Source organism: Equus asinus, chromosome 16 (genome assembly GCF_041296235.1).
Source record: "Equus asinus isolate D_3611 breed Donkey chromosome 16, EquAss-T2T_v2, whole genome shotgun sequence".
NCBI classification, from domain to species: domain Eukaryota; kingdom Metazoa; phylum Chordata; class Mammalia; order Perissodactyla; family Equidae; genus Equus; species Equus asinus.
The window spans coordinates 9,102,453-9,246,631 of record NC_091805.1 but is presented as its reverse complement, the minus strand read 5'-3'; the positions used below and the strand labels follow the sequence as shown (position 1 = coordinate 9,246,631).

Genomic DNA, 144,179 nt, shown 5'->3' with positions numbered 1-144,179 from the left:
TAATTTTTATCCATCACTATACATATGTGCCCTTTTACCCCTTTCACCCATCCCCCAACCCACTTCCCCTCTGGTAACCACTAATCTGTTCTCTTTATCTATGTGTTTGTTTATCTTCCACATATGAGTGAAATCATTCAGTGGTTGTCTTTTTCTGGCTTATTTCTCTTAACATCATATCCTCAAGGCCCACCCATGTTGTTGCAAATAGGATGCTTTTGTCTTTATTTTTGGCTGAGTAGTATTACATTGTATATATACACCACATCTTTTTTATCCATTCATCAGTTGATGGGCACTTGGTTGCTTCCACATCTTGGCTATTGTGAATAATGTTGCAGTGAACATAGGGCTGCAAAAATCTCTTTGGATTGTTGATTTCCAGTTCTTTGGATAAATACCCAGCAGTAGGATAGCTGGATTGTATGATATTTCTCTTTAAAATTTTTTGAGGAATCTCTATACTGTTTTCCATAGTGGTTGCACCAGTTTGCATTCCCACCAGCAGTGTATGAGGGTTCCTTTTGCTCCATACCTTCTCTAATATTTGCTAGTTTTTGTCTTGGTAATTATAGCCATTCTGACAGGTATAAGGTGATATCTCATTGTAGTTTTGATTTGCATTTCCCTAATAACTAGTGATGTTGAGCATCTCTTCATGTGCCTGTTGGCCATCTGTATATCTTCTTTGGAAAACTATCTGTTCATATCCTCTGCCCATTTTTTGATCAGGTTGCTTGTTTTTTTGTTCTCGAGTTGTATGTGTTCTTTATTTATTTTGGAAATTAACCCCTTGTTGGATATACAATGTGCAAATATTTTCTCCCTGTTGGTGGATTGTCTCTTCCTTTTGTTCCTGGTTTCCTTTGCCTTGCAGAAGCTCTTTAGTCTAATGTATTCCCATTTGCTTCTTTTGTTTCCCTTGCCTGAGTAGACACTGTATTTGAAAAAATGCTGCTAAAGCCTATGTCGAAGAGTATACTGCCTATATTTTCTCCTAGGAGTTTTAGGGTTTTATGTCTTAAATTCAAGTCTCTAATCCATTTTCAGTTAGTTTTTGTGTATGGTGTAGGACAATGTTCTACTTTCATTCTTTTGCATGTGGCTGTCCAGTTTTCCCAACACTTATTGAAGAGACTTTCCTTTCTCCATTGTACATTTTTGGCTTTTTTGTCGAAGATTAGCTGTCCACAGATGTGTGGTTTTATTTCTGGGCTTTCAGGTCTGTTCCATTATTTGTGTCTCTTTCTATACCAGTACCATGCTGTTTTGATTGCTATAGCTTGTAATATATTTTGAAGTCAGGGATTGTTATGCCATCAGCTTTGTTATTTTTTTCTTTGGATTGCTTTGGCTAGTCAGGGTCTTTTGTTTTTCCATATAAATTTTATGATTCATTGTACTATTTCCATGAAGAATGTCTTTGGGATTCTGATTGGGATTGCATTGAAGCTGTAGGTTGCTTTCAGTAATATACACATTTCAACTATGTTTATTATTCCAATCCATGAGCATGGAATACCTTTCCATTTCTTTATGCTATCACCGATTTCTTTCAGTGATGTCTTATAGTTTTCATTGTATAGATCTTTCACCTCCTTGCTTAAATTTATTCCTAGATATTTTATTCTTTTTGTTGTAATTGTAAGTGGGATTGTATTCTTGACTTCTCTTTCTGCTAGTTTGTTATTAGTGCATAGAAATGCAATCAATTTTTGTACATTGATTTTGTACCCTGCAACTTTGCTGTAGTTGCTGATTATTTCTAATAGCTTTCTGGTGGATTCTTTAGGGCTTTCTATATAGAGAGAATCATGTTGTCTGCAAACAGCAAGACTTTCACTTCTTCCTTTCCAATTGGGATCCCTCTTATTTTTTTTCTTGCTTAATGTCTCTGGCCAAAACTTCCAGTAATTTGTTGAATAGGAGAGGTGAGAGTGGGTACCATTGTCTTGTTCCTGTTCTCAGAGGTATGGATTTCAGGTTTTCATCACTAAGCATGATGTTGGCTGTGACTTAGTCATATATGGCCTTTATTATGTTGAGGTACTTTCCCTCTATACACATTTTATTGAGTTTTTGTCATAAATGGATGTTGGATCTTTTCAAATGCTTTCTCTGCATCTGTTGAGATAGTTAAGTGATTTTTATTCCTCATTTGTTAATGTGGTGTATTGTGTTGATTGATTTGCAGATGTTGAACCAGCCTTGCAGCCCTGGTATAAATCTCAGTTGATCATGGTGTAAGATCCTTTTAACGTATTGCCATATTGGGTTTGCCAATATTTTGTTGAGGATTTTTCATCTATGGTCATCAGCCATATTGGCCTGTAATTTTCCTTCTTTTTGTTGTCCTTGTCTGGTTTTGGGATCAGGGTAATGTTGTCCTCATAGAATGAGTTAGGAAGCATTCCATCTTCAATTTTTTGAATTAGTTTGAGAAGGATAGGTATTAACTCTTCTTTGAATGTTTGGTAGACTTCTCCAGAGAAGCTATCTGGTCCTGGACCTTTGCTTTGGGAGGTTTTTGATTACTCTTTCAATCTCTTTACTTGTTATTGAACTATTCAGATTCTCTATTTCTTTTTGATTCAGTTTTGGGAGGTCGTCTGATTTTAAGAATTTATCCATTTATTCTAGGTTATCTAAATTGCTGCCATATAGTTTTTCACAGTATTCTCTTATAATCCTTTATATTTCTGTGGCATCCATTTTAATTTCTACTCTTTCATTTCTAATTTTATTTATTTGAGCCTTCTCTCTTTTTTTCTTAGTGAGTCTGGCTAAAGGTTTGTCTACTTTGTTTATCTTCTCAAAGAAACATCTCTTAGTTTCATTGATCCTTTCTACTGTTTTCTTAGTTTCTATAAATAAATAAATTTCTATAAATAAATTTCATTTATTTATGCTCTGATTTTTATTATTTCTCTCCTTCTGACTTTGGGCTTTGTTCTTCTTTTTCTAGTTCTGCTGGGTGTAGTTTAAGATTAGTTATTTGAGATTTTTTTGTTGTTGTTGAGGTGGGCTATGAATTTCCCTCTTAACTGCTTTTGCTGTATCCCATAAGAGTTGGTGTGTTGTATTTTCATTTTCATTTGTCTCCAGGTATTTTTTTATTTCTCCTTTGATTTTTTTCATTGATCCAATGGTTCTTCAGTAGCATGTTATTTAGTCTCCACATATCTGTGACTTTTCCAGCTTTTTTCCTGTAGTTCGTTTCTAGTTTCATACCATTGTGGTTGGAAAAGATGCTTGATATGATTTCAATCTTCTTAGATTTATGGAGGCTTGCCTTTTTTCCCAATATATGGTCTATCTTTGAGAATATTCTATGTGCTCTTGAGAAGAATGTGTATCTTGCTGTTTTGGGATAGAAAGCTCTGTACATATACTATCTGGTCTAGTGTTTAATTTAAGGCCAATGTTTCCTTGTTGACTTTCTGTCTGGATGATCTATCTATTGATGTAAGTGGGGTGTTAAAGTCCCCTACTACTATTGTGTGCTGTTGATCTCTCCCTTCAGGTCTGTTAACAGTTGCTTTATTGGTGCTCCTGTGTTGGGTACATATACATATATTTATAAGTGTTATGTCCTCTTGGTGGAGTGTCCCTTTTATCATTATATACTGCCCCTCTTTGTCTCTCATTGCCTTTTTTATCTTGAAGTCTGCTTTATCTGCTATAAGTATGGCCACATCTGCTTTCTTTTGTTTTCCATTTGCTCGGAGCATCATCTTCCATCCCTTCACTCTGAGCCTGTGTTTGTCTTTAGACCTGAGATGTGTTTCCTGGAGGCAGCATATTGTTGAGTCTTGTTTATTAATCCAACCAGCTGCTCTGTGTCTTTTGATTGGTGAATTAGATTCATTTACATTTAGAATTATTATTGATATATAAAGGTTTAATATTGCCTTTTCATCTTTTGTTTTCTGGTTGTTCTACATTTCCATTGTTTCTTTCTCCCTATATTTCTGTTTGCCATTTTGGTTTGGTAGTTTTCTGTGATGTTTTTCTCAGTTTCATCTTTATTTATGTTTTGTGACTCTGATGTTTTGTTTTGTCAGTACCATGAGATTTATTCAAAACATCTCGTGGATGAAATAGTCCTTTTTCTGCTGATAGCATCTTATCCCCATTAGTCAATGCAAGTTCTGTCCTTTTCCTCTTCCTCTTCTGTTTTGTTCTCACAAATTATCCTTTTTTATTTTGTGAGTTTGTTGCCAAACTGAAGTGGTTATAGGTATTTTTGATACTTCCTTTCCCTATAGCATTCAAGTTATATTTAAGTGTTTACTTGCCAATTCTGATATAGAGTTGCAATTTTCTGATTCTATGTGTCTATTTATCACCTTGCTCATAGATTTCAAAAGATTTCATAATCTTTTGCCTTTTTGTTTCAGGTAGGAGGGTCCCTTTCAACATTTCTTGTAAGGAAAGTCTAGTGACAATGAACTTCCTCAACTTTCATTTTTCTGGGAAAGCCTTTATTTCTCCTTTATATGTGAAGGATAACTTTGCTAGCTAGAGTATTCCTGGCTGATGGTTTTTGTCTTCACTATTTTGAATGTATCATTCCACTCTGTCCAAGCCTGTAGATTTTCTGCTGAGAAATCCACTGATAGCCTGATGGGGGTTAATTTGTAAGTTATGGTCTTCTTTCTCCCAATCCTTAATACTCTTTCTTCATCATTTACTTTTGACGGTTTTAATACAATATGTCTTGGCAAAGGTCTTTTTGCATTGAGATAAGTAGGAGTTCTATTAGCTCATTTACTTATATATCCAGTTCCTTCCCCAGGTTTGGCACATCCTCAGCTATTATTTCTTTCAAAAAGCTCTCTGCTCCTTTCTTCCTCTCTTTTCCTTCTGAGATACCTGTTATCCTTGTTGCTTTTCCTAATTGAGTCAGATATTTCTCATATTTAAAAAATCTTAGTTCTCTTCTCTCTTCCATCTGAATAATTTCCAGATTTCTGTCTGGGAGCTCTCCCTTCCATACGTTCTGCTCTATTTCCAATGCTTTCCACTTTATTTTTCATCTCAATTAATTGTGTTCTTCATCTCCAGGATTTCTCAGGTTTTGTTTTTTTTTTAATTTTTAGAGTTTCAATCTTTTTGGTGAAGTACTCCTTCTGTTCATTAATTTTATTCCTGAGTTCATTGAACTTTTTTTCTGAGTTTTCTTGTAATTCACTGAGTTTCTTTATGACAGTTATTTTGAATTCTCTACCAGTTAAATCACAATCTTCTGTAGCTTCAACTTTGGTTTCTGGGGACTTGTCATTTTCTTTCTGTTCTACTGTGTTACTATAGTTCTTCATGGTGCTTGATGAATTGACCCTCTGCCAGTGCATTTGTGGTAGTAAGCACCTCTTATTTGGGTAAAGTTTGGGTTAGTTGGATTTTGAGCTGTTTCTGGTTGTATTTGAGAACCTGCACATTTCACCCTCCACTGCCTCTGCCAGAGGCATCATCAGGGCCCTCCTTATGCTGCTTGTGCCTCTGAGGTTGCTAGTGTCTTGCTGCTTACACTGTTGCTGCAGTTTCAGGTGTCATCACTGGGGTCACCAGGCTGCAAGCACCTCTGCTGCTTCTGGGGTTACCTGGGTCTCAGGTTCCCCCACTACCTCTCCACAGGTTCTCCATGGGCTCAGATGCTGTTGCCCCATGCACTATCTGTTCTGGTGATCCCAGGTTACCTAGAGGCACTGGCAACACTGTTGCCAGGGGTGCTGGGTTCATGGGTGTCACTGCCACTACCAGTGACCTAGAGTCTTGTATGCAGCCCCCACTGCTGGTAGGGCCAGTGTCAAGGGTACCGTCACTCAGGGCTGGGTCATGGGTACTGCTGTAGCTTCTGAAACCTCAGGTTGCAGGTGCCACCTGCCACTGATAGAGGAGGGGAGTGGCTAAGCCATGAGTGCTGTTGCTAATCCTGGAGCCTCTGGTCGCCAGTGACCACTGGAGTGTTTTTTAAAACCTCAGCTTGGGGCACCACCACCACTGCTGCAGAAATCCACAATTTAGATCACTGCTGCTCAGGGAGAGGGAGGGGTTGCTCCCCTAGTTCCACTGCCTTCTGGAGGTCCAGTCTACCCACCTTTGGATGTATAGATGGATGGATCTCTCAGGTGCTCTGGTGTGCTGTGCAGGGAGTTCTTTGTTGATCAACAGACGCTCTATTACTTGTAACTTAGAGCAGAGAGACAAAGGGAACAACTCACTCTGCCAGGGAGCTGACATCACTCACATTTTATTTTTTGGGGTGCTAATGTAAATCGTCTTGTGTTTTGAATTTCAAATTCCACTTCTTTATTACCAGTATATAGGAAAGGGGTTGACTTTTGTATATTAACTTTGTATCCTTCAATCTTCCTATAACCACTTATTAGTTCCAGGAATACTGTGAAACCCAAAGTTAATAAACACAGAGATACACACCTAGACACATCATAGTCAAACTGCTCAAAGATAAAGACAAAGAAAAAGTCTTGAAAGCAGAAAGAGAAAAACAACTGATATACAGGGGACCAAAAACATAATTACAGGCTTATTCTGCCACAGAAACAATGGAGACTGGAAGGCAATGGAATGCTATATTTAAAGTACTGGGGGGAAAAAAACAATCAATCAAGAATTCTAGATCTAGCAAAACTATTGTTGCAAAATGAAACTAAAATAATGGCCATTCCCACATAAACAAAACTGAAAGAATTTGTTACTGGCAAACCTGACCTCAAAGAAAATCTAAAGGAAGTCCTTTGGGCTGAAAGGAAATTCAGGAGACAATAACTCAAATAGAAAAGAAGAAATAAAAATCAGGGGAAATCATAAGTATGTGAGTAAATACAAAAGACAGAAAGGAAGGAGGGAGGCAGAAAGAGAGAGATTGAATTTCTCTTTGATTCTCTAAATTTCTTAAAGAAAGTAATTTTTTTCTATCCTCTGTCTAGAATTTTAATCTTGTTCAAAGTGACTTGAAAACTAAAAATGTTTGATTCATTTTGACGACAGTGCCTTTTGGAGACTGTCCATTGTTTTCCACATCCTAGACCTAAACCTGCTCTGATTGTTGCTTCAGTATTTCTTTGAATGCCATGAGCTGCCCAATATCCATCCAAGAAATTCGTCTGTACCTATGTTAGTCCAAAAATTTGTGTTGTTGCAATTAAAGGCAGTTATGTAATGTTTATTTCTCAAGAAATAAGTGGTTATTTTTTCATCATTTATTCACTAATTTGTTATATTTATTAAGTAACCACTGTGCTAGTGTGTGGGATTACATTAGTGAAAAAGATAGACATGTTTCTGCTCTCAGAGAGCTAACAATTTTACAGATGATCAGAAATTGAACAAAAAAATCATAACTCTTTTCTATTACAAACAGTAAAGTCTACAAAAGAAATTATGAGAATTAAAAAATAGAGCACTTAATACAGATAGTCTGAGAAGGCTTCTCTGACTTTTAAGTTGTGACCAGAGGATGTTTAAAATCAGAATCTTTTCCAGGGTTACAAATTATGGGGTCCTTAACTAAAGTAACTTGTCTTTTAATTGATTATATCTGTAAATCCTTTCCAAATGCCAGAGACACTCTGAAAAGAACCATAGGACATTTTTTTTCATCTATTGTTTACTCATCCAATAAAAAATCTGTTTATACGAAGTTGATCTCTCCCAAATCCCTAGAGATGGGCTTAGAGCATATTTGTGTGATGGAAACACTCGATGTTATTGATCTGTGGGTAGAAGCCTAGTTGGAATCTCTCTTCATAAAAGTTTTCTCCTTCTGTATCTTACTAATTGTCAGGGAAAAAAATGACATGACTGCAGATCTTTACCATGCCATCCATTTAAAAACAAACTGCATGCCTGCAAGCCACAAAAGAAGGTCAAATGAATAGCCTCAGTGTCGTATTGCCAGCATTCTCTACTACTTGAATATTTAGGCCATTATTTTTAATTGCATCTCTAGATACAAAGAGGGTAAGCATGCCATATTTTCAGTGATGCTTAAAACTTGAAGTGCCATGTGAACTGAGAACAGTTTAACAAGCCCAAACTTAAAGCAACATATGGTTTGTTATAAAACATGTAGTATTTTATTAGCATGTTACTGATTTCCACACCTATGAATACTTTCAGTAGGTGTAGGAGAGATGGACTCTACTGTGCTTTGTTTGTAAAATGTTTCTTATCTCAGAGACATATTATGATATAAAATACATCAAAGAAAAATTATATTTATTGTGAGAGAAAATATAATGTAAATGTAAAGATTTATAGCTGCAGAAAATGGCAACTATTCAATGTATAAATATCTATGATTTAAAAAAAAATCTTTCACACAAAAAGTAATGTAGCTGTATTGGTTTAAAAATCACCCTTTAAAAGACATTAAGCAATTGTGCAAATAGATTACAGGTCCTGCTTCAATCATGACCCCAGGTGAGTTTGGTATAAATGCAAAGCCACTTCTTGTCAAACTTTGATGTAAATATCAAAACTTCTGTTTAACATTACATTGGAGGTCTGGGGTATGTAAAAAGATAAGAATAATATTTATTTTTATGTACTTTTATATATTGTATATAATAAATATTATATAACATATATATGTTATTTATTAAAATTTATTTTTATGGTGAGAATCATAATTTAAAGAAGAACCATGAGAGCCTTTATTTGAAGATGTGTTAGTTGTACATATAGAAAACCCCAGAAATCTATAGGCAGATTATTAGAATTAATAAAAATCTCAGAAAAGTTTCTAGATATGAGATCAATATGCAAAAAACTTTGCATTTCTATACATCGTGAGCAAAAATTTAGAAAATGTTACTTTAAAAGATATCATTTCTATAAAAACAGCATTAAAAAGTATTTAGGAATAAACATATACATGACCTTAAAGAAGAAAATTACAAACTTTATTGAAAGCATTAAAGAAAAACTAAATTTTTGTAGAGCTACATCATGTTTATATATATAGAATGGCTCAAAATCATGAAGATGTTAAATTAACATATAAACTTAAAGCAATTGCAATGAAAATCCCAAAGTGATTCTAAAATGTATATGTAAGAGCAAAGTGTTGAACTAAGCAAAATACTCCCAATGAAAATGAATAAGATGGTGGGACTGATTTTACTATAGATATTAAAACATCATAAAACCACAGGAGTTAAAACAGTGAGGTAGGAAAACAGAAACCAACAAATAGTAATAGAACAAAATAAATATTCCAGAAAAAATATATAATGAAATTTAATGTGTTACAAAAGTGGCATTGCAAATCAGTGGAGGATAGAATGAATAAATGGGATTGAGGTTACCCCTACAGAAAAAAATAGATTTTATTTACCATTCCATAGAATAGACACAAAAATTTTTGTGTATGGCTTTGTAAAGAGTCAACTTGGCTAAAGTGAACCGTTTCCTAGAATTCTTTCCTTTGTCGGTTTTTGGTGGTTAGGTTTGGCCACCAGAGAGACTTATCTGAGATTTGAAAGGAGGAAGAGAACAGTAGCCATGTTTACTCTCTGAAGGTCAATGGAGGTCAGGCTCTCTTGCAAGTCACACACATTTTTGCAATCTGCTGGTTGACCTTATTGGCATAGGCGGTAGTTGAGTTCCATAGCTCCAATGAGATATCTTCCTTTACCTTTTCCACAACCTGGGCCAGGTGCCATTGTAGCTCTGTGACAAGAGTGGCAGCTGGCATCTCCTGCAGGTCATCCTCAGCTACAAGCTTGGAGGCTTGGAAATGGAGAGAGGCCAACGCTGCCCAATGAGAGAGAAAGGCAGGTTCCAGCTTCTTCCTCACAGTTCTGGTTTTGCCAGCTCTCTGCATTTTGCATCTGTCATTTCTTCTCTGCTGCCCGACCTCTAACTTCAGGCTCAGGACCAGACGCAGAAGAAACAGCAGAAACAAGATTGTTTCACCAGACCCCACAGTGAGAGAAGGTCGAGTTTCTAAATAAATTCCTTATTCTATGTCATTCCTAGTGGTTCCGCTTCCCTGACTGTACTAATTGATACACCACTGCAATTTGATAGGCAAAATTACAAAACTTTCTACAGGGTAATATGGGGGATATTTTTGTGGCTTCCATAGAGAAACTTTTTTTAAATGAGATACAAAACTGTTAAAAAAGATATTGACAAATTCAATGATGCTATCATTTAAACTTTTGTTAGTCAAAAAAGATCATTTAAAAAGGAAAGGGCAAGTGCCAGACTTGGGAAAAGATATAATCCAGAACACGAAATAATTTTCCTACACAACCACCTAACAAAAAAATGGGACAAGGATATAAATGCACAATTTACCAGGAGCTTATCTCAAATGGCCAATAAACCTATTAAAAGATTATTTATCTCAGTGATAGGAAAATGCCAATTAAAAGTACAATAAAATACCTTTCACACTTACCATTTTGGCAAAAGTTAAGAACTCTGACAATATCAACTGTTGACAAAGCTGTGGATAAAAACCAGCACTTATACATTGTTGGTAGGAATGCAAATCCATACAACCATCTTGAAGAAATACTTGGCAGTTACTAATAAAGTTGAAGATGTAAATACCCTAACCCAGCAAATCTATCCCTAGGTATACACTCCAAATAAACTATTGCTTGTGTACACAAGTGGATGTATATTAAAAGAAAAAAAAAGGTGAGTTCTCAGCAGGATTATTTATAATAGCAAAAACTAATTTTCCATTAACAGGAGATGGATAAATGTATTAAATTTAGATAATGCTATGCAATAGTGAAAGTGAATGAACCAAAGGTACATGAATCAATATGGATGAATCTCATGGCATAATGTGAGGTGGATAAAGCTCCAGGAGAATACTTGAAGAATGATGTCATTCATATGTAAGTAAATCCATGTAAAACAATATTATACATGTACCAAATATTTAAGGAGATATACACAGGTTAAAAAACGTAAATGCATGGAAATAATAAACACCAAATACAGGATAGTGATTATCTTGAGGGAGGAAGTGAGTCAGAAAGAAGGTAGAGGAGATTCTGATCAGGGAGCTTTCAACTCTACAGGAATGTGTAATTTCTTAAACTGAAAGAATCTCTGCAGAGCTGACGATGGATTCCCAGGCTGAGGATCCGTAAAAGACTCCCAGACACACACCACAGGGCTGGCCAACCAATGGAGCGGCTGCCTCTGCCACAGTCAAGGAGCTGCTGAACCCAAAAGCTGCCCCCATGGCTGCCAGCTCCAGAACCACACAGAAAAGACATGTATGTGTACTTGCAGTGCCATAGTCAGGGAGCACTGACCCAGGAAGCTGCCCCCATGCCATAGACTCCAGAACAGTGGAGTCTCTGCCAGAACCAGCATATGGGGCCCAGAAGCCTCCCTCTCTTTCCGCATGACTTGATGGTAAATCAAAGCTGAACACAGATGCTTTCAATTGGTGGAGCCTAAACCGTAGATCTGGACCCTAGACGAAGGAAAAACTACATTTGGGCTTGTTCTTTTCTTCTTTAGGGAAATGAAGACAATAGTGAGGAAGACTTATGAAGAGAGGGTATCCAAAAAAGTGTAAGCAGACTGCAATGACAGATGCCATTAAAGTGAGCAACGGAAATGTCAACTTTGTACCTGGATCCTTCTACACTGTGTGTTTGTGATTTTGCTGCTTGGTTTTTGTTTGTTTTTCTTTTTTATCATGGGCACACATTTTTTTTTTTAATCATGTCACGGAACTGCTGGCTGCCTTTCAATATGTAGCTGAGCCTCCTCCTCATTACCAGAAGGAGAACCCAGCCTTTGAGATCCATGTAGAACTTCTCACGTGCAAATTCCAAGAGGTCTCCTTACAGGAAAAGAATGGGCCCTTCTTGGTTTTTTCTTCCTACTTGCTGGAATGTAAATACAATGACTAATTTGATCACCCACTTTAAATTATAATCAATATGCTAAAGATGGTAAAATAGCCAGAGAGAAAGAACCAAGATCTCTTTTGAAAGTAGAGCTAAGCTTTGGACTAACTAACTGCAACCATGTTTACGAGAGAGAAAAATAAATGTCTATCTTATTCACACCACTTTTGGGGCTGGGGTGGGTGGTGAGAGGTTGCGTCTTTGTTACTGGCAGCCTAACCTAATCCTGATACAGGAAGTAGTATTGTTATTTAAAAATCTACTTAAAAATTAGCCTTAAGGACAACTAAGTAGGTAAATATTTGAAACCCTGGGATTAAGAGTCTTGCCCTTTTATAAATCCCTATGGCAAAATTCCGTGGGAATTTGCTCAATCTTTTGGAGGAGTTGATCAGATACAAGCTTCACATCTCTCCCAACAGTTACGCTGTCCGCTTTCCAACCTATCAAGTTTCTCAAGATTATTCTTATAAATTGTACTCTAAGACTGAATCTATAATTTAAAAGATCCTGTTAAATGTTCACTACGGTGAACAGATTATTTTTTAGCTCTTAAATTTACTTCCTTCTTAATATAGCTACAAATTAATTTTTCTTATATTATAGTTAATTAAATTATTAATATGTAATTGTTTATTTAAAAAAATGTGTGCTGGGCACAGGGTCAGGCGCTGCAGATATACCAGTGGATGTTATAGCCAATCCACAGGATAAGTGCACAGTTTAACGGGGGGAAGATGGGCACACAAGCCTTTTCCATCCATTGTGATAGTGCCACAACACACTATCAGTAAGGCACTGAAATGCTTATTGGAGGATCACATCCTCCTAATAGCGGATTAACTTTCAGTGCTCTCACTCCCCGGCTTTCAGCTTTTTACTTTTTTTTTAAAGATTTTAGTTTTCCTTTTTCTTCCCAATGCCCCCGGGTACATAGTTGTATATCCTAGTTGCAGGTCCTTCTAGTTGTGAGCTCTTTTTAAAAATTTCTTAAAGTTATGCCTATCTATTTCTCCCTATTATAACTGTAAAGCTTGGTACCGATCCCTAAATGTGCCACCATTTAGATAAACAATTTAGAGTCAATATTTTTAAAGTATCAAAGTTATGAATTCTATTCCTACTATTCCTAGATTTTTGATCATCTGAAAACTTGTCTCTGATTCCCAGGTAAAATGACATTTGAAAATATACATTGATAAGTATGAAACAGTAAACATTTTTATTCATTGACTACACTTAAAACAAATCCTCTAGATTAGCTAAAAATAATTGCCTTCTTCTCTGTATCTGTAATTGCCTTGTAAATAGTGAACTCACATTTTAGAAGAATGCTTTCTAAGCCATTAATCTTTAGTTTGGAGATGAAAATAGGATATAAGGCAGGATCAAATCTTCCTGAAAACTAGATATTTTACATGTATTGTTTCTTCTTTGTTTATAAGAATGATCACTTCCTTATTATACAAAATAACTTTGCATCTGAAAATTGATGGTCTGAGTAGTCTATTATAGTATTTCGGGGGTATACAAAGTCTTCAGTCTTAGATCCAGTATCAAGCATAACATTTCTTTAATGCAGTATAAAATTAATAATCACATAACAACTAGGAAATCTGGTAGGCTATTGTGAAAATTAACGCAGTCTTGAGGAGGCTGAAGTACTCCAATAAGACTTAGTTGTCAACACAGTCATGCCTGACTGCAAGCACAGCCGTACATCTCTTATTCAATAAGCCAGCAAGACGTATTATATTTTTAAAGGCCAGATGCTTCGGGGCAAAATAAATGGCTAGCACGAAAGGGCTAAGCCAGCAGATACAATCACATAATGAAAAAAGTTTAGGGAAAGAAGCGGAACGTGAATTGTGTGGCTATCGATAAAAGCATAATATTGACATACTGCTTCTTCGGGAGGCAGTGGGCAGATTTCAGGACAAGGGGCAGGCTGAGAGAGCCCGAGTCTCGGGAGACACAAAGCAGATGCATGCTAACTGCATCAGAGCTGATGAAGCACACCCTCAGGTAACCTAGCAAATAATGAATTACAATCACCTAACAGAGGCTAAAAGTAAAGAATCAACCCAATTTCCCCTTCTTTCCCATTGAGACTAACGCTGGCAGCACTCTGCAAAAAAGAAAGAACTGTACTGCATAGAATACCTTTCAGTTCTCAAAAAGTTCTGGTATAATAGGTCTTATATATTTATATGAATTTAAATATCATTAAAACTGTCACCACGTGCTAAGAGTTTAAAAACCAAGTGGAAGGCCGGCCTGGTGGTGTAGTGGTTAAGTTCATGCACTCTACTTCAGCAGCCTGGGTTTGGAGGGTTTGGATGCCGGGCGTGGACCTACACACTGCCCATTATGCCATGCTGAGGCGGCATCCCACACACAAAATAGAGAGGAAGTCTGGCGCAGATGTTAGCTCAGGGACAATCTTCCTCACCAAAAGAAAACAAAAGACAAACACAAGTAGTGTTATCCCATAATGTTGAAAGAAAAATATAGGGGCCGGCTCCATGGCCGAGTGGTTAAGTTCGCGCACTCTGCTGCGGCGGCCCAGGGTTCAGATCCTGGGCGCGGACATGGCACCGCTCGTCAGGCCATGTTGAGGCAGCGCCCCACATCCCACAACTAGAAGGATGTGCAACTAAGATATACAACTGTGTACAGGGGGCATTTGGGGAGATAAAGCAGAAAAAAAAACAAAAAGGAAGATTGGCAACAGTTGTTAGCTCAGGTGCCAATCTTTAAAAAAAAAGAAAAAAGAAAAGCATAAGATATTATCAATAATTCTCCTTCCATTAAATTCCTTTGGAAGATTTGGAATGGAGTATTTTTATCACTAGTCAACACTGTCTATGAAAATAACATGACGGGCATTCATTATATATACTTTTTATGTAGTTAGGTTTACTTACAACATGCATTCATTCAACCTAGATTCATTGAGCTCCTATGTCAGGTACTGTGCTATGTTCTGGGGAGGAACAAAGGAGAGACATGAGTCCCGTGCTAAAGGAGCTTACTGTATAATGCAGGACATTATATGACTAACAAGATGACAATATAGAATATGACAAATGATATCAGAAAGGTGCAATAAAAGTGCTGAGGTGGTTCAGATGATGATGAAAGGAAGAACAAGGTTTATTCATTCACTCGACAAATATTTCCAGGACTCTTCTAGGCAGTGGGGGTAGACTGGTAAACAAGATAGACAAGGACCAAGACCTTCTGTGCTTTTACACATGTTAACACACTTTATCTTTGTGAGAACTTGGTAAGGCAAGTATTATTCTAAGAGGGTGACTGTTTTACTGTTTGGAGTGTAAATAACGGCCTCCCAGTAGTGCTGAAAGCACACGGCTTAGAGTAGCAGGAAATTCAGTCTCCCTGCTCTGGCCTCCCTCGAACACAGTCCCAAGTGCTAACATATATCAAAGGACCGGTCCTATTTGTTCTCACTTTTTGGCTGGGGAGAGAATTTTAAATCTCCCAATTGAGAAGGGAGTTCTCAAGAGCTGATACCAGATGTTATTGCACGGGAGGATTCCACAACATCCATCCTCAGATGACTGTGGAAACCAGGAATGGATTTAATGATGGTTTATATTAAAAACAAAGCATCCAACAAAAAGCAGTGAAACAACCTCACAGATGGATCCTGAGGGTCTGAATACTCCCTCCTAATCTTCTTCAATAAGCAATGCTTATATTGCTATCTAGTGAACATTTTTCGGTTCTGAATCATAACACTGTGGTATTGAAATTATCAAAATTGACTCAATTATGTGCATTATACTAGACTTTTTTAAGGCAGAAAAGACTATTATATTTTAGGAATATTTTCAGCAATGAGAATTAAACCAAAATTTATTTTCTGGTTAGCTCAGGGAAGTAAGTTAATTAGAATATCTAACCCCATGATAATTCTGGGTAAACGAGTAGCATTTTATAAGTTTAAAAGATTGTAAATATTGAAAATAATATATTTTTCCAAATCCCTTAAGTCCCTTCAGATTTAGAACAAGATCTTCCTTACAACATCTCTTTAGGGGCACAAATATTAAAGATTAATATTTGGTCTTATCTCTGATTATCATAGTAACTTTAAAATGTTATTCTCATTTTAAAGATGAGGAGACTACGGATCCATAAATAAGAATATCTGAAACCATAATCCAAATGAAGTTAATAAAAAGCATTTCATGGGGGCCCAGCCCCGTGGCCAAATGGTTAAAGTTCCACTCGCTTTGCTTCTGTGGCTGGAGTTCATGGTTCAGATCCTGGTCCCGGACCTGCTCCACTCATCAGCCATACTGTGCATCGTGGAGGCATCCTAAGTACAAAGTAGAGGAAGATTGGCACAGATATTAGCTCAGGGCTAATCTTCCTTCAAGCAAAAAAAAAAAGAAAAAAGAGGAAGCTTGACAATGGATGTTAGCTCAGGGTGAATCTTTCTCACCAAGAAAAAAAAGACAAAAACAAAAACAAAAAAGTATTTCATATACTAATAGTTCCTAACTAAAGCTATGCCTCAGAATCATCTGTGGACTTTCCAAAATTACAAATACCTGGTGCCATGCCGAGAACTGTCAATCAGAGTCTCTATGATGGAGTCACCATCATTATTTTTTTAAAATCTCTGCTGGTAAATCTGATCTAGCTTAATGGAGTAAACCGCTCAAATAGCAAATTGAATGCGAGATGCTCTAGTATGTGAATGAAATGGGAGCTAACAAACAATGGGAAAAGTTAACATGGAAGGAACATCTGTTTCTCTGAGCCTAAAAGAAGTAATAAGAGAGAAGTTGTGCTCATGGCTTGCATAATTGGGCTTTAGATTGTGACCAAGACAACTTTCTCTGATGCCAATCCTACTGAGATGAATGTGATAAGATGACTTGTCTCTTCCAATTAAGAGCAAGAAAACATAGAAGGAAACACCATCTCCTTAATTCCAGCTTCTGGGTTCCTCTCTTTGCTATAGATTAAGGGCTAAGGCCTGGGTCAATGCATCAGAATCACTTGTGCTCCTGCTGCTGTGCCTGTGGCCTAGCTTGACAGACATGCAGGATTGATTCTTGAAGCCAATAATTCTTATGTATAAAATATACATAATAACTATTATAACCCTAATAATTAGTCCTGAACCCTACTAATTAATCAGATGGCACAGAGGATGAAATTTACTTGGCCTTCTAGATCATGATTCATTCATTTACTCGTTAGTTGAGCAAATAGTGAATGCCCACTATTGTTTTGGAAATAGTGTTCGATACTGGGAATACCACGGCGAATAAGTCGTGCCCCTCACGAATGGTAAATGGCAGAAGAACCCCTTCTACGTGTGCCTGGCCTCTGTTTTCTAAGCACCCATGTGCCATGTGTCATAGCTTTTCATTCAAAGATGTTTGAAACACATTTATCTAAGTCTGATAACATGTTCACTGCTACTTTTTGTCATTCAATTCTTAGAACAAACCTATAAGGTAACTACTATTGCTATCTGCATTCAACACAGGAAGCAACTGAGACTTAGGACAAGAAATTGCTAAAGGTCACACAGACAGCAAGTAAGAGAACAGAGACCTGAACGTAGGTCCATCTGATTTCAAAACGCATGCTTTTAATCACTAAACTCACCTCTTTGGCATCTTTGATGATAAGTTTATTAAAATCTGTCTAAGACCAGGAGAGAGCCCAACAAAGAGTTTTTCACCATCATAAAGTAGAAATAATATTGTCTTATCAGTAAATGAGAAGACGGAAGGAAGGAAGAGAGGGAGGGAGGGAGAAAAATGGATATAAGGAAGTTGAGGTCAGGAGTTCACTACAAAGACCACTGGAAATGAACACCTCCATTTGTATGAAATTTCAGCCTCACTCAGCTGCAAATATATTAAGGAATTATCAACACTTTCTCACTACTGCTCTGAAAAATCTGATTACAAGAAAGGATTTGTTATCCTCTCCAACCCACTCCTGCTTCAAGCCTCCCACTCATCAGCTCTGACGCCATCTCCACTTGGGTCTCCAGACTCCCTGAAATTGGTTGGCTGTTGGTTTGGTTGGTTGATTTGCCTTCTAAATGTGATTAGTCACATTTAGTTTTTCTTTCAGTTAAACAACAATTAAGCTTAAACAAGCATTTGGTGGCCTCCAGTGGCCTAAGGAGGCCATGGTTAAGGTAATCTCTGCTATGGCTATGGTCAATTTCTAATAAGTAAACTTGAGAAATTAACATATTTAACTAGACCCTGGGTCTATGTTTGCCAGTAAGTTTGTTTGCTTGTGTTTAGCTAGATAGGAGTTCTCAGCAAAGGTGCTAGGAAGGAGAGCAGTAGGAATAGCATAAATGACAGCGAGAAGAAAGGAAGACAAGTATATCCCCCTTTAGTGCTGAGCACCCTCCAAGGCAAAGCAAATGATAATCAAACAAAAACTTAAAAAGCTGCCTTTAGATTTGTTGTCAGTGGTGAGAATTAAACTTATTTTCTTTTGTCAAAGTGAAAATGTGTTTATGCCAAAAAAATTTCAGCATGAAAAGAGATAAAAGGAAGTTGTATCCTTGCATGATTATGAGAGGAAAAATGTTTTCACTCTCAACTCTTTGCATAAAGCAACATTAAAATGTGAGGGGTTTTCCTTAGAGTTCTGAACACAGCACCTAGAACGTTGTGCGGGCTCAGTAAATATTTGTAGAATAAGTGAATGAATTGAAAGAAACATCAGGAAAGTAAATACAGTGTTCTGCCTTACAATATCATAAGAAATTATGTCAGAGAATTTCTAAGACTTCATTTGGTTGTGCCTCCAATTGATGGGTTGAAAACACATGTGATGTTCGGAAAATAAAACACTTATCTGAAACATGAAATCTTTGCAAATAATGAATTTAGTTCAGTTTTTTAATGAAACTAATCTGTAACGTGAGTGGCTGAGAGGATGAGATTTTTCCCTGCCTGGATATAAATGAGAAAATGTCTTTACCTAATTCCATTTATCCCAGAAGGTCTTCTCCTTTACCTACTAAATAGCCACTTTTTTCAAAACACTATAGAGAAGCTCATTGAACCTTAATCAACTATTTAAAGAGTAGCTATTCTCTTCTATTCTGGCTTTGTAATTACCAATTACATTAGTTTTTCTAAAGAAGAAGAAATGCTTCTGGACTTATTTTGATTGATTTTCATCAGGCAGTTCTCTTGCATCTTTAAGTAGCATCTTTTATAAAAGAGTTTCAGTTTTGCTTAGTTTATGCTAATAACAATATTTACATTTTTAGTTATTAATAGATTCAAACGTCTCATTGGTGTTTGAAAACAAAGCCAGAATAAAAAAAAGAGGAAAATATTAATTAATTCTGCTTTTGTGCAGTTTGAAAACCAGATTTCAGTTAAACATTTGCAAGAAAAATGAATGTTATCCAGAGGCTACAAGAGCCTAAATAGCCTCGCTGGTTTAACTTAGTTTTCCACATTATAAACAACAAATATTTGCACATTCTTCTTTAGTAAATCCTGATTTCCTCCTTATGATGTGCATGATAAAACAATAAAAATATGGCACTGGTTTATTTCCTTAATTCTGAGAAAAATGAAAAAATCTATCCTTCTTTGGAGAAAGGCAGAATATGATTCTTCAGAGCTATACCCAGCTGCAGCATTTTTTGTAGAGTGACTGGAGTTCTTGGAACATCCCCAGCAAAGGAGGACTGGGGTGGGGTAGGGAGTGTGGAGAGAGCACAAGAAGGAGGTGAAACTTCCAAGTAGTCCCCTACAGCATGGCACATACAGGGCAAGGTTTGGAAAGGGTGACAAAGGAGAAGGACCTGAGTCTTCTCTTCAACTAGAAATACACTGAATCAAGGAATAATCTTGGAAGAGCAGCATGGCCAACAGTTGTACAGCTCTTCCCAGCCAGTGCTGGGTAGTTGGAAAACTGCTGATCATGTCAAGGTAGTTCTGCCAAGGCAAGAATCTTCACTAGGGGACTACTTGGGTTCCCAACTGTTATACAATTTCTTAACCCTGGTACTTTAGAATTGGTTAAATTGCAGATCTATAGCAGGAGTTCATCAACCATGGGGATCCATGATAAAATCTCCTGTGAAGTGTTTTGTCAAATTACCCATACCTGCCCAGGGCTGTGTTTACTGCCTTGAGATTCTGAGGCAGCTTGCTTGGGCATGGTCACGAGCCACATACAGAGAATGGACAGCAGCAGAGAACGGGGTAGGGAAATTAGTTGCACTAATTTCACTTTTTCCCTTTGTTAATAATTGCATTTGCTTCTTGGGGTTGGGCTTTCTCTTTGGTACATGTCCCTGAGAACAGGCCCTTAGCATCTTTTCTCTGTACTACATTAGGTCTCATGGCTATAGGGTCAGTATCCTCACATGTGATACTACTGGTGCTCTGAGGGACCATCCTCAGCTGTCCGGCCACAGGTCAACAGTTTACCAGGCTGCTGCTTCTTTTGTTCTCACTGAACACCCTCCTGATCTCACGGCGGTGACTTTCCCTTACTGTGTCCTATTTCCAGTGTGCTATCACTCCAGTATAGCAGTAATCTCCAAAACTGCCATAAAATACTCCTCCCTGCTCTCCCCTTTTCTCCTCTATATTTTTTGCCATGTGTTCCTGCATCTTCTTCATCCCACTGCCTCTGATTGTCCCTTAAATATGGTATTTTCCAGGCTTCTATCCTTAACCATCTCCAACATTAATTCTTCATCTGCCACCTCTCTTAAGAGTTCTTAATCCAAGTTATCCAACTGTCTGGTGTTTTTCCCACCCAAAAACTATACCAGACAATCAAGCAACATGCTCCAATATGTGAAAATGTTCCACAAATCAAACTCCTCTTTCTCTCATTTTGCTTCATTCTGGTCCTTTTAGCTGCATCCCTCACTAAATTGTCATATCATTGTCTACCACCATAGTCACAGAGGCTCTGTTGGCTCCCCTGCCTCACTCACTCCTCACATTTAATGCCACAGTATCCTATTAATGTCATCACCTACATTTCCCTCACTTCTCACTGCCAAGTCCCTATGGTAGCTAGAATCTTATCTTCTCTTTGATGACACTAGTGACTTCCTTCACGCACTGCCTCCCAGTCTCCGAATGACACTTGTCTCTCTGGCTGGGATTGATAGCTACCCCTTCTCTAGTCCAGATCTTTCTGATGAGGTTTTATGGCAGAATTACTTGTGCAATAATCCTATCAATCTTATCCCCTGGCCCTCTCCCTCGCAGGGAGCACACGTTGCTCTAGGAGGCAGTGTTGCGAGGAGAGTTTCGAGTACACTCCTTGCTGTATCAGAATGACTGCTCCTTTGCCACATTTAGCTCTGCTGCTGAGTCTACCCCTCAGCTTACAATTACGAGTCGTCTCTGCCAAGGATCCTGGTGATTCTCCTGCACTCAGTCTTCCGAGAGTCTCCTCCTCGCCCAGTCCGTGAGCTATCCCCTCCCCCTCCACCGTCCTGAGCTCCCGCCCCCTCACTGGGTCTATCAGCTGTACTGTAATGAACTCTAATTGTGGACGAGTTTATGGACTTTCCTATCGGGCTCCTGAGACCCAGACAAATCAGGGAATATGGCTGGACATCTGTTTGTATCCCTGAGCATCCTATCACAGTTAAGGAGACAGCCGGCCCAGGGCAGCTGGCAGACTTCCGGTGGGGTGTTTCCTAATCCCACTTGCCGGCTCACCAGGGAGACACCTCCAGTCCAGCCCAGACACACACTGTTGCCCGTAATTTCCTCAAAGCTCTGGGATAACAAAAAGGCAGTGAATGAAGAAATCTCTTCACAGGTCATTTTTTACCACCTTTAGTTTGTAGTTCCCTCTCCTGTTTCCTGGCCTGCTTCTGCATGTCAGAGGCCCTCTCCCTGCCCTGCCACACCCCCGGACTCTGCAGCAGCTTCAGGTCCGTTATTGAGTACCATTAAAATTCAGGTCCAAGACTAAGAGAGCTCAGAGGGAAACAGGACTTCCTTCTCCGATTGTTTTGAGGAGTGCCTCTCCTAAACAAGGAATCCCTGAAATATTCACCCTCTTTAGGGGATAAAGAGCCACAGAGGTGTAAACAAATCCAAAGGACAACAGCATCAGCTTCCAGAACGGCACAGGAGAAGCCTAACATCTGTCCAAGACATTAACACACACATAACAGAATCACAGTTTCCCTTCCGCAAGTGCCCATTGGCTGCTGGATAAAGTCCAAACTCCTGAGCGAGGCGAAAAAGACCTTCCCCAACTGGCAATAACCAGCTGTTCTAGTCTCATATTCTGCCTCCCCACCTGAGCCCCTCTCCAAGCTTCGCTCACCTTACACTTCTTCATGCTAAACCACCTGCCATTCCCCAAGCACACCACACTTCCTGACTCGCTCCTGTCTATGTTCCACCTTGGGTACCCGAGGAGCCCTGCCACGTTCTTTCTGTGTCGTTTCTTTTCCCAACTTCTCTCAGCAAAGTTTTCTCTTTTTTTTCTTGGCTTCCACAGCCCCTTTAAGGAGTTCCAGGTAGTATCTATTAGATTAATTTTTAATTGTTTCTATGCAGTACTAGATTCTACCGGATATGGAGCTAATATCAATCAATGCTTTATGAATCAATGATTGAGTCTTTCTGTTGTTTTCCCCACAAGATTCCAATATTGGAATCACTTTGATGTTAACTCTCAGGACCAGAAAATTATGGATTTTTCTTCCCTGATGGTCTGAGGCTTGGAGGAACAGCTTCCTTCCTTAATAAAGGAAGCGTGTTTATCCTTGCCCATGGCAGACATCACAAATCAATGCAACATTCACGTCCCTGAACCTAATGTTTCAGGCTGGGTTCTCTGAAAGCAGACACCAAGATAGATGGAGTGTGGGTACAGGATATTGATTAGGGATCAACACTCACTGTGGAAGGTCCAGGGAGGAAACAGGACCAGGCAGAAGGAGAAATGGAACTCCGATCCAGGCCTGATGAAGCCTGAGACAATGCCCCGACAAGCTCTGCAGCAGAAGCCCATCAGAGTTGTTCTGCTCTAGGCCAGAAATGGCTGGACCTTCGCATCCTCACCACGATTAATCACTGGATGTAGGCTGCCTTGGGGAGGGCATGACGTAGGTTGAAATGATTCTCTGCAGCTGAGGCAGACCTGAAGCAGGTGAATGCTGGAGGCTGGCTGCTGATGGCTCTCCCAGCAGCTGGGGCAACAAATTCTCCCTTGAAGGGTGACCTGGACGGTACCTCTCATGTCCACCACAGCCACAAGTAGGAATGGACTTTGCCTTAGTTAACTGAGAGTTGGCAGGTAAGATGAAATCATGATGTTACCCCTGCCCTCAAAATTTTAGACCCCAATTTCTAAGGTATTTTCCTGTTTGAATTTTCAAAAATGTATCCCTTTTCCAGAGTTTCTGAACTGGGGACAAACAGCTGTGTTTAAAATTCAAAAGTGCTGTTAACACTGAAACAGCTACTATGCCACAAAACAGCCCTTTCAGCAGTTTTCCATTTTCTAATGAAGTCTTTTCTACCAGGCAGGAATGGAGACATCTCTTTCCTCTGCATCTACGAGCTTTCTGGAGAAATCACCCCTTGCTCTCTAATGTAAGTTCTCTGCTCCCTCCTCTCGCTGCTCAATTCTCCCTCCTCGGGCTTCCTTCTCCTCTTCCTTTCCCTCTGGCCCTATCTTGCCCGCTTTCTGGCCCTATCTCCTCTCTCCCCTCTCCTTCCCTTTTCCTTTCTTCTCTCTTCTCCTGAAGTTTTGGTCAAAATTAATCAAATTTGACCATGTGGCGTTGATGTCCTGATTCATATCTTTGTCCTGGAAAATATTCTGCAAAAAATTTTCAGATTAAAATATTATGAGGGAAGTCAGGAGGAAAAGAAAATAGTGAAAGGAAAGCTTGACTCTATCCTTCTTCATTTTATTTGGATTTTAGACTAGAAAATATATTCCCCTATCTGAAATACCACAAGCGCATCAAATGGCTCTTGGTACCAAGGGATATGTCATAAACTGTCCTTGACAAACGATAACCAGTTCCATCTTGGTCAGTGATGAGATCCGGTTAATGGGCTTCCTTATCCCCCTAAAGGGAATGAGGGAGTTTGTGGGTGCGTTTATCTGAACAAGTGCAGACGTGTGTAACCTAAAGAGCTTTGCTATAGTTGTCACAGCAAACTCCCGGTTTAGATGTCAGTATCTGCTGAAATGGAGTTGAAAATACCTGCAGTGCTGAATCACGCTTTAAAAATTGCTGGGAGTATGGTTGCATTTACCCCGATACCTCAGGTAGTGGGCCGTTTCTTCTTGCCGCCATGACAGGAGGGACTCAGTCCAGTCTTTTGTTTATTCTCACCTGTGTGAAATACTACTTTTTTAAAAAGTTTAATTTGATTATACAATATTGCTTTTAAGAATTTTCTTACACCATCAAATGATAATATTACTGGCATCAGGAAATTATGTGTTCCTGGGTAAATGATAAATATGTGTATTTCCCCACGTGCCTGACCTTTTAAGAGGGCAGGTGCCAAGGAAAGCATTTGGTTTCTGCTTCTCAGAGATGAAGGATAAAAGGAAAATGAAGAACAAATGGCAGCGGAAGATGTACTTTTACATAAATAACTTGGAGGTACATCAATGGGAATAAAAGGGTCAGGATCTGGCAGAAAGAGAGAAAGAGTAGAAACGGAAGATGAAGTTTGAACAGCTACCATAGAAGTGGAACTTCGGCAAGAGGGCGTTGTCTATAAAGGACTTTCAGAATTTTTCCTGTAATGGGCTGTAGAGTATCTGCTGGCGTAGTGAAGAAAATTTCAAACAAGACCACAAAACTCAGAACCTGAAAGCAGGGGTCGGCAAACTGTTTTTGGCCAGGAGCCAAATCCAACCAGCTACTTTTTTTTTTCACAGCCAGTGAGTGAAGAATGGTTTTTATATTTTTAAATAGTTGAAAAGCAGCAAAATAAGAATCATATCTGTGCATGTGAAAATTATATGAGTTTCAAATTTTGGGGTCCCGAAATAGTTTTATTGGAACACGATCACGCTCATTTGTTTGTGAATTATCTACGGTTGCTTTGCACTATAGACAACCAGATCACATGGCCCACAAAGCCTAAAATATTTCCTGCTTATTCTTATGGATCTGTAGACTGAGGCAGCTCTGTTGATGTAGCACGGGCTCCACTGGGCAGCTCTGCATCCTTCATGAAGGCCTGTTGGGTGGCTGGAGTGGCTCTGCTGCACATGTGTTCATTCCAGGGCTCAGGCGGAAGAGGGAGAAGCCACCTGGAGGAAGTTCTCCTGGTGAAAGAGCAATGCAAGAGGTCAAATGGAAATGTCACATGGCCAAGCACAAACTCAGAGTAAGGAAATGCGCGCCACCCCTGATGAGGCATGGCAAGGTTGTGGATGCTGCAAGAAATGAAGAATTGAAGCCAATTATTCAAACTACCACAAACACTCTTATCCTAGGGTTCCAAAAAGTCTAATCCAATGAGAGCATCAGGCTCACAGTTGAGGATCTTATGATCTATATTGGGGCTAAATGCAGGTTCTCTTAATCCAGAGACTTATGAATTTAAAAAACTGGTTATCCCTCCTCCTTCCCCCTACTCCCCACCCAATGCACCCAGTAGACAAATGGTGGAACAGGGACAGGCTAATCTCATGGCAGCCATTGCTCCAACAGCAATTCTGAAAATCTGACTGATCAAATGCTGCCAGTCACCCTACTTTGGGGTAGAGAATATTTGTTGGTTAGGTCCTGGTCCTGATCCTTGGGAGTGCATCCCCAGCCTGCTGTTGTCCACAGACTCTGCTTCCATCCTCGGTGAGGATGTCCACTTCTGAAGAAAGCATTGGAAAACATGCTCTTTTTTGATTGCTGAGCAGTTTTCTCAGCCTGCTTCCTGCTTATAGAAATTTGAGGGTCAAAGTCCTTTTCAAATCTCCAACAGTCTCAGTTTCTTTTAGCTCAGGCTGGTTCTTTCTTCAAAACTTTATAGATTATCTATATGTTTGATACAAGTCAACTCATTTGTCAAAAGCCACCTTTGTAATTCCTTGTGAGACACGCTTCTCTCTCTATTTAATCAGGTACTTTGGGCCTGGCAGGCCTCCATGGGACTACAGGTTTATGCTTCGTAGAAACCATTTCTGAGGCCTCAACAAGGGTTTTGGCTCCATCTCCTTAGTTTGCCCTCTGTCCCCAGGTTATACATAATGCTCACGCATTTGATTTAATCTTTGTCTCAACTCGATCTTCATTTGAGGATCTTTCCTTGACTCTAGAAACTGGAGATAAGGAACAGTTTTACTTCTCCAACTCTGCCAGCTACATTCCCTCTAAATTCTCTTGCAAACTATCAAGTTCTTATCTGAGCTTTTCTCTTCCATGTAGGGAAACTATCCAATGCAGTTAAAAACAACCAGCCTTCACTCAGAACCTTCTGCTTGGATACCATCTTGCCAGGTTTATAAGGTCGTCAGGTACTGTCTCTATCTTCTAAGTCACAGGAGGTGTCAGATTTACCCAACACTGCACCATGTTAAAACGACATTTAAAAAAAGTAAGCTCAGTCCCTTAAAATAACAATCATTGATTCTCATTGACCGGCCTACACCAACTCTTCTGAATCACTTTTTGACTCAGAGTCATTTGAAGGCCGTTTTTTCCCACACTATAACATCTTGTGTGCTGTCATAATTATTGTCGGTGCAGCAGTTCAAGGAAAGAAATGTTAAGAAAACTAAAGCCTGTACTGCTGGGCTTTTAAGCAGGTTTTGTATTTATGCAGGACTTTCTTACTTTTGAAACTCACTTCAGGAATGTTGTGAAATATTTCTGATACTCCCCTGGTCAACCTTTTCCTCACAACCATTTAGAGTTAAAAGAGTGCTCTGCTATTATCTCTGGAATTTTCTTCGAAGCTGCTGACACTCACGCTGTAAATTCTGATGCTGATTCTTTTGATGTTTACAAATGCGCAAGCAACAACTGTCATAACTGCTGTCTGGCTGACAGTAGCATTTCCATGTGGAAATTCTTTAGGAAATTTATATGTACATCTCTGAATCAAAATCTTGTGAAAAATCAATAGAGAAAAAAGGGAAAGTATTATAATTCTGTGAAAATTAAAGCTTTACAATCAATGGGGAGACATTACTAATCAATCATTCTTGTTTGTAGTTGCTGCCATGTTATATGTGAGTTGTGGCCCTTTCTGCAGCTAACAGTGAGATATTCTTGCAAATAAAGTAATTATTAAGAAGTTTATAAGTATAGTATAGTCATACAAATCCTGTGAGTGGTGTTTCAAGAATTAACAAATTTTGAATCCTTAAATCAGCAATTTTGATGAGTGAATCTGCGTAGTACTATTGACCTTGCTGGGAGATCCCACGTTATACTCTCCCAATACTACCCAGAAATACTCACTGGCATTTTGTAGTGTTTGGATATTTGCTTTAGGTCCACTTCCTTGTAAATACTTTAACAAAAGAAATGCAACAAAAAGAATCAGCAAATATTGTTGTGGAACACTATGGCATGAAATTGGAAACTGACCTAAAATATGAGATGGCAAAGCAATATTGATTTCAACATCAAAATCAAAGCAAGCTGAAAAAATACTTTCACCTTCTTTTTTTTAAAAGAGTTTATCTGAAGCAACATATACCTTAACAAACTTGACAAAGTTGAAATTGCTTTGGGCATACTCAATCAAATCAATATCAATGCAAAATGAAGGAATTTTTAACATCTGGAATATTTGTTACAAAACAAAGATCAAGACTATCAGATGGGGCAATTAATGCTTTGTGCTTTAAAATTTCATTTGAAGAATAATAACTTAGATATTAAATATTTAGTATAATCTCTCTATGTTTTAAATGATTGTTATCCATCTTCATAAGGTGTCCCATTTGAAATCTCTATATCAGGTAGAGATTTATGGGTTACTACAATATATAGACTCATGATGTCAATAAACCATGCACTTTCCTGTTGTTTTTAATAGTAAATCTCTGAACTTCTCAGTATAATCCTACCACAAAAAAAATGATTCACTGTTTATTATTATGGTCACTCATTATTATTTAAAACACAAAAATAGTGTATTATGAAGAATGCAGAATAACATAATTAAAAGAATTCCTGAAAATTTCCAGAAATTTGACTTTTCACTCATGAATCCCAAAGATGAATATCTATTGGAAATTTGGAAACAATAGCCAACAGCAAAAATAAGATACTTTTGATTATAAGGTGAATCTCAATTTAAGTGATAGCAGAATGTGAAAAGTTGTGGGCCTTAGAATCAAGAAAATGCGGTACTAAATGAAGACATATTAAAACATAATCTTTCTCACTCTCCTTCTAGGTCTAAAATATTCAATGAGCTTATGGTTTCGAATTTTCTAGGAAGTAGAGCATATTAATAACTGCCCAGAATGTTAGTCATGTCTCTCTTTTTTCTTCTTTCTTCCTGCATTCTTATCCAAATATATAGATTTTTGGTGTTTTTTTTTAATATTTCTGTCTTCTCCTCCACTTTAAGTAAACTGTAACCAAACCTTAATTCTCAGGTTTTTATGGTATTCAATGATATTAGTTTTAACTATTTCATAAGTATATACTGCATTCATAATAAAAATATATTGATCTAATTTTAATAAACATTTTAATATAGAATATAAATATATTCTGTAGAATGTAAATTGAAAAAATATACTTTTCTCATTTTAATTTTTACTCAAAGAGCGGATGGTATAAAACCAACCAGCCGAAAGTACTTTTTTGTCTGTTTACCTTTTGAAATACAATGTTACAATGGTAACATTAGAGCTAAAACAGAGTGAGGGATGACAGAGATAATACTTAATTTATTTGATAACCACAGAATTTCTATTGCCCTTTCCTGGGATGTCCTCAAGAGTGATATTCTCAGAGAAGAGATTCTTTTCAAATATTTTCTGAGGGTTGAGTAGTAGTGAGATTTGGGGTCACTCCAGGTTGTAATAATTAAAAAAAAAATCTTCTCATTACTTTAGAGTTTTTGTTAGTCCCATTACTTTTTATTGTAATCTCACTCTTATGAATTAGGGACACAGAAACCTACGTGGCGGAAGCAAAGTACAAATACACTTAACTAAATAGTCTTAAATATCTTCATGTCTCTATATTCCACTCCTCACTAGGGAGTTAAAATCCAAAAATGGCTTTGCTCATACCAGATTGTTGACCTTAGTAGTTGCAGGTCCCAGAATTTTACCAGTCCTGTCTCTCCCTCTCCTTTGCAGTTAGAGGACAAGTCACTCGGGCTCAGTGTCCCTTCTCTAAGAGAGATTACTACATCTCAGAGGAGTTATGCGAGATTTCCTGGTTTAATATTTGCAAAGTCTTTGATGGTTAAAGCGATTGCAAATTGACAGTTATGTTGTAGAGATCAGCACAGGGAAGGAGTCTAACTGGGAGATTGGCAGCCTGAAATATTTTGGGTTGGTTGCAAAAATTCTTCTTATTATAAAATGGCCACTTTCAGCCATTTTAATGTATTTAAATATTAACAACATTTGAAAAGCAAATACTCCCAGAGATAAACATATGCTTTGAATCCACAATTACTTATACATCTTCCCTATGCCTCTTCTATGTCTGTATTTTTAAAATTCTGTAGGTGAAGGACTGAGGTTCACTCTCAAGGTCATTGAAGCGGCTATGATTTTATTAGTATGCTCATTGAATGTGCTATAGAAATATAATTTAAAGCATTAATATGTACACACTAAATAAAACCACACCAGCTGCAGGAAAAGTTATTTATGATGCTGGAATTTTACCAGTTATGGAAATAAATAATATAATGTGTGTATCTCTGGAAACAATGTAAACTCAGCTACTCAACAGAAGCCGTAAAAGAAATCTAAACAATTCTGTAATTCTATGAGGAGGGTAATTTCACTGATGACAGCTTTCCATAATTCTACTCTTCTAGATAGCAAATAATTTTTCTTATTCTTTATTTTATTACTATTTTGAATTGCACTCCTTGTTGGAGTTTCACCTTTTACTAATAATTCTTCGGGAAATGTATTTTCACTGTTTTTCATATGGCAGTTACTGCTGGCAGTACCTAGTTGAAACCAACAGAATTACAACTCTCTTCAATATCCCTACATGACACGGGTAATATTTCAGTATAATCCAGGAGCATGAATTGAGCCAGGAACAACCATTTCAATTTCTACTGCAGTTTGTTTAGGCTTAACATGGACTAGCTACCATACCCTCTCTCAGTGAACCATATTAAATTGCTGACAGAGACCTGCTCAGGAAGCAAAAGACGTGGCTTTACTATTCTCATGACATGTCTTTGCCTAATAATCATGAAAGCTATAAAAAGAAATCCACCACAAATGCCCCCAAAAAGCTCCTTACTATCACCCAACGACCAAGTTCCAGCAAGAGAGTTAAATAGCTATTAAGATTACTTCCCTTTTCTGTAACATTATATTTAGTGCAATATTCCTCAAAAACCAGAGGATCTCATCTGTAATAATAGACCAGTCCTGTTTCCCCGTAGCCCTGTTCATAATAACATGACTCTGCTACTTACGTACCATAGAAAAGACTGAATGTGCAATGATTCACCCACGTTCTTAACAGTACTGAAATTAAGGGCAGTGGTTTACCAACGGCTGACCGAAGTTAAAGAAATTATTTATTGCCATAGAAGAAAACTGGTTGGGTGCCAAATGAAAGGATCTTAAGTAAAACAAGACCATGTGCTTTATAAAGCCTGTTTCCCCTTCAACTATATGAACATAATTGTTTTTATCAAAAACCCATCATTGTTAAGGATACCGTCAACGAACTGAAACAGTAGATTTTGTGAAGACTAACACATAGTAGGAATGTAGTAAATGTTGGCCAAGTGAATGAATGAAGGCATACGGTCATTGCTCATTCCTTCTAGCTGGAGATAAATACACACTATTATGCATAAAGATAATTGAAGAATTATACAGATTGTCCTGATTTAAAAAAATTAAGGCTTCAAAGTGCTTTTTTGGTAAATTACCAGAATAGTTGCATCTATTGCTCAATAACCATGGTTTGTTTTTGGCAGTATGGTAAGTGATAATAGTACGATGTGAACCAACAAAGAGGAGGCTGGAATGCTAGTCCTCGCTTTTCCACTAATTAGCTTTGGGCACTGGAGAAAATGCTTCAACCATCCATGTCCTGGGCTCCCCTGTGCACAATGAGGAACTATCAGTTATTGGATGTTATAACCTGTTCTAACACGCTGTGGGTCAATGCAGGGAGTATGATTTGCCAACTTCCACAATATTGAAAAAGATATTTTGATTAGTTCTTGTTACTTCTTTCATATCAGCTTATAACTATCAATTAATACATTATCATCATTGGCCAGATTTGAGGCATTACCCTATTACTCATTTATTGAGCAGATATTTATTACTACCTATAATATGACAAAGTCCTGGCCTGTTAGCTACTCCTTTTGCTTAATTTTTTAAAATGCCTATTCCTGTGTCCTTCTCTATTTTCGTTCCCCTTGTGACATGCCACTGCTTGGTCATGTGTACAGTACTCAGAAAAAAAATTGCTTTCTTTTTGTCCCTGATGAGATAAGCATGGAACAAACAAGATGCAGAAATCGTTGGTTATCACTTGGTAACGCTGTGTGATATTGAAAAATTATTCTATCTGTTATATTGAAATGTGTGTTGGTTTCAAGGAAGTCAAGCTCTTCTGAAATTACCGAGGCCAACCTATCTTCAGTCCTCGAAATATCCTATGCTGGGGCGCAGATCAATGCACTGAAGCGTCATGATTCCCTGAAGGGCTTTTAGTACACTGGCAGTGCCACTTCTTTGTACTCAAACCCTCTTGGGGAATAACTGCCAGATGTATCATCTGCTGAGTTCTGCTCTCTTCCCTTCTTAAACCACTGATCTCTGCTCCCACTTCTGCTTCTGCAGGAATATCTCTTAAACAGATGTCTTCTTCATTTTCTGTGATGCAAATAATAACCAGAAAACATGCCCTGGTTCTTTTGCACTTAATAGACTAACAAGTCTTTAAGCCTATGGGAAATTTATTCTAAAACCTTTCCTTATGAGTCTATGTAATCAGTTTTCAAGACGCTGCCCTAATTTTAAAAAAAGCAAAAAACACAAACAAAACAAATCCCCAAATTACCTACGTAATATAAAAATTAAGTGTGATTTTGGACTTACAATGCTTTGGTTTGGGTTTTAATTTGGCAGAGGGATGCATAATAGTATTAACAACACATCTCGCTTTCTAATTATTTTGTAGAGATGTTTATCAACTAAAATACTTTTATACTTTAAAAGTTACTGTGACTTGGGAATTCAATTCAAATTCACAGATTTTATTGAGCTCTTACTAAATGCAAAGTAGTACCATAGGCAATCATAAAGAATTGACTAGAACTTTCTCTGTTTTCTAGATGCTTATAATAAGAAAGATAAGCCAGGTTTACTCACAACTTGACTAGAGTCAGGGTAGGGCCAGAAGAGAAGCACAGACATGAAGTTCAAAAGGAGAGACAGAACATCGAGTGAGGGGCCTCAGGAATGGTGGCTTTGGGGTGGGCTCTGAAAAATGGAAAGGATTTTAACAAGTAAGAATGAATCACTCCAAAAGGAGGAGATACCCTAAACAAAAGCACAAAGGCTCAAATGTGCAGCCTGTGTTTGGAGAACAATAGCTGATAATTTGGTTGGACTGCAAAAGAGATGGTCTAAGCAAGTAATGAGAACCGGAACTGAAAGCTACATTGAGCCAAATATCTTTTTTAATGATCTAAATATTACGTGATGTGATATTATTTTGTTATATATTGACTCAGGTTTATACATAACAATTTCACCAGATCCACAGTAACTAGAGCCAATGTTAGATAGAATATATGTAATTTCCTAGATAATCTCCCTTCTTATGTAGTTAATTCTATAAAAATAGATGTATTGATCATTAAGAATAGAACTGTTGCACAATTAGTAGTAAAGAACTCTTCAGGATTTAGAAACCAGGGTGTGGGACCTTAAAGTCATATTGAACAATGCGAAAAGTAACATAACAGACTTTAAATTAAAGTAAACATGAAACATTGAATCTGCAGATAGATCCCCACACCATCATGAAACCCTGCTAATATGATTGTAAAGGAAGAAAAAAATGTATAAAATCAGAACGTTGAAGTGAATTAACAGAAAAGACAACACCCAGTAAGATATGACAACAATATTTCAGAAGACAAGAAGCGGCTAGACGGCTAGTCACTGAATATGGTTTGAGTTTTCTATGGTTTAAGTGACTGCTAAAGGAAAGAAGTAAAGATGGGGTACAGGAAATCAAAAGAAGCAAGCTGATTCATGCCGCCATCCCCAGAAGGCTTAGGAATTAGAGATGCTAGGTATCACTGAAGGTGGGAGTATGGCTTGGGGCAAGGAGAACCCCAGACGTCTTCCCTTAGGCCCACAACCAGACCAGTGTCTCTCCTCAGCAAAATAAACTAGTGAGATTCTATCCATCCACATATCTATCTATCTACCTACCTACCTACCTACCTACCTACCTATCTCCCTACCTACCTATCGGCTACCTACCTATCTAACTATCTACCTATCTATCTATTTATCTGTCCATCTATTTGTTATGGGCTGAATTGTATACCCTCAAACTGCATATGTTGAAGTCCTAACCTCCAGTACCTCAGAATGGGACTGGATTTGTAGGCCTTTAAAGAAGTAATTAAGGCAAAATGAGTTTGTATGGCTGGGCCAATCTGACTAATCCAATATGACTCATGTCCTTATAAGAAGAGGAAATTAGGATACAGACATCCACGCCAATCTTAGTGCATTTGAAACTTTAGTGAAGCTGGAAGATGTTGTGCCTTGGGTCTATACCCTGGCAGTGACCACAGTTCTGTCCCCTCTGAGGTTTTGCCCTGCTGATGTCACTTTCATGAGCACTGAGCAAGTCCCTACCATCAAGTCCCACAAAGGCTGTCCTCTCACCATATTCAGAGAGGAAAAAAACTCTTGTTCTTGCTCTCACTCTTGCCCTTGCCATCTGCTTTCTAAATTCTCTTAAAGGCATTCTTTTCTCTCTCCTCCCTTATGTAATCTCTTCAGGAGTTAAACTTTCACAAAAGATAGAAAGAGATGTTGCTTTCAAGCAGCTTCTAATTTAGGTCTTGCAAACAACCCTGAAGTTGTGAAATACAAAGAGGCTGGCTATCCAGCAATATTCACAATAGACATGGAAACAACCTAAGTGTCCATCAACGAGTGAATAAATAAAGAAGTTGTAGTATATATACACACAATGGAACATTATTCATCCATAAACAATAGGAAATTCTGTTATTTGTGATAACGTGGATGGACTTTGAGGGCATCATGCTAAGTGAAATAAGTCAGATGGAGAAAGACACACACTGTATGATCTCACTTATATGTAAAATTAAAAAAAAAAAAAAAACTCAGAAAAAGAGAGCAGACTTGTGGTTACCAAAGGTGAGGAGTGTTGGGAGGGGGAACTGGAGGAAGCTGGTCAAGAGGTACAAATTTCCAGTTACAAGATAAATAAGTACTAGGGAAGTAATGTACACCATGATGACTGTAGCTAACATTGCTGTATGATATACAGGAAAGTTGTTCAGAGAGTAAATCCTGAGAGTTTTCATCACAAGGAGAAATTTTCTTCTTTTTTTCTTCCATTTCTTTTTATTGTATCTATGAGATGATAGTGATGGATGTTAACTAAACTTATTATGTCAATCATTTCAAAATGTATGTAAGTCAAACCTTTATGCTGTACACCTGAAACTTACACAATGATGTATGTGAAATACATATCAAATAAAACCGGAAAAAAATAAGTAAAAAAGAGAGGACAACTAGATTTTTGGTGATGAAAATGATGTAGTCTATACAGAAGTTGAAATATAATGATGTACACCTGAAATTTATATAATGTTATAAACCAATGTCACCTCAGTAAAAAAATCAATTAAAAAAAGAGAATAGAAAAGAACTACCAAAAAAAAAAAAGAGCCTGGCTACCTATTTGAAACGAGGACAGAAAGAAGTTAGAGAACAATCAAAAATAAAAAATAATGTGTTAATAACTTATTTTGTCTCACTAGCTTGAGTGAATTTTTGTTACTTGCTAACAACAATAATAACATTTATCTAATGGAAATATCAGGTGTCCTCCTGAATGCTTATAGTGTTTATAAAATTTACTGCTTTGGCTTAGAACCTATAATCCCCTTTTTCTCACCATTCCCTCTATTCCTTCAAGTGCTGGTTTTCTGGGTAATACATCATTCGCCCATCTAGATGTTTTAGTACAGGACTCAGCTGATTTATTTACCTATCTTTTTCTCTCGGGAATCAGTGGCTGTTGGAGCTGACTAAATCAAACCATTACTGACTCTCCTTCCCAAATATTTTAGACTTGGGCTAAGCATCTTTTCAAAAAGTAGAAGGCATGAGTCATACGAAATCAAGAAATTCACACCACTGAAGAGTTAAAGAGATGCCACACTGTAAAGAAAAGCTATTCTAATGTGGAAGCGTACCCCCTATGAAATACACTGCCTTCTTCTTTCAGTAATCTTAAATCAGTCTTCATGCAGAGTTTACATAACACATATTCTCCAGATAGTCCTTGATGTGGGAAGAGCTTTTCTAAGGCTAAAAAGGATGGATTTTCTAAATTGTCATAGGCTGTGATTTTGCTGTCACATTCTGCATGGTCCCTATGCAGCTTACTCTTCTAATTATGCTGCTGCCAGTTTCCCCCATGGATTATAATCCACACTCAGTGTTCTCTCATCTTTAACCTTTCATCCCCATGACTCCCTACTCCACAGACACCTTCCTAATGCCTAGTTCTAAGTCGGGGGACTTCTTAGACGGGAAGTTGCACAACAAAAGAAAAAGGCGATTGTAGTCTGTCTCTGATCTTCAATGTCTAATTTCTACACATATATTAAACACAGAAAAATGAAAAAGTAATCTATTTTATAATACAAATGCTATCTAGCCCTTCATTCAGCTTTTAGAAAGTGATAAACCTTTGATGATTCTATGTGGGGGAACTTATTTGAAAGAAAAAGAAAAAGCAGGCTTTGCTGTGCGGTAACAGCTCGTTTGAATGGTATAATAGAGGCCAAAGTAGCCCAGAGTAGATAATTATTCACATAACTGAGGCTTACTTCTTAATAAGTCAAATCTTTAACCATTCTTTTGGTTCAAAATCTTTTAGGAGGTATATGACCAGAAGATGCTGAAAGTAATTAAATATTCCTTTATTCAAAATATTCATTCACGGCATCCAGACCAGTAAAGGAATATGCTTTGGTTCACTTTGGCTTTCCATCTTCCTCCCTTGACGTTCAGCATCAAATCCAGGCTTATCTGTAAGGATATGTGTAATTTTATATTCTTCCTTCTCCTCACCCCTCACAATGCTCTCAGTTTTGATGACCTGCTGAGGGAAATCAGATACACAAGACTGTTAAGAACTGTGTTATAAATGTAGCCAGGGGTCAACAGTAAAGTTTCTTGATCTTTCAGCAGCTATTCAAGAATTGGTATTCCTTTAATCAGCCATGGGCATTGTTCTGAAGAGTTACATTCATCGAAGTCAGGCATGGTAGGGTTTTCTAGCACCTAACATAACTAAATAATATGAATGTGTGCTTTTAAAGTAAATCAGGTTCTCTGGATTTAGGAAGATGAATTGGGAATCTGGAAGGTCCCCCTGAGGGAAGGGCAGTGAGAGGTCTTAAGAAAATCCTCACTCTCTGGATTCATCTAAAAGATAAATTATTTTCTCTCAGAAAAATGGAGGGAAAGAGATGGATTCCTAGGAGGTCAATAGTGTAGGAAGGCAGAAGCATTAGAAAGAATACGGTTCCTAGGCAGAGGCTGAAGTTTCCTCTCTGACGTCTCCCAGGCTCCAGAGACCTTTGTAAGGTCAAGCTAGGGAAGTGAGGGAGGAGAAAGAGAGCTGCAAGACTTGTGGACCCAATGGAAAGAAAATATGTGGATCCCTTGAGATCTCAATTAAGTACTAATCATGTATCACATGCCATGGGTACCAGGCCTTGGGCCATTACTGTCTGAGACATTCTTTGCCTTTCTCCTCTTCCCTCTGTATCTCAGGGGAGTTGTGTCCAGCAGGCCACGGCATTTCTCAGGCTGGCTCCCATGTCTGGTGGCTTCTGACTGGGTTCAGTGGATGGGAAGCAAGGGATGGAGACTGGAAGGTGGGACAAGGGAGAAGGAGGATGTTTCGCTTGCTCTCTCTCTATTTCTGAGAGCATCACTGTCACTGTATCCTCCAGGGAGACATATGCGCAGCGGTTCTAGCTTGCCAAGACCCACGTAATCCCTGAGGCCTAGTAACACTGTCCCCTCTCCCATCGTCTCAGCACAGGAGTGGGACTTGCTTCCTGCTGCTTCTAAGCACCAACTTGCCTAGCTGTTCCCCGTTTGGCTTTTTGGCTATTCCATAATGTTTGTAACACATTCTCTGTACTCAATTCCCTGAACAACACACTTGTGGTGTTTATAAACTGGGCGGTAGTTTCGTTTTTCCGGTTAGAACTTAATGATACAAGAGGCATTTTACGTCTTATTTAATCCTCACGAGTTTCCCATGAGGTACTAATCATTACCTCTAGTTTACAGATGAGAAAAAGCAAAAGTCAGTGAATTTAAGGTCTTTGCTCAAAGTCACAGCACTAGCAACTGGTAGAGCTACGATTCAAATCCAGTTCAAAGTCACCCTTAAATTACTCTGCCTACCAAGGGAAATGGCAACAGCTGACAAAAATCTAGGCCTGAAAGCAGCCATTTAAGCTGTAGCATAGGTGTCCTAGGCCAGCACAGTGTGACCATGGGGGCTCCACCCACACTGAGCACTGAGAGTCTGGTGCGAGAGGTGTCCTGGCTCCAGAGCAGAGTGCCCTGCTCCAGAGAAGCAAGCCTGTCTCCACCCTAGACCGAAGGAGCCTGTTCATTGCAAGGACAGCAGAATCAGAGCTGGTGGACACAAGGTAAGAGTTATCTATGCCTGACCTGAAGTCTTCTGACCTACTTTTCATCTTTGTCATTTTTAACATTTTCTACCTTTGTCATGCTGTCTCTGGCTTGTAGACATATTTATGAAAGGGATGTTATGTTATTCTAATGGTAATCATTAACTCCAGGTATTCACTCCTTCAATTGCTTTATGTTACCTATAACATTACATCAAAGATAGACCTGTTTAGTTACTGAAACCTGAATGCTGATTTTAACAGAGTGACAAGTTAGAACAGTAAAAGAGAGTTAAAAGGTCCTTTGTAAGATATCTTGGTAATATCCCTCACACCACTAGAGATGTTCTAAGAACTCATTATATTCCTATGCAGCCTGAATAAGAGAAAGTTTGCTCATTCGAAACTGTTGCTCATAACAATTCAGACTGGTTGGCCTTCATTCTATTATTAATCCTGGCCTTTCTAAATGCTGATAAACTTTCTATCTAATAAATATACCATGCAGATTGTTAAACTAAGAGAGTGTCATTGATAAACTCAATTACAAGGACATATGTGTATGTACACCCAACATTGAAATTCTTTGTGAATATAGAGACTAGAAAGGACACAAGTTCTTTAAAAACAAATAAAACAAAACACCAGCACATATCCTTGGTCCAGTTTTCTACCCAATGCATTAGGAAAAAACTAGTGAAAAATATAAGAAACACCATTTTATGGATTTTAAAGCCCCGGGGGGTTTTTGTGTGTGTGTTTTCCATCAGCTCTCCTTATTTCTCTGAACAAAACCAGCCTCTGTTGCTCTGCCATTCCACTCTTTCATGTGCTTCAGAACACCTGGTGGCCAATTGCTGGTGGAGACTAATTAGCCCCTCAATTATCACTTGTTCACCAGCATTTCCCTAGAAGGTGAAGCTTGCCTAATTAGTCTTTTCTGACCCATTCCCCACCATCAGACTCAAGAAATAGCCCTTCCACTAAGTAATTAACCCGTGGTAGGCCATTGCTCCAGCTTTTGTTTCAATTCCTGTTGGCATCATTAGAATCAAATGAACAAAGAAACATCATGGACAGGGTAACAAGAAACTGAAAAGTTTTGTCTTCCTTCTCCCTTTGCCAGCTTCCAAATCCAAATTACAGAAACCTGAGGCAGAGTGACATTTAGTCCAACACATACATGCTTACTGTTGAATGTCTTGAAGGAGCAAAATAGCACTGCCAGAACGATCAAGTTCAGTTCTCTGAAATGCCATAAGAAATATTGTGTTTATTTTATAATCAAAAGGTGACAGAGATCAAAAAGAATCCAAATTTTCAAATGCAGGCCAAAATCTCAAGTTGTAAAACCTTTTCAGGAGGTTGTAATTGAATCGAACAATTTCTGTTCTGTGTTTGCTTTGGTAGTCTATGAATAGACTTTCCAATCTATTTATACACAGGCATAGAAATTCTAATTCGGTTTATCAACACAAGTCAATAGAGAAGTCCAGCAAAGATTTCTGTAAGGTTAAGGGATGTCTCTTGTTTACTTATTCATTTAATAGGTATTATTGAGTACCTACTTTATATCAGGCATATCTTTCAGCCCCACAGACATGGAAATAGTGAATGGTCCTTGCGTTCTTGATGCTAAAAGTCTAACGTATCTCAAAATATAATCTATTTTTTTTAATGTATTGAAGCCACACACATGTGCTTAAAAATGGACAGAAAATATTCCTTTATATACTGGACATTTGTTATATTTCTGCCTGCTCTTTTCTATTCCTTCTTTCCAATAGTACCCCAAGTTCTTTTGAGGAACCACTTCTCTTCTGCCACACAAATTGGTTTAGGGCTGGGCCCATGATCCAAATTGAGCCAATGAGTGCCAAGCTCAAGACATTTGTTCCACTGTTGGAGCTCTCCCTGAGCTTCTCACTGAAAATCAGAGGATGTGAGGTTGAGTTGATGCTGCCATCACAAGATGAGATTCTATTTGAGGTGAAAGCTAAAGAAACAGTAAAGGACAAAGCTGTGAAACAAGGAAAAGGAAGCCCTGGTAATATCTTTTAAACTCTAGTTAAGCCATTTCCCAAGCTAGGCTTTATCCTGGGTTTTCCTATCGCATGAACCAGTAAGTGTTCTCTCTACCTAAACCACTTGGGTTTGGGCTTAGGTCAATTGGATCCAAAAGTGTTATAATTGATAGAGATGTCTCTCTAATATCACTAATAATAGCTCTAGATTTAAGGTAGTTATATTTTCTTTTCTTCAATTAAGGAAGGACCTGCATCTTATCTATTTTTGAACTTTATGCATTCAGATAGGAAGATATCCATGATCCGTACAAAAGTGTGTTTTATATTCGTTCTTCACCTGCAAACATTCCAGTCTCTTTCTGGAATAGAAGTTTGCTTTTGTAAATCTGATGAATCACATCATTCTATAAAATGTGTTGCCAAGAAGTTGCATCCTTTGTTCTTACACCACAGCACATGCCCTGTATGTGGATTTTAAAACAGCAGTTATTCTGTCAAGTCAAATAATGTTAGGTTTACCCTCATGTCCTCCATTCATTCCACAAATGCTGAACAAAAATTAAGTGATAGTATTGATGATCTAAAGGGAAATAAGGGTTACTATTTTCAAGGAGCTACCAGGCTCTTCAGGAAAGCATAAAGTGACATAAAGGGATGACTACGTGCTGCAGGACAATTGTTGTGTAGGTTTCAATCTCTCAAGTGCTAAATTCAACAAGGTGCCACTTTTTCCATCACTTCTCACATCCAATCTATCGGCAAGTGCTATGGGTACTGCTCCCCAAATCTTTCTCAGATCTGACCACGTCTCATAGCTCCATTCTTTAAAACTCTAGTTCAAGCCACTATTATTTCTCACTTCCATTACTGTAGTAGTCTCCTAACTAGTCTCCTGCCTCAACTCTTACAACCATACCATCCCCAGTCTATTCCCCATACGACAGCATAAATCAGATCAACCCACGCTGCCACTTATAACCCTCCAATATCTTTTCGTTGCCTTTAGGAAAAAAAATCTAAACACCTTACCACACCCGACCAGGCCCTACATGACCTGACTTTCACCCACCTCTTCAACATCAATTCCTACCATGTTCCCCCTTATCCACCTCACCCAGCCACACTGACCTTCATTTCATGCCTCAGAGATGCCAAACCCATTCCCATCTCAGGGCCTTTCGACTTGCTGCTCTCCTGCCTATCATATTCTTCCTTTCTCATCATCAGGTCCCGCATCTTCTGGTCAGCCTCCCCTGACCATCTTTGCTGAAATAACTGCCCTTGGACCACCACTCCACCAAGTCCCTATCCTATTGCCGTATTTTATTTTCTCCACAGCACTCATCGCTATCTCAAATCAGATTGTTTATTTATTTGCTTACGCAATGATCATTGGCCTTTATCCACTCTCCACTAAAATGTAACTTCTAAGGAGGACTGGCAGTAGTTAGCTGAGGGCTAATCTTCCTCCAAAAAAAAAAAAAAATGTAACTTCTAAGAAGTCAGGGACTATATTTTATTCATAGCTTTCTCCTCGGTGCTAGGAATGCCTGGCACACAGTAGGCATTCAGTGCAAATTTATTGACTGAGTGAATAAAGACTACAGATGAGATACATCTAGTTCAAACTTGAGAAACAAGGAAGACAGGCAGGGAAGATAAAATTTTGGATAAACAGGAGTACTACTAAACAAATAGAATATAAAATATATAAGCTAACAGGAAATTTGAAGAAAGTACAACAACTTGAGAAATTAGTTCAAATGTGCTTTCTGCAGTATCATTCTATAAAGCAAACCTATCACGAGACCACAGAGAAGAACAACGATGAACAGGAGAAAATTAAATTGTAGGGATGTTCTAAGTACTATCTCTAGGGATGTCACTGTGAGGTTTGTGCTTATTTAACATTGTTATTAATAAGCTGGAAAAGAAAACATGTGTTGTATTAATGGAACTGTAGATAATCCTAAAGTGAGTTTTGTTGCAAATCTCAGTAAGGACCCAATTCTCAAGTAATACCAATTATCTCAAAAACCTAAGTTGACTAAAACTTGAGAACTGTGAACTCTTTTGAAATACAAATAACGCACAAGATTCAGCTGAATCTAATCACTCATCAAATAGGAGAAAGCTGAGGCGCTGAAGGGACCAGTGGTAAATGGTGGGCAGAACATTAGATACCACTTGACAATTCAAAAGAATAGCTTTTTTTTGACATTTTATGAATAAATGAGACATTTATTGAATGTCTACTGTATGCAAGGAACTCTGTGTATGTTTCCTTTTATCTTCAGTTTAATTCCTGACGGGTTTATCATTTCCATTTGACATAAAAGGAAATTGGTGGAAGTGAGATTCAAACCTTGATCTCCCTGTTCCCAAAGTTCTTTTTCATCATTAACATTTTCCTGTTGCAAGCTCTGAGATACACAGCCTCGCACAGGGCTAATCAGAAAACACTGTGCCACTTAAGGCTTGGCAACACATTCAGTGCAAGCTATTAGGAAATAAACAAAAGTAAGGAAACCGAAAAGCAGTCCTGAATGAAAAATAAAACAAAACCAAAAAAAAAAGTAAACGCGTTTTTCTAGGCCATAGCTAAGAAAGCAATAGTATGGAAAAAAATCCACAAATATTGACCTACAAGAAGAAGAGAATGTTTATAAACTGAAATTAAGTAAAGATTAATTTATACCAAATAGCAAAGAAAAAGACTACCAGCCAACAAACTTGTAAGGTGGCTTCCATCCACTGTGGCAGTTAGAGGCAGGCTGATGAATGATTGAATGAATGAATGAACAAATGAACAAGGATACTTTATATTGTTGAGAACAATCTTGAGCTGGCAGACTAAAGTGAGAAGGAGAAACTCAGAGATGAACTTAGGATTATCATTTTTTCTTCCTGTGCCAAGAATTTTGTGTTTCTCAAGCGATTGTGTGTTACCTTTTCAACAAAGTAAATGAGGTTTTAATTGGTCCCTTGCTCGAACTGAAAGACAGGCCCAGATATCACTACCAGGGGAAACCTCTTCACCAGTATTTTATGTGAACCTGGGCATCACATCTATAGTATTTTCAGCCTTCACATTTTTAGTTTCTATCAGGCAGTACTGCAACAAGATCCCCTAAGTCAGTGTGCTACCAGAGGAAAAAAACAAAAACAAAATAAAAGAAGCATCCATATAGAGTAAACAAGTGAGAAAGGCTCATTTTTCATTTGTTAAGTAGCCTCCACAAGGCTGTTGGCTGTGACAACAAATGATTTAATGAGTCCAATTTAAGATGGTCTTGTCTGTGTAAGATAGATGTCTTGGAAAATACTTTTTAAAACCTCACAGTTATAGCAAAGGCTGCTTCAGTATACCCCAAGAAAAATCTGCACTGCACTTCCACTTTTTTTCTGAATTTCTAATAGGCCACATATCAAGCTGGTAACAGCAAGAAGCATAATATTCCCATTGTACCTGTGTACATTTCCTAATAGAAACTGTTAATAAGATGTTTGAGGAATACCGGCTCCAAAAACCATAAAGATTTATCAACTGTGTGGAAAAGTTATTAGTCAACAAGAGCCTTTTTGAACTCTGTGTTCATTTTCTCTGTCATCACCTAAATGGCCCATTAGAGTGATGCTTTGTCAGAAAAGGGTGGTGGTAAGGAGGGTGACATGTATACTGGGCAATGACAAGGAAGGGGCCTCATCTCCAGGGGTGGGCATGACCTAGGTGTGGCATTTGATTTTAAGCGCGTAAATTTATTAGATTGAAGAGATGAAATCTTCCAAATTCCATTTCCTGAGTTCACAAATACATGTCTCCTTCCTCGTGTACATTTGTGAGGTAGGTTTTAAGAGTGATGAGCAGGTAAGAAGAGTTCTCTCTGAATTTGCATGATGCTTCCCTTCAAATAAGGAAAAATTGCATCTTTTTTGATCATCCTTTGGCAACAGGTAAAACACATTATATAGCTTCTGAGAGAGTCAGCTAGATTCAATTTTGTTGAATGACCTGCCTCAGCTCAAAACTAAGAACGTATCTTGTTTTGTTCTTGGAACATGAATAAGTCTAAATTTGATTCATCTAAATGTGTATCTTTACTTTTTGGAATATCCAGATGGGGTATTATCCAGAACAAACAATCAGGAATGAGACTGACTAAAGTCTCATCTATAATAATTTTCCAATTTGCTAAAAATGTTTTAAAATTCCAGAAACGAGAGACTCAAGCACCAATACTGAAGGATGTATACACTAAATAAAAGGCTAGAAGCCCAGAGAGCAGATGTGATTCAGAGCTCAGCTCAGGAGAAAATTATTCAAGAAGTCAAAGAAATGAGAAAAAGCAATGTCAAAATATTTTCACATTAAGAAAAGTAATTAACATATACTGCATAAATTACAGAAAGTAGACAAACAGACCTAGCCATAATACAAACACCTTGTCAAGCCAAGTTTTAGTTTAGATAAATATAGTTCATGCAAGTAGAAAAATTTAAGCCAACCATTTCCCAAAGCTACACATGTGTGTCTTCTCTGACTTTTGTAGCAATCTCAAGGAAACGAACAAGGAGGAGAGTGGGTGGAACAAATGCCACCAAGAAGACTGAGTAAATTGCCAGCTGTCTAGTCTACACAGGGCATTAACCTCTCCACGCTGAGATTTTGTCTGTGGTCCAAATCTCAGCCCAGCATTGTAGCAGTCATTCTTTGTACAGAACTGGTAGAAAACAAATTTCAAAATGTCAAATGCTGCATAGCATTTTCACACTCCATACTTGTTTCTTCAGTCTTGGATGATTTTTTAAAAAAAATGAATTTAATCTACTGAAAAAAATAAACGTTTTTGTTTGGATAACTACAACAATCTACTCAATCAAATGACATATATGATGCACAAGCCCCAAAACTTTTTGTCATGTTTTCAATGCAAATACCATCAGAGGTCGAAACCTGAATTATTTGCATCCATTCATTGTAATACCAATACATCATTAATAACTGAGACTTTCTAAGTTTTAGTCCAGCATCTTTGGTAGCTTCAAATGATATTATTTTGATCCTTACGTTGTTTCCTTCAGCATGCAACCTCCATTCCAATCTCATTCTGCTGTTCCGTCATCTTCTCTTTGATTTCTTGTTTTGTTTAATTATATTCTTATTAAGTTGTTTCATGGCATGAATCTCTTGTGGAAAATTTCCTGCTATTCCTTGGGTTTTTGTTTCTTCAAAGTTGGATTTTGTCTTTTGCATTGTAAATTTAAAAAACAATTTTTTTAAGTTCCTTAGAGAGCTGGGCTGAGCCATTTCTTTCATTTGTTTATCCTTGAGCGGTTTTAGCCTAATTTTCTAATTTTATCTATTTCTTCTTCTATAGTGTAAATGACTTTCTGATTCCTTCCTTTAATATCAGAGGCCAGGCTGCCTTCTCTTCCAAACTGTCTACAGTTCGAGGTGTGACAGTCTTGGACGTTCTGTGCACATTTGCTGTGACCTGAGGGCAGGGCAGAAAGGGTGAGGTGAAGAGATCAAAGTTGGCTTAATGAACTAATGCGCAGTCTCTTCTCTGATCCCGGGGTTTTGCTCTTCCAGAATTTGTTAAATGCTCTGGACTGGAGCTAAATTCCTCTAATTATGGAAATTTGCCATTTCTCGAGGGGAAGTCTCAGACTTCCTGTTAGTCCGTAAAATCAGTATTGGGATTGCCTCTCTCCAATATCTGTTCTCCTTTTCCAGAGCAATAGAACTCTTGGTATAAACCGTGCTCACTGCTGATCCAAATAAAAGCTGCATTTGTACGCCTCCCTTGCAGTGGAGTGTAGGCACGAATTTCCGGCTAATGCGATGGAAGGAAAGTGTGTGAAGCTTCCAGGAACCTTCCTTAAGAGACAGCATCCTTGTTCGTTCCTCCTTCCCACTGCCTGGAGTGGGAATATCATCTTCTTTTACCAAGAAATAGTGGGGCACCGAGGGAGAAGAAGCCTCAACTCACTCAGAGCACACAGCATCCTAATCTAACCCAGGGCCATACCAGGACATTTATATCACAAAGAAATACATGAAGATCTTATTTAGCTACTATTTTCAGTTCTCTGTCCTTTGTAGCCTAATTTTGACCTAAAAACTACAACTTCTTTCCGAGAAAATCAGCACGTGTTCATTTCTATGGTTTCCTGCTGTCAACCAACCAGTCTGAGAAAGGAAAACATAAGTATATGCTCCTAACTGTATTCTCTATAGATTTAAAGAATTAATGAGGATTCTCAGGATTTTGTTAACATTCCCAAATGGCTTCCCAGTGATGAGGAAAGTGCTGCTGCACTCCAGAATCTGCTCTTTCCTCCCATAGCTGCCATCTTTCTGAAGTGTTTGATATTGTGCTGCTCTCCTTTTCTTGTTGGTTGTTTGTGGTGACTGTATTTTTCAGCTGAGTTTTATTTATGTTTTTTTTTCTATTTTTGGTTTCTTATATCACAGAGTCTATGATATAGCTTCATTATACATTTTTAATCTAAAGCCCAAGATTCTATGTTTTTGTAGCTTTTGGGGGCCTTGTTTACCATCTATCCAGGCCCAGAGCTATTTAGTAGGTAAATCCATCTTCTGAAGGTGGGAATCAGGGCATGTGATTCCTGTGAGGGCTCACTTTATCTGTTAACTTGACTGGGCCTTCGGATGCCCAGATACTTGGTCAAACGTTACTCTGGGTGTGTCTGTGTGGGTGTTTCTGGATGAGATAAACGTTTGAATTGGTAGACCGGGTAAAGCAGACTACTCTCCTTAATGTGAGTCGGCCTCGTCCGGTCAGTGGAAGGCCTGAATAGAACAAAAAGGCTGACCCTCCTTAGAGTAGAAGGAACTCCTCCTGCCTGACTGCCTTCAAGCTGGGACATCAGCTTTTTCCCGCCTTCAGACTTGAACTGAAACTTTGGCTCTTCCTGGGTCTTGAGTCTGCTGGCATTTGGACTGAAACTACACCATCAGCTCTCCTGGAGTTCCAGCTTGCCAACTGCAGATCTTGGGAATTCTCAACCTCCATAATTCCATGAGCCAATTCCTTATAGGAAATTTATATATATATATAAACTGAGGACTCAAATATTTCTACCCACTTCCAAAGAGTAGGAAGATTCCAATGAATAAGTGAGTATAACCTCCAGGGAACCCTGGTTATTGATAGACATATCTTGGGACTTAGGAATCAATCAGTTATAGTATGTCACTTGATCTGGTCACAACTGGGCCAAGGCCTAGAGTGAGACATGACTGTCATATGGAGTTAGATGTCACCTTTCACATTATTTCTATTTACTGGTATACGGGGGGTTAATTCACAACATGGTAAAAGGAATTCAGATTTATATATTGATATATTTTTTTGAACTGGATTGGGAGAGAGAGAAAGTAAGATTGCCAGATGGCACAAAAAGATGGCAAAGGCTCTGGGAAAGAATTCATACCAAAGGAAGAAGGAATCTGGAATGGCAATTTTACAACAGGGTTTGAAGATTAGATGACAGCAAAGATCTGGTGAGGTGACAGATATTGTAATCCGATCCCAATCTGGCTACCCCCCTGCCAGGATACACTCCAAGGAGACAAAGGATCATGGGTGTGAACAGAAAGTGATCCCTCCCCAAGTGGCATAATAGTTCAGGGCCCAAACAACCCCCACACCATCCAACTGAGCATTATATGTGAGTTTTTTGCCCTCAAAGGAGACTGCCAAATTTTACAGAACCATGAGGAGTAACAGCACCAGAACTGGGGCAAATCAGCAGGGGCCTGAGTGACAGTAGCAGAAATGCAAATGAAATGATGTGATAGAAGTTTATTTTAATTTATGAACTTATGTAAAAACTCATCAGGATTTCCAAAACTATCTGTGGGATGGTGGGACTTTGAAAGATACTGAAACTCCTCCATGAGCTTAGAAATGAAAAGCTTGGGTATTAATATAATCGGCCTCATTTGTACCCATGGATTAGTGAGATTTGGGAATGTTTGGGTGACATGTGCTCCTTCTGGAGCTCCCAGAGTGGTGTCCTAGACACAGAGCCTGTATGTAAGGTAGGCTTGTTGTTCTAACATGGTTCATACAAATTTTCCTTTAGAAGAGGACAAAGGGGACTAAGATCCGAGAGGAATTTGTACTTTATCTAGTTGATTATATTCATAAATAAAATTATGATTAAAATGGAACACATTTTTAGGATTCAGGGAGCCTTTCCTCAAATTTAACTTGCGCCACGCATAGCTATATCCCGAGTTTTTGTGAAACTGACAGGCATATAGTAAAAGCCTTTGAGAAAACTTTTCTCTCTTTTTTCTCATCAGGGTCCCCCACCTTCTGCCTGCCGTTGGCAATGTCCTTATTGATCTGGCTTTCTGAAGTTATGGTGCACAGCAGGAGAAAAATGAAGGGATTTGAGTTTTTCAAAGGGAAGATACCTACTTGTATTTTACTCCTTTCCTCCTTCAGTATTTAAGTCCATAAATGCCTAATTTAGTTGACACTGGTCACTCAATAAATATTTTTTGGACACCTATATGCCTAGCACTGGGCTAGGTTTGGGGAACTCAGTGGTAAACTAGACAAATTCAGTCCCTATTTTTATGGAGCCTGGCAAACTGGTGAAAGACACGCACATAAGAACAGGTCCACAGACAACTACTACACTGTGCAGGAGAGGCAATATTATATTACTTAGATAGTATAGAAGAGTATAGTATAGCACAGCATAACATAGAGTAGTACAATATAGCGTATCATAGCATAGCACAGTAGAGTATAGCATAGCATAGTGTAGCATAGTATAGTGTAGTATGACATAATGTAGTAGTTAAGAGCATGGGCCCCGGAGCCAGACTGCTTTTGTTTCAAACTTTAACTCTGCTATTTGCTTATTATCTTTTTAGTTTGTTGTATGAATAAATAAAATAATGAACATAAAAACATTCATTAGGTGCTAAATAATTCTTAGCTACCATCATTAGCTCTTCACTTTCTCTGATATTGTATGTGTTTATGTTGCCACTATGTGTATGTTGTCTGACCCATATACTGATGTAATTGTTATTATTATAATAGTTTATTATAACAATTACCACTACCACCGTGAAATCTCTTCTTCTAGCAGCACACATTCACTTTTGTGGGACTTTCCTTCTTCTTTTTTTTTTTTTTTTTTTGGTGAGGAAGATTAGCCCTGAGCTACCATCTATGCCCATCTTCACATATTCTTTATGTGGGATGCCACCATAGCATGGCTTGATAGGTGGTGTGTAGGTCTGCACCTGGGATCTGAACCCTCAAAACCCAGGCCACTCAAGTGTAGCATGCGAATTTAACCACTGCACCACGGGGTGGCCCCTGTGCGATTTTCTTTTAAGCTTCTGTTTAAAGTTCTAAGGCAAAGAAATTCTCTGAAAATGCTGCCCACAGGAAATCTATTGCCTGATAATCTGAAGAGGCAAAATGTTGTTGTTGATCCTGTTCCTTCTAAAAGTTTGTCGATTGTAATCATTATCCATTGACCCAGACGCACTCCTACCAGAGGCTGGTTTGCCCTCCAAGAGATTCAGTGGCGGATTCTTTGTTACTCTTAACAAGTTCAGAGAGAGTGTTGCCAAAAGGGTAACTGTCACTAGAGTCTCATCAAACTCAACAGGCATTATTTGATCTTTGAACTCGTTGGTCTATAAAATCAACAAACTGAAAGTACTTAGAGATGACTCACCAGAACCATCCCTAACAGTAATATATTTTCTACATAACAGTAACATCTTGCTTTATGTATTTTCTTATTTTAAAATAAAATTATTGCCCTTATTTCAACCCCTGCCACTGTGTGTCCTTGATGCAGGAAATCAACCAACAAGGAAAAAATGATCATGTTGCCTCTTTCTTACTTTTTGGCAGTTTTAGCGTGGTAGGAAAAGAAACTGCCTTGCTCTATCTGTAACTTATCAACATGGAAACATTATGATTCTAATCATAAAATTTGAGAAGTCAGTCTTATCTCCACAACTGTGCTCTGAAGATTTTCTAATAGGAGGGAACATATTTCCTAAGAATAAAACTATGGTTAGTAAAAGTTGGTGAGGGGAGACAGGATGCAGACATAGAAGATCCTGTGAAGATACATGTATAATCTGTGGAAATGGGGAGTGATCACAAGGCCTGGGCAAAGAAAAGAGTGAAGAGGGAGGTGGCTGCCCCAAAATGCCTCCACAGGAGAGAATTAGGAGCAGCAAATAGGTTAGAAGGGGGCGGCTGGAGGACTGGTCTTGGAGCTACAATTGTATAGTAGGGGCATGGCTTCAGTTAAAATGGATTTAACTTGGGGCGGTATTGGAGAGGCCTGGGGAGATTGTGGGAGGGATAAACCTCATAAATCCCTGTTTGAAGCCAGCACTAGGAGGGAGGGAAAAAGATTGTGAAAATATAAACATGATCTACACCAGGATATTTAAGTGTCCAGTATCTATGACGGAGCAGATGATAAAGTCAACAAATATATAACACAGCCCTTGCCTATGCTAGATTACTCTGCCTTGGCTAGGAGACCATTACCTCTAACGGCAACGAACTGTTGAATCTATTTAGAAGGATTGGCATGGGCTCCACCCTCCACTCTCATGCTTTTCTTGTTCCTAGGCAGTACTCTTCAAGAGCATTCAAGTAAAAATGACACTTCAGCAAATACTTCCTGAGCATGTCTACGTGCTCCCATATCACAAAAGCCCCATTCATGCACCACCTACTATTATTATAATTGGCTTGTTACACAAATTGCAAACTTTATGAAAACATGGACAGTTTCTATCTTATGATCATTAGTAATAACAATAATAATAACAAACATTAATTCATCACATATTTTCTGCCAGGCACTATGCATTTAATCTTCTCAACAACATATGAACTATTTATTCTCTCACTTATGCGTACAATTCTATTTTTGGAGCATCTAATTGGGTTGAGCATTGTGCCAGACAGTGGAACTAGATTAGCAAACACACACACTGGGCCAGCCTGGATGAAGCTTACGTTTGAGTAAAGGAAATAGGCTATAAACAAGCAAAAATCAGACCAAAAAAATAAATCTCTAGATGGATAATTATAACAAATAATGTATCTGTTATGATGAATAAGTCAGAGGGAATAACTGGATGATGAAGGAGCTGGGGAGCAGAGGGCTACTTTAGTTAAGGTGGTCAGTCACGCCTTCCATGAAGAGATGACATTTGAGTAAACATAGAAATGAATCTGTCTTGTGACAGTGCAAAGGACCACACTGGAAAGGTACTTGGCTTGTTTGAAGAATGGAAAACAGACCATTCTGAAGCAAGCAAGCAAATGAGAGGATGGAATGAGTTTGGATGGACAAGGAGAAGTAAGGTGATGTAAGGTCTTGGCTTTAGGCCATTGTAAGTATAGAATTTTATCCTATAAGCAATAGAAAGCACTGGTAGGTTTATCTCCATTCAATCAATTAACAGTTGAAGAAACTGAGGCTTCATGACGCCAACTAACTTATTTAGGGTCACCCGACTAGTAGACAATGGAGCTGGGTTGTGAACTCTGGTCAATCTGATTCCAAAGACATTAGTTCTTGATGCTAATTCTTGATAGAGTGCCCAGTACATAGCATATTAGCCATCATCATCATCATCACCATCATCATAATCACCATTGTCATCATTATTTTACAGGAGAGGAAGTCAAGACCTTTAGATTCTAAGAATTTGCCCAATGTCACAGCCAGTAGGTGGAAGGGGTAGCATTTGAACCCAGGTTCTCTAATCCCATAGCCAAGGTGCCCTAGCACCTATGCACTTCTAGGAGATAGTAGACATTCAACAAGTATTTCCTGAAGGAAAAATAAACCAATAATTATACAATGCTGTACTCAGCTCTGAGGGAAATTGAAAAGTGAGTAAGATAGAGACTGTACCATTAAAGTGCTTAAAACTTTGGATAAGTAGGGACTACAAGTTAGTCGAATGCACAGATAACCATACTATAAGGCAGAATTTTTTCTTTTTCTCTTTTTTTTTTTAGCAGACATTTATTGGCTTCCTAATACAACTCTGTCCCTATGCCAAGGCGAGAGAACAGAATATCTTAAAAGTGGTAACTTAAAATATAGCAACTTAAAAGTAGGCTGTATCACACATCACCTCATTTCGGTGAATCAGAAAGGCTTCATGGAAGGGCCTTCAAAAAGGAATAGAATTTTGACAGATGAAATTGTGGGGATAGTGAAAAGGAGCATCCTAGACAATGATAATAGTGTAAAGGGAAGCACAGAGTGGAAGAGTTTAAGAGCGGTTCACAGAACAGTCGAGTCTAATTTGATTGGAAAAAAAAATTCATGTGGGAAAAGACAGGAAAAAGTCTTGGAAAGGAAGTTGTGGCTATATTTTGGAGAAATATATTGTGCAGTAGGCATACTGTTCTGCATAGAACATTGCCTGATGAACTTTGATTGAACTTTGAACAAAGAGCTAAAGAATCAGAGGGTTCAGGTAACTGATAAGTTCCACATTTTTAAGATGTTTTTCTTTGAAACGAAGAAGAGTTAAGTGATCAATAACTATTCTTAAGATCCCATCTGTGGTTTTGTATTAACCCCAGGAGAGAAGGGGAGATAATGTCCCATTCACTGCATGAATGAGACAGCACCTAGAACGGTGCCCTCCACAAGGAGGTACTCAGTAAGAATTTATTGAATGAGTGAATGGGTGAATGAATGGTACAATGGTTTTATTAATTTGTGACACAAAATTCTTATTTGTTTGTTAGAAATGATCATTTAAACCCTTCATTCAGTGACTTGCAAGAGGGCAGGATCACTCACAAAGGGTGGGGGTGTTTCTGGTTATCATAACAAAAACAAGGCACTAATGGTATACAATGTGTGGAGACCAAAAATGCACACGATAAGCTTTGTATACACAGAATTGACCCACATCCCGCAGGACTTCTGAAAGTCACATCGAATGTTTATGTAGACAAAGCACCTGCTTATAATTATCTGAATTTTACACCTAACCTCACTTTACAAATAAATACAAATAAGTCATACACAGTTTTATTATAACCTGAGGGATAACAGAAATGGGTTCTTCCCCAGTTGATCACCTGGTAAGAGCTCAGTCCTAGGTGAAAACTAGATTCCAGCCTTATGAGATACCTAACCAGAGGATCTAACTAAGCCACACCCAGACTCCTGACTCATAGGAGCTAAGTGATAACAAATGTGTGTTGTTCAAAGCCACTAAGTTTGTGGTAATTTGTTATGCAGCAAGAGAGAACTAGTACAAGTAGGTTAAGTAATTTGCCCTGAGTCATAGAACTAGTAAGTGATGGATGCGAAAAATCAAACACAATTCTGTGTCCAATGGCAATGCTTTTTCAATTATCAGAAACCTTAAGACTGAGAGAAGGGAGGTTCGATAGTTCGTGTTGAATAGCTTTATGTACCAATTAAATTAAAAGAGGAGGCAATATGCCAAGAGGGATGGGGCACATCGTTCTGGTGCCCAAGAAAGTGGTCTAGACTGAAGATACGGATTTGGGAGTCATCATATAAATGGTAGTAAAGCCAAGAGCATGAGTGAAACCAGAGAGTACTCAAATTGTGAAGAGACGGAGGATGAATATTTAAGGGGTAAACAAGAGTGAAATCAGAGAAGGGGGAGGAATATTCACAGAATTAAGAGGGAGGCTAGAAGGGTAGCTTGAAAGTCAGAGGAAGATCAATTTTCGGAAAACAAGTAGAAGTCGGTGTTACATGCCACAGAGGCAGCAGATGGGATAAGGTTGAAAAAGTCCTGTTCGATTTAACTATTAGGAAGCACTTGGTAAAACAATTTGACTGAAGGCATGTGGGTCGACAAGTTGGTCCTGGAAATCTTCACACAACTTTGAACAGCATACTGAACAGAATAGGGTTTGGAATGATGCAATATACACTACTGTGGCACTCCATGCAGATTAACATAGATCAATTCATTTCAATTTAGTTCCACAAACATTTACTGAACATCTATAAGCCAAATAGACTGAGTATAGTTGTGCAGATTCACTTAACTACACCTTATTCCACTCACATTTTTCCAGCTTAGTGACAACAATATGGAGGCATTTTATCAAATCCTTTGCTGAATTCAAGACAAGATGTGTGTACATATTTCCCCAATCTATAGCTCTACAGCCGGTCTCCCATGTGGATTCCAAGTCTGCGGAAGTTTTCACATATGAAATACTAATTAAATCTCATACTTGAGTACAGCCACAGTACAAGGAACTTAGCTGGATTATCTCAGTTGCAAAATTATGTTCATTTTGTTAATTTCATAGTCCCTGTTTTTCCCTTCTCTCAGCTATATGTCCTAGTTCCCAAAAATCAAAAGAAAACTATTTTTTAACAGCAATATGAGTTTTATAGTTAACCATAGCCATATTATTTCTGATTATATATTTTTTCAACCTGATTAAGAAAATTGCAGTTTTCCAGATTTCTCTTGTATGAGCCTGGAGCAATGTAAAACCCAACAGTTTTTTTAAAAATTTGGCTGGAGGCTGATAGTCCATTAACCTGAAAGTAATGGTCACTGATAAGGAACAGAGCATTAGACGAAGTATAACATGCAGAATTATTGCACACTTCCAAGTAGCATTAGCTGATGCTTAAGTAGAACAAGTTTCCAGTGGTTCTGGAATGTGACATGTCTATGTAACATGGTTCTGAAATCTAAGAAAAATTTAAAGCATATCCATACCTGAAAACTGATCTCTTATATCCAGAAGTTACTGTTGGTTGTAAAAGATTAGAAATGTTTCCGTTAAAAGGCAAAATGAGAATTAACACGAATGCATGTTTTAATACGAAGGAAGTAAGAATGTGAATGTGGGGAGTAACAAATTTGGCAAAGATTAAAAAAAAAAAATTTAGAAAGCATCTACCAAATGTACACCAATTCAAAATTTACAATATTTTGTCATTCCATTTACAATACTTTGTTGTTTACTGATGTGCCTTGATCACCTAGAACAGTACCTGGCACGTAGGATGCAAAAAGTTTAACAACAAAAATGGTGCCAGTAGCTCCTGAGCAGTGAGGGTAATGGAGAGGGGCGCACACTGCTGAGGAGAGTCTTCTGAGCGAACAACTCAGGAAGGCATCAAAATCTTCCGCTTTCTCACTCTGTGCCAGAGGGGGCTGCCTCAAGAAAAGGAGGGCACAGCATGGGTGGAATCAGATGATGCATCTAAAACATTGAACTCCGGGATTGGCACATCACCATGGCTCCATCATATTGATTGTCATTTTTGTTATTATTATGGGTGGGAGTGGCTTGAGGACAAGTCATTCCTTGTGAGGGGCTGCTCTCCTAGCAAAGCGGCTGCAGAAAGCCTCCTGCAGGCCCTGGCCAAGAAGAACAAGTTTGGGCTGCTGTAGCAAGTTGCCATACACTGGGTGGCTTGAACAACAGAAATTTATTTCTTCCAGTTCTGGAGCCTAAGAAGTCCTAGACCAGGGTGCCAGCAGATCAGGTGTCTGGTGAGAGCCACTTCCTGGTTTGCTGATGGCTTGCCTTCTCATTGTATCTTCACATGGAGAAGAGCAGAGGATGCAAGCTCTCTCCTACCCCTTCCAATAAAAGCACTAATCCCATCATGAGGGCTTGACCCTCATTACTTAATTACTCCCAATGGTCCCATTCCCAAATACCATCACAGTGAAGATTAGGGTTTTACCACATGAATTTTGGGAGGGCAAAAACATTCAGTCCATAGCAGGACTAGTCAAATGCCCTCCTTAACATGCTCCCAGTGCAGTCTGTTTTGGAAGAAATATCCTATTTCCAAAAGGTCTCTGGTACCCTCTGGACTGCTCGTTGATGGCCACTGCTGTCTCCCATGCCTGAGGGAATGTAGATAAAGAACTTTCTTTCCTCTGAGAATGTAGGAGGTTTATCACTGTGTAGTTGTTCTGGCACCCAAAGGAAACAATTCACATGGAATACAGCTATGTTGTGAAAAAGTCAGGAATCAACAGACTTAGAGATTTATAAATTACAGTACTCACCACCATCCCAATCTTAGAGGCTTTGTCAGACAAGGAGAGGTCAATGTCCTTAGGCTGAGTTTGAAATGAGGGCTTCCATGAATATGGGCTGCACTGTAAGGACAATTCTTCCTCCAAGTCTTTTCTCCCTGACTTCTTAGGACCTTCTGTTTGGCTCCTGTTCCTCCTATTGTTCCACCTTCCTGAATTTTTACTCTACACCCTGGAGTTAGTATTATTTATCTTTCATTTGTTAAATAATATATAGTGAGCTCCTCAGCATATTTGACCCTCACAACAACTAAAAGAGGTAAATATATTGCCACCTTCATTTGCAGAAGAAGATAAAGCTGAGTGTTGCTCAAGTTTGCATAGCCATTAAGTGGTGGAGCCACAAATCCAGGTGGTCGGGTTCCAGATGCCAAGCTCTTAGCACAGGGGACTGCTGCAAATCATTATAAGGAATAGCTGGACCAGTGGCCTAGGTAGGACAAAAAAAAAAAAAATTTCATTTTTTAATGAAAATCTAAATTGCATGTGTGTTTAAAATACTCCATTGTTTAAAATACCCTGTGAGATGAATCTGGAAAGAAAACATAACTGTTGCAGAATACTAAAGTAGTCAACAGTTTCAGCTACTGTCACAGCAGCTTTTTCTCTGACAAGATTAAGGAAATGAGCTGGCAGGGCACATATTCTGCTTACTTATTAAAGTTTTTAAAGTGTTTGCAGCCCTTTGTCCTCACCTTTCATAACAGCTGCATTGTCATACAATTTATCACTACCGTTTTTCAGCAGTTAGTTACCATTTTCCAAATGTTTCATTTTTTCATTTTTTTTAATTTAAAGTCACAATATCTTGGATGTTTAGTGGCAAAAAGTTTAAAATTACTCATCAGGTTTTTTTGTTAAAACAGTAAATCACAATAATTGCTACTAATCAGTGTTTTGCATCCAGTTTAGAAACTAGAAAAATGAATTAATATTTAGTGTCTTTTCTTGTTCAGTTTTGTTTACCATCTTTTGTGCGCATTTTCCCATTATTACAGTTAATTCTTCTTAAACTGTTTTGGATAGATCACATTTACTTTTTTCATTTTGACATTTTACCAACTGTTCATGTAAAAATGGATCGAATTTGCAGAAAGCCGGGCTTTATTGTGAACTCTGAAGGGCAAATGTCTTCCACTTAAAAATTTAATAATCCTATTTACTTTTGTTAAGCTCTTCAAAATAATACTGAATGTTCTTTCTTTCTTATCTGTTATTCAAGACATTAGTATAGAGGTATTTGTAATTGATTTACTCTTTGTGATCCAAGTAAATATAGATTTCTTGTGCTTGTGGAGTCTTCGTGTCTTTCAAGGGTTCTCATTATACACATCTGGTCTGGAAACCTGTCTGTTGTAAGTAATGACTGTCTTGTTAAAAACAGCTTAAACAAAACAATAGATACAACCTTTTACTCTTAGAAAAGAGAAGCCGGGATCTCGTAACAGTTTGTCATTTTATTTTCAGAATATCTGCTTGAGTCACATTTTCCCCTATTTTATGCTCTGTTTGATTCTCTAAAATTATTGGAAACAATTTCCAAAAAACAATTTTTTATTAAACAGTGTTGAATGAAATTATTTCTCAGTGAAGCAGATCATAATGAAAGACGGCAATACTTACTGAACTCAATGGATCCATCAATAAACAGCTGCTGCTGACCTTTGTGATCGCAAAACTCTCAGTTCCTATTCTCTTTCCCTACCTCAGATTTAGGCCTGTCTCCCCTCTTCCTTTTCTCAGTAATCTGTCTCAGTCTCCACCCATTTTTACCATTTTTCACAGATGTAAGGAGGAACCAAGGAGGAGGCTTTGGCCTACAGGTCTCACAAGACCCTCCAGGGCACATGCAAATTCTCCAAGAATAAGATCTTTGCAGTCATATTGCTAAAGGCAGGAGGAATGCCTGCTGGAACCAAACTACATGTATCCCAAGGAAAAATAATCATTCTCAGTGGCAGTACAGCCTGAATCTTAAAGCCTGCCTATCTTCCCTTGAATTATGCAAATTACATCATTATGTGGAGCTGAGCATACTCCTCTTAATGGCTTTCTCTCTTAGTTAAAAAAAAAAAAATGTTTTGTGATCACAATTCTAATAGGGACCTTGTGAAATTTTTAGCCATGGGCAGAGGGGGAACTACCATCTTATTTAATCCTCACAACAACTATTTGAAACAGATGATTTTTACCTTTACTTTTCATTTGAGAAAACTAAGGCTTAAAGAGGAAATATAGACTTTGGATGGCCACACAAGTTGTCAATGGCAGAGCGGAGTCAAATTCAGAACTATCTAATTTCAAACCTCATGCTCTTCTTCAGTGATGTATGGGAGTCACCTGGTGCTAGCTCACAAAAGCCAATTATTAAATCTTCAGGAGTTTTTTGAGCTGGTTGTTAAACATAGCCTTTAGTAAAAATCAAATTATATAAACTTACAATTAAATAAATCATTTAAAAACAAAAGTAAAATTTTTTTCTCATTACTTAACTATACTATCATCAATGTTCTTGAGTCTTTTTATATCTACATGGTGGAAACTTTATATAATGGTGGGCCACTGCACTTCTCCCAACTCCATGTTCAATGACGTCATGTGCAGAACTTGAAAGTGACCATGATGGGAGTATTTACACCACAGAAAATAGCAGCACTCCCCTCCCCCATCAGGACAGTTAAATATTGTTAATATTTACCATTACATTATTTCTTTTAACGATTACACCATCCTACCCTTCAACAGTGATCATTTCTCTCTCTACAAAACCTGTGTCAGAGAATTGGTCTTATCACTGCCATGTGATCCTGTCCTCCTTTGGTCTAAAGATTTCACATAGCCTTAGATATTTCACATATTGTGGACTAGGGTAGGCAGATAATGTTCTACTTCCTACAGTAATGGAAAAAGAACAAAATCCATCCTCCTCAGACTTCCAGATGCCCAATACATTAAATGGATTACTTACTTAACAAGTATCAGTGAAGGGATAGATTGTTGTCCCTCTGAAATGACCTTTCTGAGCAACAGAGAAATTTGATATTTAGAAAACAAAATGAAAAATACAAAAGTTAGAACTTCTTGTTTAGACCACAGACAGCAAAAGAGACACATTGAAGGATTTTAAATCAACTCTCTGCCTGCAGAAAATTCAGATCTTAAGTGAGAAGTAGCTAACACAATTGGGGCCAAAAGAGTCTCTGAGTGCCCTGCCCTGCCCTTGCTGGAGTGCCTTAGTTTGACTCTAGTCACAAAAGTCAGAAGAGCCCAAATCTTTAGCCTCAATTCCCACTTGACCTTAACACAATTTATTTTGCATAGTTAAGTCAAGCGCTGATACATGCCCAGTAAATCAAAATGAATTATCCTCCTCTATTAATTCTACACAGCACTGTTGTTCAGAGATATTTATGAAATTATTATAAATTTTCGGAACTTGACATATACAAAGCACTGCAACAGCTAGCTATTTAATAATACATCCCAAGTTTCCTCTAAATCACAACTTCCCAACAAGCCACAGGTACATATGAAAAGCAAAAGACAATAGAAAATTAGAAAATTGCTTCATTAAGACTGAAGCTTTGACACAGTTTCTTACTCTCCAATAAAGAGCAGCTACAAAGCATAGAATAACAACTCTAAAAGTGAAAGTTTAGCTAAGGCTGCTTTGTAAATTGGCCTTATTGGATGACAGCCCCAACTCTGAAAATTTTAGAGAACCATAAAATTAAGAATACTGTCAGGAGGAATCATTTAGTTTACCTCATTAGGCAGGAATACATCTATACCAGCATTTCCCAAAGTTCACAAGATGGTAATAGACACTACATGAAGAAAAGGATTAGTCAAATAAGCTTGAGAAAGGCTGGATTAAAAACAAAAAAATTTTTTATAATCCCTCTTTATACAAGAACCCTCTCTAAGTTCTAGAAGTTACTCTCTCTCCTTGACCCTTCAGATCTTAGGAAGGTAAAGCCCAGCTGTGGCCAGCAATCGGGTCTTGTACTAACTTTATTCATTCTCCTAAACCTGTTCAAACTTTTGTGAATGTAGTTAAACTCTTCCAAAGTTACCCAGTTAAGCGTATCAACTATTTTCTGCCAGGCTCCTGACTGATGGACACATCTCCACCATTTCTTCACTAGGTGTACAGAGCCACATCCTTTCCTTTTTTTGCTTAAAAATATCCTAGGCCATGAAAGTGAGGCAATTCACATTAGCTGGATCATTTAAAGGCTAAACAAAATCTCAAGGCTTCAACCCTTCTGGAAGATCAACAGGCATCCTGATGATGGCTGTCAATGAGTGATCCTCACCAATGGGAGCAAAAAGAATTCTTAACATCTGCTCCATCAAAGCAATGTATGCCATTGATTGGAATGGAGACTGGATGATGTTCAGAAATAGCCCCAGTTCCCAGCATCTCCCAGGAAATAGTGACAGCGAGTTCTGGCTTGTAAAGAGATTGGTGATCTCTTCATGCTGACTTCACTCTGGTCCCCATATCCTTCTTTTCTTCTCATTCCCATTGCATAGACTCCTATGTAGTCTAGGGTCAGGAAAATAATATATCTGTCCAAATGTTTTATGTTTTACACCGTGGATTTTTTAACTTAAAATCAAGGATTTCTTCACAGATTCTTTTATTTTCATGATTGCAGGACTGATGGGAAAGCTCCCAAAATATAGGAGAAGAAATGTAATAAAGCATGAAGTGGAGGGAGAGCTATCAGTATATCCCCAAAAGCATTTTCTTGCCACATAAATTTTGATAGCTTATAGTTGAGAATGATGGAGCCAGTACATATGTTTACTTCTCTTCTCCTCCCAAAAGTCCTCTTGAAATAATGCTATAAAACTATGAGAGGAATAAATTTGTAAAGGCACTGGGAGTATAACGGCAAGCTAAAGATTTTAACAGATATCTGCAAAACCAAAGGCAAATCAAATCAATAAAGAAATTATAATTGAGGGATCCAGAACTCAGGATTTGCACAAGAGAAAATTGCAATAGAGACAGGAACTCTTCTCATGACAGACCAAAACCTCTCCCTGAACTGATAGGTAGAGAGACAAAGAATAAGAGAAGAAAAGCTATCAGAAAGAACAGAAACCTGGCTATTGTAGGGATATTCAGGCAAGCCTGAAGCCTAAACTGACCAATCAAGTGGCAAGCTTAGATTTTATCTTCAATCTCTCCTGTGTTTCAAAAGCACTGAGGAATGCTTTGGGAGTATTACCAATTACAATGACTTCAAATGTTGAGCAAACAGGTATGTAGTACAAATCTCTGGAGAGAGCAGTCATAAGTGACCAACAAGGAATAAACCATTGTGCGCATGTCAAGGCTAGTGCCCTGAAAAGTCATCACTCAGATCAAGTAGTATTATTAGTGGTTAGGCAACTTCATAGGGATTTGAGAGCAAGAGGGTCTTACTCATCCAACTGATAGTGTTGCTATGTTTTCTGCACCGTGTGGCCGGTTTATGTGCAGTAGTTATGCCCTTTACATGCTTAAAAGAACTCATGTACTTTGCCTTGTGTGTGAATAATGTTCTGCCACTCACATCATCATCCTATTTTGACTAATTGCATGTTGGTGTCAGGAGTGGGATTCACACATGCACCAAAATAAATAAACAAAAAATGTCAGATTACATTCAGAGGCAGTATAGTATAGTGGTTGTGAGTACAAACTCTAGTCCCTAACTGCCTTAGTATAAATCTTCTCTCTGACACTTATAAGGTATATGATATTAACCTTACACATCTTGGTTTTCTTATCTCCAAAATGAGGACAATACTTCAACTTTCAATACACTTAAGGTTCCTATGAGATTTCAATGAGTTAATACATAGGAAATCCTATGTACCTGTCATATAGAAAATACTTTAAATTATTTTATAACAGCCATTTTAAAACAGGGCTCTGTAAACTTTTTCTGTAAAAGGTCAGATAGTAAATATTTTAGGTTTTGCAGGACAAATATGATCCCTGTTACATATCCTCTGTGTGTGTGTGTGTGTGTGTGTGTGTTTACAATTCCTTAAAATTGTAAAAACCACGTTTAGCTTATGGGCCACACAAAAACAGACTACAGGCCAAATTTGGCCCCCTGTCTATAATTTACCAGCTTCTGTTTTAAAACATTCTTTCACTTTCTATTCTAATGAACATCCACCCTTTTCTATTAAGAATGTGACAATGTGACAACCTCACATCGAGATTCCAAATCACTGATTTAAAAAAATGAATGAAAAGATAAAGGAGAATTATTTCCCCAAGGTTTGTAGACTTAGAGAAAATAAGAGCTTTGCCAGTCTCCTCCTTATCTCAGCTGGCCCCAGTCCAAGGGAGTCATCTCTTCTAAACAAAATTATGCGTGTGAGAATAAATTATTTATCCTCTTTAGATGAATTATGTTGACAACATTACAGTTCAGTATTGTTAGGAACGTTTCATCCTGAAAATGAACTTACAGATGTCAATTTCTCAGACACGTCTATCTAAACATTTTCCTTCTAAGACTGGATGGAGGGGTTATCAAATGGATAATATTGAGCCAAGGGAAAATATATTTTACATGGGAGTTAAAAATGGATTAAAGTTAATAAAATATCAAGGATTCTAGTATCACAAATGTGGGAGAGGAATGAGCAGGGGGAACAGACACGTGCTGAGAACCCGTGCAACACAACGCAGCAAGTTGTCCCAGAAGACTGAAAGTAAGGCCAGCAGGCTTTTGTGGAAGTGACATTTGAATGAGCTAAGGTGTAGGACCACATAAGGCCCTCAAATGGCAGCATCTCCCCTAAATGAGTTCTGATGCTAATTGGACATGCAAAATAAGAGATTATAGTCTTACAGGGTCAACCTGAAAGCATTTAATTTCCTGGGAATCTCTTTGGTGCTAAAGCATTTAAAATAAACCACAGTATCTTAAGAACAAATTTCTGATCATAGCCAAAAGCAGGAAGCCCAATGCCTGGTCAGCCTGTCAAGATTTTGGCAAAACCATATTATACATTTGTGGATCTTTTTCGGTTAAATTTACCAAGTTACAAGAATAAGATAATTGGGGTTTTATCTTGAGAGAATCATTTAATTAATACAAATTACCAATCTGGGAGTGCAGGCATACTACTCATTGATCTATCAAAAAATATATATAATATTCATGTATCCCATATATATATTCCATCTATATGTGCCACTATGGCAAATAGATAGATAGATAGATAGATAGATAGATTGGAAAGAATATTTCAACTGAAACTGCCTATTGCTAAAACTTAATTCTGTTTTTATCTTACGTGAAAATGAAAAGTATTAGGATAGGCCAAAAATTTCTGAAATTATTAGTAAAGGAATTACAGAACATTTAAATGTAACTTAAACATAATATTGAATATGAAATATGTTGTAATGCAATGTGCTGTTGTCTATTTCGAGTTGAGTCTTGTGGAACCAGGCTATGTTACCTGCAGAAGCTGTTCCACCTAAACTTTTGATGTTTGAAAACGTCCTGGTAATTCTCAGCCTTTATTCAGATGTACCATCTGACATTCTCTAATTGAAAAATTAGACTGATACAATAACATTGACCTAATAAATATTTGTATATATAAATTGTAGTTTAATACCACAGGTATCTGGGATAAAAGATATGTATTGACTAAAGTGCCCACGGAAATAAAAAGTCAAAGGTTATTTTTAGGCAAAATCTCAAAAGGGTTATTTTTTTTACTTTTGATGTTTTCTAATTGTATAGACTTCTCCTTGAAATACTAGATGCCACCTACCTGTATATTCTTTATAACTTCTTAGGAAAGAGGGTAGAATTTCTTTTACTTCTCAGTTTGTCCTCTGAAATGCTGATAAGGGTAGTTGTTTGAGTATCAAGTCTAGGGTACTTGAGGCAGTGGATAAAAATAGAATAAAGAAAGAAAAGATTCCTAATTACAGGAGACAAAATTTTGCTTGGTGTGACAGCCAGTTACGTCAAACCTACTGGAGAAAAAAGAAATTAGATTAAAAAGTCTCATATGAAAACTAAAATAGAAACTTGGTTAAATTGAAAATATCATCACAAAATTATCTTTTCTTTAAAAAGAAAAATGATATATTCTGCTCGGTAACTCAAATGGCTTCATTAGCATGTTGCATCCCAAATTCTCATGTAAACTACTAAAATCTCTACTTCTAGGCCCTGTATTTGATCTTTATCCCTATTTTTTAACAAAAGGAACTAGAGCCACCTGAGGAGTGTAGCTGACTGCATTTTACAAGCGGCAGAACCCAAGAGGAGGCTGAAAAACCTTTTTGAAGCTAGAAAGCAAGGACTTTGTCTTGTTTTTTCACCTTCTTGTACCATTTAGATGTTTAGCACTGTGTCTGCATATGTATAAGTATATGGCTGTAAAAAAGTAAACAAAATGAAATGTAAGTATTACTTATTATATGTCAGGTCCACATTATACAATAATACCTCTGATAATAAAAGTTTAAGTCTCACGCACATCTGCTACTGTTATGTACCGTGCCTTCTCACAGACTTGTAGTAAGAAACTTGTTTAACAGAAAACACCATGGCAAATATAATCAGTGGCTGACATATGGAATGAAATTCTCTTTCCCAAAACGATTGTTATCCACTCATCTAATTGTCCTTTGGCTGACTCCTGATGATCAAACAGTGGAGAGTGGGCTATCTGCACAGCAGCAGCATGCCCTCCTTCTCTGTTCTTTTCAGCTCCAGAAGCTTCCTGTTTCTCTGGGATCCAGAGACTCTTTTGCAATCTCTACTGTACCCTCCACTATGTTATTATTCCCTTAGATGCTCTTAAAGCTCACACACAGAACACCCATAAGTTTTTCCATTAGGAAGGTGAAAAGCACCAATTATTTCCATCTTGGGCTGGTAAAGCAGCATTCTGTTCATTATTTTTTTTTTAAGTTATGATTTGTAACATTCACCTCTTTCTGTGATGTAAATATTTCCACTATGGCTGATTTCAAGCTACCAACAATTTAACATCTGGCTCACAAAAATTTCTAGATAATTGACAAACAACTGTCATGGATATGAGCTAGCTCCAACACACTGCTGGCCCTACTGTCTTCATTCTGTCTTATCTCAGCCTTTCTCTGTAGCTCTTGACTAGCAAAAAAAGTCTCTTCTGGTTGCCTTGGGAAACAATTTTCCCCAGCTCAATGCCTAGTCCACAATGAAACTTCAATAATTATTTGGTGGAAAAAAATGGAATGAATGAGTAAAAGAATTCACAAGAAAAATGATTAAATAAAAGAGCTTGTTCCAATATCAAGCAACATAAATAAGTAGTCAACATTCTTATTTCCAAATTTCACTTTGCCATCAATTCTCTACCAATGTCGAGTTGGTATTGCAGGCCCCTCATCAACGTGCTCTTATGACAGACCTATTGCCTTTGCATATTCCTCCTTTCCTGGGGAACACGTATCTGACTGCCTTACTCTGTTTAAGGTGATACTTTTATGCTTCACTGAGATAATCACTCTTTACTGATAATAGATCAACTCTTTGCTGGAAGATGGGTGTTTAGCATTACTTTTTTTCCTTCAGATAAAGAGGACAGCCCCCACAGACATGTTCAGCACGATGCGACTATCAGAATGGCTTAGAATTGGGTGTTATTTATTACTCTTATCGTCAAAGTAATGTTAAGAGCTGTCTACTGATGATGAAATCAGCTAGCTCAGTTCCGAGCTCTTTAAAACACTTCGCACATTTAACTCAACGTACAAATTTAAAAATTGTTAAATAAAAATGAACTATGCCCTCAAAATAGGAAGACTAGTATACCTTGTTTTTGGTTATTGTTCATGCTCACTTGCTTAATGTAACAGGTATGAATCTTAATCAGACAAACAAGCAAAATTACATGTCATTATTGTCTGTAAATCATCCAATTTCTATTTTGAGTACCCAGTCCCATTGAGTTATAAGAAATTCAACCTCAGTTATTTCTAGGCTTCCTCATACACCCAGGTTTGTGTTGAGGTTCTAAGGTCTCCAGGCCCAGCCATATAGAACACTGATTACTAGGCGTCTGCCCACATTGGTAACAGCTGGTTTCTGCTTCAGCCACATGACCCCATCAGGTCCACCAGTGTGCCATTTCCATGCCACACCTAGGGCAGGGCTCTTTAACAAGACCAGGACCCTCAGCTTGGCCTCTAACCTACCCGGTTCATCACCTGGAACTAGGTGAAGTCCTGCTGCAGCCTTGAGTGCATCCAGGGAGGAAGTAAACATCCCCTCTGCTCAAGAACTGGCAGACCTATCTCTTCCCCCAGACCTTGAGAAAGCTCTTTTCCTTTGGGAAACCTTCTGTCTCTCCTGTTTTCACACAGGGATCCTGGTTTCCTCTCTCTTCAAATTCTACTATCCTCACTGGGGAAACTGAAGCCAGAAAACACTGCCCAAAGCACTTCATGTGGCAAGAAAGTATGGAATCTATCTGCTCAAATGGAGGGCAGAAAAGGGGGAAAATTGAAGGAGAAAAATTATCTCAGAATTTCAGTTAATATATCAAAAAAGGAATCCATGTTAGCAAAATATCCATCGTACATCTTCCTTCTGCTTAGGAATATCTGTATTTAGGGATTTCATTGCTTCAGCTTTCCTACCCTCCACTCTCCACCTTCTATCCACTTGCTCTTTACCCAACAAAGACAACGTTCCGCTTAAGTGAAGTAGGCAGCTGCCTAAGCGATGTAATTTAAGGAATACTAGGAAGGTCTGTCCCCATTCAATGTTTCCGATGGTTCGGGTGCTACCACTAAAGAAAATAATGTTTTGTATTAAAGCATAGCTACAAGGTACTTAAAAATAATTCCTGGATTCAATTATTCATTCAACAATATTCATTGATAACTTACATTCGCCAGACTCTGTGCTGGCACAAGATATACCATAATAAAAAGGCAAGCACTGTCTCCCTCTCATGAAGTTTACAATCTGCTTGGGAAAAGAGACATGAGAAAACTTATTTCTAAAATGACTATTTAGTTACAATCATGAGGGCTAGGAAAGGAAAATGGAGGTACCTGTGAAAGTAGGTAATAGGGGAACTTTCCTGATTAAGCAGCATTTAGGCTAAAACTTAAAAAATAAGTGAAGAGAAGAGGATTCTAAAGTACATGACACCGCATGTCTGGAGGCCTTGAAATAGGCAGAATGTTGTTTAGGATCTTTTAAAAGCTGAAAACATTGGTGGTTGAACCCTAGGGGTGACAGAGAGCACCTCAAAGCGAGGCCAGAAGGTGAGCAGAGGCTAGAGAAGGCAAGGCTGTGTAAACCATAACAAAGATTTCAGTCTTTATCCAACAAGACCGTGACTTGTCTTCAGCAGAGCAATGAATGATCAGTTTCTATTTCAGAATTCTGGCTGCTGTGCAGAGAATGAATTGGGGAGAGGCAAAGATTGCATATGTAAAACATTATGCCATTATCAGCTATTAGCATCCTTGTCTCTCAAATTCTTACCAAGGAGCTGTTGATACAAGAGTGTGACAATTAAAACCCTCAGACTGAGTTCCGTCACTGAACTCTACCTTTCTCTGTACATCTCGCCTCTTCTTTTTCTCATGCCCTTTTTCTCATAATAAAGACCACCTGTCAGTGGGTTCACTCAAGAATGCCTTCTCTAATGCCTCCAGCTACCAAGCTTCACATATCAAGACACTCCCTAAACTCCACTTCTCGCCATCCTTCCTGACACTCTACTAGATGAAGCTACTACCATTTCTTACCTCAATTATTCCAACATTCCACTGACACATCTTCCTTTGTTAAATCTGGCTTCCCTCCAATGCCTTGGCTCACACGGCAGCAAGAAAGATCTTTCTAAACCAAAATTTTTGCCGTATCGTTTCCTTGCTTAAAGCCCTTCAATGATTTCAAATTTTTTATAGACAAACTCTAAACTCCTCATATGTCTTGCAAGGCCCTTCATAATTGGACCACACTTACCTTTCCAGTCTTGTCTCACACACTCTCTCCTCTGCAATTGATGTTATGCTCCCTCAACTTATTTATGTTAGTCACCCTTAACTTACTTAGGAGCTCGATTAGGGGCTGGACCAGCTGGATGCTCACTGCACTAGAGCTCATTAGAAATACTGGACTTGCTAACTTGGGTGTCCAATTGCGTGTTTAACTGGAAAAATTTACACTGGTTTTGCTCCCCAAAAAGGAGTCAGCACCCTCAAATGTAAATAAAAATATTATCCTTCTCCCCCAGACATACTGACTTAATAAATATTTCTACAAAACATATTTAGAGTACCAGCTGAAAGTTGGCAATAAGCTGAATTTCTAAAACCAAGTAATGTGAGGCATAGTGCTATTTATCAGGGATAAGTAGTTTATTTCGTTATTTACATTTTGCACTTTTAATACACCTCCCAAGAGATTCTTTGGTTCAAAACACACACAAACTGAAGAAAGAGAAAAAATGGGGAACATTTTACTGAATAATTCCACAATATTGACTTTGCTTTGACCTAGCTGAAATAAATCACTAAGTGAAAGTGTTTTGCATATAATTTTTTGTAATAGAAAAATCAATTTCTTCCTGGCCCCAAGAAATAAATATTGAACAAATAGTTTTTAAAATATCCATTTTAAGGGGTGACAAATGTTAGCCTAACAGGTCCTGGGTCTCAGCATGCTCCTGAATGCCCTGTGGTTTTTATATGCGATTTTCTCTCCTGGAAACAAGCTTCGTTCCCTCATGCTATCGCCTACTTAGCTTAAACAACACTCCTTTGAGGGGGCCTTCCATGACCCATAGACTAAGGTAGGTCCCTCTTTATGCTCTTCTATCTTCCTATACTTTTATTATCAGTTTATTGTGTATCCTTTCTATTTTATTGTGTATCTGTTCTTCTAGATCTTAAGCTTCTGACGCAGGACATTCCGTCTTTGTTTTGTTAACATCTGTATCTGAAGCACCTAGACCAGTGCCTAGAACCCAAAAAGCCCTCAATAAATATTGGATGAATAAATGAATACATGAATGTATAAATACATGAGTAAAAGAGTACTCATGTTAGAACTCCACAGTTCTTTGCCTGAACCACCCCTGTCATTTATCACCATGGTCTCAAGTTACCATGTTCTGCTTGAAGCTGTGTCCATGAACTGAATTAATGACAGATGTAGAATTCACTACAGCTGCTGCCACACATACCCAGACACACCACAGTCTTTAACAATGGGTATAGAAAAAGAAAATGCTAAGATACTAAACACCGGGAATTGTCTCCTTCATAATTTTGTTTCTGGTTAAACCTCCTAACACTTCTCCCCAGTTTTCATAGGGAACCCTCCAGTTATGGGCAAAACAGTTTAATTAATGAAGTCCCAGCTCTGCAATCCCAAAGGACCACAGCTAGGGTGGCTCCAGTGACTTCAAAGCTGTAGAGAATGTCAGGTCAAGGCAGCTGCCTAGGAAATTATGATGGACTATGAAATAAGCAAAATTTCTCCTGGTTGACAAGTCGCTCCAGAGTTGCAACATGAGCTTACCATATGGGCATTGGGTTATCTTTTACAAACATTATTTAATTTAAAAAACATGAAAGCCTTACAAGGTATGTGCAGCTATATTATACCCATTCTGTGTATGAGAAAACTGAGGCCCAGGGAAGTTAAATAAATTGTCTGAGCTCATCCATTTAGGGAACAGCAGAACCAGAATTCCAGATGGATCTAATTAATTTCAGTATACAGACACCCTTAATAAGGCTTACGTCCTTCCACCCCGTCCCTCAATCAACTTTTAGAAGAAATGCAAGCTAGTTCCAAAGACCGGAACAAGTTAATAAGAAAGAAAATGAATCTTTCTATTTAGGATGTTATAATTCTTCATTGTGTGTTCTTTTCAACCAGCTGTTGCATGCTCTACTTTTGTGGTAAATAACATTTCTTTAAACAGAAAAGATGTCTCATTCTGTTTACATCTAAAATTAATTAAGAATGATTAGGAAGCATTCAGGAAAAAAAGTCTAAGCAATTGACTTTGAATGCATTCTATAAACTGTATGAGACAGAATTACCGAAAGTTCCTGCTCTATTTTCGAAAGAAATACACAAAAATTGCACAAATTATTATCGTTCATAATGGTTTTATTAATGAATTTGTCATACTATGGTTAAGCATAAACAGCCCATTAATTATGGAAGATTCCATGAGGAAAAAGGTCAACATATTGGTTAAATAGGAAAATAAATTTAGACGATACTGGAAATAATTCTGACTAGCAGAGAAAAGTATTACGGTGGTGGAGGGGAGAGTAAAAAGATAGTGAACCCCCCAGAAAAGAATTAGGGTTAATCTTCCTCCTTGAGAACTTGGAGAAGGATGTGGGGGCATGTGTGTTTAGGGAGGACTAAGCGTGAAACATATTCTATGTTGATACAACAACCTGAGCGATGAGGAAAAAAGCCAGTGACGGTGACGTTGATAAAGCTAACATTAACTCCACATTTAGTATATGCCGGCATCTATGCCAGGCTCTCTACATGGCTCATTAAAGATTTAAAAAGAAGAGAGCTCAAAACAAATGAAACATTCAGTATTGGGGATCAAAGATGCTTTCATTTGAATTAGAGAAAAAAACAATTGTTAAAAATCAACTAGGCCTTTGCAACTAATAAATAAGAAATTAGTGTGAACTTCCTATATTCCCAACATTTCACTAAGTATCATGAGACATTTAGAAAAAATGTGTCCTCTGACATCTGAGAGCCATATAATCTATGAAGGAGTTAAATCTGACAAGTGAACATGAAATATGGTAACAGTTTGGGGAAAGGATAAATTTATATGGCTTGTGTGGTCAAATAAGGTGGGCAGGACTTGATCGGTATCTACAGAGAAGTATAGGAATTGGATGCATGGTGAAAAGGAGAGAGACCTCCAGGCTGAAGTCACTGCATGAGCAGAGCAACACTGATGAAGTTCCATTTGACTTAGTAAAGGCTGTAAGATTTCCCTGATTGGAACTAGGGACAGGTGCTGGGGAAACATGGGAAGGCGTTAGACCTATAAATTGGAATGAGATTACGGCAAGCCTTAAGACATTTTAATTAACTAAAATATAAGCTACTTGAACTCAAGTTGGTCTTTGCAGTCTCTCTGTGACTCCACATTTCTCGCTGAAATCCAGGTGTGTAACTACCCACCCAGATGCTGATTTAGTTGCTGTCTATCTACACTCACTCCTAGTTCCCAACAGCCTCTAGTCCAATAGCTGTTTACCAGCCCCAACTAGGGTTTGAGACAGGTACAAAGGCAATTCCATATCCCCTATATGGACATAAAGGTCGAGGCCCTAAAGGAGGTTTCTTTTCCCAATAGCAGCATCTCTCTGCACATTCTCCCACCCCCAGTGCATTGCAGCAGCTTCCCAGGCCCTCAGAGCCTGCCTCCTAGGGGAAGGCATGGGCTCCCCAGGTAGAGAGCCCAGATGCATTCATGCGAACCGTGGGTTTCATCAGCCTAAGATGTAAGATGTAAGCTGGTAAGCACACTTCACCCATGAGTCCAGCCCGTGGCTGTCATGATCTCCTCAGAGAGTCAGCTGCAGTATTCTGTACAGGCAAAGTAGTTTTCTCTCCCACATTTAGTGGGGGGTAGAGGACACGTTTTCCAAAGACAGAATAATCTGACCATGAAAGCTGGACTCCAGTCTAACTTGGCACCCTTCCTGCCATCACAGCAAGCCACCTCTGTCAAATGTGCTGAGTCTCACGTCAACAGTAATAATTATGTGGGAAAAGGTGCTCCTTGTAGCCCCTGTAGGGCTATCGTAGTAAAAGATATTGAAAACTTGAGAACTGTTAGATGGTGAATTTGTCACTCTAAGTAGGACAATGCCTAATAGTGATAAAGAAAATGCAGCAAACATCTGACATTAAATCTCTTTTATGGTATTTTCATAGAAATTGGAGGAAGACCTACATCACCCTAACCTCGGGAAGGAACGTGTAAAGAAAAATATAGTCCTAAGTGACATGGACTTTCATAGCTGGAAGGGATGTTCAGGATCATTAATAACAACTCCCTTTCCAGGTGAAGAAATTGAGACCTAGGAAAGTTAGCAGAATTGACCCAAGCTCATCTAGCTTTTAGAGGCAGAGCACAACTATTTGGATGATGTCCCAAACGTCTCGCTTTTTCTGGAGAAGCCACGCTAAGAACAACAAAGCTTTGCAGTCCACAAAACAGTATGGCGTACGTCATTATGCTTGATCTTTACTTCAACCCTGTGAGGGTGGTATTATTATCCTCATCACACAGACCCAAAACCCAAGGCTCAGAAAGATCAACTGACATGTCTGAAGAGCTCATGGAAATGGAGGGCTCACCCCTCACTCCTGCATCTTCCGCCAAGAGACCAAGTCAGTCAGTGCCTGTGTCACAGCTAGAACTACAGATACCCCCTCTCCATTTCCCATTGCATGGATACAGGAGAGTATAGCTATTAAAGGAGGCAATTGTTCATCAACCGCTTCACTCAGCAAATAGGTATTGAGCACCTACTGCATACCAGGCAATGATCTACGTCATAGAGATATAACAGCAAGAACAATAGACAAAGTCACTGTCCTCACAGATAGACAATAAACAAAAACATAACATGTAGGTGCAAGTGGAAATAAGTGCTATAAAGGAAAAATAAAGTCAAGTAAGAGGATAGAGTATTGAGGTAGCAATTACTAGTCACCCAGTGGCTCTGTCCCAACCTGAGCAAATTGGCACACATAGATCTTATATACAATAACCTGTAAGCCATAGCAACAAGCCCCAGTTCATAGATCCCAGGGGTCCGCAAACTAAATTCAGTGTTTCCAATCAATCAATCAATAAACAATAAAAGCATAAGTTGAAAATTTACTAAGAGAAAATCTAGAGGCTATTTTTAAAAAATTTTTAAAACAGATTATATCAACTCTGTGGAAGCACAACCCCTCTAGACTTAATCATAAATCCTGATTGACAGATGGACGTATCATAAAAATGGAAACGTCAATCGTTACTTAATAAATGCAATTTGCCTGGTATGAAAAAATGACTCCTTCCAAAAATTAGGGACTATACAAAGCAGTCCTTGGCCTGGCTATGCAGGCCCCAGGTAAAACTGAGTAATCAGCAAAACAGATATCCTTTATCACCTTCTAGGGCCTTCCTCATTCACATGAGCACTTCCTGTTCCCATCCCAATATTGCCTCAGGAGCCACAGTACCTCAATGTGGCTGCCCATAGCTTACAACTCTGGTACTTTCTTAAGGCTCCTCTCCCCATTCTCAAGACCTTGCTCAGAGAAACAGCACTTAGTAAGCACCACAATAGGTGCTTTATACATGTTATATGTCATATCATTTACTTTTCCAAACAACCTGATGAAGTAATCACTGCTATTTTCATTTTGCAGATGAAACAATTAATACTTATGCAGATTGAGTATCATGTCTGTGGTCACACTCATGGTCTCTTTCTCCTTCCACTGTGACATGCTAGGTGACCAGCTAGTTGGTCTACCAAAGAAATGGGTAAGATTTCTATTTTTACATAATATTTCAATATCTTTAAGACAGTAATAGTCAGAATGTGTGCGTAAGCATTGCAAAAAATTTCATTGTTTACAAATTTCTTGCACATTCAATATCACAGTGAGGAGTCAACAAGGGAAAGAAAATATGAGTCTTCACCATTCTCAGGAAAGAAATTTAGGTTCCTGTGTAGTTGTATAATCTGTAAAAATTTAGAGTTTATAGTTTTTTAACTTTGGTTAGGATGAAGAATAAAGGAAGTGTCAGCTTGTGCATTTGGAATTCTTTTTGTGAGAATATTGTAATGTTTATCCTTCCCCTAAAATTAGAAGCACCGGCTATGACAAGCATCTTTATGGTTAAATAAGGAACAAGTAAAGTTTGTGCTAAAAATATACAAGAGGTTAGAGATAATTAGAAGCTAGTCAACATGATCTGGCTAGAGAAATGTTTTGATTTCTAGTATTGTCAAATTTTATCTCTCTAAATAGGTTAATAATAGTTCAGCTAGTGCAATGTTAGACCTCATTTAATCCTCACAACAATTACAAGATGAGAATTATGTTCCTCATCTTACAAACAGGGAAACGGGCTCAGAGAAGTAAAATAAATTCCCAAGTGACAGCATCATCATGTGGACTTAGGTGTCTCTCTCTCCTAAGGTTTGTGCTGTTAAACACCCCAAGGCTTCCTATGGGCCTCATTCCTATTACCAAAGCCCAAGACTCATGCAGGATCTGACTTTACACATCTCCAAGCAGTGCCAGGGGGTGTCCAAGACGAGATACAGGCCAGTTTCTGTTACAGAGAAACAGTAGTACTGGAAATTCAACAAAAGGCACTCTCAGAAGAGATAAATACTTAGACCATCATTTTGACAATCCGAAAACATTTTAAGTGTTAAGTGCATTCTGCCAATCACAAAAATGAAGATGAATCATATTCTTGAATTCATATTAAAGTTAAATATCCTATTTGCATGATTTGTTCCAAAATTAATATGCTGATGATTCACAACCCCGTGTAATATCACCTTTGGCCTACCACTTTTCATCACTGTATTATGATAGAAATTGTCTCTTTGGGTTTAAGCATGTTCATCTGGAGGAAAGTTATTATGGTCCGCATAAATAGCACTAGTTACTTTTGAAGAATTATTTTGCCTGTCTGTTCAAATCTATTCTACGTTTCTTATCCTCAAAAAGGTAATACCTACCAGAATTCCTGGCTTTAAAGAACTGATTGAGCCCCCTTGCCAACCCTTTATTAAATGATCTGGATCTGTTTTACTTCTTTAACAAGTTTGCCTGACTGCTGCTTTAGTCATGCAAAAAATTATAAGCCAAGATTTTTAAAAATACTGTACAGATTGCACAAGGGGAGGCTGGCAGTCTTTCACACAGTGTTCATTCTCTGCAGCACAAATCGTCACCAAAATAGAGAGACTAAAACAAAAGCCAAATGCTGCATAAGGAGTACTTTTCCTCCTGAAAAAATTCCAACATTGGGGAGCATCCTTTCCTCTGGATGCACACGCATAATTTCCATTATTGTTAATGGGAGCTATACACGCATAACACCCATTACTGCTAATGGGAGCTAAGTGCACACACAAGGGTAGAATACAGTGAAATCTGTCTTAGAAAATCACCCAAGAGACCAGCAAAAGTCAGTTGCCTGGTAGAGAATGGTTTTAAATTAAAAGCAGAACAGAACTGAACTTGAAACCACAGGGGAACTATTTAAACTTCAGGGAGCAATGAGAATTGGCTTCTCTCTTTCTTGCACTATTCCAGCATCTTGTTTTCTTCATCCACGTTCTTGATGAGAGATAATGACCTTGTGATCTCCTAAAGAGATGATCTGGAAATGAATTTCACACCTCTGTTGATTCCAATGGTAGACTTGGGGATCCTTTGATGGGGGAGGAATACAGCTTCTGGCTGATTACATCACAGCACATGTAAAATTTAAGTCACATGGTATCTTTCATGACCGTTAATGAACCAGGATGAAAATAGTAAAGCAATGCTATTATGGTAATTTATATTAATCATTCATTAAACATCAACACATCTGTTCTATTATAATGTTATTGTAAAAGTCAATGAAAGATAAACCAGAAAGTGATTTCCATCTACCCAAGTGGCCCAGTGCATTTCCTTTGGCATTTCAGCACTCTGGAAACACAGCCTCTTCCTACAATATCTTAAAATTACAGGATTTTGTCCTAGTCCAGTCTCTTCACTTTACAAATAAAGAAATTGCAGAGAAATCATGCGTTTTTTTCCCAAGGTCACAGAGTACCTTGGGAAAAATCTTAGACCCAGATTCCAGAATTTTCCTAATTCCAGATCCATTGGTTGTAATGTTCAAAAGCCTGAAGACTCCCAAAGACTTTCATCTCCTCTGCCTTTGCATTGGTCTCTGGAGACCAAGCCAGCCCTCTGGTCTCGTGGTTAAGATTTGGCGCTCTCACCAATGCAGCTCGGGTTCTTTTCCCAGTCAAGGAACCACACCACTCATCTGTCAGTTGTCACACTGTGGTGGCTGCATGTTGCTGTGATGCTGAAAGCTATGCCACTGATATTTCACATACCAGCAGGGTCACTCATGATGGACAGGTTTCAGCAAAGCTTCCAGACTAGACAGACTAGGAAGAAAGACCTGGCCACCCATCTCTGAAAAAACTGGCTAGGAAAATCATGTGAACAGCAGCAGAGCATTGTCGCATATAGCACCGGAAGGTAAGAGGATGGTACTCCCCTCTGCCGTCCACAGGGTTACTGGGAGTCAGAATCCGACTCAACAGCACAAACAAATGGGAACCAAATGCACAGACGGCTGGAGGAGTCGCAAAGTCCAAAGGGGATCATTCTCGACCTCTGAAGAGATGGGGACTAAATGTTCTGTATGTTACTCAAGTGATTGCATGCTCCAGTTATTTCTAGAAAGAGTTGCAAATACATCAATGAGTGCTTCATTTTAAAGAGACGGAGACAAAAAAGGCAGAGGAAATGGAAGGTTCATTACTTCATGTTTAGAAAAAAAAAAATGGAAACGTTGTGCTTATGATAACTTTGAGGTTCAACCTCCCGTTTCCTAGCTACTCTTCGAAGACTGATTGCAGGGCACCATCAATGATCTCATTCTCGTATCATCTGCATATGTGACACATGTAATTTTTGTTATGCTTCATACACAGATGTTCCTAGTTGGCCTTGTTTTGATCTGACTCTCCCCAAAATGGGGAGGAGCAGACAGAAAACAACATTGGGAACTCTTTGCAAGAGCTGTCAGTTTACAAAAGCCCAAATTAATTCTCTCCTGCTTTTTTCACATGGAAGGTGTCTTTGCTGCCTGGGTTGCCAGCCCACTGCCCCTCAGTGGCTTGACTATCAGGTCTAAGGGAGATCAACTCCCCAGTGAAGAACTGGAAATGACTGAAGTTCCATTCCAACCCAGATAGTCTACATATCCCAGTTTATGATTTCATAATAAATATAATCCTTCCTATGTACTTCTTAGAAATCTACAACCCTGCTGATACAAACCACTAAAGCAGGGCAGTTTGATCAGAGAGGTCTTCCCTCAGCTGTGCAACGTCGGTCTAGTCATAAGTTCCAGCATAAGAATAAAAAAGAGAGCAGGAGAGGGGAGGAGAGGCATGAAAGTAAAGGAAAGGAAATGAAGGCAAAGAATGAGGAATAGAGAATGGAGTGAAGAAGGAAAAGAAGGGCAGGAAGAGAAGGAATAAAGAGAGAAGAGGGGTAGAAGAGAAAAAGGAGTGCAAAGAACAAGCCACCACAATATTCAGGATGGCACAGCAGGGAGCTGGTGTGCGGGCGTGGACAGAGCAGAGATTTCGGAGCCTGAATACCTGGTTTGTTTTACTTTCAGCTCAACCTTCATTCTCTATGTGATGTTGAACAGACTAAATAAACTTGCTGTCTCTCACTTTCCCCATCTGTCAGAGAAGGGTAAAAGGCTGCCCATCTTATTTTTCAGGGCTGCTGTTTGAAGAGGTAATGCATGAACACGCTTTATAAAACATAAAGAGCTGTAATATAATACTCCTATGATTCTGACTGCTTAACAAAGCAGACGGTCAGAGAAAAAAGGCCATACTGAAAGGATCACTTTTTCCAGGTATCAGAACACATCTTCATGGCCTCTGAACGTCAGCCTAACTTGCTAGGTGCACCTTCACCCCACTCCATCTTTATTCTGTAAGAAAAGCAACCCAATGGAGACTAAAAATTTGGTGCCCAAAAAAATCAGTCCACCTTCCTATGCCCAAGCCATGTATTTTGACAGAACTCCTTCAAAAGTCATATCAAAGGACAAGTCCGTGGATAAACAAACGCAAGGTCCTTGGATTGGAGTCGAAGTCATTTCTGCTGACTCTACAGGAAGCCAACTCCAACTCCACAGAGACATGACTCAGGGCAGGGGAGGCCCCAAGGGCCGCGGCTCAGCCCAGGGGTTGATCCAGAGAGATGGAAAGCTGTTCTGAAGGTGTGCAATTCTCAGTGACTCCCTTCAGATCTTTGAAGAAAAGGAAGCAGAGCCCTCATTTATTCTCTGGAATCCTGAAAAGACGTGTTTTTGTTTTGTGAACTGTATCACAAACCAGCTTTCATGGAACTTCTTGTCCGTACGTTGCATGATATATTTTCATTGTCCATCCACTTTTTTTTCCTCCAACAAACTATAATCACGTTGAGAGCAATGACTGTGTCTTTTTTTGCTGTTCATACAGGGCCTAGCACAGTACAAGGCACATAGTGGGAGCTCAATGAATGTTTATTTGATTTATTTACATATGTGTTTATTTACGTATCTTTCAATAGATTAAAAGATTACATAGCTATAAGCCATTTTAAATAGGCTCAGGCCAGCACATAGTTTACATATTAAAATAGTTATATAATTGATCATTTGAATAATTAATTAACTCATCCAAGTATAAACAATTGCCCACAAAACCAACTAGAAAGAATAATTTATTCTATAACAAGCGTGACTTCCTGCCAAACAGTGCTAGAATATCTTCTATGAGGAAACGATGAGATAATTGTTTTATTTCCAAGAAACATTGTTTCTTGCAATTCTGTTTAATGGTTTATTTTCTTAGATTTGGAGTTGACATTTTTCTTGTCGTTAATATTAGCATTGTATAAACTATGCAACAACTATTTATCCTTCTACTTTAGAGACATTAAAAATAAGTATTTTCTTCGTGTGAGAAGATGACACTATTGCTTCACTCTTAGTTGAACGCTGTATAGTGAAAGGCATGCTAGTTAAAAATCAGAAGACTTGGGTTTGGGTTCCAGCTTTAATGTTTTGTCAACATGTGACTTTGCAAGTTGCTAGCTTTGCTAATCTTGCTGACCCTCCACTTCTTATCTGTAAAGTGGTTTTTTTGCAAGTGAGAGAACGTCTCATGTGAATGTTGTCTGTACACTGCAAAGCACCATAAAAAGGTTCTTTAGTGAAAGTTCTAACAGCAGATACCATTTGTTTAACTCCTAGTGGAAGTTAGGAATTGAGCATCCAATATTTCTAATTGTTATAAAAATTATGCAATATAGGTGTTATCACCACTTAATAGATGAGGAAAATGAGGCTTAGGGCATTTAATTAAGTAACTTGTTCAAGATCAAACAGTGATAAAAGGGAGGAGCCAGAATTTTAACCCAAACTGGCTGATTCAAGTGTTAAAAGAGAACTATTCCACTGGAATTGGGCTGAGCTATTGACAGAAAGTTGCAGTCAATTTGCTTACATTTGTGCCCCCTCTTTTTGTTTTCTTTCCCTTGATCAATATGACCAAGAATAACCTTCACTTTTCTAACTTTGGAGAGGGTGTGTGGTGAGCATCCGCATTACATTGCGGCGTCTTTTACAGTTCATCTTCACTCTCCCCCCTTTGATAAATAGGATTGCTGTCGTGTTGATGTTCATGTGTCCCACTTTCGTCTTCCTGGAGATTAAGGAGGACACATACAGATACAAGCAATATCTTGGGTGATGAGACATTAGCAATGCTCGTATCCATGAGGGAACTTTCCCAAGTATTTTTGGGGAAACACTGCAGGTCATAAAATGACAAAGGGCCACAATAAGAAGATAAGATGACTGGGTGGCACTTCTAAGAAAAAACATTTCTGAGTTGAGAATGAATGTCATATTTACAAGTTCACATTCCCCAGATCTTTTGATAAAGTCCCCATCCTTCGTCATGGGATGTGAGTTAGTATGGTTTTGGAAATAAACTGAAGTGTAAAAGTTAAACAAATTGTTTAGATGGGAAAGGAGTTTTAGTCTATACAAATCTTTATTAAAATTTCTCTTCTTCAAAAAGCGCCTTTATGGTGGAGAAATCTGGTGGATATTGCATAAATGGGATAAATCGACATAATATAGCTCCTTACATAAAATACCTTGGAGGAATACATTATCTAGGTATTATTAACTAATTATGAAAAAACAGTCAAGAAAATCCAGATTGAAGGTCACTCTACAGAACAACTGGCCTGGAATCTTCAAAAATGGTAATGCCATAAAAGACAAAAAAAAAAAAAAAAAAACTCCAGGGAACATAATTAAAGAATAGTAAAGAGACATGCAACTAAATTCAGTATACGATTTCTAATTGGAACCTCAATTTAAAAAGAAAAAAGACTTTTTGAGACAATTGGGGAAACTTGAAAATGGATCATATATTAGAAATTCTATAACCATATTAAATATTTGGGGTATGATAATTATATTGTGTTTTGTTGTAATTAAGTGAAAATTCTTGTACTTGGAAAATACATCCTGAAGTATCTACAGGTGAACTGTCTTTGAGGTCTACAGCTAGCTTTCATATAACTGAGTTAAAAATACATGTACACACCCACACACATGGAAAAGGAAAGAAAATGTGGCAAACTATTTATAATTGATTAATCCAGTTAAAGAGAATTCTCACAACTTTTCTGAAGGGTTATACTTTTTCAAATTAAAAAGTTTGGGGTGAAAAATTGAAACTACCTACGTATTACGAAACTATCTTTGTACTAACATGGAAAAAAGACCATATATATACATATATATATATATATAATGATCCAATTTTATAAAAATTATACACACATGCATTTGTACACTAAAAAAACAAATAATAGAAATCCTTGGCAATGGTGATGGGTCAATGGATCAGGCTGTAAATTTAGGTGTTAGTTTACATAAAGATAGCTCATTCTTTTGCTTTTGATCATGCTTTATAATGACCCTAAACCGGTGAGTCATATGAAACTGGATCACATCCTACTACAGGTTAGCTTCTTCAGGAAGCAGATTCTGAGTTGGGGTATAGTGTACAGGATGTTTATTAGGGTGTGCCATGGGATTGACACCCACAGAATGGAAAAGAAGCAAGCAGGGCTATGGGCCCCATGGCAGCTTCCTCCAACCCCATGGGGAACTCTGGAGCTAAAATGGTCCATGAGAGCTGTCATTGCTGTGTTGAAATAGCAACCTCTCCATACCCCTACCTCGATCAGTCTTTGAATATTGGCTGCCCTGGGAAAGGTGGAATCTTGAGCAAGGGGCTGTCTACAGCTGAAGCAGTACCTACAGGGGCTGACCACTGAAGTCTGTCTGAAAACAGCACTCGCAGCAGCTCAGCAACAAGTCCTTCCCTGAAGAAGGAACAAATGGTGCTCTCCATGTTCACCACACAATTTAACTTCTTTTGTTTCAATGGATATATATTACTTCTTTAAAAATGTGGTTTACTTGAATTCGGGATTCTAATTTCAACTGCTCAGTAACAAAATCAATGGGTTTATATAAGCTCCATCTTCTTCATTCATAGCCCTGTCACTGCGTATGGGCTGTACATTTGTTCTCAGATTCTAATCATCTCTCTTAGTCTTTCTTAGGGCCTGCTGTGGACTGAATTGTGTCCCCCCCGAAATTTGTGTGTTGAGGCCTTGACACCCAATGTTACTGTATTTGGACATAGTGCCTTTAGGAGGTAATTAAGGTTAAATGAGGTCATAAGGGCAAGACCCCAATCCAACAGGCCTGGTGGCCTTATGAGAAGAGGGAGAGAGAAAAATCTCTCTTTCTTTCTCTGGGAACATCCAAAGGAAAGTCCATGTGAGGACAAAAGTGATTATCTGTAAGCCAGGAAAATTTATTTTCTCATAATTCTGAAGGCTGAAGAAGAGTTCAAGATCAAGATTCCTAAACAGTTTGGTTTCTGGTGTGAAAATAAATTTTTGTTGTTTAAGCCGTGTGGTCTGTGGGGTTTTTTTTTATGGTGGCCCACCACAGGGCCAAAATTGAGGGTCAGATCTAAAACCTGCGAAATAATTAGACTATGTAATTTATAGTTCTTAGACTGACATGATCCCATGCATGGCATAACTGCATTCCAATAATAAGAATCTGTGCTACGTAGAAGACATGTCGTGTTCAGCTTCCACTCTCTCTTTCTCTGTATCCCTAAATACACCCATGACCGCTCTGTCTGTACTTTTGCATTTAGTTATCATTGCTTAATTTTGCATTTTTTTCCGTTTAAATAAATCATTGAAATATGTTATGGGAAAGTTTTTTTTTGCCATACAATTGATCTTAATTTATTATGTTGCTTGTTTTTATGATCCTGTTGTCATCGTGAAGACAATAAAATTCTCTAGGATTATATGAGCCAGACAGGTTCATTTTTCTTTACCTGACCCTGGGATTCTAAGGAAACCATAGTTACTAAGAAAAGGTTCCAGTAACAGTAATAGTTCCCTCTTGACCAGGCTGCTTTGATTTATTTTTTCAGAAGGAAAATATGCCCTTGAAAAAAACCCCACCCAATCTCACTTTTGCTTTTTTTGACCACAATTGAAAAAGCACTAGCCAAAGTATGGACGTGGGCAAGGCATATCTCTCATGTTCTGTTCAGTGAATACCAACTGTGTTTTATGGGATCAAATCCATGGTTTGGAGTTTATTATCATTGGCCTTGAGGAAAGCTCACCAGCCCAAGAGAATAAATTGGGAGATGTCATTAATTGAAGGGTATAAAGCAGAAGTCTATCCAAATGTAAGTTAACGTATGACATCCCTAGGCAGAAATCGGAATATGTGCTTTTTCAGATGTAACATTTTAATTGGCTTACCTGGTAGAAGGTTAAATAAAATGTACGCTAAACCTCATTACTACTCAATTGTCAAATATTCTCCCTGAAGTATGACTAAAACTAGCAGTGAGTGGGCGCAACCCAGAATTATGAGAAACCTAAAAGTTCTCTTTAGCAACACTATTTGCAACACAGAATTTTAAGTGGTCCCATTAGACCAACTATGCTCTTGCTATTTTATCCAAGAGTTTTAAGTACAGAGCTGGGTATTTGAAAATTCTGTTTCCATATAATAATCCATTTCAAATGTCCTCCCGGAAATTATCTGTGATAGTACCTTTCTAATAAAATACTACCGTTGAATGAAGCATAACCACCTGGCATGAAAACAAAATACCACATCTTAGCATGATGTTTGAAGATTTTTCTGGCATGAAATGGTTCCAAAAATAAGAGATTGTCTTCTCCACTCTTTCCCCACCCCCTCCCCAAAACAACTCTGTAAAGTATCATCCCATTTATAACAAAGATAGACGTATGAAGATGAATGTCATGGAATATCAGAAGCCATTGAAACTCCCCAAAAATAAAAATGATATTCAAATGAAGATGAATTCCAAATTTGCCGTGATTATATTTCTTGATTCTCTTCCATGCTATGGTGAATGAGCTGCCCACATTTCCTCTTTATTTCTGCAAGTTGACTAGCTGGCTATGGGTGGTTCCAACCATCTATTCCTCTCTATAACCAGTAAAGAGAAATACCATAGCATACGTTACTATGCTACTGGAATTCCTTCTGTCAACAAATGTTTATTGAGCCTCTACTTTGTGCTAAGTCCTCTGGGGATAACCTAGTGAAAAAGACAACCCTGCCCTTCAGGAACTCGTTGTCTGGCATGGAAGGGCACAGAAACACAAACAATTGCAATACAGGGTGATAGGAACTAAAATGGTGAAAATACAAGGTGCAGTGGAAAAACATAAGAGGGATGTCTAACTCAGTCTTGAAGGGAGGGTCAGGTTAAAAGCCCACAGAAGAGGTACTAAGTTGAAAGTTAAAGTGGAGTAAGGAACAGGCATAAAGAAAGTTAAAAGCTACGGCGAATGCAATGACCACGAGGTGAGACATGGTGTGTCAAATATGCGGAAATTCAGTTGAGTCTCAGCTTAGTTTTCAGACTGAAGTGGGAGCTATTGGTAAGAAATAAAAGCAAGAGAGGTAAGTTTACAAGGTAATTGAAGACTTGCAAGCTGCCTTACAGACTTTGAACTTTGTTTTAAAGGCAATTTGGAGCATTGAAAGATTTTAAGCTGAGAAGTCACAGGATTATGTTGGCATTTGGAAAAATCACTCTGGCAGAAATACAAAGAACAGATTGGATTGAGGTACAACTGGAGGCCAAATGGATGGTTATAAAAGGAAATGAAAACAAGAATTCAACAAGATATATTTACCCCCATGTTTATCACAGCACTATTCACTTATTCACAATAACCAAGATATGGAAACAACACAAATGCCCCCCAACAGATGAATGGACAAAAATGATGTGGTATATATACAAAACAGAATATTATTTAGCCATGAGAAGAGAGGATTTCCTGCCATTTAGAACAACCTGGCTGGACCTGGAGTACGTTATGCTAAGCGAGATAAGTCAGACAGAGAAAGATAGGTACTGTATGATATCGCTTATATGTGGAATCTCAAAATATCAGAAGTAAACAAGAAAAAAAAACAGAGAGTGAACCAGTGGTCACCTGGCATGTGGGGTAGGGGAATAAGATTCGTGGTGTTTAAGGGGACAAAATTGTAACAAGTACTAAAATAGCCATAGAGATTCAATGGACAGTTTATTGAACATAGACAATAATATTGTACCACAAGTATGTGTGTGGCAAATTTTGTTACAACAGCAACCATATTACAATATATAAATGTATCAAAGTAACATGGTGCATACCTAAATTTGTACAATGTTACATGTCAAATTTATCCTCCCCCCAAAACAGATGGTTATAAAAAGACTATTGCAGCAACCCATTGGGGTAGGGTGAAGTTAAAGAGATGAATTTGAGAAATATTTAGGAGGTAGTTTTGACAGGTCTTAGTGATAGTCTAATGTGGAAAATGAGGAAGAATGGATAGTCAAAGATGAGAATCAAGTTTCTGGCATAAGAAATTGGGTATAGTGGATAAGCTAACAATGATGTCAGGGACAGGGTGTGAATCACAGACGACTAGCCTTACAACAGGATTTGCAGTTCCACTGTCACTGAGAGATGTGAAACCAAGGGAGAACTTGTTGAATGCAGTAAGTTTGAGGTGGCAGAACTCTGAAGTAGTTTTAATCTGGTGCGTCCTCTTGCCTCTATGAAGTCAGAGGCAAAGTCATCTGCCAAGAGGAAGAGAGTTGGGAAGTAGGGATATTTGAAGAAAGTGGAGAAATTTTGAAAAGCTGATGTTTAGAGTGGGAGAAGAATTGATGAGGGATCCATAGAAGGAATTTTAGGGGATACTGATCCATTTGAGATTGAAGATCATAAAACTAGTTGACATTAATAACAAATGGTGTTAATTTTCAGAGTTGTATGATTATTTTTCTTAGTAATGCTTAGCATCCTGGATCAAGAGAAGAGATGAGGAAAAAAAAAAATCAGACTGATCTAAACCTGAGGATTTTCCAGATGGCTGAGGCATAAGGAAATAGGTCAAGAGATTTGAGGATAATAGAAAAACAAATGTTTGAGGGGATAGACAGTAGGGGTTTAGGCTGGGTAAGGAAGTGACAAGGAGAGGGAGCTGATGGAGGAAAAGTAACAGGATCAAGGGATTAAGGGACCTAAGAACTTGAGGGACAAATCTAGTGACAATAATAGAGGAAAAGGCGAAGATAGAAAAAGAAAAGATAAGAAGGTGGGGTCAGAGATTAGAATGTTTAACATTAATATTTCAGAATTGACACAGTTCTAGATGATGACAAGCAGGTGATGACATGTTTTAGGAAGTGTGTTAATAAAGGTGAAGGTCCCTAAAGTTGAGGAGGTGAAAGCACAGAGACTGGAATGGCTGTACCATCCTTGTGTGTATTGAAGCTATTCAGCAAGGTGGAGAGGAATGGGGTGAGGAGAAAGATGATAAAGCCAGTGCCAATTTCTTCAAAGAATGAGGGGAAGTAACGGGTTAGTGAGGTGATGACACTGACAATTTGAGGTGGAGGCTGGAGTGAGCCTTAATGAACAAAGATGTTGTATGAAAGTGAAAGAGTAATGATCTGGAATAAAAACTGAAGAGCGAAAACAACGGACCCACCACTAACCTTGAGGCACGTGGGGAACAGGAAGTAGAGGGCAGTGGCCTTTTCTTCTACGATACATCTTAATCCCCTTCTCAGCAGTTCTCAAGAGGACCGCCCTCCGTGGGTTTATTCAAATTTAATCACTATTTTGAACTGGGCTTATTGTGTTTATATTCATAGATTATAAATCCTATTCTCTCTCTCTTTTTTCAAAACTAGCTGGATTTTCAAGGCATGAATATTTGGGGCCCTACACTATAGCTCTGCACATCAATCTTGCATGAACCTTAACAAAAAAAGTGCATGTGCCAGCAGAAGCTGAGGACCACACTGGGTTTTCCCAACCAGGGATGGTCACCCTGATGGGTAATCAATCAACAAGAAAGGTGTGCCTTTTGCAAAGAACCTCCAAGAGGTCACTTTCCTAGGTGTGATCAATCTCCCCCGATGCTGATCGTGTTACAGCGATTACCGCTCTGACTCTAACAGCTTCTTCTCCAGGGAGAAACAAAACTGTGTCTGTGAATGTTTAGTATGGTGTGTCTTGTCAGGTTAAATTACCTTGTAACATAACTCACTGTAAATTCACCTCATAAGTAAAAAGCAACTGGAGATTTTAAAACACCATCAAAAAGCATTCTATTTGGGGATGGAATTATGTTTTGCAATTACAAATGAACCGTGCCAGTGACCCTCGTCATCAGCAAGACTCAGCATTTCTTTAGTTCAGCACGTAAGAAAAAAAATCTCCCATGCTTTATGGGCTGAAAAGTGTTTGCTGGGCCAAGAAAGTACTATTCATTCTTCTAACCTTTGAAGGAGATAGAAAGAAAACTAGCATTTAATGAGCATCTAATATATATTAGGCTAATATTTTATTATGTATTTTATTTTATTTTTTATCAATATTTACAAATATTTTCTTATACAAGACTCACTATAAGTACCACCCTCTCTAGGAAGCCTTTTGAACACCTCCCAAATTGGGCTATGATGGTTAATTTTATGCGTCAACTGGACTGGGCCGAGGAGTGCTCAGATATTTGGTTAAACATTATTCTGGGGGTGTCTGTGAGGGTGTTTCTGGATGAGATTAACTTTGAGTTGGTAGACTGACTAAAGCTGATGGCCCTTGCCAATGTGGGTGGGCCTGATTCAACCAGTTTAAGGCATGAATAGAACAAAAAGGCTGAGTTAGGGAAAATTCGCTCCCTCTGCCTTTCTTTGAGCTGGGGCATTGGTCTTCTTCTCCTGCCTTCAGACTCACACTGGACCTTGCAGTGTTGGCTCCCCTCCTCTTCAGGCCCTCAGACTCGTGTTGGAACCATGCCAGCAGCTCTTCTGAGTCTCCAGCTTCCTGTCTATGGGTATTGGACTTCTCAGCCTCCATAATCAATCACGTGAGCCAATTCTTTATGGTAAATCTCATAATAGGATAACGTATATCCTATTGGTCTGTTTCTCTGGAGAACCCTGACACACAAGCTTAGGACCGAATGACTGTGCTCTTTATCTGCCCTGTAACACAGTTGCCATCTCCTTTATCTTGCTGTGTACTGTCTATTTTCACGTCCAGACTGTAGCTGTTTGAGTGAGTCTTATTCATTTCAGTATTGTGAGTGCCTAGAGCAGTGTCTACCACGTGAAGAGGTGCTCAATGAGTGGGATAAATTAAGTAATGAATGCTTGTATTACAGTCAACACTGTTATCATTTTTCTCAAGAAACTAAAATTCAGAGTCATCAGATAATTTACACAAAATCACATAGGTAGGAAGTGAAAGGGTTGAGATTTGAACCTGAGATTGTCTGACTCCAAAATCCTTGCAGATTTTTCTATACCACACTGCTTCCCTTTTCAAAACAAAATTTCTCAATACTTAAATTTACTTTGAGAATTAATTCCATTAGAATATCAGAGAGGCAGTGTATGAGATTAAAGAACTTTGGCTGTGGAGAAAGACTGCCTGAGTTTGAATCCTAAATCCTCTACTTACTGAGCAACTCTAAGCAAATTACCTAGCCTCTCTGTGCCTCAACTTCCTTATCCATAAAACAGGAATACAAGTAATATTACCTATGTATATCAGTAAGCCATTGCCACAATAATGCTGCCTAATAAATTATTCTTCAACTTAGTGGCTTAAAGAATAATTATTCTCACAGATCTGCAAATAGGCTAGGATCCAGCTGATCTATACTGGGCTTCGCTTGGGGGTGAGAATGGTTCTCTGCTTCTGGTTACAGCAGCTGGGTCAGTTCTGTTTCTTACTACAGGGCTGTGGGTCCCCTGAGGCTGTTCTGCCTTCAGCTTCCTTCCTCCTTGCTGAGCATGTTTCTCTTGCGGCAATGGCAGAGGTGCAGGAGGGAGAGTGGAAATACATCAAGCCTCTTAAGGCCTCTGCTTGGGGCTGCCATGTTGGTCCACATGCTATTGGGCTAAGTAGGCCAACGGCCAAGTCAAGAGTTGGAGAAATGCTTCTCTCGTACTGAGTCCATGGCAGGGATATGGTGAAGAACCCAATAGGGAGGAGTTAAGAACTGGGACAAAATTTCAGCCTACCATTCTACCTCTGAGGGTTCTTGGGAAAATGTAATAAATTAATACATGCATCACACACAGAACAGAGCCTGACACATGTTAAGAGCTAAAGAAATGTTCTGCCTACATATTAAAAATGAGGTGGCCTCATGGAATGGCCCTGGCTCTGTCACTAACTGTAAGACTGTGAGAAGTCACAGGGCTTCCCCATGTCTTTTTTTCTTTTACCTACCACTTGAGTTTATAATAGCTGCCTCACTTTCTTCATTGTGTCACTAAAAGGGTTAAATAACATACGGTCGGTGATCACGTTTCAAAAAAATAAAACATCCTAGGAATGTAAAGCATGATAATACATGGCTATGTCCAGATAACCATTGGGTTAAGGTCAATAAATCTCTCTAATTTTAAGTGATAGGAAGCCATAGTTCTTATTTTATAGATGAGGTAAATGCTTCAAGGAAATGAAGTACTTCTTTTCTGGCCATAAATCCAAATATTGGCTGAGAAGGGATAGAATTAATGTTTCCTATCTTCTAGATGTTAGCTGGGTCAGAACCTGAAGACTGACACTAAGGCTTATCATCCTTCAGCATGAGGTAATTCACATTCAAATTCTAGAGGTTCAGGTAGTAAGGAAACCTCCAAGCAACTGCGTATTCTCATCCACTCTTTCAGCTAACGATCCCTAGGAGCTGGGCATACAAAAGTGAAACACCCCAGGGTCTGTCCTCAGGGACATACAGCTGTGCAGTTACAGACTGTGAGAGCCACCATATATGTCTAAGAACCAACTAATTATTCCAGCTTCTTGAGATTCCAGATGCTCATGTGCCATATTCTATCCACTGCCTAGCCCCACTGATGAGACAGAAGAAGAGGGAAAAAGATAATTATCATGAAAATCATGTCCAGAGAGAATGGGGTGGGTTTAAGGTGGCAAGAGCAGTGGTTTGTGAGCAGGGAATAAAGGCAAGTTCTGAGATCGCATGTACACCCAACTCCCTAAACCCAGGGCCCAGGCTCTAGAGTTCTAGAAGCACTCTCTCCTTCTCTCATACTATTGTAAGACATGTGCAACTGATTGTTTCAGCACTTTCTAGGCAATCCTTTTTGAGTAAGCCTTGGAGCCATGGCAGAATCTGCAAGAATGATGGAGACCACTGAGATGGGGCTGACTCGGCTCCTGCAATGGCCTAGTAGACAAACAGGCACCAGGCAAAGTGCTACCATACATTGCAGTAAGTGCTATACAGTGTGAACATAGGGAGAGAGTCTCCTCATCGGAGGCTTCACAGAGGACACAGTGTGTCTGCTGAGATTTAAAGATGAGTAGGAGCAGGCCAAGCAGACTAACAGATCTAAGGCATCTCAATCTGAAGTAACAGGTGCAAAGGCAGAGAACGTGAGAAAACAGAATCTGCTTGGGAAAAGATTGCCATAGCCTGTTCACGGGTAGTGTTAATGTACAATCTAGAAAGCAGTTGAAGCCTCCCTTACCTCTCTCCCTGGAGCCCAGGATCTGGAGCAGTTATCTTTGAACCTAAGAATAGAGAGTTAGGCCTACAAAAAATAATAATACAATGTGACACATGTGAAAATGGAAATATATACAAAAGGTGGAAGCATAGAGAATGGAAATACACAGCAAAGAGGTCTTGAAGTATGCCTCAGAAATCTGGAGCACCTTCAAGTATTGTGTCATCCTCCCCCAGAAGCACTGCTCCTTCCCTCACCCAGCGCTGTTGTTGACCTTGGCCCATCACACCACATTCCTCTTCACTAGTGGAAACTTTTCTCTCCGCGAGCCTGCATCTACCTTCCATTAGACTTTCCCTCTCGCTGTTATTCTACCCTCTTAACTATCCCTGGACACGATTTCCTATGGATAGGTTTCAAGGTCTTTCCCATGAGGCTCCTAAAACTTGGAAATCAGGGAATTTGGCTAGGAACTAGGAAGGAAATGACCTTAATACACCCACCATTTATTCTTCCAATAGTTATTTATTGATCCCATGCTGTGTGCCAGGCATCATGCTGGGGATCGGGGATACAGCAGTGAGCATAATGAACTTCTCAGCCTCTGTGGAGTACACATTCCAGCCTCTCAGAGCCTCAGCTCGATTCCTCCAATTCAACTGGGAGCTCAGACAAAAGAGCTGTAACAGAAATCCAGAGTTAGGAACGTGGGGCTTATTAGGAGGTTAGGGGGGATAGTGTACCTCCTGGAGAACCAGCATTTAAAACTTACTTTTTAATAACAGTGCCAATGAGGTGTAATCAGGTGGATCAGTATATTTGCATTATCTTTCTCTCATTTTCTCTGTGCCTACCTTTCCACTCTTGATTTGTTTTTCTCTAATCCCTGTTCCATGAAGGGAGAATTGGATTAAGATCTGTGATTTCGTCCACATTTTACTGTAAAATAGCATTGCTTGCTTTTCTAATCCTACTGTTTTATCTTGAACAGCAGAGTCTGCAGTCTACCTTTTGGTAGCTAATTCTTTATATCTGTTTAGTTCCTGAACTTATTGTGTCAATCATTAAAAGAGCTTTAATTGATTGCTAGGAAATGTGGTTGTAATCCATTCCATTTCCCAAGCATACCGCACTTCCCAATTATACCCAAAGAATGGACCCATTTATGATTCCATTAAGTTTGGTCTTTATATATAAATGGAGTCACATCATATGCATATTTAAGTTGCACTTAATTAACTTCAGTCCCATGGAGAAAAAGAGAGAGAGAAGTTAAACAGTGCAGGTAATTCCACTCATCATTCCACTCAAGGAGCACATGCCCTAAATTAATTGTGAAAACAAGAGTTACGTTATTTCCTCAGTCTCAGGTCCCATGTGCCTCTCAAAGAATGAATATGATTCCAATGCTTAAAGATAGGTTTTTTTCATACAACATTGTCCCCAAATGCAAGCCAACCACTTCATCTGCTCAGCTGCAGAAACAGTGCTCTGTTCCAAAGCTTAACATAGACCTGGAAGTTGGATCTTTTGAGAAACTGCATGCCAGTGTCCAGAATGACGTCTTTCTAATGGATTTCCAAAGGTAATTTTGCTTTTTATAACATTTGCCTTATAATGTATCTTAACCTCAGTCTAAAATATTACTTCGTTCTGCTGCCAAAGTGAGATTGATCCAAGATCTTTGAACCTTGTATCTCTGACCTAGTGTAGCAGATGCTGTCAATGTCCTCCCATATGCTCTCTGCATTCACCATTTCTGTATACACCTTCCAAACACCAACTACCAGGACCAGCAACTACCTGAGGGTTTTCTCTGGCCACCAAGGCCTGCTCTGCACATGCATGGGGCATGTCAGAAGCATAAGGAAGGCCAGCCCCAGTGGCCTAGTGGTTAAGTTCAGCAGGTTCTGCTTTGCTGGCCCAGGTTCAGTTCCCAGGTGCAGACCTATACCACTCATCTGTTAGTGGCCATGCTCTGGTGGCTGCTCACGTACAAAAAGAGGAAGATTGTCAGTGAATGTTAACTCAAGGTGAATCTTCCTCAGCAAAGACAAAAAAATAAATAAATAAAAGAAGTGTAAGGAAATGAATGAACCCTAGAAGCAGCCCATAAGCAATGACCAATAAGAAATGGCAAGAGAGAACTAACCCTGAGGTGCATATTTCACAGGGTCACCCAGAGATCTCCAACTGGATTAAGGTAGAGTTGCTCAGAGTGGTAACTTGCTTAATAAAGCCATTCATTGGCTTTCTCTCATTCCCTGTCCCTCTTGCCCACTGTGCTACAAGTGTTTCCTGAAATCCCTCTCAAGAAGTTAACTGCCGTTGAATCCTTGTCTCAGGGTCGGCTTCTGGAGGAACCCGAACCATAACACCCGGAATCCTTTGCCCTAAGCATCAGAGTCTCCAAAATCATCAAAAGGAACACTGAGCAAAGTGTATCCAATCCCTGAAGACATGCCTCATGCCATCTCATGCATGCAGCTTGAGCTGGGCTCTGTTCCACTAAATGCAGCTGGAAGTATATTTCCTGTGTGTGGATCTAACCCCTAAACATCCCTAACCATCAACTCTTTGAGAACAAGATCCTTATTTTACGTAACCTTTGTAGCCTTTCCCAACCCCTATGCCTAGAAAAATACCAAACTTGTAGTAGTGGCACAAAATTTCATCAGAACCAAATGAAACAAATTCCAGTTTGATACCTAATGCCATCTACTCAGAAGAGAAAAGTCTGGAGCTTACTTGGCTATGTTTTCTGTGCTTAGGGAGACACTCAGATCTTTCAGCAAGAGCGTGGCTATCTACTCTGTCTTCTGTATCCAAACATTTAAAAATTCACATTTCAAGTGTATTGATCCATGCATATTGAATTTGAATAACTGTTAATAGAATTCACTTGCATAAATTAAATTATTTTAGTCTATATACTTAGGACTTTCCTTGGGTTAGGAACCTTTAAATTTGGTGCATATACTCCCATAACCAAAATAGATAAATTAGTAAAATTCCATATTAAGTGAGGGAAATAACTTATGTTATATTCTGTTATATAATAATATTCTGTTATATTTCCTGGATAGGAAAAATCCAGGATTCCATAAAATTTCACTCTCAAAAAGATAGGTATGTTCAGAGCTACCTTCCTGGAATAAAGCTTGAGGCTGAAAGGTTGAGGCAGAAATACACAGGAAATACATTACATTTTTAGGACAAACAGAAATTTAATACTCTCCTATAATGTCATCATGTGTTGTCTGAGAGACTATGGATTTTTATTGTAAAAGAAATAGATTCGAGAAGTGTATTTCTCAATAATGCTTTTGGCCATGTTTCCTCTCAAGTATTCTGAGGTAAATTTTCCTGTGGAAGTTGAAGATTTTACGATGTTGTGGAGATGTTCACTTTAAAGGGTTATGGTGTTTGATGTGAAGTAGTATTAGTTGCCTCTTGTGGTTCTTAATCTCATTAACTGGACACCCAAGTCTAAAATCTGTGTATTATATTTTAGTAAGAGCCATCTTTTTTTGTTCCTGGTGAGTTGGGAGCTCTCTTCCTTACCCCTCCTCCGTACTGAAATGTTCTCTATGCCAACTGATGCGGAATGTTCTTGGCAGCCTCAGGACCCCAAATGACTGACTCTGGAATATATTGTATTTTTCCAGCAGTGACATTTGGGCCTCTAGCTTGTTCCCTGGCTGGGGTTTGAGAGCAAGCACACACAGAGCTGCCTCAGGCTTGAAACAGAGTCAGCCTGTTGAGTTTGTACTTCTAAATATTATTTATCACTGATGCTCTTTGGATGAATAGCAATTTTAATTTTCAATTTAAAAAATAAAATAAAATCATCTGCTCTGTGTATTTCAGGAAAATAATAAAAACAAAGTCTGGCCACATTGATTTTATGTAGACTCTAAATCTCTTTTTTTAGGGAATAATTATCTTATGCTCAGATTAATATAATGCAAAAAATAATCTGCAATATTTATACTCAGTGCAGACATGAACTGTCTCATTCAAATTACAGGAAATAATTTCTAAATCACTATAAATCATCAGAGTTTACGCATAGACGACACTAAAAAGGCCTTTTTATTTTTTCTAATGTTTCACACATGCAGGATCTCATTTCATTGAGAACAACCCTCTGGTGCTTATTACTGTGCTGTCTTTGAAAGCTAGATCTCCTGACTTCTGTTATAATGAGCCCTAAAGAGAGAGAGAGCGAGCGAGCAAGAGAGAGGGAGACACAAAGGATTTTAATGGAAAGATATCTTGTTGTTACAACCAATAAAGCTAAAGAAGCTCTAGAATGATAAATTATTTTAAGTTTCATTTTCAGAACAACATTTGAAGAATATGCCAACATCTCCTTAACACGCTATTCTTTCTTTCTGCTTATGATCCCACGCAGAAGTCTGCAGATATTATGAAAGCACATTCACGTTTCCTTACCACAGCTGCCCAGGCAGCTGTATAGAAATCCATCAGTTGTTGATGTTGGGAAGCACTGACAGGCAGTCTGCAGGGAAAATCAAGTAAAAAAGCTAACCCTGAATTAAAAGGTATGCAGATCACTCTCATTTCTATGATGAATAAAATTCAAATAAAACTACCTATAAAACACACACACATGCACACACGTTTCTCAGTGAATGCAAGCAAAAGCCTGCCAAAACCCTCCAAAATTTATTTGATACATTGGCAAAAATAAACAGACTGGCCCTAGAGATGATAAAACAGCAGCATGGCGCCAGGATGTTTGTTTCTCTGAATGGCAACGTTAACTGAACCCTAAATCTTCATTCTCCTCATGGGATTATGGTCCATTAGAGCCAATCATTTTAATCAGCTTCATAATCAATATCCATCAGTGAGATGGTATTTGGGACAGTGATCAGTCTAGCCATTGAAACCAAACTTTGTGGCCTCAGGTAAGAAAGATTAGATTTCTAGGATACTCATGGGAAAGAAACAAATACTCCTTCTCCAGTATCCCACCTCATTTCTTGGGTCTCCAACCCCAAAGAAAATTCCTTACTCAGATGGCAGAATGGAGTGTGCACAAATGGCAACTGGTTGATCAAACAAGTTAAAGTCTGAGTAAACACAATGAGAGTAATGAAACAAGATGGATGAACATGCTAAAATAATTCATCTTGAAAACGGATAAATGAAGATCTTGGTAAAGAAAATCTGTGCTCTCAATGTTTAAAATTTACTAATTAAATCTGAAAAAAATTAAATCTACGTAAGACGAGAGAATTTGGATGCAAATTTGACTTTTATTTCTAAAAACCATTATACAAACAAAGAGTAACAATTGCTATGTCCAATCTGACAAACTGCATCCTCATAACAGTCTCCCCATCCCCTACCCCGAGCCCCTTTCCTCTTCTGCATACAGAAACAGAGAGTGTTGAATATATACCAAAGGGATTATTTAGAATGTTTATTACTTAATCCAAATGAAAAGCTACGCGAGTATTAAAGCACATTTTCTTCCCACTGGTGTAACTGATTCCAGCACACAGCAGTCCAGGGGAATGCACAATAATTTTTGTCACTGACCATGACACCAAAAAGTCTATGAATTGAGAAACTGGGTAATTGTGTTCCCTAGAATCTGTCCATATTCCTAGTGCTGCACTTCTTACCTGAAGAGGAATATCTCTCCAATGATTTGGATGAAGTGTATGGTAGGGTTTTGTGTCCTGGTACACAGAACTGAAATACGATCTTCAATCTCACACACAGTGATTGCATATGGCAGATTAATGTCAAAAAGGCTTTGAACAAGCTAGGTTCATCATCAGAATTTTCCTCCAGCACTGAGTTATGACCTAATGTGTTTCCCTGCAGAGTCCCAGAGAGATGAGAAAAGATGGTTGGAAGTATTATGTAATGCTCATAAAAGAGGTGTTTTTTTCTATCATTCAGAAAAAAGCAGGGAAAGATTTGCTAAACCATCATTTCCAGATAGCAGTCTATTGTGTGACCATTGAAACTCACCTAAATTATTTTGGAGCAGGTCATACTTTGCATGTCATTTTAACATATAACCAAAACCTCAAACCACTCACTCGCATTGGATGTAGTCATCACACACAGTGACCTAAGAGTTTTGTGAGGACAGTGTCAATGAGGTTACAGTTATGGTTTTGATTTCCATGTGAACCATCTAACTTGGTTCTCTTATAGGATGAGACTATATCCCTTATAGTGACAAATTTTATGCTGTTGGTCTCAAGATCAAACAATGCGGGTGGCTCAGTGTAGGCTAAATCAGTGGTTCCTTCATTCAACTCTACCTCAAAATTGCTGTTATTTTTATTTTTGTTTTTCTGTTTTTTAGGCCACCTAATCTTCTGAATCCTAATTTCTGAGGTGATTCTGAGACAGGCATTTATGAGCACTTGGTAAATATTGGACTAGCCTGATCCTCAACTTAGGGGAAAAAACCCTCAAACATCAAAATATAATGGATCAGTGAAGCCATCTGCGTGTGCTGTCCTATCAACTAATGATGCTCTCTGTTCCTAGTTGGTGACACAGCTCCTGGAAGAGTTTTCAAGCAAGAAAAAGCTTACTGTCTAGAAATCATGAAGACCCTCCCTAATTGAGTGATGTGGTCCTTTATCAGCACGCTGAGCAGATCTCTATCATTAAAGTTGCTAAAACGTATTTTGATATTCTATTAATGTTTCTGATTCCTCAATTAACTTATTCCAAAGTCCTTGAGAGTAAGGACAATTTTTAATTTCTCATGGGGTCTACTATAGAATTTTGCACATGTTATCAATAGATCTTGTTTGTTCTGAAATGAACTAGAATACTGAAAGAAGACTCATGCTCACATACTAGCTCTTACATCTCCAGCAACAACTTTTTGGTCTTCAATTTCCTCATGAAGATGCTGTAATAAATTATTCCTCTGGCTTTTTCCAGCATTCATCTCTCTGCTACCATATATTTACATATAACGAATTGACAAAGGCTGGACAAATAAGACTTCACTCTTAAGGAAACAAGGACGTCTTGACTTCTTAATCAATTTCTGTTTGACACAAGACCTGATCTACTTATTTCAGCCAGAGAAATGAGCAATTTCCTAGGAAACTTGTGATCCACATGCCAAGAATCTAAAATACTTGTGTCAACTTTAGAATCTGGTGGAGGCATGAATTATACATATTATCTTCCACTTAATGTTGATCAACCATCCATTTGGCTTCATTGGGGTGCACAATACCAGAAATGGTTTTAATGTGCTCCAAAGGAGATGGAATCTTAATATTGAGGAGAGGAGAGAGTAACTCAAAAACACTTTGCCAAAAACTTTATGGTTGAAATTATATCCTAATGAGATTTTTTAAAACCCTTCAGTGTCCTCTTCTAATTTTAAGCAGATGCAACCTAAAATTACTCAAATATTTACATTTATGTCAATGACTTTAATCCATTTTGTCACTTAATTGTATAAAGCTATCTTCTACAAAACAGTATACTGGCATTTTGAAATAAATTGATTTTTAAAAATGGACACGGATAAAAAAGCTACAGATGGGGTTTTTATATACAGTTGTTTGCTCGGTAGATGGAATATTGAATCCTTCGTCCATTAAATGTATCCTCACCACAGATTTGCTGCACCTGCTATTTTACATCTCAGTATATTTCATACTGAATATTTATGGTCCTTTCAAAATAATATGGAGACAGACTAAATGGTCAGAAACAGCCCAATGCTGACATCTACTGGATACACAAATGGATGCACTTGACCATCAAAAGAATCCCCATATTCTACTTTAAAGTGTAAAGTGAAGGTATAAGAAACACAGAGCGAAACTTACTTTGTTTTACTTAATAATCATATCTACTGGTTTTCCGTAAATTCATGTTTGTATTTAAACAAAGAATATCACTGAACAAAGAATATCCTTAAAAATGGCTGGCGTTGGAAAGTTAGCTACTATTGGACTCAGAGACCTAAGAGGATGGGGAAAGGAACTATGATATTCTGAATGGGGACAAGCTCAGGAATAATGCACTTTGGCCACTGATAACATTCTTCAGCCACTAAACCATCTCTTCAGTAAATAGTACTTTCCCTGTGTAAATAGGAAAGGTAGTTCCAACTCCCTCCTCTTCTGGTCTGGAGAAACTGTGTGAATCCTCTCTAACTGTTCTTTCCCACACCAATGTGGTTTCTTTGGCAGATTTTTCTTGGCTTCCACGAGCCTATTATGAATTATATCTTTCTTTTGCCAAAGTATATTCAATTGCTAGATAAATTGTTACAATGGAAAATCAGACAAGCTTGGGTTCAATTTCTGGCTCAACCTCTTATATATGTATCTGAATGAATTAGGGAAGTTATTTAATTAAAATGTAAGTAAATTCCATTTTTACACTATTATTGAAAGAATTGATGGCAATGTATGTAAAACACACTGCATTGTCTAAAAAGTAGGTATGAACTAAACAGTAGTTATCATTATCATCAGCATCACCATCATCACCATTTTTAACTAAACCTATAGAACGCCCCAAACTCAGATTCCACTATTACGTGAGGTCCTCAAAGGCGGGGGCCATGGCTTGTTTATGTTTGTATCTACCGCACTCAATACAGCACCATTCAAAGAATGGCTGTTAATCTGAGCTCTGTCTCTAAAATGGGTGGTATCAGGACTTCGCCCTGCATTCTATAGAGATTGCATGATGCTAAAACTATGGCTATACTCTTGGTTAAAAATATGACAAACAGAGAACAGTAATAAATGAGGAAAGAGGATGACCAGCTTTCTACTATCAATTTTCAGAGCCAATACCATGGTAACATGCTATATTTATCCTACCACAGGAGGGCCTGAACTCACGGTATTCTGATGTATCATTAGCCTGGTCATTGGTTGGGAAGAAAGAAGTTTCTACTGAACTGGAGCAGAGAACCTGGACCAGATACAGAACCGTCCCTTAGTTCACCTGGTACATTTACAGTTCTATGATCTTTGTTCCGCATGGGTTCCTATTCAAGGTTGTTCCTGCCACTAATCACAGACCTTGTCCCAGTTTAGCCCTGATATGTGTTCCAGCCAGTAACATTTATAGATTTCACACCTGACAAAAATGTAAAACTGAGCCTTACTAATAAAATTGAGAACCACAGAACTAGGGCTATTTCCCAAAATCACGCAATTAAATCATGTGTATCAAGACCCAGGGATATTCTGTGGGATTCAATGGAGGTGGGGTCTTCAAGGAGAGGCACTCTGTCACATGTCATATATTACATTCCTGCTGATTAATGGCATTGTAGGAGTTAATAATTCACATATTACAAACTCAGTTGCATGAAAAACATGGGTTCTTTATTTTCTATGACTGATCTTATCTTGCTCTCAAGTCTCCCATTTTATTGGGCAGTGGGAAAATTTAAGCTTACCAAGTCAAGTCACTCAGTCATGTTTACTTTGAATGATTGGATATGCGTAATCTCTTTCGGTACTTGCAGCATCTTTCAAGGTTTCTCTCATCTCCCCTTCTCCAAGCCAACATAGACTCTGGATATAAATAATATCTTAAGCATCCTAATGGCAGAGGGAAGGAGAATCCCTAAATCAGAGAGTTGTTTTGCGTTCTTTCCTCTAGAACCTGGCTGGCTTCCTTAAAAATGTTCCTTGTGCCTTACGATTATTTGCATCCCTCTGGTATATGCTACTGAAATTCATGATTGGTGAAACTTGGCTATTTTCTTAGCATGTTGGTAATCTCTGTGCCCACTCTGATGACATGGCCCATGCTGACTTCCACTTCTACTACAAGTTATCTAAAAATCTCAGCTACATTCTCCACATGCCCCCCTCACCCCGCCCCAAGCAGGCCTTCTGGCTCTCTACACTTAGCTATCTCTGTATCATCTCCTATGATTATAAAAGGACATCCTGCATCTTTTCTAAACCACAGGGCAACCAAGGGAGACATCTGGTATACAGCCTTCTCTCTACATAAACATATCACACCATCATTCTCTTCAGCTCAGCACCCACAGGCATACCAATACTGATGTAGGTGATTCTGTTAGGTAGTATCTCCCCAGAAACCCAAAGAAGAAGTGGGGCAAAAGTGCTTATTATTTCAACTTCCTCCACAAAGTCTACATTTTGTGTTTATATGCTTTGCTACTACCTTTCATGGATGCCCTGGATAGGTCAAGTGGGGCACCTGGGTAGAAATGGTTAAATCTGATCTGTTCTTTCTTGTTTTCCATTTATCTCTCTCCTTCTCTGAAAACTGAAAGGTCTTTAATTTTTCTCCTCTTCCTGTCTGGCAGACTCCCTCTACATCATAGTGTCCTTTTTCTATTCTCTTTCCCAAGGGTCTTAAAACTGCAAATCTATAGCCAAAGAAGCCATTGCATTGAGGAGGAGGAACACAAAGGGAAGTGTTTACAAATAATGTGCCCAATACCAGAGGAAAATCTTTTCTCTCAGAGGCGATTGAGACGAAAATTTCGATTTTAGTCATTACATGAAACTTTTGTATACATAGTTCTAGAAAGACTGGTATAACTTAAACTTAAATAAGACATAAGGATTCAGACTCAATTCCTTGAAAGTCCCACCCAGCTTGTACCTCTATTCAGAAAGAAAGGGCTAAGGAATGAATCCAGTAATTCTCCAGGAAACGGATCTCTTAATAAGATTCCTTCTTTGAATCAAGACTGATCCCTTCTTTGAGTCAAGAGCTTAAATTGGCCACACCCATATTCAGACTTCACTTTCCCAATACTCTTATTTGAAGGTGTCAGAGGCCCTAGAGTTCAAAGTTCTGTACCTTCTCAAATCCCACCTCTCAGTAAGAGTAAGGTTGTTAACATTTGACTACCCAGTCAGAATTGGATTGAAAAATCAGTGGGGGTGATCTATAAGTGAAGGGCAGACGAACTGAATGACAGTAGGTAAGGAAGGCAGGAGCTTACATTCCTGTGAATACAACCACAGTGGATGAGCCAAAGGAAAAAGGAGAGGCCTTATTCAGAACTGTCAGCCTTTTCTGATTTGCTCCTCATTCTCATGGTCAGAACATGTCCATCGCTTGGGGACAGCATAGTCAACACTGAGCCAAGAGAAGAAGGCTGACTTCCGCATGTCACAGTCAAAGGATGGGTCTGATTAATGTAACATTAACCTATTATTTAGCACTAGAGACTCTCAGATAGAGAATACAATCAAGCCATGAAAGTATTGCCCAGTGTGAATGCACATCATGCCCTACATGTTAGCATTCACTCCAACCCCTTTCAAGAGATTTGAGAAATCCTTTTTAGCTGACAAAGAGAAAATGTCTTCACCAGCTTTTCTTTCTGCTGAGGAAGATTAGCCCTGAGCTAACATGTTGCCAATCTTCTTCCTATTTTTTCACTTGAGGAAGATTAGCTCTGAGCTAAGATCTGTGCCAGTCTTTTTCTACTTTGTATGTGGGTCACCACCACAGCATGGCTGATGAATGGTGTAGGTCCACACCCAGGATCCAAACCCCCAAACCTGGGCCGCTGAAGCAGAGCACGCTGAACTTAACCACTATGCCACAGAGCCCCTTTACCAGCTTTTAAATAGGCAACTATGGGCTAAAATATAAAGCAGGAAACTTTTTCCTAGAATATCATCTACATCCAACTATTATTCTGCCATTAGAGTTTTATTCTTTTGAGACTGAAAAGTTTTTCCAGAAATTTAAATATTATTGTTAAAAGAGCACCAGAAGAGAGTGATGTCAGCAAGATGGTGGTATAGGAGTTTCCAGTGCTTGTCCCCTTACAGAAACAATTTGCACAACTATCCATGACTGAAAATACCTTCAAAAGAGCTAAGGATACCAGGTGAGGGATTACAGCAGGTGGGTGGAACACAGAAATAATAAAAGATGTGGTGAAGGAGGTACAAAAGACAGTTTTACATTACCCTCGTCACCCCTCCCCCATTTCCAGGCAGCCCAGTGCTGAGACACCCTCCCTGTGGGGAAAGGACACTGAAGTGAGCACCCCACTTCACTGTGGACCCCAGTACCGGGCTCACCCCAGCACCAGGCTGGCCCCCTCAAGCCCAGTCACCAGTGCTACCCCAGTGGTCCCCGGCACCTGATCAGCCCCCACACACCCAGGATCAGGGCCCAAACACGCAAACCTATGTCTCAGGCCCACCACTATAGACTCAGGTACCAGGCTCATCCTGTGGACCCAAGTGCCAGATCTGACCCGGTAGACCCAGGCATCAGGCCTGCCCACTTGCTAACACAGGTACGAGATCTTCCCACCCAAAGACTCCAGCAGCGAGCCCACCTAGAGACACCACAAAATGACTCATCCAGAATCTCTCTGAATGGGCTGACTGGTGAAGGGCTTTCCTTGCCAAAGCCAGTTGGTAAAGACTATAAGAGGTGCCTATTCCTTCAAATGCAGACACCAACACAAGGCCACAAGTATCATGAACAATCAAGGAAACATGAACCACCAAAGAAAACCAATAAAGCTCCAATAACTGACCATAAAGAAATGGAGATCTATGAACCATCTGACAAAGAATTCAGAATGATCCTCTTAAAGAAATTCAGTAAACTACATTAAAACACACGTAGACAACTAAACAAAATTAGGAAATTAATGCATGAACAAAATGAAAAGTTTAACAAAGAAATAGAAATCATTAAAAAAACAAACAAAATTTCTAAAGTTGAAGAATACAATGACTGAACTGAAGAATTCAATAGAAAGCTTCCAAAGACTTGACCAAGAAGTAGAAAGGTTCAATGGACTTGAATACAGGTCATTTGAAATTATCCTGTCAGGGGAGAAGAAAGAAAAAAGAATGAAAAAAGTGAAGAAAGCCTATGTGAATTATGGGATACCATTAAGAGAAACAATCTATGCATTAGTGGGCTCCCAGAGGAGAAGAGAGGGATAAAGGGGCAAAAAGCTTATTTAAAGAAATAATGGTTGAGAACTTCCCAAATAAGGAAGATTAAACAATCAAGTTCATGAAGCTCATAGTGTCAAAAAGTTTCAACCCAAAAAGATCTTCTTCAACACATTCTAATAAAACTGTCTAAAATCAAAGACAAAAAGAGAAGTTTAAAAGTAGCAAGAAAAAAATATTCCTCACATACGTGGGAACCCCAATAAAGCTATCAGCAGACTTCTCAGCAGAAACCTTGCAGGCTAGGAAAGAGTGAGATAATATATTCAAAGTGGTGAAAGGAAAAAACTGTCAACCAAGAATGCTTTGCCTAGCAAAGTTGTCCTTCAGAAATGAAGGAGAGATAAAGACTTTCCCAGGTAAACAAAAGCTGTGTGAGTTAATCACCACTAGATAGACCTGCCTTACTAGAAATGCTAAAGGAAGATGCTCAAGTTGAAATGAAAAGGCATTAACAACATGAAAATATATGAAAGTATAAAGCTAAAAATAAGGGTAAGAATATAGTGAAATTCAGTATACTCTAATACTGTAATTGTGGTATGAAAATCACTTTTACCTCTAGCATAAAAGTCAAGAGGCAAAAGTATTAAAAATAACTATAGTTACAAAAGTGTATTAATGGATGCATCATATATAAAAGATGTAAATTGTGACATCAATAACATAAAAGTGGGGGGGAGGCTAATATATAGAGTTTAGGTATGTCATAAAAGTTAAGTTGTTAATCAGTTTAAAATAGACCATTATACCTCTAAGAAGTTTTACATTATCCTCATAGTAACCAAAAATTAATAATCTGTAGTAGATACACAAAAAATAAAGAGAAAGAGATCAAAGCATACCACTACAGAAAAATCATCAAATCACAAAAGAATACAGAAAGACAGGAAGAAAGGAACAATGAAACTACAAAACAGTCAGTAAACAATTAAGAAAATGGAAATGTAAATCTTTACCTATCAGTAAAATTATTTTAAATATGAATGGATTAAATTCTCCAATCAAAAGACATAGAATGGCTGAATAGATAAAAAAGCAAGATCCAAGAATATGCTGCCTAAAGAGACTCACTTTAGCTTTAAGGACACACATAGACTAGAAGTGAAGATATGGAAAAAGATATTCCATGCAAATAGTAACCAAAAGAGCAGGAGCGCTGTCCCATATCAGACAAAATAGACTTTAAGTCAAAAACTGTCAAAAGAGACAAAGAAGGTCACTATATAAGGGTAAAGGGTCAATTCAAGAAGAGGAAATAACAATTCTAAATATTTATGCACCCAACATCAGAGCACCTAATATATAAAACAACCATAAACAGAACTGAAAAGTGAAATTGATGACAATACAATAATAGTAGAATATTTCAATACCCTACTTTTAGCAATGGATAGATGATCCAGATGGAAAATCAGTAAGGAAAGAGCAGATTTGAACAACCCCATAGACCAAATGGGCATAACATATACAGAACATTCCATCCAACAGCAACAGAGTACCATTCTTTTCAAGTGCACATGGAACATTCTCCAGGATCACATCTTAGGCCACAAAACAAGTCTCATCAAATTCAGGAAGATATAAATTATGTAAAATATCTATTTTGAACACAATGGTATAAAACCAGAAATCAATAACTGGAGAAAAATTGAAAAATTCACAAATATGTGGAAATTAAATAACACACTCCTGAACAATCAATGGACCAAAGAAGAAATCAAAAAAGAAATAAAAAAAATCTTAAGACAAACAAAAATGGAAACACAATATACCAAAACTTATGGGATGCAGAAAAAGCCATTCTAAAAGGAACGTTTATAGAAATAAATGCCTACATTAAGAAAAAAGAAAGATCACAAATAAACAATCTAACTTCACGCTTCAAGGAACCAGAAAAATAACAAACTGAATAAACCTAAAGTTAGCAGAAGGAAGGAAAGAATAAAGATCAGAGCAGAAAGAAATGAAATAGAGACTAGAAAAACAATAGAAAAGATCAATAAAGATATTAGTTGATTTTTTGAAAAGATAAACTAAATTGAAAAACTAAGCTAAACTAAGAAAAAAAGAGAGAAGACTCAAATAAATAAAATTTAATGGAAGAGGAAACATTACAACTGATATCACAGAAGTACCAAGGATCATAAGGAAATACTACGAACAATTATATGACAAAACATTGTAGGACCTAGAAGAAAAGGATAAATTTCTAGAAGCATACTACTTACCAAGACTGAATCATGATGATACAGAAAATCTGAACAGACCAATTACTAGTAAGGAGATTGAATCAGTAATCAAAAACTTTCCAACAAAGACAACGCAGGCCCTGATGGCTTCACTGATGAGTTCTACCACACATTTAAAAAAGAATTAATACCAATCCTTCTCAAACTCTTCCAAAAACTTGAAGAAGAAAGAAAACATTTAAGCACAGTTTATGAGGCCAGTGTTACCCTGACACCAAAACCAAAGAAACTACAAGATAATTACACACCAATATCCTTGATGAACATAGGTGCAAAAATCCTCAACAAGATACTAGCAAACAGAATTCAACAGCACATTAAAAGGATCATACACCATGATCAAGTGAGATTTACCCCTGGGATGCAAGAATGGTTCAACATATGCAAATCAATAAATATACTACAACACATTAACAGACTGAATGATAAAAATCATGTGATCATCTCAACAGATGTAGAAAAAGCATTTGACAAAATCCACCACCATTTTATGATAAAAGCTCTGAGCAAATTAGATGCAGAATAACTGTACCACAATATGATAAACTCCATATATGAGAAGCCCACAGCTAACATCACATCCAATACTGAAAACTTTTCTTCTAAAATCCAGAATAAGACAAGGATACCCACTCCCATGACTTCTTTTCAATATACTACTGGAAGTCCTAGCCAGAGCAATTAGGCAAGAAAACAAAATAAAAGGCATCCAAATCGGAAAGTAAGAAGTAAAATTGTCTCTGTTTGCAGATGATATGATCTCATATAGAGAAAACCCTGAAGACCCCACCAAAGAAAATCTCTTAGAACTAATAAATGAATTCAGTAAAGTTTCAAGACACAAAATTAAGATACAAAATCAGTTCCATTTCCACACATTAACAAAGCAATCTTGAGCAAAAAGAACAAAATTGGAGGCATCACACTACCTGATTTCAAAATATACCACAGAGTTATAGTAATCAAAACAGCATGGTACCAGCACAAAAACAGGCATGTGGACCAACAAAACAGAATAGAATGCCCAGAAATAAGTTCAGGCATTTACAGTCAATTGATTTTTGACAAAGTTGCCAAGAACACACAATAAGGAAATGACAGTCTCTTCAATAAATTGGTTGGAAACACTGGTTTTCCACATGCAGAAGAATGAAATTGGACCCTTACCTCACTGCGTACACAAAAACCAACTCAAGTGAATTAAAAACTTAATGATTCTTTTTAATCAGCCTATCAATAACCAATGTTGTAGCTGGACCAGCCCTTGTGGTTCTTATTATGATTGCAAGACATCCTTCAGCAGTAACCATCAGGAAATTTTGAAAAAATTAATGTTTATTACTTAAAGGACCTGGAAATTACACAGCACACTGGGGGCTACACAGTGAAATCACGGTTAGAGAGGGAGAAAGTGCATGGGCCTGGCCTTCTGCTTTTATTGGGGTCAAGGGTGAGGGTCCAGCATTCTGTGGACCAGAAAGAGAAAGACAAATACTGTATGATCTCATTTATATGTAGAATCTAAAAGGAAAGGTCAAACTCATAAAAGCAAAGAGTAGAACAGTGCTTCCCAGGAGCCAGGGCAGGTGTGGGGTGGAATGGAGAGATGTTGTTCAAAGGATACCAAGTTATAGCTGTATAGGATGAATAAAAGTAGAGATCTAATATCCAGGCATGATGACTATACTTAATAATGCTGTATGAATGCTGGAAAGATGCTCAGAGAGTAGATTTCAGAAGTACTCATCACACCAAAAAAAAAAAGGTAACTATGTGAGAGACGATATGTTAATGAGCTTGACTGCAATCATCTTTTCACTGTGTGTATGTATAGCAAACAATCATATTGTACAGCTTAAATATAATATGTTTTTTATCAAAATATATATATTTTATCAAAATTTTTATATATATTTTTTATCAAAATATATATTCTTTTATATATATAGTTTTTATCAAAAGATACATAAATTTTGAAAAATATTTTTTAAAAAGAGTATGAGGTGCAATGGATAAAGGAAGTATGACATATTCATTCAAGGGAACACTATAGAACAATAAAAATAACCAAGTTAAAATGACACGAAATAATATGGAAGAAACTCACAAACAAAATATTGAACAAGAGAAGCTAGACCCCAAATAACATATAATCTGTGATTCAATTTAGAGAAAAACAAAAGCAGACAAGGTTTTTGTATTAGGAGTTAGTGGTTATTTTTGGTGGAGAGAGGGATAGTCAATAGAAAGGAGCCAAGGCAGACTTCTGAGGTACTGATAATTAGTGTTTTGTGTTTGAGGTGGGTCTCATTACGTAATGTATTCAGTTTGTGAAAATGTATCAAGCTGTGCATTTATGTGCACTTTTTTGTATATATGACATTTCAGTAAAAAGTTTAAAATACTTCTGCTACTCCTAGAAGGGTCTCTTTAAGCAAGTTGTATTCTTTTCTGTTTTTTAATTTCCTCAGTGCAAAAATAGGTATAATACTATCTACACTCAAAATTTCTTGTGAGAATAAAATTAAATTTTACAAATTGCCAGAGACATAGTGAGCCTTTAACAGAACCCTCCCTCTCACTGTCTGCTTTTGAAAGGTAAATATCCCTAAGAATGGTAATTCTTAAAGCTATTATCAGTGACCTAGGACATTAATTAACATCTTACTCCAAATAAATTGACAGACAGACAGACAGCAGTTCATTCAACACGCTTATTAAGCACTGGTAAAAAACAAAAGCTATGAAGAGATATGGCTGAATTACAGCCCCTACCTTCAAGACATGTTCAGCATACTCACCAGCTTAAGTCTCCTGCAGGGGGGAGGCACATGCAAATAAGGAAACAGGGCAGCAGAAGAGAGGAAAGAAGTGTCATTTGGAAAGCTTTCAGTTGCAAACTCAAAATAATAATAAATTATGTAATAAATCCCAAAGTGCTCCTGGGCTAATTCAGCAGTTTAATGACATCTTTGAGGACCCACGGTCTTTTATATCTTTTAGTGTGTGATTCTCAGTGCGTCTGCTTTGTCTTCAAGCCAGTTCCCCTAATGGTAACAAGAGAGTTGCTATGGTTCCAGGCATTGCATCCAGGTGTGGTGATGTCCAAAGGCTCTTCCAATAAGGAAGAAGGAGGAAATGTGACTATTGGGTAGGAACCAATAGTCTCAGCTACAGAGTTCCATACGCTGAGGGCAAGGAGGAGAGCCATAATTCTGATTTAGCTTTTTTGGTAGCTGGAATTATTAGCAGTATTGTTCGTGTGGGGTTCCTCTAGTTGTAGGTCATAGCAAACAGGGTATAAATTATCATGAGTAAAATCCTCTTAACTTCCACTTGTTGCTGCCACCATTACCTGCTGCTGTAGGGTAGGTGGGAGGGGGCCTAACTCAAGCTTTACCTACTGGTCAGTTTTGCTTTTGTAGCCCTGGTCTATGAAAGTAGATATGATGGAGTGTTGGTCACTTCTCTCAACCTGAGTCCATACACATTGTAAGAAATAACAAGGAACCGTCTCTGAATACAATCAATCACAATGATGAAATTTCAGCCAAATACAAATCTGCTGAATGTGTCTGTACTTCCTCTGAGTAAAGATAAGTAATGGCCTTTCCTTATTGACATTAGGCCTACAAAGTGATTTACAAAAATTGCTCAATCAAGTTAAGAACTAAAAGGCAGAAACAGCATAAACAGGATACCAAGTAGATCTCAAATACTCATGCCAGTCAGTAATTTCAACTTCCTGCCTCCTTCATCTCGTCCCAGCTGCCAACAATATCTCCAACAGCCGTATGTGTACACGCTCAGTTAAACTGAATACCACAGAAGGATTTCTTTTTGTTACTAGCATTTTTTTTCTTGTGATCCCTGCCCCCCTCACTTAAACTTAGGAAAAAGACCTAGAATCACCTGGTCTGAATTTCTGGATTCCCTCACCTCCATAACTATATTAACCATAAGAATGTGAATTTCTTTTACTTTCTTTTACCCAATCCACCTTCAGAGGGAGAAGAGAATGGGTGAGAAGGCAAAATTCAGTCAGGAAAATAAAAAAATAATACATAATATTGTATAAATTCTGTACTTAGTTGAAAATCTTACTCAAAATCAAGAGAATGTTTTTAATGAATCATATAGGCAAATGATAGAGGTTTCTTTTCCTCTTTTGGAGAGGGTGAGAATGGGGCAGAAAAAATGGAGAATGAGGAAAAGAAGACACTATATCCTATATGTATGAGGATTGGGATACCTGATCTAAAGCCAGGTTTCGATGTTGGTCACACTGACCTATGCATCAGTGTTTCCACCTATTTTAAGCAGCCCATCTGCTAACTTACTCAATATTCTCTACCAAACTCTAATGTGGCTGCAACAAATGTGGGTAGGACAGTTTTTCATTGTACATATTTGGCTATTGTACAGGAGGAATACTCTAGACAGAACAGTCATTGCCTGCCAAATCCATATCTCCTTCTAAGTAAAAGGTAATTCCACAATTAAATCGTACTGCTCAGACATCCATGTTTTGAACTATAGAAGCTCCTCCCAGCTATGAATGATTGACCTATTGGTGGACACATGATCCAAAGATAGCCAGGTTGTCATCTGACCAGGGAGGTTTATGGCCTAACCGGAAAAGAGGGATAAATATGCCAAATTCTTTTTTCAGTAACCTGTACAGAGCAGTAAAGAGAATTTGCGAGTTGAAATAGAAAAGAGCTAGTCACGTTAATGTAAAAGCACTGAAGTCAAATTACATGAGCTGTTCCCACTGAGGTCCTTAAAATCTCTCAAACAGGGAATCCCCCCGCTCCATTCTCTATGTGGCACGACCCTCTCACCAGGTTCATTCATTCATGCAAAATGCATATTTTGATAACTGCTATGTACCAGGCATAATGGTTAGCAAGCTCCAAAAATATAATGCAGACCATGACAAACATGGTCACTGCTCTTACAGTTTGCAGTATGGTGGTAAAAACACTCACCAAACAGGGAGAGGCACAGGACCTGTGAGAGTGTTAACGGAGACATCTAACCTGGTTTTGCTCAGCGTGGGGGATCATCTATCTCCATGTTTCAAAATTCTCCTCATCTTTCAAGGCTTCACTGATAACTCCAGCTGGAAAAAATCACATTCCCTTCCGAAGCCATTGGTTGCACTTCTATCATAGCACTTGCTTCATTCCATCCTAGTTTTTAGCGTATTGTTCCCGGGTCTCATCCTTTACTCATCGCTAAGCTCTTGAGGAAACTAACAGTGTCTCGTTCACCTCTGCATTCCTTCAGTACCCAGAACAGTTCTTTACATGTAGCAGGTTCTCAGAAATCGAGTTCAGAAACCTCTCCAATGCAATGGTCTCAAAAGAGGTTGTGGAAAGAGGAAAATTTTCCTAATGATGACAATTTTTTCTCATTTTTATAGTTTATCTTTCTGAGGGAGTCATTTCCAAATCCAAAGGCATTCAAGTTAAATGCAAATGGTTTGCCTTGAGTCCTAAGAGATAAACGGTGATGCTTTGTTTAAATAACTGCTAATTAAAACAGTAAGAGAAGGGTTACATTTCTAAAAATGGGAAGTTCTGAAGGAAAAGCTGATCCACAAAAGAAGTCCCTCTGGAAGAGAAATGTATTGATTAGGATTATTGTGGTTGCAGGTAACAAAAACCAACTAAAACTGATTTGGAAATTTATTATAAGCCAACTTGGGAATTTTGTTGGGGTTCAAGGAAAACTGGAACCAGAAACTCACATGCCATCAGGGCTCACTCTTGGGCTCCTCTCATTTTTCTCTCTTGTGCAGTTTCCTTTGCTCCTCAGACCTCATTATAACTCAGCTACATCTGCAAAGACCTTATTTCCAAATAAGGTCACATTTCCAAGGTTACCAGGGGTTAGGATTTGAACATATGTTTTGGGACACAATTCAACACACTACACGTGCTCGTGAAGATGCTGGCTCACATCTCTTAGTCCCAAGTCCCAATTCTATCAGAAGAAACTCACAGATTATGATGTAGATGCTCGCTGCTTGCTCAACCACATTTTAAGGGGATATGGTCACACTTCACTGACATAGTTAGATTATAGTCGAAACTGATTTTGGAAACTACTCAGGGAGTGATGTTTTAGGCATGTTAGATTTGAGATACCTATCTGATATTCAGGTAAAGATGTTGCATAGGCAGTTAGGCACAGCTGATCCGGGTTAGAGAGAGAGGGCAGGTGAGAGATATTAATCTGAGAGTCACCAGTTTAGAGGCTATTTCAAGCCACAAGACCAGACGAGATCACAGTGATTGAACATAAGAGGACCAAGAAGTGAGCCCTGGAGCACTAACAGCCCTATGAACTGATTATTATCTCCATTTTACTGAGGCTGGAACAGAGGCTCAGACATGGTAAATAACCTAACAAGGTTAGACAGTTAGTAAGCTGCAGAGCCAACTAGCAAACAAGGGCTGACTGCCCAAAGCCATCATACCACACGGCACATGGTGGCAAAACAGATCTGAGATCCGGCGATGAAAGTGGCAACCCCAGCAATACATTCCCAAATGAATCTCTAGGTCACTGCACCCACAAGCCTTCCCACACACCACGTGCTTCCTGGGGAGTTTGTAAAAATAAGAGTTTGAGGCCCCTACTCCATAAGCCTCTGATCTGATAGATCTAGAGAGGAGTCCATGGAAGAATTTTTTAACATTACCTAAAATGATTTCATAGTCGGGTTTGGGACAACTCATCTGAAAGACATCAGACAAAAAAGTGTGAACCAGAGGGAAAAATGAAATCTGCACACTTCCTGAAGCCTTCCTGAGATCGTAGAGACAACAGCAACTCTCGGCTGAGCAAGAGGACAGAGCCAATGGGAAGGTAGGGCTGGCTCTAGACACCACACCTGTCCAAGAAGAGAAGGGGTGTAGTTTCTCAAGAAACACTTAACTTATGGCTCATTCACGCAGAAGAACATCCTTCTGATAAGGCTACCTAAAATCGAGTTACCTTTTTCATTTCACAGGTGGCCTCTTCTGAGCCTATTGCCAGTAGTTCCCAGCCTGGGATGCACCTAGGAATGATCTGAGTTCTTTTACAAAAAATAGATTCCTAAGCCCACCCAGACCTAATGATTCAGAATCTCAGAGATCCAGGAGTCTGTCTTTTTACAAGCTTCCTAGAGGATTCTTAGGCACCCAGTCCAACAACAGTTTGTGAACCCGTATATTAGAACCATTGTTGCAGAGAATGATAGTTCCTAGGCCTTTTTCACATGTACCCGTGTTAAGCTAAGACTCTCTCATTGAATAGTGTGCACATGCTTTAAGTCTTTTTGGACATAAATGCAGACTCAACATTACATTGTTCGAGATGTTAGCCACTAGCTTTGTGTGGCCACTAAACACTTGAAATGTGGCTAGTCCAAATTGATATGTGCCAAAGGTGTAAAATACACTGAATTTCAAAGACAGTAAAAAACAAAAAAATGTAAACTATCTCGTTAATAACTTTATATCTATTACATATTAAAATAATATTTTGGATATATTCAGTTAAATAAAATATTATTAAAGTGAATTTCACCTGTTTCTTTTTACTATTTTCAATTCACTTCCCAGAATGCTAAAATTATATATTTTAATTATTACTTGCGTTATTGATATTAAACAGCACTGACTAGCATGTATCTATTGATTTTCTCATTGTTTGTTAATCACACTATGTTCTGACCTCCCACTGTCCGTTGCTCATAACTCTATAAGAGACTTGCCCTAAGATGCTCCAGTTATCTCTTTACGTGTCAGCCTCCACCACCAGACTGAATGGCTTGAGGATTCGGCCCCAGCCTTTTTCACCTGTCTCCTCTGCACCTAGCACCGTGTATGGCACCTGACAGATGTTGGTGAACAGCTAATTTCTTCGCCTTCCCTGCCCAGGGCCACGCAGATTGTTAATTGCAGAGCACAGACTCTCACCCAGGTCACGTGACTTCTGCTCTAATGTGCTATCCATGACATCCCACTGCCTTACACCCTTTCTCTAAAGATTAGCACAAGAAGCAAATTGAAGTAAAACTCAAATCAGTCCAATTTAGTACTCATTAGCAGTTTTTATGAAGACTGGTTATAGAAGAGATTGAAACTCAAAGCTAATGTGACATTTTGAATCATCTCAAGTTGTCACATTTCCATGCTGCGCTTCACTCTCATTAGGAACAGTAATCAGGAGCTGGGCCTGTTATTATACTGTGTCCCTCCCTCTTATTAAGGCTTAGCGCTCAGGTATCTAATACTCATGTTGATTTTCTCACTGGCACAAAAAGTTGTCTATTCCTTTTTTCCCTGATTAATGTTTTGGGGAGTTTCTCCTTTTTCAGACTACTTCCTCAACCTGCTCGTTAGATCCACATATGAATTTTCTCCAAAAGCATTTGCTCATAACTTGATGGATGTATTCAGGGTCTTTGTACAGGAGACATCCAGTGATGCCTTTAGTTTCCTCTGCTAACACCATGGAATCCCTGGGTTATGCAGGACCCTGGGAAACAACTTTTCATATACAATATAAACAATTTGACTTTAAAATGTGTTAAAAAATTCACAAGCCCATGTTAAGTATAGTCAGTTACGTGAATAAAGATTCAGAATAGTGGGTAGAGAAGAAATACTTGTATATTTTATTGAAAAATGAGTGCATGGAAAGACTCTTTATAGCGTCCAGCTAACATCTCTTTCTGTTCAGGCCCATCTCTTGGTGTTCTTTATTATCAAATGCTCTATTCTTGGCTAGTTTCATACCTCTTGCTAAGAGAAAAATGTAGCAATGCTGCTGCTACTCCCGTGCCATGGCTCTTTGAAAACTGTTGTATTGAAACAAGATAGATGTTCCTGCCTGTGTAGCTCCCTAATACCATTAACTTAATGCCGGTTACCTCATTATTTATATAATAATATAATTGTTCATTGTGCCACCCGTGACTATTGGCTTCCAAGGACTGTTTCAAAGGTCTTCGCTGTGTTTCATTGATGATGACCCCAAATGCAGGTCTTCTCTAAAATATTAAGGAAAATGTGAATGACAATTCACTTCCCAATTGTTAAATTTGCCATTTAGAATTTTATAACACAAAACATAGGAAAATACTTCTTACAACCATATCTTCTCTTGAACACCATCTCAGTCCATTCAGGCTGCTATAGCAGAGTACTATGGTCAGTTTATAAACAATGGAAATTTATTTCCCACATTTCTGGAGGCTGGGAAGTTCAAGACCAGGGTGCCAGTAGGTTTGGCATCTGGTGAGAGCCCACTTCCTGGTTCATAGACAATCTTCTTCTCACGCTTTCCTCTCGAGGTCGAAGGGGCTAGAGAGTTCTCTGGTGTCTCTCTTATAAGGGTGCTAATCCGGTTCATGAGGGCTCTACCCTCATGACCTAATCACTTCCCAAAGGTCCCACCTCCAAATACTACCACTTTGGCGAGTTAGGACTTCAACATATGAATTTGAGGGGGTGGACACAAACATTTAGCCTATAGCAAACTCTTTAAGTCATTTTCATTTCATTCCTAAAATGTGATCTCTCTCAATTTTGACCATGTCTACCTTCACATACCACCACCGCTAGAAGAATACGTGAAGGACCCATGGGCATAGTGAACAAAACGGTTTCATTCATTGAAGGAATTGCCATCCTTCTGCAGGCACAACTTAAGATCATCCAGGGAGAGCATGGCATTACTACATCCATCAGAAACAGGAGAAGACATTGACTAGAAGGGCCCATTGGTGTTATAGAACAATAGTCTCAAAAGCCCTCAGAGGAGACAGGTGAGGCCATCCCAGGAAGACTTCCTGCTGTCTGGTACAGAGCCTGCAGAGGGGTTGGGATGGCACCATGGTTGTCAGTGGTGAGGTATGTACAGAATTAAAGATACCTGCTGCCACCACCACAGCCCTCTAGAGATGGCACAGCAATTGGAACACAGTTTGGCAAGAGCTGACATATGAACCACATACATAGCACAAAGCTGAGGGTTGGAGTTGGACTGTCTATAGCCAGTACCCCCAAATCATCCTCTGTCCCATATAAGTGAGAATCATCCAAAATCTTATGTGATTGTGTAAAAGAAATACCTTGTTAGCCAGCAGAAACAATCTTCTCACCACGCCACCCTCCTGCCTCTGAATCCTGGTCCAGATCCTGGGTTGTTCTCATAGGCATAAGTCCCAGAGCTCCTCAAGGCACCTGGTTGACCACATGAGGGAGTCAGAGAAGAGGGTATGAGAGCACGGCAAAGGGGCTAAAATGGAACCAGGTACAGTGCAGGTCCTGATCCCCGGTCTTGGGGCACTCCTCCCTCATGGCACTGCCAACCCTGACCAGTCCAATCAGGGGAGAGAAAATGAAAAGTTTCAAAGGAGGCACCCCAAAGTGTGAGGATGTCCCTGAGGGACGACATATTGAATTTAGGGATAAAGGACTTTGAAATGCCCTCGAGAGTAGACTAGAAAGGAAACGATCTTCTCCTGGGAAATCATACCACATTAGAGGGAAAGGGAAATCCACAGGCCATTCCATTTGTGGCTCTGTCCCACTCACCACCTTGTGGGTACATTTTAGGTCAGATTTCTCTTAATATTCAGATGAATATATCTGTGAACCTCCAACTCCCCACCACAAGGATGTCCTAATACTCTTCCTGGGTCACTCCACCAGGGTTTACTCGTGTATTTCAGGTTTAGTCCCTCTTGTTTTTTCAGTGTAATAAACACACTTGCACATCCACTTGAGTCTGGTGCTGGAAGCTGCTTTGGGGATTTGCAATATTTTCTCTCCCCAAAATCCCTTTAGGCTCTCGTGAAAATTTGCACTCTCCTACACCAGTGACCTCCAGAGTTCTGAAAGTGGGGCTGTCCTCATCAAATCAAAAATACATTTTATTTTACACTACATTCCACTATTACTCCTATATTCAGCCGAATAAAGGTGTGTAGTGTTGGGGGCAAGTGTTGATGACACAAAATAGTGATGATGTCAAGGTTTCTCTGTATCACCTTTTCCTTGTCTAGGCAATATGTCGTAGCAGTGAAAGCATGGATTTTGAACCTTTTAGAACAGGGTTCAAATCCTGTCTTCATGACTTGTTAACTGTGAAACATTAGCAAGTTATTTCTTCTCTCTGAGATTTGACTCTCTTTCCTGTAAAATAGGGTTAGTAACATCTGCCTAGTAGGGTAATTGTGAAGATTAAATAGGCTAATGCATGTAAAGTCCTCGGCGAATAAGGGGCAAACAGTACGCACTAGTTAATTTCCCTCCTGTTTCACTCCACCAGTGGCCTCTGACCCCCAGATCCAAGCGCAGAGTGCAGGTGGTTACTTAGCACCATTGATGTAGCAGCTCAGCTCTAGACAAGCCCCTGCTCACACTTCTGACTGCATGCTCTTCCCTTCCAAAGGAATGGACTACATTTCTCTTGGGAATGCTCTGTTCACAACAGTGGCAGAAATAAAGGGTTGATTCAGCAGTCAGCCAGATTCTAACCTAGGCTGAGAGCAAGGTCTGGCTTCACCATTGGTAGGTGGAAAAGCAGGCACATAGAAAAGCTCCACTCTGCGTTAATCACATCCTACTTTCACACAGCTCCCTCTAATACCTTCATGGTAGAGCTCTAAGTAAAAAGTCATCATTTTATCTTTAAAATATTGTCAAGCTTTTCCTGAACATTTACGGGGCAAAACTTATCCCATGGAAAAATCTCTGTTATTCTATTAACATGTAGACTTCTGTCCACCTACGTTGGCTAAATTTTGTTATAGATTGACGCTGTGTGTATATAATCAAATATTTTGACCAAAAGTCAGGCTTTGAACATATAGCTTACTTAGTTCCATTATAAAATTTTGGAGGTAAATGGACATTTTGCATTGGTAAAAAAAAGAAAAATCAATAAGATGAGAACTGCAATGTTTGCATATAGAAATAACAAAAAAGGGGCTGGCCCCGTGGCCGAGTGGTTAAGTTCGCGCGCTCCGCAGCAGGCGGCCCAGTGTTTCGTTAGTTCGAATCCTGGGCGCGGACATGGCACTGCTCATCAGACCACGCTGAGGCAGCGTCCCACATGCCACAACTAGAAGAACCCACAACGAAGAATACACAACTATGTGCCGGGGGGCTTTGGGGAGAAAAAGGAAAAAATAAAATCTTTAAAAAAAAAAAAAAAAAAAAGAAATAACAAAAAAAAAGTGCTAAGTTTTTGCAAGGTAACTGCTTCCTCTTAACTGGCTAAAATTTTAATATTAATTTGTTTGTCAGTGGTTAAACACCTGTGTACACGTGTGTGTGTGTGTGTGTGTGCACACATACAGATGACCTTTAATTAAAAGCAGGTTTTAGTCCACGTAAGAGTTCGAAAACAAAATTAATCATTACGGAGGATGATGAAACAAAGAATTTTAGGTTGCTTTCCAAAGATATCAAGTCTCCTTAACACTTCACATTTCTCATTTTATAACACATATTCATTCATTCACTCAATAAATATCGTGCACTTACTACATATCAGGCACTTAAACAGCTCTTGTGGTGTTTACATATTATGGGGAGGGGGAGATTAAATAATATATCTAATAGAATGTCAAGTAATAAGTTCTACGAAGAAAAACAAAGCAGGGTAAATGTACAAAGAGAAGTGGGGAAGTTCTTTTTTAGATAGGATAATAAAGGAAAGTTTTCCTTCCTGAGGATGTGGCCTTTGAGCCGAATTGAAAGAAGCGAGGAAGTTAGCCAAGTGGTTTTTTGGAGGAAGCCATCATAGTCAGAGGTAATCCAAGGCTTGAAGGGGGAGCAAAGAGTTTGAGGAACATTCAGGAGCTGTCATTGCTGAAGCAGAACCAACAAGGGAGAGGGTGGTCAGAGAGTAGGTCAAAGAGATCGCCAGGGCCTACTTCCTATGAGCAGTGGTTCTCAACTAGGGGGAAGAAGGGACTCTGCTGCCCTGGAGGTTATTTGGTAGTGTGTGGAGACACTTTTGGTTGTTAAAACTTGCAGGAAGTGCTATTGGCATCTAGTGAGTAGAGGCCGAGGATGCTGCCAAGGACAGCCCCCCTACAACAAATTATCCCACCCAAAACATCAGCAGCACTGAGACTGAGAAATCCTGATAAAGGACAGTGATTCTCAATCCTGTATGCACAATAGAATCATCCGGAGAGTGTTTAGGAATACTATGCCTCTGTGGCCTTACCCAGAGATTCTAGTTGGCTTTAGGGCCTAGGCATCAGTAATTTTTCAAAAGTAGAGAAAGATTTAGAATAACTGATGTTGAGCATATAAGCACTCATCCTACTCACAATCAATGAAGTGCCTAATTGCTCTTTCCTTCTAGGCTGCAAGTTCCACGAGGCCTGGGACCCTGACTATTTTGTTGTTAGCAGTAGCTCAGTCTAGCACAGTAACTGACACACAGTAAGAACTAAAAAAAGGAAATTCAAATTGAAATGTGAAATTGAAGCATCATAAACAATAGTTTCATGATTCTGGGCAGTCTTCTTAGTAACTAATCAGAATGGTCAGCGGGGAAATTATTTAGAACTTCTACCTTAAGCCACAAGATTTTGGCATCCAAGTTGCTCTTCTTATTGCCCGTTTTCTTCCAGGACTAAGCAATGTCACAACCCTCTATCAGCTCCGAGTTTTTATGTCTATTAAACATAGACACCTGGCCATCCTCAGTAGTCTCTCTATCTTAAAATGTGTTGTCTTCATGGTTCCTTTAATTGATATAAGGGATATGAAATTTTGGTATTTGTTGAATCTTTGATGCTGGGAACCAAGCAATATCTTTGAGTAAAACTTCAGCAGTCATAAGAGGATACAAAAAGTCAAAAGATGCTAAGAACTCATAAGAAGAGGAGGAAAAGGGAGACTTCCAAAGGAAAGCATCTGCTAATTAGCTAATCTTCCTCTGTCTTCCTCTTGTTAGTTTTTAGCATCATTTGACCTTCCATAGAACAGCCAATGTAAACAGTTTAAAATAGCATTACTCTGCATAAAAGTTCAAATGACTTCCCATAGATTTACAATAAAATCCACCCTCCTTAACATTCCCTACAAGGCCTTAGATGGTGTGACCTCTGCCTACCTCTCTCATATCATCTCCTACCATTCCTCCCCTTGCCTAGAACTCTTCAGCCAACTTGGCTATTTCAGGTCCTCTAGTGTAGCAAGACATACTCATTCTGGCCTTAGGGCCTTTGCCCTGCCAGGAATCTTGTCCCTCTAAAGCACACATTGCTCGCTGCTGTTTGTTATTCAGCTAATAGTTAAATATTACCTCCTCAAAGAAGCCTTCCTGAAAACCCAACATAGCTCCAATCACTCTCTGTCACACCACTGTGTTATAAAACCGTGCATAACACTTAACCTGATATTTTTCTTCTTTACTTATAAAGTTTTTTGTTTGTCTCCCCACCCACCATAACAACACCAAGAACATAAGCTTCATGAGAGTTTGGACTTTGTCTTCCTTGTTCATCATCATCTCCTCAGTCCCTCTTACAATTCCTATCACATAGTAGGCACGCAGTTAAATTTATTGGATGAATGAATCAAGATTGGTCTCTGAATCTGGTTCTCAAAACCATTTCCCAAGCAACAAAGAGAATAGCCTGCAAAAGTTAAAGTGGAGTTTATGTAGAGCCACCAAGCTAGAAAAAAACCATTGGTCTTCAGGCCAATTATGGGTATCCACTGGTGTTTTTTAGAGGGTCTACCACTAGCCCGACATCCTCATGAGTGAGAAGGCTGAGCTAGAGCTGGAGGACCCTGAGATATCCTTGCTGTCAGCCCTTCCTGGACCCCAGCAGGAAGGCGTCTTCAGCCCTGGCAGAAGAAGGAGTCATCGTGACTTCGGTGATGCAGAAGAGATCATACTTCTGGAGGCACAGAAGACGTATGCAAAAGAGGCAAGGGAAAAGGCCATCCTGAGGACAGTGGACACTAGAGGAAGGGAACACTCACAGTAGGAAGCTTTAGCTGAGGGCAAATTTCATTACGGTTGAAATTTTATTTGGGGGCAGTCTTGAATGTATCAATTATTATTTACCTTTTATGTACTTCCAAATATAGGCATCTCTTTATTCCCAATGTAACTCTAGGAATAAAAAAAGGAGTCCCAAAATTGCTCTTCAGATTTTAAATGAAAAGATTAAAATACCATAAATGTGCAAGCTGGAGAGAGTACTATGCCAATTTTTGCTTGGAATTTATTTGCACAAAGTAAATGTCAACTTTAAGATCCCAAAATGGAATATAAGATGATACTACTGTATTTAATTCGTAATGGCATTCAAAAACGCTACAATGAGACACATTACCAAATTGCAAATGATTTCAGGTTCTGTACATACAGAAGGATCTTGCCTAAGGTGTTTAAGTGCTAGGAGTCAATAGGTTAAAACAAATATACTCTACATGACATTAATTCAAGTTAAAGTTTTAAAACGAAAAGTGCTCTTCCACTAAATGGTAATGTTTCTCCCTAACAAACTGCCAAATCATGCCCTTGTCAGGAGAAATAAGCAGAATAACAAAAGATGTGCCCCAAGTGCCTGAGAGGCAGAGTGCAGCATATTAACCAAACCACGTCTCTCACACTGCTCTGTTCTTCCCTCCTACTGCTTCGCTCCACGAAGCTCCTGACTCACAGAGCTCAGCCAGGTAGGATGCTACAAGAGGAGGGCCCAGAGGCCTGCACACGTGCAAAGGAACAAGAAGTCATGCCACCTCTGCTCTTCTGAAGATATCAGAGATGCCTTTGTTCTTTTATGATACATGGTAAAGGGACTTCATTGATCACACCAGTGCAAAGAGCTAGGCGTGCAGGCACTCACCACTTATTATTCATGAATATATGAATCAATGAATGAATGAGAGAGCGCCCGAGATAAAGTTACACATTTTCCCCATATCCTAAATAGAAACTGAATATCGCCTCCTTAGACATTATGTTAATCTGGCCCTGATGATCTTTTCTCTTTCCTTACAAATACCTCTATTGTAACTCAATGCTTTCCAAGGTGTTCCAAATAGTGCTAACACCACCTATCTTATTTTGTCAGATTCAGTCCTTAGAAAATACTTCTGCTCGAAGGTCAAAAGTCTCTGGGCAGCATAGGAATCATCCTTTGCATTTTTGTTATTCCCTACCTTCAGTAAGTTGGCAGAGAGATGAATTTCAAGGTAACAAAAGGGACATTGTGGGTTCACTTGGTAAACCTCTAAAGTTACCCTAAAAGAATCTGAAGCGATAGAGCCAACTGTTTGTATGGTAACATGTGCAGATAACACGGCTGAAATCCAGAAATAAACCAACACATCCCAGGGGAAATCCTGTGCAGAGGTTCTACTGAACACAGTTGAAAAGGTCAGCTAGTGCAGATAATAGCAAATGCATATTTGAGTAAAGTATGCAGAGCCCATATGTCTACCACAGCACAGAGTTATCCAACCATAAGGGGGTGTTTGGTCAACACATGCCAGTTTTGTTTGGGGGGTGGTCGTGGTGTCAGATTTTTTTTTTAAGATTTTATTTTTCCTTTTTCTCCCCAAAGCCCCCTGGCACATAGTTGTATATATTTAGTTGTGGGTCCTTCTAGTCGTGTCATGTGGGATGCTGCTTCAGGATGGCTTGATGAGTGGTGCCATGTCCACGTTCAGGGTTTGAACTGCCAAAACCCTGGGCCACCGAAGCAGAGCGAGCAAACTTAACCACTCGGCCACGGGGCCAGCCCGCCGTGGTGTCAGATTTAACTCTGCAGAAATGGGAAGTGCACAAAAGCAATATGTGAAAGCTAGTGAAGGAGAATGTTAAGTTTTGCCCAAACTTGTCCAAGTAGTGTGCGGTCGTGATAGAGCTCACTGAGCTGATGAAAAGAGGGTTTTTTAAACCATAATTTTAATTTTTTAATTAAATTTATTTAAACTAAAAAGACTCCCCAAAAACCCTTTCACCCAATTCTCCCACCCCTACTCCCCACCTCTGGCAATCAGCATTCTGTTCTCTGTATCTATGAACTTTGTTTTTGTGGGTTTGTGTGCATGTGTGTGTTTTATAGATTCCATATATAAGTATTTCTCTTTCTCTGCCTGACATTTTACTTAGCATGATGCCCTCAACGTCCATCTATGTTGTCACAAATGGCAAAATTTCATTCTTTTTCATGGCTGAATAACACCCCATTGTATACATATACCACAATTTTTTATCCTTTCATCCTTTGATGGACACTTAGGTTGTTTCCCTATCTTGGCTGTTGTAAATAATGCTGCAATAAACATGGGGGTGCGTGTATCTTTTCGAGTTAGTGTTTTTGTTTTCTTTGGATAAATATTCAGATGTGGAATTGCTGAATCATACGGTAGTTCTATTTTTAATTTTTTGAGAAACTTCCATACTATTTTCCATAGTGGCTGCACCACTTTATACCCACCAATAGTGCGCAAGGATTCCCTTTTCTCCACATCCTTGCTAACACTTGTTATTTCTTGCCTTTTTGATAATAGCCACTGTAACAGATGTGAGGTGATATCTCATTGTGGATTTGATTTTCATTTCCAGATGATTAGTGATATTGAACATCTTTTCATGTACCTGTTGGTCATCCATATGTCTTCTTTGGAAAAACGGCTGTTCAGATCTTCTACCCATTTGCTTAATCAGATCATTTGGTTTTTGCTATTTAGTTGTATGAGTTTTTATATATTTTACATATTAGCCCCTTACCATACCTAATTTGAAAATATCTTCTCCCATTCTGTAGGTTGCCTTTTCATTTTGTTGATAATTTCTTTTGCTGTGCAGAAGCTTTTTAGTTTGGTGTAGTCCCACTTGTCTATTTTTGCTTTTGGTGTAAGATTCAAAAAAATCATCACCAAAACCTATGTCAAGGAGCTTACCACTTATATTTTCTCCTAGTAGTTTTATGGTTTCAGGTCTTACACTCAAGTCTTTAGTCCATTTTGAGTTATTTTTTGTGTATGTTGTAAGATACTCGTCCATTTTTATTCTTTTCATGTGGCTATTCAATTTTCCAACACCATTTATTGAAGAGACTAACCTTTCTCTATTGTATGTTCTTGGCTTCTTTGTTGTAAATTAATTGACCATATGTGCATAGGTTTATTTCTGGGCTCTCTATCCTGATCCATTGATCTATGTGTCTGTTTTTATGCCAATACCATACTGTTTTAATTACTATAGCCTTGTAATATAGTTTGAAATCAGTGAGCATGATGCCTCCAGCTTTGTTCTTCTTTCTCAAGATCACTTTGGCTATTTGAGGTTTTTTGTGGTTCCATAAAAATTTTAGGATTGTTTGTTCTATTTCTGTTAAAAAAGTCACTGGAATTTTGCTAGGGATTGCATTGAATCTGTATATTGCTTTGGGTAGTATGGACATTTTAATAATATTAATTCTTCCAGTCCATGAGCATGAGATATCTTTACATTTATTAGCATCTTTTTCAATGTCTTTCATTAATATCTTATAGTTTTCAATATACAGGTCTTTCACCTCTTTGATTAAATTTATTCCTAGGAATTTTATTCTTTTTGATGCAATCATAAATGGGGTTCTTTTCTTAATTTCTCTTTCTGGTAGTTTGTTATTAATGTATGGAAATGCCACAGATTTTGGCATATTGATTTTGTATTCTGCAGCTTTACTGAATTTGTTAATACTAACAGTTTTTTGATGGAGTCTTTAGGGTTTTCTATATATAAGATCATGTCATCTGCAAATAGTGATAGTTTTACTTCTTCTCTCCCAGTTTGGAAGCCTTTTATTTCTTTTTCTTGCCTAATTGCTCTGGCTAGGACTTCCAATACGATGTTGAATAAAAGTGAAGAGAGTGGGCATCCTTGTCTTGTTCTTCACCCTACAGGCAAAGGTTTCAGCTTTTCACCATTGAGTGTGATGTTAGCTGTAGGTTTGTCATATATGGCCTTTACTATGTTGAGGTATATTTCCTCTATACCCACTTTGCTGAGAGTTTTTATCATAAATCAATGTTGAATTTTGTCAAATGTTTTTTCTGCACCTATTGAGATGATCACTTGATTTTTATCCTTCACTTTGTTAATGTAGCGTATCACATTGACTGATATGTGGATATCGAATCATCCTTGCATCCCTGGAATAAATTTCATTCAATCATGGTGTATGCCTTTTTAATGCTTTGTTGAATTTGATTTGCTAATATTTTGTTGAGGGTTTTTTCCTCTGTGCTCATCAGAGATAACTGAGTGTAATTTTCTTTTCTTGTGACATCCTTGTCTGGTTTTGGCAACAGGGCAATTCTGGCCTCAAAAAATGAATTTGGAAGAGTTCCATTCTCTTCCATTTTTTGGAAGAGTTTGAGCTTGTTGTTAATTCTTTTTTGAATATTTGGTAGAATTCACCAAAGTGAAGCCAACTGGTCCTGGATGTTTGTTTCCTGAGAGGTTTCTCATCACTGATTCAATCTCCTTACTAGTAATGGGTCTGTTCAGATTTTCTGTTTCATGATAACTCAGTCTTGGTAGGTAGTATGTTCCTAGGAATCTATCCTTTTATTCTAGGCTGTCCAATTTATTGGCATATAATTGTTCATTGTAGAGTCTTATGATCCTTAGTATTTCTATGGTATCAGTTGTAACATCTCCTCTTTAATTTCTGATTTTATTTATTTGGATTCTGTCTTTCTATCTTGGTGAGTCTAGGCAAAATTTTTTTTATCTTTTTAAAGAACCAGCTTTCAGTTTCGTTCACCTTTTCTATTGTCTTTTTAGTCTTTATTTCATTATTTCTGCTCTAATCTTCATTATTTCCTTCCCTGTACAAACTTTGGGCATCGTTTGTTCTTCTTTTTCTAGTTCCTTGAGGTGCAAATCTAGGTTGTTTACCTGAGACTTTTCTTGTTTCTTGAGGTAGGATTTTATCATTATGAACTTCCCTCTTATAACTGATTTAGGTGCAGCCCATAAATTTTGGTATGTTACATTTCCATTTTTGTTTGTCTCAAGGTATTTTTTAATTTCTGTTTTGATTTCTTCTTTGACCCATTGGTTGTTCAGTAGCATGGTTTTTAATATCCACGTTTGTGAATTTTCCAGTTTTCTTCCTGTAATTAATTTCTAGTTTCATACCATTGTGGTCATAAAAGATGCTTGATATGATTTCAATCCTCTTAAGTTTATTAAGACTTGTTTTGTGGCCTAACATATGATCTATCTTAGAAAATGTTCCATGTGCACTTGAGAATAATATATATTCTGTTGCTTTTGGATGGAATATTCTGTAAATATCTATTAAGTCTATCAGTTCTAACATATCTTTTAAGGCCAATATTTCCTAATTGATTTTCTGTCTGGATGATCTATCCATGGATGTAAGTGGGGTATTAAAGTCCCCTACTATTACTATATTGCTGTCTTTTTCTCCCTTCAAGTCTGTTAATATTTGTTTTATATATTTAGGTGCTCTTACTTTGGGTGCATAAATATTTATAAATGTTGCATCTTCTTATTGGATTGACCCCTTTATCATTATGTAATGTCCTTCTTTGTCTCTTATTACAGTCTTTGTTTTAAAGTCTATTTTGTCTGATATAAGTAGAGCTACTCCAGCTTTCTTTTGGTTTCCATTTCCATGGAATATCTTTTGCAATCCCACGAGATACAACCTGATTTAAGGCCTTGAATTCCTAAGAGTGAGAATTAATGGGATTAAAAAAGAGTGCAATGCTGAGACTTCTGGCTCACTATAATATCAATCATTTAAGAATAATGTCCTTACATCAAACATTCCTAGACTACATTTCTTCCACTGCCACCATGAGATATTTCTATTATTACATGGCCTTGTTTTGGATTCAAGCTACAAACACACACTTTCCCTAAAGGCCCAATACTTCCCCTCTAGCATGGCAGGACCTCTCCCCCTCCCCATACATGGCTTACCAAACAGATAAAAATGATATCAGAACTGATGCTGGTCTTATTCCAGCTGGGTTGCCAATGACAGCTTTGAGATTTGAAGAGTCTCTCTAAGGAGGCAAGAAAGGTGTTATAATTAATGCTCATATTCAAGTAGGAAGCCCAGTCAGGAAGATCCTGGTTTTCCTTTCCAGTGGTAACAAAGGCTTTAGAATGACTCCTCCCTTGCCTAACAAGCCTACAGGAAGATGTTTGTGACTTGCTTTTCTGGTAGCTGAGATCAGGAGCAGCACATTCCCTTGAGCACCAGGCATAAAAACATAGCCATGAGATCTTGGCAAGGAGGAAGGCAAGGATGGGCAGTGTGGAAAAGTTTATATCAAGTCAGAGACCTGCATTCAGGTTCTGCTATTAATCAATTACCTTCCTTGCCTCAATTATTTACTATGAGCCTCATTTACATCATCTATAAAGCTTGGATGATAACACCTAGCTTACATAGGTGTTGTATTGTTAGCTCTTTCGCTCAATATTCGGTGTCGCTGTACTAAGTGTTGGGAATTTTTAAAAAAGATAAAAACCTAGGCATTGTAAAGCCTTAACCATAGTATGAGAACAAACATGGAAACAGATAATTGGGTGGCAAGATAATATGTCACTAGGACAGATTCTGACAACTGAGTCCAGATGGACACGATCCCTCATGATGCCTAAAAACATTGCCACCACCATGACTGTTCTACCAGAACTTGTGGAGAAGAAAGAAGATGTTTGATGGCAAAAATTCTGAATTGATTGAGATTAAATCTGAAGTGACTAAGTTTAATCAGAATTCACTTAATTTTTCTATAATCAAACAAAATGGACTTGAAATGGAGATTTAGTAGTGTCTTAGATCAAGATTCTCCAGAAGTAGATCCTGAGGCAAGGAGTCCTACGCAAGTGAATTATTGGGGAATTATTCCTGAGAGGAACCAACAAGAGAGAAGAGGAGGCAGAGCATTGAGGAGAGAGAAGTCAAGTAAAGAGTCAGGCAAAATCTCACAGAAATGACTTCAGCCTACATGTCAGGGTGGAGAGTGATCCTGTCCTTAGGTGATCCTCCCTCACCAGTCATTGGCTAAAAGCCGCCTTGGAGGGATGTAATTCCTAGGTACCTCCAGCTCTCTGGGCTTCTGGGAGAAGCAGCCCCAGTAGTCTGAGGCAGTGCTCTGAAGACGAATCGCAGATGCAGGCTGATGGAAATGAAGGCACAGAGACCTCAGGGGGAGGGTACACAGAAGTGGTAAAAGGGATATGAGGGGCTCTGGGAGCAACGCTGACAGTGTCCAATAAAAGTGGAGTTACAGAAATACCAAGTTACACTGTTCACACCTGAGAATTGGTCAGAAGTATTACAGGAACTGTAACTACAGTATGGAAATATAATAATAGAGGTGTGAATAGAGGACATCTGTGGAAGCTCTGAGGAGGCAGTGATCAATTCTGTCTGAGAAAATGGGAAGATTTTTTTAACAGACTATGATCCCTCCTTTGAGGGACCATCAGATTTATCGAGTGTCCTGAAAGCTCACTGAGTCTGGGATCAAGGCTTCATCCTGTGGGGTGGTTGCCTCGCATGCCTGGGGACAAAGTCAGAGGTGAAACCTTATCGAAAATAAGTGATAAGAATCAAGTTATAGAATCCAAGTCGATTTTTAAAACAAAAGGTTGAGAGTTAGACAACTAGACAACAATAAAAAAAAGTGTGGGAGGCCAGGAGCCAGATGAAAATTAAGCATGAGAGACCTGGCCTTTAATCTTGGGCAGGGCAGAGTTGTTCTCGATAACAAGGCGGGCAGGTGGTTAGAGACCCTCAGTAAGAGTGGCCAGAAGTCATGTCAGAGTCAGCTCTTGATGGCATGTGTGAATTTTTAGATGCAGAAGGAGCAAATGGCATCAGAGAAAGAGAGAAAAGCTTGTGCAAAGGCATGAAGGCCAGAAAGTGCTGTGACTTGAATTTAGAGGACGCAGTGAGGACAAGGAGATGAGGCTGGAGAGGTCATTTTCAGCTAACGTGTCAAAGACTCTGCAAGCCTTTCTGAAAGAATTTTCATTTAATCCTGTGGCTAATATATCTTTTTTCCATTTTTAGAGATATTATATAGAGGATAAATTAGAGTGGCAAGATAGAGAGACAAGTTTGAAGGTTGTTGCAAAAGTCAAGGTGGGACATAATACACAATGTAATTAATATCCTCGCCAAAGAGGAACTAGCCCAGAGAAAAATATACCAGGTTTTCCTTAAAAGATCTTTATCTCTTTGCATTCTATTTGTGCTTTGGTAACTGCTAAGGGAGAAGACAAAAAACTCATCTATTTTTTAAAACTCTGAGAAAGGCTTGATCCTGAAAGTATCTTGTTTCTGCAGAACATTACCAAGATGAAATAGGAACTGGATTCTTTCCAAGCAAATAGACGGCAGGAAGCTAGCTCAAGAAATAAAATCCTGGCTCAAGCCTGGGATATTAGGGAAATAACAGTAACGAAATGATTAAAAGATCTCAAACTGCAGAGAATGCTAGTCTGAGCTAGCTGCACAATGTTCAAGCAATAGCTTTTAGCAAGTAAAAACCATTACTGGATGATAAGACAATAGAAAATTAACACCTACAGATGCTAAACTAAAGCAATGATGTGAGATTAGACGTGAGGGGCAAGATTAGAAAGCTATGTGGGGCTAGAATCAGTAGAACTTGGTGCCAAATTGTACATGTGAAATGAGGGGAACTGTAGAGTCCATTACTAGGCTTAGGGATTGAAGCTGAAGGAGAAGGAGCCATCTGGGGAAAGCAAGGCCAGCGGAGAGCTCAGTGTTGTGTATGCTCAGCATCGCAGTTGGAAGTACCTGATGGCTCGTTGGAAATATGATTCAACTCAGGGAAAAGGCGGCTCTGTAGCTACAGATGTAAGATCCATTTCTATTTAGATTGTAGATGAGCCCCAGAAATGAGTGACAGAGAGTTTAAAGGGAGAAAACAAGCATGCCAAGAATAGCAGCCTGGGAAACTCCAATATTCAAGAACCGTCTCCTCTAAAAAGGAAGATCTAACAAAGCATCTTGAGGATATTACCATCCCAGGAAGACGGGAAGTGAATAAGATGTTCTAAGCCAAAATAGGAAAGAGTGCCAGGAACGAAAATCCAACTGTGACTACCTAGGTCTGATTGACAGCTCCACTCCTTACTCACTGTATGAAGGGTGAGTAACTTAATCTCTTTGTACCTCAGTTTTCTCATCTGTAAAATGGGATAATAGCATCTATTTTATAAAGCCATTGTAAGGACTAAATGGTTTAATATAAGGAAAGTGCTTGGAGCAGGGCCAGGCAGAGAGCAAAAGCTGTGTAAGTATTCACAAAAACAACAAAATGCTGCAGAGACATCACTTTGGCTAAGTCAGCTGATGCCTGAAAACAGTTAATTGGAGTTGACCACTAGAAGGTCACCGTTATTAGTGAAAGGTGCTGTCTATGAAAGCACAACACGTAATCATTATCAGTTTAAAAAAAGTTTTTTCTACTTGCTTATTGCTTAGAGTTTGTGAGGATGAGAGAGAAAATGATGGTAATGTCTTTATAAAGGACAGATAAAAGGACTACCACATGCATCAGAAATATACTAAAGACTAGATTAAGGGTGAATTTAGCACAGTAAACTAAAGGATGGAGTTATTAGCCACACAAGTGTAAAAGATACGTGGAGTTTTTATTATTGACAGTATTAGGTGTCTGAAATCTCACTGGAATTATTTTAGAAAGGCAAATGATCAGATGTATGCTGTATGTGAATATGTGAATAGTAAGTGACACAAATTATAGCTGGGATAGTCACCTTAAACTTACACATCTTTCTTTCTGATTATGACATTTGATGAAAAATGGGATACAGCTCCACAGAATACAAATCTTTATTTATGAGCACTAGTATGTGTAAGTATCATATGGTACAATTTGATGCCTAGAAATTATTATTATCCTTTACACTTAACACTCATTGGGTGTTTATCATGTGTTGGGCACTACTAAGTATGTTATCTGTATTCATCCATTTAACTTCACACCAACCCAATAGGTAGTTATTAACATCTCCATTTCACATGCAAGGAGGCTGAGATACAGAGAAATCAAGCAACTGACCTTCAGTCACACATCCAGTAATTGGCACAGCAAAGACCGAATTCAGAACCCATGCTCTTAGTTGTTATGCTACATTGCTTCTCAATTAAGAAGAAGACAATAAAAATAAATAAGATGGAAAGGAAGAGTCTATGCTGCCTTTCAGAGATCTGTAATGTTTTGTTATGGATTAAATAGTGTTCCTCCAAAATTCATATATTCATATCCTAACCCTCAGTACCTCAGAATGTGACTGTATTTGATGATAGGGTCTTCAAGGGAGTAATTAAGGTTAAATGAGATCAAATGGGTGACCCTAATCTAATCTGACTAATGTTCTCATAAGAAGAAGAGATTTAGACACACGGGGAGACACCAGGGCTGGGAGCGCACCGAAGAAAGACCACATGAGGACACGGCAGAAGGTGGCCAACTGAAAGTCAAGGAGAAAAGTCTCAGAAGAAAACCAAACCTGCCAGACACCTTGATCTGGACTTCTAGGCTCCAGAACTGTGAGAAAATATATTTCTCTTATTTAAGCCACCCAGTCTGTGATATTTCGTTATGACAGAACTAGACAAATAATACCCGTTTGCAATATCAGAGATGAGTCACTAAAAAATGTGCTTAGATATTATTTCCTCTGGGAAGTCCTCCTTAGCTTGAGAGAATCCTGTTTCCACCCTTAGCTGTTCTTATGGCAGCCTGTGTATATAAATGTCTTCCGCATTGAGCTAGAGCCAGGCAGGAACTGTTTCTTTATCATCTTTTTATCCTACGAGGCACGTAGGTGCCCAGCTCAACACAGACACTTTGTTTACTTTTTCTTACTTGGTGCCTAATATTGCTATCCTTCCTGTGGATTTACTTTCAAGATCAATTCTTTCCTATCCCCTATTCCTATGGCTGCCACCCAAATCCCTTCGTCCAGAGATTCTCTCTGACTCACAAATACACAGCTCAAGAATTTTATCTCTCTTCCCTAAAGAAGCAGTAAAAACTTTTCAAAAAAAGTTTTATGCAATGCCAAACCAAGAGACTGGGGAAAAATTGGTGTTCCCTTTAAAATACTAGGAGTTAAGATTTTGAAATTCCAGAAATTCTGTAACATGTCATATGATGATGTCCTGTTTAAGTTCCAGGTAAAGAGCCCACCATGCGTTTGTTTTAGCTGTGAGCTGTTACTCAAGATTCATAGGAGCTTCTCTCTTTGGTGAGCAACCTCACTTCTGGCACCCTGAAAGCTCTTTCTAATCGCCCCTCACGAAGCTTCAGAAACGTCTTTAAAATGAGATTTATTACCCCCTTATGCTTTCTAAATGAGTGGGAATGATCAAGCCCTCAGTTGACCTTAATAATGGTGAATTTGATCAGGTTTGGAGTACAAAGAAACAAATCATGAAGGCAGCTTTGTAGTAAATATGATTCTTATGAATGCAGAAAGGAGATATAAAACAAAAAAAAGTGGAATCCATTGAAAGACAAAGCATTTCAATTCATGACATTTTTGTAGATGCATTGCCAAGATAGAAATGGAAAGAAAGTTATAATTCAGAGATATCCTGCCTAAATCAAGCAAATTTACATAAAGGACACTGTATTTATAGCATAACTTATGATTTGTTAGCTATTCTAGGTGATACAAAGCAATATTAGTTTACCAATTCTCCTTTTGAAGGGTACAATGTGTGTGTGGTTGGCTTCATAGATCTCAGCTATACAAAAAGCTCAATTTTGAAATCTATTTGTATTTTTTCTGTTATTACAAAGCAATACATTGTAAGACTCAGTGTACTTTAAGAATTCTCCTACCTCCATATCCTACGTCATTTTTTCAAAAGATTATTTTACAGTATGTTTGCCATACACTGAAAATATCGCAACACTGCAAAGTTGACCAGGTTAAAAAGTAATTCAGGTGTGAACTACAGAAATGACATTAGTCCACAGGGTAGACTTCTGCCAACTAAGAAGGAAATGAGGTCAGTAGCTTATTGATGGCAGAGCAGAATGATGGCAGAATGATGGCAGAGCACATCTGGTACACAGAGCATGGGCCTGAGAGTCAGGAGACTTGGGCTGTATCTCAGCCAGGCTATTTGTTCACGTAGTGACCTTGAGCAAGTCAATTAGCCTCTGTCCCAAGTTCTCCACCTGTAGAGTTGAGATAAGAATATTCTTAATTTATAGGAACGTGTGAGAATTAATGGTTGGTTATGATGGGCATTAGTGGAATAAGGATCTGGCCAGGTAGAAGCAGGCAATAAAACCCAAAGAAAAATCTTGCCTGTCTTTTCTATATGATTTAATTTTTCAGGAGAATCCAGTTTTAAGGATTACAGTGGAGTCTAATCAATATGCTTGCCTCAGAAATTGTAATACTACAAGGAGTCCAAGACCATCAGAATAACTTGCAAATCAAGGAAAGTTAAGTTGATTAAACCTACTGCCACAAGAGACAAAATGACCTTACAGTCTTAGTAGTTCTCAAAAGGCAGAGGTCAGAAGAGAATATATATATATATGATTTTCAGGTCTAGGTTCAAAGACATAAGTCTTTCAAGGTGAAGAATTGATTAGAATTGGGCAAATTAATTAATAATAATTTATGATTGATAGGCATAGTGAGATAAGAGTTCTGAAGTAAGTCTTCATACGTAAGCTCTTATTGTGTAAGCAAGCTCTTTGCCCAGGTGAGACAATTTTCATGGACAAGTTAGGAATTTTCTGAAGCAAACAGTGAAGATACTTAATAGTTTACAAGCCATATCTTCCTAGATAAGAATTTCCTGGAAGGAATAGGTAAGTCATACAAGGAAACTTAACAAGGAGACATACAAGGAGACATACAAGGAGAGACATTCTCAAATCTTGGTGCTGATAGTTAAGCTATATGGCCACGGAGCTTAATTGTCACTGTGGGGACCTGAGGTTGGCCACCCCAAGATATGTCTCTTTGGCATCAGGATTATTTGAGGCTGATTACTTTTGATAAACTGGGACAGGGAAGGAGGCTCTGAGGAATGGAACTTGCCCTTCCTTATGACACCTTTACATTTGTAAGGTAAATCTCTATCTGTAAAAGCTGCCTCCCTCTCTGTACCAGGAAGAAGAAAGGAGATGACCTTCTCTCTAAAAACTCTTAACCAATACCAAAGGCAAGGACTTAAATCTGCATTTTATTGTGCTAGTCTGGTAACCTCCTGTAACTGACTTCCCTCCGCCTCCCAACGTTGGTATTTCTTTAAAGATTAAGCATCTTTCCTTAGGCTAGGAACTGATTGCTGAGCTCACCTGTGACCGCCCAGCTCCAGACAATCGACTAGCCTCCTGCTACGCCCACCGAGATAGCCGACCATTACCTGCTGTGTCCATCAAGCACTGTGCCGACAGGGCAATCTTGTGACTATTGTGGGAGGGACATTTCAGTCACATGTGAAACACCCTGTTTGGGGGTATATAACCACTCTGTGCACCCCACTTCTTCAGTGCCCTTTCTTCCTTCGGGAAGAAAGTCCCCGGGCCATGGTTCCTCGTAAAGCTTTGTTTAATTTTCTCTTGCCATTCTGTCTCATGTGAATTTAATTCGTTCTCCAGCCAGACGAACCCCCATTTGGGGAGAGGAAATGTCTTTCTCCCCTACATCACAGAATTGTCACAGAAAGTGGTATCAAGAAGTGGGGGTGCTGCTGTAACAAATACTCAAAAATGTAGAAGTGGGCTTTGGAACCTGGTAATGGGCAGAGGCTGGAAGAGTTTTCAGCTACAGGCTAGAAAAAGCCTACATTGACATTGTTGGTGCAAATAATCCATAACCAACCTAGAAATCAAAATTGAGGAGAGTTTACTATGAACCAGAGTGAGGATTATAACCTGGGAAGGCCTTAGAAGGTGTTCCAGAGAACCATGGGTTTCAGTACAGTCTTATATCTTTTTAGAACAAAGAACATACATTAAACACACCCAGGATACATTTTCATCAAAATTTCAAAGAGGTATTCAGTTGCAAATTATCAAGTCAACATGACCCTGATGTTTGGAAAGGGACTAATCTGGGCGGTATCAATAGGGCGTTACCAATAGGGGTAGGAGGAGAAGTATGCATTCTTATCCTATGAGAGTGCATTCTTTACCTTAACGGTTAAGCAGATGTACAATCTATGTTTCACAGGCAATAAGTCAGGCTTTTTAGTTCAAGTTGAATCAGTTTTGAACATATACCTCAATATGTGAAAATCTCTTGTCATTACATGAGTGGATCGTTATTGGTAATTATGCTGCAGGCTCTGAAATAAAAGAGAGCTGTAGAGAAAGCCTTAATCTTCTTAGAAAATACCCAAGTTGCCATAAACAGAATATTGGTAGAAATATGGACAGTAAAGGCCATTCAGAGGTCTCAGACGGAAATGAGGAACATGTTATTGGACAATGAGCCTTGTTATAAAGTGGCAAAGAACTTGGCTGAATTGTGTCCATGTTCTAGTCTTTTGTGAAAGGTACAACTTATGAGTGATGAAATTGGATATTTAGCTGAGGAAATTTTTAAGAAAAGTGTTGAAGTTGTGACTTAGCTCCTTCTGACTGCTTATAGTAAAATGTGAGAAGAAAGAAATGATTTGAAGATGGAATTATTAACCAAAAAGGAACTAAAAATTAAAGATTTGGAAAATTCTCAGCCTAACCATATTGCAAAAAGTGAGAAGGTGTGTTTGGAAGAGAAACGAAGGGTGTGGCCAAGCAACCATGACCATCGAATAAAGAGATTAGCATGGGTGTGAACCACAAACTTAATCAGCCACTCCAGAAGAAAACTGCCAGTTTGAACTGAAGGGGAAGGAGACAGGAAGGAATAAAGAAAGGTTGTTGGACTTGGATTTTGTAGGACAGGACCACAGAGCTATTGTGCTGTGAACATGCACTATTCTTAAAGACAAGGGAAGAATGATCCCGAAGGTGATTCAATTCAGAGATCATCAGGGCTGCCTCCTAGGTTTCAAAAAGGAGGACCATCAGCTTGTTTTTATCAGGATGGATAAAAGCTCTTGTGGGGACAGGGCCACACAAAGCCTTGGGGGGCCAACTCCTGCCTGGCAAAGCTGGGGTGTCCAGAAGGTGGGACCCCTGCTGCAGTGGGTCCAGAAAGTGGACCCCTGGAGGACAGAGCATTGAGCCAAAGAAGATTATCTCGAGCCCTAAGATATAGAATTTTCCTACTTGAAACCTGTTACCCGTCTTCTTTCATTTTTCTCTCCTTTGGAATGAAAATGTCTACCCCACGCTTGTCCCACCATGGTAATTTGGAAGCAGATAACTTGTTTGATTTTACAGTTCACAGCTAAAGAGGAATTTCCCTCAGGATGAATTGTATCTTGAGTCTCATCCATGTCTGACTTAGAAGATATTGAGAAGACACTTTGGATTTTAGACTTTAGAGATGTGCTGGAATGAGTTAAGTCTTTTGGGGCTGTTAGGATACAATAAATGTATTTTGCATATAAGAAGGACTGAATTTGGGAGGCCAGAGGCAGAATGCTATAAACTGTGACAAATAAAAATGGCAAGTAATAGGATATATTGGAGAATATGAGGAAGCCATTTGGTGTAAACCTAATTCGGCCTGACCTTGTCTTTCCAAAAAGGCCTGACAGAGGCCATTGAGCACGCATTGTATATCTGCTTTAGAGATTCCCTATGGCAAGAGCAAAGGCCCTTGAGATAAAGGTGCAACTTTCCTCCCCTCCCAACGTTGGCATTCCTTTAAGGATTAAGCATCTTTCCTTAGGCTAGGAACTGATTGCTGCGCTCACCTGTGACCAACCAGCTCAAGACAATAGACTTGTCTCCTGCTTACGCCCTCTGAGATAGCAGACCCACTACCTGCTGTGTCCATCAAGCACTATGCTGACAGGGCAATCTTGTGACTATTGTGGGAGAGACATTTCAATCATATGTAAAGCATCCTCTTTGGACGTATATAACCACTCTGTACACCTCACTTCTTTGGTGCCCTTTCTTCCTTCGGGAAGAAAGGCCTTGGCCATGGTCCTCAGATTTTAGTTCAGAATAAACTCACCCAAATTTTTCATTTATAGATTGGTTATGGATTATTTTCATCGACAACTGGACACTTGCATCCCCACAAAATTCATGTGTTGAAATCTGATCGCCAGTGTGATGGTATTTGGAGGTGGGGGCTTTGGGAGATGATTAGTTCCTGAACGCAGAGCTTTCATGAAAAGGATTAGTGGCCTCATAAAAGAGACTCCAGAGTGCTCCCTTGGCCCTTCCGCAATGCCAGGACACAGTGAGAAGACAGTCTGTGAACAAGGAAGTGGGCCCTCACCAGACACTGAATCTGCCAGCACCTTGATCTTGGACTTCACAGCCTCCAGAAATGTGAGAAATAAATTTTTGTTATTTATAAATCACCCAGACTATGGTATTCTGTAATAGCAGCCCAAACAGACTAAGACAGTCATGTTAAGATGGGTGTTCTCAAATCTTGGTCCTGATAGTTAAGCTGTGTGGTCACAGAGGATCTTAATTGTCACAGTAGAACATCTTCTAGTTACCTCAACAGGAGTCTCTGTGAAAACAACAGAAATGAACACAAATGATGGAAGAGGAGAGATACTAAGGAAGGAAAGAAAGGAAAAAGTAGTGTATGGTTTTCTAGTAACAAACTGGATGGACACAGGAGCTAAATACAACTACTTTTGTCAGAAAAGTCTTTAATTATTCCCAAGGGTGTTACAGCAAGGGTGACTATATAATTTACATCCAAGGTGAGAAACACTTAAGATTGAAAAGGGATGCTAAAGTAAGTCACAGGCTTTAACTTATTTACAAGTAGTATAATCTGGATCCCAGGCAAACCTATGGTCGTCCACATTAGAGCCTAAACAAGCAATCTCTAGCCTAAAATTTAGAAGAAACAATAGATGTAATTACCGTGTGTGGATTTCAGTTTCAGCTCTGAAATGCAAAGACCTTGAAAGTCACTCCCATCATTACAAGAAGAAAAAAGCTGAAGAAATTAAAAACCCACAACTTTTCTTGGATTTTCTTATCAAAGAATTGAGGTCTCAGGGCAAACCACCTCCATAAAATCTGGAAAGAGAGCTGCGTGTCCTATAATTCAATTCAATTCTAACACCGTCTAAGTTAGGGCTCAGTCCCACAAGACTGCCTCCACTTCAGATGCCAATCACAAGTCCAGGCCTCCCATACTTCTGACCAACTAGGTATAAATCAAGGGTTCCCATGACCCCCTCCTCAGGTTCGATAATTTGCTAAAATGGCTCACAGAACTCAGGGTAACACTTACCTACAATTACCAATTTATTATATAATAACAGATATGATAAAGGATATGGATGAACAGTCAGAAGAAGTACATAGGATGAGGTCTGGAAGGGTGACCAGTGCAGGAACTTCTGTCCCTGTGTGTTGAAATGTGCCATCCTCCCAGCACATGACGTGTTCACCAACCTGGAAGTTCTCCAAACCCTTTAGTTAGGGATTTTTATGGGGGCTTCATCACATAGGCATGATGGATTATTAACTCAATCTCCTCTCTCTGGATGATGAGCAGTGGGGCTGAAAGTTCCAACCCTCTAATTACGCCTTGATCTTTCTGGCAACAAGCCCCCATCCTGAAGCTGTCTAGGGGTCTCCTGCTACCAGTCATTTCATTAGTATTCAAAAAGACATTCTTATCACTCCAGAGAGTCTAAGGGTCTTACAAGCTCTGTGTCAAGAATGGAGGATAGAGACCAAATATAGATTTCTTATTATGTCATGCTCCACCCCCTGGTCTCTGGTCATGGACCTTTTATAGCAAAAGGATCATAAAATATAATGGTACATTACTAGAATTCCACTCAGTCATTAGTAATTAGTCCAGTCCATCATCATATCACATAAAAATGTCCCCCAGGGGGGCTGGCCCCGTGGCCGAGTGGTTAAGTTCACGCGCTCCGCTGCAGGCGGCCCAGTGTTTCGTTGGTTCGAATCCTGGGCGCGGACATGGCACTGCTCATCAGACCACACTGAGGCAGCGTCCCACATGACACAACTAGAAGGACCCACAACGAAGAATATACAACTATGTACCAGGGGGCTTTGGGGAGAAAAAGGAAAAATAAAATCTTTAAAAAAAAAAAAAAAAATGTCCCCCAGGGCAAGGCCACTCAGGTTTTCAGGCTTCTATTCAGTTTTGTCAGGTTTCAAAAGCAGGAGCATTCTCAGCAATATATGACTTCACCCTTTTAGGCATCTGGTATAATTGAGCTGAGAGACAATATCATGTCTTGCTCTGGACCTCTTTTGAAGTGTTAATATGATATTGTATTTCCCTCATTAAATAATCATTTATTAATTTCTTTACTCTCAGCTACTATTCCTCCTTCTCATCATTTATACTCAAACTTTTCCACCTTCGGAAGGAACGTTAGGCTTGGCCACTGTGCTGCTCTAGATTATAGGCAGCAACACTAGACAGACAAGTACCTCCCCCTCAATCCCTTCCCATTCAGATAGGGTATGGTTGCCCAGGTGCAGAACTAGTGGGCTATTTTTACCACCAGGCAATATAGCTGCATTCACTGTTGGCCCCAATTTTGCCAGATGGGGTGAAGGCACAACCCACTCCATCAGGCCCTTAAGAATTCTGACGTAAGGGTTTAAAAATATACTTGCAGTTTCTTGCTTAGGAATCATCCCAAATTCGTGCATTTGCAGTTGTGTCCCTGGTTCTCTGACCACTGCATTGTTTACTTGTAGTGAGTGCCATCGAGTGGATTCCGGCTCCTGGAGACCCTGTGTGTAGCTGAGCAGAACCCCTGCCTGGATCTTTTGTGCCATCCGCTCACCTTCCGGCGCTGTATCAGGCGATACTCTGCTGCTATTCATAGGATTTTCACAGCTAATTTTTTCAGAATTGGGTAGCCAGACTCTCCTTCCTAGTCTGTCTAGTCTGGAAGCTCTGCTGAATCCTATCTACCATGGGTGACCCTGCAGGTATTTGAAATACCGGTGGAATCAGCTTTCAGCATCACAGCAACACGCAGCCACCACAATATGAAAACTGACAAACAGGTGGTGTGGTTTCCTGACAGGGAAATGAACCCAGGGCACTGAATCTTAACCACTAGACCACCAGGACTGGCTGACTACTGCATTAGGTAGGGAAAAAACAAAACTGACATGATGTGAGAAAGAAAGAAAAACGTAGAGTCATTATACCAGCATCCTCCCAGCTTTGCAAGAATTGCATAGTCATACACCCCCTCTTCCCAAGATCCAGCAGGAAAGCAGAGGACTCTGTCTAATGGGGACACTTCTTTAGCTCTACTCCTCTTGAATATGAGCACACACTCGTGAAAGTGTGTAAGCCATTGCTTCATGCCTATATCTCCCCCCTGTTTTAGACAATCAATGTTTTAATTGCCCATTCCAATTCTCTAACAAACTATTTCTCTGAGGAGGCTATCTCTGTGCCCATTGTTGCATATTTTAAGCTGTAAAATGTGTTCCATGGTCTGAAGAAATATGACTCAGAGGTCCAAATTGGGGCACTATCTTCAGTTCCGGTTCTTTTATATCACTGAGCATTTGCATCTGCCACCTGGTAAGCAAAACCCAGTCCAGAGCCAGTGCCTATTCCTGTCAAGACCCATTTGTAGCTCCAGGGCTACCAGCATCGGTCCCACTTGCCAGCTCTGCTCAGGGCCATCCCAACAGGGAATCTGCCACACAGTCATCTGCAGTCTCTGTCTCTCTTGCCGGCAGACAGAACAGTTCTTACTGGCATTTTCTTCCTTAGCAGGTACAAGAGGAATATATCTAGATTCAGCCCATCTTTGCATGGCTGCAGTACCCCCTCATTCACTCATTTCATGGACCCAGACAGCCACTTTAAGCCAGCACATGGGAATATCCAATCACCGTCTGAACCTGAAAGGGAGTTCTGATGGGCGCTGGCATGCTCGACTTTAATGGACTCCTCAAATTCCCACAGTGATTTCCACAGGGATGTGATCCACGTGGGCATCAGTTTAATGGGCCAGGTTTCCATTGCCCTCCTGTCTGATCATTTGACCAGACCATTGGCCACTGCGTGTGAGTCAGTAAAACCCAAACATAGGGACTTTTACCACTGCTCAATCTTTCCATCTCTGCTAGGAAAACAGCATGCCATTCAGCCCACCAAGCTAATCTGTTTTTACCATCTTCAATCACTGTGGCAGTCTTCCACGTGGGATGTTGTCCATCCACCCTGGAACTGCCATCCACAAACCAAGCAGCTCTTTGTTGATCAGTCAAGAGCTGTTTATAGGACACTGACCAAGTGACTATAGAATCCAACAGCTCTTCACATAGCTGCAGACTCAGTCCTAGGGGAAAAAAGCCTCCACGTTTGTGAGTATCTCTTCTTTGCATTCCCTGGGTAACATGATCCTGTATAAACCATTTCCATTTTGTTACGGAAATTTTCTGGGCACTGCAACCCCCATTAGAGTGTTTCTCTGACATCACCCAAGACATCATGGGTGTTTCAGATCTCAGAATTACTTTATGTCCTTTAGTCATAATGGCAGTTTCAATTACCGTCCCATGGGAAGCTAGTAATTGCTCCTCAAATAGAAATTCTCTAGTTCAAAATCCCGGGAGTTATCATGAGGAAGCACTCACAGGCTTTTGCCATAAGCCCTGTCTGTGCTCCACATAGGGCTATCACACAGAGAATTTGTCCCTTTCTGCATTCCAGGCTCTCTTCTGCACTGTGTGGGCTCATGCTATTTTACTGGTTTGCATTTAGAATGTCCAATTAACATTACTTGAAGGGTGAATTTACGTGCCTTCTGTTTTACAATACTAGGGAGAGGAAACATTCCCCAGTCAGAAACAATGACCTTCTCCATAATACAACCGGCTAAAATAGATGCAAACACTTCACATAAAGCCTGTTCAAACATACCAATCCTGCCACAAACTTTTACCTTGATTCCACCAACCCTTACACTGCTGACTGTAGCCTTCCTTAAGACTTCATCAACAGATTTGGTTTTACAATACCCGGTAGGGGAAGTGTCCCCCATCCAGACATAATATCCATTTCCATAAAACATTCAGGTAAAGGAGACACAACTTCTGTACATAAAGCCCGTTTAAACACTCCGGCTTTCATAATCCTGTCAACCCTTACAATTTTATGTTCTCTCAGTCTAATTGTAGCCTGAGTCATGGCTTCACCAATGGGTTTTGGTATCACAGTGTGTGGGGCTCTTTTATCAAGGAGTCCTAGAACTTCTCCTCTCCACCCCTGGCCATTTTCTCCACTATGGGCAAAAGGCTTTGGATCCCCAGCAGGAGGTAGAGCCAAGGAACCCTGGTCCTTTTGTCAATCTTTATCTTAAATTGTCAGCCTATTGCCCCACAGGATTGCAGGTCAGTTTTCTCACTGTCATCTTTGCCTCCTGGCTTTTTAAATTTCTCCAAACTTTGATAAATAGAGGGACTTGTTTGGGGCCCATTAATCTTATGGGGCCGGCTGGCTGTCTCTTTGGCTCACTCAACTTTAAGAGTGTGGTATTAAGACCTTTGTTTTAACCCCATTGTAAATTAATTAAACAAGGAGGACATTAGACTGAGGTGGCTCTAATGCCGTGGTAGTTTATGTAAGCAAATCAAAACCTAAGCCTGTAAATTTCTCAAGGTTGAAAAATCAAAACTGAAGGACAACCAATCACAAGAGCCAACTAGGCTTTCCAAAATAAGACAACCCCTTAAGCTACAGCCAATCAAATAATGTTCTTGCTTTACTTCTGCTTCTTCTCTTTCCCCTAGCTCCTGCTGATAGAGTGCTCCTAACCATCTCTAGTTTAGTGCTACCCAATTTATTTATTTTTATTTATTCATTTATTTTGAGGAAGATTAGCCCTGAGCTAACTACTGCCAGAGCTCCTCTTTTTTGCTGAGGAAGCCTGGCCCTGAGCTAACATCGTGCCCATCTTCCTCTACTTTATACATGGGACGCCTACCACAGCATGGCGTGCCAAGCGGTGCCATGTCCACACCCAGGATCCGAACCGGCAAATCCTGGGCTGCTGAGAAGCGGAAGGTGCGAATTTAACCGCTGCGCCACCGGGCCTGCCCGGTGCTGCCCAATTTATATTCATTTTTACACATAGAAACTCTTGAAATATGCCTCAGTTTATCTTTTAACACCATCAATGTTCATTTTATTCAACCATTCTTAATAACTATGTAAAGATTTCCACCGGGCTGGTATGAGTCCTGTGACTCTTCCTTTTTTTCTTCGTTTCACTCCTATCAATATTTGCTTTATCCACCCCATTTCTTAACAAAGGTCTAAAAATTTCTACCTTCCTGGCGTCCTTCACTCTCACCTCTGCCTCCCCGAATTCTCTTGGTTAATTAACCCAACATTTTCATTAGTATCTGTAAGACCCATAAGGGGAAGCTGAGACAGCAAATTCTATAACTCTTCTCAGACTGTTGCTTGATTTTGCAGCTGTAAAGTTATATGGGGTGCCCATGCAAAGGGGCCCCCTTAATCACAGCATTAACCATAAGCTGGGTAACAGGCATATTCAGTGGATGAATATCCCAATTATCAGAAAGCCAGTCCCACATTGTTTGCATAGGAAGCATATCAATTGCTTCATTGGGGCATTACACTTGGCATTTAAAGGGGGAATTGGGCAGTCACTCATCTCAGTGTGAACAGTCCTCGCCGTGACTTTTATCCAATTCACCAGGCTAGCTCTTCTCTTGGGAATGACCTGCTGTGTGTCTGGATCACGTACAGCCATCTGTGACTGTTCAATGGTGAGCTGTGTGTCCTGTATCAACCCAAAGACACCCTTCCACCCTTCAGCATTCAAAATCAAAGATGCAACCCCCACATTAGTTACTCTCACAATCCATTTTAGGAAAATTTCTTCAGAGAGCTGATGATAACAATTATTCTACGAACTGAAACAACTCCTTTACACTATAACCCCTGGTTTCAGTAGTTTCTTAGTTTTGCCCCTCTCCCCAACGTTAACTACCTTCTTGGTGACCAGAGCTCTTAGAGGTATTTTCTCTTGTCCTGGCCTAATGTTTCCCCTTGTGGGCAGCTTTGAAGCTAGTGGCAGAAGCTCAGATTGACTCAGATCTGAGCTTGGTACAACATCAAGATCCAATCCAGCATTGTTTTTTCATTTTAGCTATTACAGACAATAATAACCAAGGAATTACATATTTCACTTTTTCCTTGGTAGTTTGCATTTCCTTATGTATCCACTGAACCAACTCCCCAGGAATTGGATCCATCTCTAATACATTGGTATCTTCCACCTTTAATAACTGACCACAGCACAGCTGCTACTCCATACCATGGGTGCCCACATAGCCACCCAGAAATCAAAAGTTCCTCAGCACCCACCCTCATTCTTTCTTTTCCCACACCACATGTTTTGGTGGAAAAAAAAGACA

General features: G+C 38.9%; 3 long non-coding RNA genes across 3 annotated transcripts; 1 reads left to right on the top strand and 2 right to left on the bottom strand.

Annotated features, from left to right (window-relative positions):
• Positions 1 to 23,859: 23,859 nt before the first annotated feature.
• LOC139040357 (uncharacterized) lies at positions 23,860 to 64,238 on the bottom strand. The gene is made up of 3 exons (XR_011494742.1): positions 64,040 to 64,238; positions 56,204 to 56,663; positions 23,860 to 25,250 (listed from the first exon to the last, which is right to left on the bottom strand). It is a non-coding gene; the product is annotated as an uncharacterized lncRNA (long non-coding RNA).
• A 23,170-nt stretch (positions 64,239 to 87,408) lies between these two features.
• On the top strand, positions 87,409 to 97,884 carry LOC139040373 (uncharacterized). Its single transcript, XR_011494811.1, has 4 exons — positions 87,409 to 87,682; positions 91,778 to 91,887; positions 96,661 to 96,724; positions 96,849 to 97,884. It is a non-coding gene; the product is annotated as an uncharacterized lncRNA (long non-coding RNA).
• Positions 87,700 to 139,718, bottom strand: LOC139040374 (uncharacterized). The gene is made up of 3 exons (XR_011494812.1): positions 139,547 to 139,718; positions 115,673 to 115,784; positions 87,700 to 90,982 (listed from the first exon to the last, which is right to left on the bottom strand). It is a non-coding gene; the product is annotated as an uncharacterized lncRNA (long non-coding RNA).
• Between the last annotated feature and the right edge of the window lie 4,461 nt (positions 139,719 to 144,179).